The following is a 128,192-nucleotide window of genomic DNA, read 5'->3' on the forward strand; positions in this document are numbered from 1 at the left end:
GTTCTGGTCAAAAATAACTCCAAGGTTCCTCACTGTAGAACTAGAAGCCAAGGAAATACCATCTAGAGTAACTATATAGCTAGACAATTTCTCCCTGAAACGCTCAGGTCCAAAGATAACGACTTCAGTTTTGTCTGAATTTAGAAGCAGACAGTTCTGAGTCATCCAGGTCTTTATGTCTTTAAGACATGCTTGTAGTCTGACCAACCTATTGGGTTCATCTGGTTTTATAGATAAGTACAGCTGAGTATCATCAGCATAGCAATGGAAATTTATGCCATGCTGTCTAATAATGTTACCTAATGGAAGCATGTATAAAGTGAAAAGAATCGGTCCAAGCACAGAACCCTGGGGAACTCCATGACTTATTCTGGTGTGTGAGGAAGATTCTTCATTTACAAGAACAAACTGAAATCTATCAGATAAATATGATTTAAACCAGCCTAATGCAGTTCCTTTAATCCCAATAACATGTTCAAGTCTGTGTAATAAGATACTGTGATCGACCGTATCAAATGCAGCACTGAGATCCAACAGGACAAGCACAGACACAAGTCCGCTATCAGAGGCTAAGAGGAGATCATTGGTAACTTTCAGCAGTGCAGTTTCTGTGCTATGATGCACTCTGAATCCTGACTGAAACTCTTCAAACAGATTATTTCTGTGTAAGTGATCACAAAGCTGAGCTGCAACTATTTTTTCAAGAACTTTAGACATAAAAGGGAGATTGGATATAGGTCTATAATGAGCCAACACTTCTGAATCAAGAGTAGGTTTTTTAAGTAAAGGTTTAATTACAGCAACCTTAAAAGTCTGAGGTACATATCCTGTCAACAAAGAAAAATTGATCAAATCCAATATGGAAGTGTCAATTAAGGGGAAAACCTCCTTGAACAGTCTGGTTGGGATTGGGTCTAAAACACAAGTTGATGGTTTAGAAGAGACTATTGCTGTTGTTAGTTCAGAGAGATCAACTGGGCAGAAGCCGTCTAAATATAAATCAGGTTCTAAAGATACTTCTAAAGCTGCTGTACTTGATGATACATCAGTGATAATAGTGGGAAGGACTCCATCAATCTTCTCTCTGATAGAAACAATTTTATTAATAAAGAAGCTCATGAAATCATCACTGCTGAGAGTTAAAGGAATAACTGGCTCAGCAGAGCTCGGACTCTTAGTCAGACTGGCTACAGTGCTGAAAAGAAACCTGGGATTGTTCTTATTCTCTTCTATCAATGATGAATAATAAGCAGTTCTAGCTTTACGAAGGGCTTTCTTATACATTGTTAAACTATCTTTCCAGACTAACTGAGACTCTTCTAAATTAGAGGAACGCCACTGTCTCTCCAGCTTTCTTGCAGTCTGCTTTAAAGCACGCAGCTGTGAATTATACCAAGGAGCCAACCTCTTCTGACTGATTACCTTCCTTTTCAGAGGGGCAACATTGTCCAGTGCTGTACGCATTGAAACTATAGTGCTGTCAACAAGAGAGTCAAGTGCTGCTGGAGTAAAGTTTAGCTAGTCGTCCTCTGTCATATCTGCACATGGCAGTGAAGAAAAGGATGATGGAATTAATTCTTTAAATCTGGTTACAGCATCCTCTGATAGACACCTTCTATATGTAAATTTCTTCTCAGAAACTGTATAGTCAAGTAATGTAAACTCAAAGGTTATCAGAAAATGGTCAGATAAGACAGGGTTATGAGGGAACACTGTTAACTGTTCACTCTCAATGCCATAAGTCAGCACAAGATCAAGGGTGTGATTAAGGCAGTGAGTCGGTCTGTGAACACTCTGAGAAAATCCAATAGAGTCCAATATAGAATTAAAGTTCATATTCAGGCTGTCATTTTCAACATCTACATGAATATTAAAGTCACCCACTACAATGACTTTATCTGTACTCAGCACTAACTGGGATAAAAACTCTGAGAATTCAGACAGAAACTCAGAATAAGGGCCAGGTGGACGATACACAACAACAAACACAAGAGGTTTCTGGGATTTCCACTTTGCGTGGGAAAAACTGAGAATCAGATATTCAAAAGAGCTCAAACTAATCTTGGGTCTGGGACTGATTAGTAACCCTGATCTGAAGATAGCTGCCACTCCTCCTCCTCTGCCTGTGGTTCCAGGAACGTGAACATTTAAACAGTCAGAGGGAGTTGCTTCATTAATGCTAACATGATCCTCCAGCTGCAGCCAGGTTTCTGTAAGACTAAATATATCAATATGATGATCACAAATCAACTCATTCACTAACAGAGACTTGGAAAGGAGAGATCTGATATTCAGCAAACCACATTTAATAGTTTGATGTTTTTGTTCAGTTAAAGTTTTTGTTTTAATAATTTCTTTTTGCACAAGAGGATTTGCTCCTTTTGTGTTAATCGATTGGGGGGGTAGCAGCAGGTGGGAAGCTGCAGAGAAATGTGTAAGACTACAACTCTGCATCCTGGTCTGAGCCCTGGGTTGTCATGTTTTAGGGTGGCAAATAAATTCGTCCATATTTCTAGAAATGAGAGCTGCTCCTTCCAAAGTGGGATGGATGCCGTCTCTCCTCATCAGACCAGGTTTTCTCCAGAAAGATTGCCAATTATCTATGTAGCCCACGTTATTTGCTGGACACCATCTAGACAACCAGCGATTGTAGGACGACATGTGGCTAAACATGTCATCACTGGTCAGATTTGGCAGGGGTCCAGAGAAAACTACGGAGTCCCACATTGTTTTGGCAAAATTACACACCGATGCAACATTAATTTTAGTGACCTCCGATTGGCGTAACCGGGTGTCATTAACGCCGACGTGAATAACTATTTTACCATATTTACGTTTATCCTTAGCCAGCAGTTTTAAATAGGATTCTATGTCGCCCGCTCTGGCCCCTGGAATGCATTTGACTATGGCCGCTGGTGCCTCTAATGCCACGTTTCTGACTATAGAGCTGCCAGTTACCAGGGTTTTGTCCTCAGCGGGTGTGTCGCTGAGTGGGGAAAATCTATTAGAAGCGTGGACAGGTCGATGGTGAACAACGGGCTTGACTTTAGAGCTATGCCTCTTCCTGACAGTCACCCAGCCACCTTGTAATCCCGGCTGCTCGGGTTCTGCTAGGGGGAGGCTAATTGAGCTAGCTACGCTAGGTGGCTCCACACTGGCTAAAGGGACCTGGCTCGCTATCGGTTGATTTTCAACAGTGCAGAGCTGAGCTTCCAATTCAGATAACCTCGCCTCCAAAACTACAAAATTTTGATTGACCACTATTATTCAAATCCCATGAATAATTTTGAAATAAATTCCATTTCTTAATTTAAATCATATTTGCTTTCATTGTTGCATTCATTTTACTTATAAATGTGTTATTTTATCTTTGCAGGTGAAGGCAACCATCCAACAGCACAGGGGAGACCTTGATGCTGCAGAGACTGCCTGCGCCGAGCTTGAGGTTGACCTTGATGAGCTAACCCCTAACCCCTCATCTACCTCTTCATTGTCACGCAAGCGGCCTAAGGACCCGGACAGCGCCCTCCTTGAGTCCCTACAGAATAGAATTGTTGAATCCGGCACCATCCTCAAGGGCCTCGCCAAAGCTGAGCAGCAGCCCATCACAGCCCGAACAGCCTTTGCCAACTACGTCAGAGACAGCCTGGTTACCATGCCTAATGCCAAATATAAGAAGGCAAGGTTAACCATCGACAGGTTGCTGTATGACCTGATGAATGAGGACAGTGATGATGGCATCTCAAGTACCATGGGAGCTCCCCTCATCCCAGCAACCCAACAACCCAGCCACCTTCAACAACCTGCACTCCACCCCAGTTCAGCACCGTCCTTCGGCTCGTTCGGCTCCTCATCACCATCACCCTCCGAGCAGTATCAGCCACCTCCCCACATGTGGAGAAACGTGCCTCCAGCATCATCAGTGTGGGGTTCACAGTCCATGGAGTACATGCAGCAGTACCAACAGCAGTACCAACAGCAACCATTCCAGCATCCACATCAGCAGATGCCTCTTCAGCGTCTATATCAGATGATGCCCGCTAAGGAACCTGCTCAGCTAACTCAGCAGCAGCAAAGGTGCACCCCTACCCCCACCCCAGTGTCTGCCTCCTTGAGTGCTGCTGCCGAGGTACCTCTCAGGACTTAGTGCCATCATGGGATCTCCTCTTGATATCGGCTCTCAGGATGAGGAACTCAACACACCACCACCATGCAAGAAGTAGTGACTATTGTAGTAGTGAGTCGTGTTATTATGACTGTGTGTATTGACTGTTTACTATGTGCCATTATTAAAGGTCAGTTGATCATTTAAATAAACGTTTTTTAAGCTTACATGTGGTGTTTTTAATACTTTTGTAATACATCAAATGATATGTAATTTATAAGTATCCCTGACCCCTAGTCTACATGAAGTATACATGAAATCATATGTAATTTGCATACACTTCTGTAGTGCAGTTTATTAATTTAGATATGGGTCAGGGGTTCTTATAAATTACATATAGTTTGAAATGTGTTGTAAAGTTCAGTGTAGTGATAAAGTAGCCAGTTATAAATACATCAATTCAAAGCAGTGTAGTGTAGTTTACAATGTAGTCAATACACCACCACCACGAAAGAAGTAGTGACTCTTGTTTTAGTGACTCTTGTTGTAGTGTATGCCTCCTTGGTTTAGGGGCCCCGCTGTGCTCGTGCGGTTAGGGGCAACAGGTATGTTGTGCATTAACTAATCACCATCACCTCTGCTACCCGGGATCGAAACCAGCTCGTCGCCTTTTCGGGCAACACTTGCCGCTGGGAGGTGGTTTCCTCCGGACACTCCGGTTTCCTCCACCAAGGAAACTGTCCACGACGATATGGTCATAGCTGTTAAAAGTGGCATTAAACACTAATCAATCAAAAAGCCTCTTGGTTTCTGCTGCCCAGGTATGTATGGGACCAGCGTCCCGGTGATCCAAATGCAACTTACACAAAACTATAATATTCAAGCCAAAAAATAACTCAAAATAAGTTGTTTTATTTTTAATCAAATTTAAACAAACATTTATATGATGACACAACAGTCACTACAACAACAGTCACTACAACAGTCACTACTTCTTTCCTGGTGGTGTGTTGAGGTGCTCTAAATCATCATGTCCTGCCATGGAACTGCACCTGCTGTGGAGTTGACCCAGTGCTTCAGGAGGTTCCTCTGCTTCTTTCCTTTCTGAGTGGAGGTGTTATTGCCAGCAACTGTATGTGTGTTTTGCAAGTTCCTGTCCTGTCTCCATGCTCCAGGGATGAAGTCACGGTTCATGTTCTCTGCACGGTCAAGCTGCTGGTTCTGGAGTCCAGGGTACCGTATCCTCATCAGATTGTGTAGGACAATACAGGCTTTCACGATGACCTTGACAGTTGAGGGGTGATGCTGCATGGTAGTCAGAAGAACCTGGAATCGGTTTGCCAGGATGCCGAAGGCATTTTCTACCACCCTCCTAGCTCGGGAAAGCCTGTAGTTGAATATCCTCTCTTCATTGTCCAGACACCGGAGGCTGTATGGCTTCATCATGGTCTCTCGGAGGGCGAAGGCATCGTCACTGATGAAGAAGTAGGGGACATCCTGGTAGTCATTGGATAGAGGATCGGGGGTAGGGAATCCGATGGTACCGTCTTCAGCACATGTCTTAATTTCAGAGTCATTGTATATTTGTGCGTCTGATGCAGATCCTGTTCCTCCAAGGTCCGCCCAGATAAACTTGTAGTCCGCGTCTACAAGGGCCATGAGTACAACAGAGTAGAACCCCTTGTAGTTAAAGTATTGGGAACCACTGACATTCAATTTGTAGTGGACATTTGACAGTTTCCAGACATAAACACAAATTTTACAGATGTTTACAGTTCATTAATTTTTTTAATCCCACGGGAAAAAGTTACTTTTTCGCCCAGCATCAACATCATTTGTAAACACCACACATCGAAATGTACCTGTTACATCATAAGCTTTCATTTAGTTGCCCGATTGTTGCATTATTGTTGCAAGTAACAGTTGAATCAGCTCCAAACAGATCACACTTTTGATAAATGCTGAGTATAATTTCTGCTTTAAGTAAAACATCTTGACTCACCTGTGTTACCTGCCATGCTGCATGTGGGCTTATCTGCTAAGTTGTTGCCAAGCTCCAAAAACAGCATTGCTCCCCAGTGATGGTGACCTCTGAAGATTTCTACATGTTTGTTGGCTATTTGAAAATTTTATTTTCTTGTCTATGATAGCTTATCTTTAATAAATACTGCAGCAATATAATTTCCCTTCCAGGATTAATAAAGTATCATTTAACTAATGTGAACCAATGGAATACTGCAGGTTGAAAGTTGAGGAGCAAGTGAGAAATCTGAGTGGAATGGGCACTCCCTTTTTTAGAGACCTGTGATGTCGCCAGTGATCCAAGAATCGAACACAGGTGTGGGAGCAGACAGATTTTCTACCTGCTGACAAAGGAATCCTGTCGTGTTAATTTGCCTTTTATTTAAAATAAATGGACTTCAATGGATTACGTGTCCTGGTCATCAGTGTGAGAAACCTTGCACTCCTCTGTCTCAAAGTGGCAGTTTTAGCTGGGTAAAACAGCTGCTACATTAGTAGAAAATCTTCTCCAGACAAGGTAAGGCCTGCAGCCTCTTTAGCCACGGGTGGCAGCTACACGACAGCTACGCTGGAGTAAAGCCTTTGATCTTCGCGGCGGAGGAAACTTTATGAATGGACTGAGATAGAACTGAATGAGCATTGATACAACTTTGAATTACAAATACATGGACACTCACTCCCTGGATCCTGAGTGTTTTCTTGACAGTAGCCAAGACTGTGTGTTTAGATGAAGTTGTGCGCTCTCAAGAAGTGGATTCGCACAATTTACGCACAGATTGTTATTTGGGGACATGATGGCTGAAGAAAGTGGGAAAATGAAAACAGCAAAAGAAACAGATACAGAAGGACAAATGAATGAAAAGGACGTGGATCTAAAGGCCATGGAGTCAAAACGAGTGAGTAAAGAAGCTGAAAAGGCAGTGGAGGAAAAGTTACACAGGCTGATTAATTCAAGAAGAGGAGTTTTGGGTTATATCACAAGTAAAAAAAATGAAGTTGAAAAGTTAATGAATGACATTGCTAATATTGACAAAGTCAAAGAAATCAAGCAACAGCTGTTAAACGTGATATGCAAATTTAAAGAGCTGACATCTGAAATCGGACATTTGTTAAGTCCGGAGGAGGAACTTGCTGATGTAGAGACTTGGTATGAGCCAAAACTAAGCTACATTAATGCTTTCGTTTTCAAACATCGATTGGTGAGGTTTATTTCGAAGAGTGTAGCCGAAAAAGACACCCAGACAGACACAGTAATGGATGAGTTTACTGAGAGAAGATATGTGCCACCCAGAGACAGTGCAGGTGATGAGACTAGGCAGGAAGCAGGGAGTTCAGAAGATTCCCAGGGAACTTTTGATAGTGCAGATACACCTGAAGAGATCCATGTTGAAGCGAGTGAGCCACGTTACCCTACAAGAGATAGGAGAGCGCCACAATATCTCTCAGAGTATGTCACGGATACTCAGTCTAATGATCAGTTGTCAATCAGTGTTGATTTTTGTTACAGGATGTGTGAGGTGCCACAGACATACAAGGAAGCTATGAGTTCACCAAAAGCTGCGGTTTGGGCTAAAGCCATGCAGGAGGAAATGAAGTCGTTAAAGGAAAATGATACATTCACCCTGACCACCCTACCAGAGGGTAAACATGAAGTGGGGGGCAGATGGGTTTATGCCATTAAGTCTAATGCAGATCAGTCAGAAACCTATAAGGCCAGGTATGTAGCCAAGGGCTACAATCAGGTGATGGGTATAGACTACAAGGAAACATTTTCTCCAACTGCCAACTTAACCTCAGCATACTTACATGCGCCTATAGATTGTGATGTATACATGGAACAACCAGAGGGATTTGAGGTGAAATCTGCCAGAGGTGAAAAATTGGTTTGTAAACTGAACAAGTCACTTTATGGTCTGAAACAATCCGGTAGAAACTGGAACAAAATGCTTAGTGATTACTTGACTGAAAATGGATTTGTGCAAAACCCTGCAGATCACTGTGTGTACACGAAACAAGCTGGAAAAGAGAGAGCAATATTGGTAATTTGGGTTGATGATTTACTTATTGCAGCCAGTAGTGATGATCTACTGAATGATGTGAAGAAAACACTTGCTATGAAATTTAACATGAAGGATCTTGGGAAATTAAGACATTTCTTAGGAATTGATTTCGAACAGAGTGATGGAATAGTGAAAATGAATCAGACAAGGTACATATCAAAGGTACTTGAATGATTTGGAATGTCACAATGTAAACCTAGGTCAACCCCATGTGAACAGAAAATTGAACATGACTGTGATGCTGACCCTGTTGATGCCAAAACTTACCGTGAGGTTGTAGGCAGTCTGATTTACATAATGACATGTACGAGACCGGATTTAAGCTGGGTTGTGAGTAAGTTGTCACAACACTTGTCTGAGCCAAATGAACAACATTGGATGACTGCTAAACATGTGATGAGGTACCTGAAAGGTACATTGGACCGTGAATTGTATTACAGGAAAAGTGAGACGAACCTGAAACTTGTAGCATATAGTGATTCTGATTGGGCTGCAGATTTGAATGATAGGAGAAGCACAACAGGCTATTGCTTTAGTCTAACTGATGAAGGTCCACTGATTTCATGGAAATCTAAAAAGCAGGTTACAGTTGCTTTGTCTACTTGCGAAGCAGAATACATGGCGTTGGCTGCGACCACGCAAGAGAGTTTGTATCTTATACAATTGATGAATGGAATTGAGGAAGATTGTCAATATACACCAGTGAAAATATTTGAGGATAATCAGGGAACAATCGCTTTGTCAAAGGACCCAGTTTGCCGCCAAAGGTGTAAACATATTGACATCAGGTACCATTTTGTCCGTGAAGCTGTCAATGATGGAAAAATTGTGATCGAGTACTGTCCCACTGCCAGTATGGTGGCAGATGCCATGACTAAGCCAATGACACAGTTCAAAATGAAAACATTTATGAAATTTATGTTTGGTAACTGAAGATATGAATTTCGTCCAAAAAGAAAAGGAATAGGCCAATGATATGTTTTATACTAGTGTATGTTTATTATTGCACTGGTATTTTATTTATTTTTTTAGTTTATTTTCTTATATTTTTGTTGCTGTTTTTATTTGATGTTTGTCTGTGTTCATTATCTGAAGGGCTTGAGATCAAGTGGGGGTGTTAAGGTGTGTGATCTCACATGACCTACGTCATTGCGCACTACGTGCTGTTATCTATATAAGTGAGGGATTCAAATAAATTCGTTCTCTTTCCGGTTTACAATAACTGATGTGAGCATGTCATGTGTTCTACTACTACTAGCTTATGAAAGTGAAATGGCTGCGCCAACAACTGGTACAGAATGTGAAACTCACCAGGCTCTTGGAGGGGTTTATGATGATCTTGATTTGGTGGAAAGCGCATCATTGGCAGGATCAGAAACTGGGCGCTCTTCTATAGCATCAAAACGGTCTTCCGTTTGCGCTACAGAAACCGCAAAACTGGCTGCATTGGAGCAAAGGGCTGCACTTTTAGCAGAAAAACAAGAACTTGAACTGCAAAAGACACGTATAGCATCCCAAATGGACATTGAAACAGCACAAATAACAGCACGTTTAGAACGACTCTCTTTGGAAACTACAATAGCGGAGAAAAGAGCGCAAGTACAAATTCTCAGTCAATTTGAAGAGACAAGCAAGGATGGCATGAATGAACATGCAAGTATAATGGTGCCATCTAGTGGACAAACTGAAGAGCGCACACAAATCCCTCTGAACTTACCTGTCACAAGAGCCACCCGGCCACGGGGGCCATACCCACAAGCTTCACTGTCAGCAAGAACCAGACCACCAGCAAGAAATACTGCAGGAGCAGCCTCAACGCAGTCTTCAAATGCAATGATCTCAAATGCAGTTGATCTTTTGCAAGTGATGAATAAACAAAATGAGATCACTGAAATGCTTGTGAAACAGAATCAGCTGTCACAGTTGCCCATAAAAGAGGTAACTGTTTTCAAAGGTTACACTTTTTCACTTACAAAATCTCTCTGCTCACCTTCCACTGCCTGCATGGTAACGCTCCATCTTACTTAAAAGACCTTCTCACCCTTCACTGTCCTTCACGCTCTCTCCGTTCCTCCAACACCAACCTTCTTCACACTCCCAGAACCCGCTCCCGCACCATGGGAGACCGGGCCTTTTCCTGCGCTGCCCCTCGACTGTGGAACGCTCTGCCTCCACATCTGAGGGCTCCACAGACTGTGGAACACTTTAAAACAGGCCTGAAAACCTTTCTTTTTACCCAATGTTTTTAATGATCTCCCTTTAAATGCTCTATCCTGTATTTATGTCGTTTTTGCATTTAAAGGACTCACTACTTTTATTTGTGTATTTTATTTGCATTTTACTGTCCCTGCTTTTGATCTTAATATTTGTCTTTTATCCCACTGTAGCACTTTGAGATTTTATTGTAAATGTAAAGTGCGTTATAAATAAAATTTATTATTATTATTATTATTATTAAGGTGATCCGTTGACTTATAGAAGCTTCATCAGGGCTTTTGAGTAGACTATTGAAAAAAAGACTGATGATGAATCTGATAAGCTGTATTATCTGCTACAGTACACAGCAGGTGAACCACAGGAGTTTGTGCGCAGCTGTGAACACATGCCCCACAGAAAGGCCTACAGAGAAGCAAAAAGACTCTTAGAAAACCATTTTGGAGACCAGCTGGTTATTGCAAGTGCTTATATGGAAAAAGCCCTACAATGGCCATCTATAAGGGCAGAAGATGCCAAGGCTATGAGTGCTTATGCTTTGTTTCTCACTGGGTGTAAGAATACTGTGGATGATGTTGAGTATATGGAAGAAATGGACAATCCCACAAACATGAGGATTGTAGTATCCAAGTTGCCTTTCAAAATAAGAGAGAGGGGGCGGTCGGTGGTGTAGTGGGTTAAGCAGCCACCCCATGTACAGAGGCTACAGTCCTCGCTGCAGCTGGTTCCGGTTTGAGTCCCGCACCGAGCGGCCCTGTGCTGTGTGTCTTCCCCATCTCTCTGCCACATGCTTCCTGTCTCTCTCCAACTGTCCTCTCATTAAAGGCATAAAAAGCCCCAAAAAATATTTAAAAAATTAAAAATTAAAATTAAAAAATAAGAGAGAGATGGCGTAACATAGGCATCTCTAAATTGTCCTTAGGAGTGAGTGTGAGCGTGCATGGTTGTTTGTCTCGTATGTCTCTATGTGGCCCTGCGATGGACTGGCGGCCTGTCCAGGGTGTACCCCGCCTCTCGCCCATTGACTGCTGGGATAGGCTCCAGCCCGCCCGCGACCCGATCAACGGATTCAGCGGTATAGATAATGGATGGATGGATGGATGGCGTAACATAGCCTATGACATCAAAGAACAAAGAGAAAGGAGAGGAAGGTTTGCAGATCTTGGGAACTTTATTGACCGGCAAGCTAAAATAGCTACAGATCCTCTTTTTGATAACTTTCAGGACATAAACATATTGCCAAGGTGGAAATACAAAAAGACTCTTTCAAGTATGCAAAAAATGGAGTAAAAAGTAGCAGTTTTGCAACACAAGTAACTGTGGAAAAGAATAACTACGGAGCACCAAAAGTCCCTGCATTTAAATTTGTGCCATGTGCTACTGTTGCTGCATTTGCACCTACTGTCAAAACAACCATGCACTGGAGTCTTGCAGGAAAATACAACAGCTGGCTCACAAGGACAGAATAGCATTTTTGAAGAACAATGGACTATGTTATGAATGCCTTACTTATGGGCACATGATAAAAACGTGCAAAAAACGAATGCAGTGCAAAACATGCTCTCTGAAACATCCACAAATCCTACACGTTGAAAAGGACAACACCACCGACAAAAAAAGATGTTGTATGCAATTCAACCTCTGTCCCTCAACAAACTGTGGGGTTTACTGCTGTTGGGTCGTCAGAATGTCTGCTGTCTATCATCCCTGTTAAAGTGAGATCTCAAAAAAGTGGGATGTGTGTTGAAACATATGCATTTATTGATTCGGGGAGTACAGGAACGTTTTGTACAGAAGAGCTGAGGAAGAAACTGGATGTTAAAGGGAAGCCAACTCAGATTGTGCTAAACACAATGGGCCAGGACAAACAAAATGGACAGAAGCTGTTTAAAAGTGTCATGCTTTCTGATTTAGAAGTGTCAGGCCTCGACGAGTCAGCTTACATCCAGTTACCTAAAGTCTTCCCTCACAGCTCCATTCCTGTACAACAAGAGCACATTCCAAAGCCTAATGCTTTATCAAATCCTTCTCACCACCGCCTAATGCTTTACCGAATCCTGTTCACCACATCCTAATGCTTTACCGAATCCTGCTCCCCATAGCCTAATGCTTTACCGAATCCTGCTCACTACAGCCTAATGCTTTACCGAATCCTGTTCACCACATCCTAATGCTTTACCGAATCCTGCTCCCCACAGCCTAATGCTTTACCGAATCCTGCTCACCACAGCCTAATGCTTTACCGAATCCTGTTCACCACAGCCTAATGCTTTACCGAATCCTGCTCACCACAGCCTAATGCTTTACCGAATCCTGCTCACCACAGCCTAATGCTTTACCGAATCCTGTTCACCACAGCCTAATGCTTTACCGAATCCTGTTCACCACAGCCTAATGCTTTACCGAATCCTGTTCACCACAGCCTAATGCTTTACCGAATCCTGTTCACCACAGCCTAATGCTTTACCGAATCCTGTTCACCACAGCCTAATGCTTTACCGAATCCTGCTCACCACAGCCTAATGCTTTACCGAATCCTGCTCACCACAGCCTAATGCTTTACCGAATCCTGCTCACCACAGCCTAATGCTTTACCAAATTTCTTTCAAAAATTCACCTCAAGCTTTTTTAAAGGTCTAACCTGAATCCTCCAAAAAACATCTCCACCACGTCCACAAACATATCACTCTCTTTGTCTGATATTTCCTTCCCAGACTCCCCACTGTGAGGATGACTGCATGTCTCTGTGTTGAAGTACAGATTCAGTTTAAGTTCAGGAACAAAACAAAAAGTAACCACAGTATAGTCTTTGCTTCTTATGAATGAACCCATACATGATTTTCAGAGTTGCTTTTTAATCACAAGACTTTCATTTACCATTTAAAGTTATACATGGCATATCCTCATTTTCACTTTTATTGTCCATTTGATGATTCAGTCTTCACCATGTTGATGAAACGCTAACTCTGTGTCTTACAAGCAGCAAGAAAGAAGACTTCCTGACCACCCAGACTCTCTCAGCTATGGAGCCTCTGCACAAGATACAAAGGCTCCTAGAGTCTCAAGGAAGGTGGCAATCAAAATATAAGAAGGCTGGTTATATTTTGTAACCGCTGTATCAAAAATATTTGCACGCTAAACAGACTCATGATAGAGATGACACACTTCCGCTGAGTCCTTGGAAATGATGCAACATCAATCTGTTTGGATGTATTGAAGAAACAGCTTTTGTGCTGCTGACTTAGAAGTTGTAATTCTTTCTCTGTGTCATTCAGTGCTTTGTCTTTCTTTGTGCAGTCCTGGTATGAGCTGGAGGACACATGATACAGACAAAAGTTCAGCTGCCACAACAATTTGCCTCTCAGTCTAAGTTGCACAAGTTTGGCTTTCATCTACTGTTCAGCTTTGTTTTGGTTTTCACTCAAAGGTGCCAGCATGGTGTTGACCAGCATGACACCCTATGCTACACTCCTATTGATTGAGTAGGAGACACTGCTCATAGCAGCAGACACACTGCAAGACGATCATATCAAATTTCTTTCACTGTCAGAAAGTCAGCACGGGCTATCTTTGGCAGGAAGACCACGACGCCAGCCATCTTTGAACATATCTCACGTTCTGACTAACGTTCAGGGGCCCTGAGCAACCAAATCGCCTTGATTGTCTCACGATGATTATCTTTCCCCTGGGATGGCTCAGATACTATGATGGCATTAGGCTGGGCCTGAGTGTTACCTAAATGGAGAATTAGGGGCACAGAGGAGTGACTTCCAAAGAAAATACACAGAGAGGTGATGGATAGATGAGAAGCAGCTGTGCCAATAGACAATTGAGAATTGCCTACACAAACTGTAATGTATTCTGTGTGCCATATGAAGATGACACCAATGCCACAACTACAATGTTCTCTTATCTAGGTGTTCTGACTAGATGATACTCATGCTGAGTTTGTCCGATATAATTATGCAAGTATTGCTTTGAACATTGTCAAGGTCCTGTTGTCAAGGGACTTTAATCAATTAGATCATGTTGTAGGATGCATTTATAACAGCTAGAATATCTAAGTAACTGTAAGTGGTCATCCCACTGAGTATAAGAGCCACTGGCTGCAACTGACAGACACAAAAGTGGAGCAGAAAAGTTATGTTAAGTTACTTAAGTTAGAATAGGCTTAAAAATGTGGAGGTATTATTATTTAGATGTATCCAAATGTGCAAAAATTCAGACACGTTGCTTGCTCAACATAATTGTTGTCAGAGCCAACATGTATGTCCTGCCAATTATCATGTTATTGTCATTGTGTTAATAATTATGTTATTTATATATGTATGAATCTATAGATCCATTGATCTCTATATATCGACATAGATTGTAGTTTAGGGCAGCTAAAAAAAAGAAAACTTTTGTCCCAGCACAACACTGAATGCAGGTCCAGGTTCAGATCACCTGGTTTAGATCACCAGGTCCAGATCACCAGGTCCAGATCACCAGGTTCAGATCACCTGGTCCAGATCACCAGGTTCAGATCACCAGGTTCAGATCACCTGGTCCACATCACCTGGTTCAGATCACCTGGTCCAGATCACCAGGTTCAGATCACCAGGTTCAGATCACCTGGTCCACATCACCTGGTTCAGATCACCTGGTCCAGATCACCAGGTTCAGATCACCAGGTTCAGATCACCAGGTTCAGATCACCTGGTTCAGATCACCAGGTTCAGATCACCAGGTCCAGATCACCAGGTTCAGATCACCAGGTCCAGATCACCAGGTCCAGATCACCTGGTTCAGATCACCAGGTTCAGATCACCTGGTCCAGATCACCAGGTTCAGATCACCAGGTTCAGATCACCAGGTTCAGATCACCTGGTCCAGATCACCTGGTTCAGATCACCTGGTCCAGATCACCAGGTTCAGATCACCTGGTTCAGATCACCTGGTCCAGATCACCTGGTTCAGATCACCTGGTTCAGATTACCAAGTTCAGATCACCAGGTTCAGATCACCTGGTTCAGATCACCAGGTTCAGATCACCTGGTTCAGATGACCTGGTTCAGATGACCAGGTTCAGATCACCTGGTCCAGATCACCAGGTTCAGATCACCTGGTTCAGATCACCAGGTTCAGATGACCTGGTTCAGATGACCTGGTTCAGATGACCAGGTTCAGATCACCTGGTCCATATCACCTGGTTCAGATCACCTGGTCCAGATCACCAGGTTCAGATCACCTGGTCCAGATCACCTGGTTCAGATCACCTGGTTCAGATCACCTGGTCCAGATCACCAGGTTTAGATCACCAGGTTCAGATCACCTGGTTCAGATCACCAGGTTCAGATCACCAGGTTCAGATCACCTGGTTCAGATCACCAGGTTCAGATCACCAGGTCCAGATCACCTGGTCCAGATCACCAGGTTCAGATCACCTGGTCCAGATCACCAGGTTCAGATCACCTGGTTCAGATCACCAGGTTCAGATCACCAGGTTCAGATCACCTGGTTCAGATCACCAGGTTCAGATCACCAGGTTCAGATCACCTGGTCCAGATCACCAGGTTCAGATCACCTGGTCCAGATCACCAGGTTCAGATCACCTGGTTCAGATCACCAGGTTCAGATCACCTGGTTCAGATGACCTGGTTCAGATCACCAGGTTCAGATCACCAGGTTCAGATCACCTGGTTCAGATCACCTGGTCCAGATCACCTGGTTCAGATCACCTGGTTCAGATCACCAGGTTCAGATCACCTGGTCCAGATCACCAGGTTCAGATCACCTGGTCCAGATCACCTGGTTCAGATCACCAGGTTTAGATCACCAGGTTCAGATCACCTGGTCCAGATCACCAGGTTCAGATCACCTGGTTCAGATCACCAGGTTTAGATCACCAGGTTCAGATCACCTGGTCCAGATCACCAGGTCCAGATCACCAGGTTCAGATCACCTGGTCCAGATCACCAGGTTCAGATCACCTGGTTCAGATCACCTGGTCCAGATCACCAGGTTCAGATCACCTGGTCCAGATCACCAGGTTCAGATCACCTGGTCCAGATCACCAGGTTCAGATCACCTGGTTCAGATCACCAGGTTCACTTTTCACTTTCTCACGACCACATAAGTGGTATGGAGCACAAACACATATCAAACAACATTAACAAGCAAACGCAGCAAGCAGCGGGGCTGTAGGCTACATACTCATGTCATAGAACAAAAATGACAAAATAGAACAAAACAAAACAAAGCAAAACAGAAATGCAGACAAACAAATAAATAAATAAATAACCCATATAATAAAGTCTCACTTAAACAAAGGGAGGACACACTTCAGGTAGGCACCTAACTTATGAATAACTCTTGTCTTATCTGACTGTAGTAACGAAATTAGTTTAAACATGGATGGGTGACTGACATAATATTTGGGGAGATATTTTTCTCTAAGTTGTACAATATCTGTATTTCTACACTGAAACAAAACATGGAATTCGTCGCCAAGCTGGCCATCATCGCAAAGGTTACAGAACCTCCGGCTTCTATCAATTCCTTTATACCTCCCGATAACCTTAGGTATTCGTGTATTGTTTAATCTGAAGTTGCAAATTGCTTGTTTATACTTTTGATTTGGACACAATAAATACTTTTCAAGTTTAATCTCTTTTTTGAATTCTACATAGATGTCGCATGATGTCATGCTGCTGAGTTCGCTTTTCCACAGTTGCAAAAACTGGTCTTTCAGTCTCTGCTCGACAGTTAACTTCAGCCAGTCAATATTGGTACATCTTTGAGCAAGCCAGAGGTACGACAAACCACAATCGTCTAGTATCTGCTTAACCTGCATGATCCATGGGGACACAAATACGCCTGCATTATACATACTAAATAAACAGTTATACATTATTTTATTCAATTTACTTTCTTTATCTTCTATCAATCTCCCCCAGTAACCAATAATTCTTTTTTTAACTGAAACACAGAGCGGGTACCTCCCCAGCTCTCCATAAACCATATTATTACAGGTTGTTGTTTTAACTTTTAAGACAAATTTAAGAAATTTAAGATGTAATTTTTCTAACAAATCACTTTTTCTGTACCCCCAAACCTCGCATGCATATAATAAAACCGGCGAAACCAGATTGTCAAAAAGATCTAATGTGACATTTACAGGGAAGTTAAATGTTCTACATTTACAAAGGAGGGCATACATAGCACGAGATGCTTTCTTGTACAACTCATCGATAGCAGTTTTAAATTAACCGTTATAATTCATAGTAATTCCAAGGTATTCAAAACAATGGACAACCTCTAAGTTTTCACCGTTACAGGTAAACTGAAATTTACTGGTGTCCGCTTTTCTATGACCAAAGACTGTAACTTTAGTTTTTTCGTTATTGATCTTTAATTTCCATTTCTCGCAAAAACCACACATCGAGTCTAATGCTTTCTGTAGCCCCTCTTTTGAAGTAGACATGACAATTGTGTCATCTGCATACAACAGTACAATAAGTTGAAGATACAGTCAATCATTTCATCGTCAAAATCAATAGTCTGGCAGCCATTGCATTCTAGGTAATTCTCCAGGTCGTTAATAAATAATGCAAACAACAGTGGGGATAGGTTTTCCCCTTGCCTAACTCCTGCTAAACTTTCAAAGAACTCAGATTTAATCCCGTTCACTAGTACACATGATTTTATATTTCTATACATGTTTACTACTACCCTTAATGCCTACATTTAATAGTTTATACCATAGGGCATCTCTCCAGACTGAATCAAATGCCTTACTATAGTCAATAAAGGAACAGAATAGTCGCCTCTGATCACCTGCTATTTATTCAGATCACCTGGTTCAGATCACCAGGTTCAGATCACCTGGTTCAGATCACCAGGTTCAGATCACCAGGTTCAGATCACCAGGTTCAGATCACCAGGTTCAGATCACCTGGTTCAGATCACCAGGTTCAGATCACCAGGTTAGCCAGCTGTTTTATCACTCAGTCCATGTTTACACACAGCTGTGGGTGAACTGGTGTAAAGTGGGACAATCAGTTTACTATTACTGGTAATGGTGAGGTTAAAGCCATAGAAAGCTGCAGATGGGTTTTTTTTATTCCTGACATGAATCCTGACACGTTTGAAGCGCGTGATGCTGGAAGGCAGCGCAGCTCACTGCGCAAGTTAAACGGATAGATCTTTCTTACAGTCAGCCAAAGCGTTGCTTTTCAAAGCAATATTACTGAGATAATGACGTTTTCTATCACCAGTCCGTTACGTGTGCCCTGTCTTGGTTCTTTGTCATGAATGAGGCTACGCAGAAAATCTGTAAGAAACCCTATGTTACGAAATATAAGGTTTCTATGGTTGGACTGGTAGCAACTAAGTTAATTTAAATCACATCAAGATAACTAGCTCACTTATTCCCTGTGAAAATACTTTGAAGAGCCGCCACTTCACGAACACATTGTTTTTCAGCCCCAGTGGAGGTAACATGGCTCTCTATCCAGACATAGACAACAACAGTACTATTAACCAATCAAGTCTCTTCCCATCTCCACCGCGGAAATTAAGGACCAATCAGCTATGTGCCTGGGTCTGCTGTGGAAATGGACAGCCATTCAGCTATCTGTCTGGAGTTCACCGAATAACTGTCTGACCAATGAGCGTCTTGTCTGTCTGCAATGAGGGATGAGAGTCTGCAAAGGCCCAATCAGCGGTCCAGTGTTGCCTACCGGTGCCGGGGACTGGTGGTAAGAATCCGCTGCAGCGAGTCTGTAGGACCGGACCGTGAACCCGGAGACGGTACGCACTGAGGCGAAAGGAGACACAGGTGAGTCCGAGGATTTTCCCAAGGCCTGGCTCCGGTCAGAGATGTTTTGAAAGGCCGTGATGGTGTTCGCATAGCGGCGTAACGATTAATTATGTGCTGTGGCGTTTTCCTGCCGGTGGATATGCTGATTATGCTGTCAGACAATAGAGCGCATTGGCTTTGCTATTTATTGATGCAGGCTGACATGTTGGCGACCAGTACCGCCGCCTCGAACTGTGAATGCACCTTTAACGGTTATGGGGTCGGAGCAAAAACGGTTCTTGTTGTCTAAAGATGTCTAAAGATGTCTAAATGGTGTGTTTGCGTCGCGAACTGCTAACCGAGGTGTGATTACATTGTGACTGAAGCGTTGTTCGGAAAGCCTCCAATCCTTTTCATTGTTTGATCCAGAGTCTCAAGGGGTTAACGGAGACTGGAGAAAGAGCACGGCTCCTCCAAATAGCCTGCTTCTTAATGCTCCTTTAAAGAGCCGGGGGAATATCCGAGCTGTTTTCCCGGTTTTCTCCCGGCGGGACTGACGGGTGGCGGGTTTGAAGGCGTCAGGAGGAGACCGGGGGTGCTGATGGCCCTCAGCAATTAGGAAGAAAAATTCCAAATGCATCAGCCATTTACGTGGAGACTCAGCTGGCTCCATATGCACCTAAATGGCTGCCTGGCGCCTGACGGCATAACCAACATTTGTACTGTAAGGGCAAGGCGTTATTAAGGCCGGGCGGCTTATTGCTCCCTGACCAGCAGATTATCAGAAGAAGATGTCAGTAGAAGTAAGAGACCGAACCTAAATCCATTTTAAACGTAGAATCCCTCAGGATTTGCTGATTGTATGTGTCGCATGCAAATGGAATATGTGATGTCTTCCATCACTTTTGATTCATCTGTGCAGTCCATGACTTTGGCTCAGGCTGTGCATCCCAGAGAAGGCTAAAAGGAGGTGAGGAGTGGAAGAGTATTGTGGGTTAATGGTTTTATCCTCCTTTTAATTCCAAAGGTTTGGCTTCTGCTGGCATTTGGGAGTTCCAGTTGGGTTGTAGATCTGATTTAATGATTTACTTTTCATCTCCAGCAGCTTCTCATATTTGAAAAAGAAGGAAAGAAAGAAGTGGGGGGGTACACCTTGACTATAATTCTTGGTTCTGTAGCACAACAGAACTGTATGTAAGGATGAACTTTACAAAAGGAAAGTTCTGTTACTTCTTGCTTGGTGAAACTTCTCTAGCTTTCCCTTTTCCTAGCTGCAGGTTCAGCCAGCTCTGCGCTCCAAGCTCTTTCGCCTCTTTGGGACATTGTGCTCACTTCTTACATTCTCATCTGAACGTGGAAATAGAGTAACCACAATGTCTTTGGCTTTGAGACGTCTGCAGACCATGACACCCTCCACTCGTAGTTCTGTGGGTCTGTGTGGGCAGCAGTGGAATCCTTATCAAACCTTATCCTGTTCTTAATGATGGAGCTGTTTGACCTCCGGATGAAGACCACTAAGACCACCGAACTGCTCAGACAGCTTTTTCTTAATGCTGTAGATATGTGTCAGGTTATTGAAATTTCTTGTGAATTAGTATTCTAATTGTTATTTTTATTTAGTGCTGTCTGTGTCATATTTCTAATGTGTACCACATTTATTTGTGTTAATTTAACCCTAACCGGACAGAATACCCAATTATCAGATGATTCTTTGGACTTTCCCTTATTTAAACATATCAGCACTCTGATGAGGGAAAAAAATATAGATGGAAATAAAAATCCAGTAAATTTCCCATCAATAACATTCGATAATGCCTTGAATGCAGTATCCTGTTTGTAGCTGATTTTACAGCAATGCAGACAGTTACAGTGTCACCCTTTATTCGTACAGACAGATGTGTGCCGTTTCCTTTTACATGTTTGTACATTCCAAGCAGAGGAAGATCATTGCTCTGTTGGTGTGTGCTTATAGTAAGCCAGCTTTCAGAATAAGATGAGTGACAACAGCACCATTGATCCAGTGTTCAGGCTTTCAAACAGGATGCTGGTGCCCACAATGCTTCCCTGAGCATGCACGTTAAAAGGGCTTTATTCTCCCCACCAGGGTAGATCTTGTTTTGTTATCGGACGGGCAGTCAGGTTTCATAACAACCATTTAACAGTAGCTTTACCAAGAAATGTGGTGGTTTTGACTTTATAATCAATGGCAGAAACTGATGTGTATGTGTGCACACTTGTGTAGATATATCATGATGGGGGACATACAGACTCATTTATAGGGATTTCTTTGAAGTGTTGGGACCAAATTGCATTCTCCATTTATACAAAGTGAATTTTGGGGGTAATGTCTTAGTTTCAGGGTAAGGGTTGGTACAAGGTTATGGTTAGGTTTATGCAGTGGTGGGACGTAAGGGCCTGCAAGGCCTTCTCTGCTGGCTTAAACACTATCAGAATCGCTAACTTATATCTACAACCTAAATTTTAATATTTGTTCAATGAAATATTTGTTCTATTCTCTCTTTATTGTAACATTTTTTCTTGGCTGCGCTGCCTCCCGTACATGTCTGTGGATTATCGATGTTTTGTCCAATCAGATTTCAGCCTCTATGTGTTGCCAGGATTAATCTAATCTGCCCAGGGCCTTCAGAATCAGTAGTGCTGGCCTACCTTAATCAAACTACCGTATATAGCAATGGAACAGTTTTTTTTTAACCAATCAGATTTCAAATTTGCCTCACTGGGCCAGCTGGCACAATGACATCAGAAGTTATCTGTCCTCTGATTGGATGGTCAGAGCAAAGTCACAGGCAAGTTTTGCTAGCAAAATGCCTCCTAAGGATCTGATTGACATTAATACACTGGATTTTTTTTTTTAGCACACAATGGATGGTGGAGATGGAGAAACTGATTTGGTATCAAAACTTATCAAAATTCCTTTTTTTAAGCTGTATGACAGAGTCATTGAAGTCTTCCTGCGTAAAGAGAGGAGGATGGATTTTGTCTATAAATAAATGATCAAGAACTCTTGTGAGTATTATGTATTTTATTTACATATATAAATATAAATGATTAAATATTCTCCAGCTTTGAGTGGCGAGAGTGGGAATCGAACTGCCAACCTTCCGGTTATTGGACGACCCACTGAGCCACGGCCGCCCATAATGGTATGAAATGTGCTTCTACTTCTTTTTGGTCCTTGAGGCCAAGTAAAATATTACAGTAAAACTTTGCAGAAAACCCTGCAGCTTGGAGTGGTTGAGGTTGAATACAGAAATGCCTGTAATAAAATTTATTTAAATTCACATCATCTTACTGAAATTCAATAAGCTGTTGTTTCTGGGTTGGGGTTAGGGTTCTCTCTGTCAGGTCTCAAACTCACGCTCCCACCGTGGAGGTGTTGGTTCTGCATCTCTCACTAATATACTGTACCAAAATATAGAGTAGCCTCCTTTTAAATTCAAATAATGAATGAAAAGACAACTTTTGGAAGGGACAATAACTGCATGAGATGAAATTGTAAAATTGGAGATGTCAAACAGCTGAGATGAAGTGGCGTTAGGAATCGGATGTGGTTCAGGGGTAGACGAAGCACACCAGTAGTTTTGCAGGTTGTGCGGATGGTTCTTTGAAGAAATTTGAAGCATCTAAAGTAATGACTGCAGTGGGGTTGCTCTGTGAGTCGCTGGCTAATTTGAGATGGCAATGATCAGATAAGACTCTCACATTCACTCTAACCAACAAACCTTACCCTGCATAGCTGTAGAAAGCCTAGATGCTACTTTGACTCCAAAATTGAAAATTGAATTAAATCAATTACATTTTGTTTGTTATAATAATGAAATATTATGTCTGGAATTAAATGGAGTTACCATCTCATATAGTCCCACTATAGATGCAGCTTTATGTGGAATAAGAGCTGTTAGTTTCTGTAGTGTTTCAGTCTTTGTGAGTTCTGTAGAGTCGACTATCCTTAAATAAACAAGAGGACCATTGCTTCATTCTAAGAGCCCCAGACACATACATGGGTATTGTTCATCTTAAAGATTTTGATTTTCATCTTAGATAAGTTGTTGCTTTTAAGAAGTTTGGCCTCAGTGGGGATAAGTTGCCATTATCAATCAAATTCAACAGCAGTGCTTTACCAGTGCCTAGGTTTTATAGATCTGTTACCCCATAGTGCTCGCAACTGAATGCTTCTTATCAGCCAGTGACTTACTTCAGGTAGTGAGAAGGGGCAAAATCTCAGAGTGAACTTTTCCATGATCTAAAGCCAGCGATCACAACTTATTATCTCATAGCCGCCCAACGTTAAACATCTTCTTTTTGATAGGGACTGGCCCAGTGTTAAAATGATGTCCAGTGGGGTGCAGGGGAAATGTTTTAGGAGCCATGGAAGCTGGTTGAAGGCCTACCAGATTAAAAATGTTCAAACAAAGGACAACATTTGATAGTGGCAGAATTAAACTAATTATACAGATGGTAAACACTGCATTTGCCTCTCAACTATATTGAACTTTGAAAGTTAGGAATATAGGATGAGTCTTACAGTTGTTATTCAGGTAATGTCACAGCCAGCAGCTGTGGTGGTGGAGCTGACACTGGGGGAGCTGCTAGCATTGTTCCACAGCAGCCACACTCACTGACAAGACTGGCTGCTCTTCTGGCTAATTATTCATGGTTCCAAAAGGCAATTAATTGGTCAGCCACTTGGGATTAAAAAGCTTAGATCCAAGCTTGCTGCAATGTTGATTTACACTCTTTTGGAAATAATGCAGATGTTTCAGAGACCACATTTATTCATCTTCACCAAAATTGGTACAGATGATCTTAAAAGGAGGATTCTTTAACTTTATAAAAGGAAATTTCCTCTTCAGAATCATTGGTCTGCCACAGCCTATTGAATTCACCTGTAAGGTTTCAAAACACAAAGGAAGGTCATCTATTTAGCAAAGCTTTGATTCATCCCAACCAAGATTGTTTTTTTTAACCTAAAACATTCATAAATCACAGACTGAAAACAGTTGAGGCATTACACATAAAAGTAATGTAAAGAAACAATCTTTTCACATTGTGTGATGGGGCCGCTGTCCTGCAGGTTTGAGATGTTTCCCTGCTTCAACACACCTGATTCAGATGAAATGGATCTCTTCAAAAGATTGTTAAGTTCTGCACAAACCAGCTCCTGAGGCATCGACCTGAATCGGGTGCATTGGAGCAGGGAAACGTCTCAACCTGCAGATCCCTGGGCGACCTCATCACACCTAACATCCTGAGAAGGCTTCCTTGGGTCTGCGGAGGGAGGGTCAGGAGGACAGTGGCAGACAGTGGTGGATATTCATTGAATCAACTTGTTTTTTACTCTGTAATAAATGTAAGTTGTGGTTTCGTACAGCTCTTTCAAGTCATGAAGTTGCCACTAGGCAGGCATCCATTCATTCATGTTATACTCATTGGAAACAAGGCTGCAATGGGCACCTACGCAATATTCACATCCACTGACTAATTTTCAACGGAGGTCTGCCTGATAACTTATTTACTCAGTTTCCAGGGTTCTTGGATTGTTCTGCAAAGTTTTTTTTTTTTTTTTTTTTTTTGGTCTCATCCTTGATTCTACATGGTGCAGTGCACAAACTGTAGTGGATCTAAGGTGGGAGGAGGGGAGGAAGGGATGAAGCGTTTGATCAGTCTCTCAAAACATTTCATCACCACAGGTGTCAGGGCTATGGGGCGGCAGTCATTTGGTCTGCTGGGCTGAGATGTCTTAGGCTGTTGTCTCACTACAACAGCCTTCTTAAGACACGTTGGAACAACACACTGCCTGAGAGAGGTTGAATATGTCTGTGAACACCCGTGCTCGCTGTTCAGCCCAGGCTTTGCTGGAGAAACATTGGCGCTTCCAGCATGTGTGTGAGACGTCTTGTATTCCGTCATGAAGCATAGTCCTTGCCAATGAATTCAATTCAGTTTTATTTATATAGCGCCAAATTACAACAAACATCATCTCAAGGCACTTCAAAGATTCAAGCCAATTAGAATCCAATTCATTGCAATTCAATCATAATCAGTTATGAAAATAACTCCAAGGTTCCTCACTGTAGTACTAGAAGCCAAGGAAATACCATCTAGAGCAGGGTTCTTCAACCTTTTCCAGGACGAGAGACAAAAAGAACAGGGACCCCCACATGTAATTCATTTTTTGAAATGTGTCACATTTTAAACCTGGCATATAATAACTTTTATATTTACTTTATTCACCTTTTATTTCACCTTATTCACATATTTATATACTGGGTTATTTATTATGAACTTTTTTTTATTTATGATTGATAAAACAGAACTCATGGATAATTATTATTGGTTAAAATTGTTGTTTATAAGGTTTTGATTTTTCTATTATTATTTTTCAACAATGAAACATTTAGCTTCTTGATGCCAGGTATGCCTACCTCAGTGAGATGACTGGCCCTGGTGGGCAGTGCACAGCGTGTCTATTCTGGGGCAGATGGAGGTTGTCAGGCAGAGCATCAGGTCATCCTCAGGCTGCAGTCCAGAACGGTATTTGCTCTTCAGGTAGGTGAGGGAGGAGAATCCACTTTCACGAAGATAAGTTATTGCAAAAGGCAGGAGGCTCACCTTTGCTGTCAGTTGGGGGAAGTATTTCTGGCAGTGGATCCAGAACTGGATCAAGGACTGGGTGAGAGGCTTGGTCTCATGCAAATTCTTGTGTGTACTGTCTGTGGATAGGTCGATCAAATGATCTTCCGCAGGGGCTGTCAGGTTTGAGGTGTCAGAAGCATTGTCTTTGAATGGAAACTGTATCCATGTCTTGTCCTTTCTCCAGGACTTGGTCTCAGAAAAGTACTTTTTAAATTGACTTTCGAGTGCCCCCAAGTGATCAACAATTGCGCATTTCACGTGAGGCTACAGCTCCATGGAATCCACCAACTCCTCCACTGGTGGAAACGTGGAGAGAGACGTTTTCTCCCCTGATGCGCTCTCTCCATCTTTTCGTTTTTTTCAGGAAGCCTTCCATCCATAGTTCTGTTAAGTCGGTTCAGCCTGATATGCCAGTTTAGTGACGCAGGTGTTGTCATTGAAATGCGCAGCCAGCTCCGAGGGTTTTGGCCCGCTAGAAACTCGTGGATGGATGTGCGTAATTCAAAGACACGTGCCAATACTGACCCACGGGAAAGCCATCTGACCTCAGAAGGGTGGAGGAGCGCATTGTGCTCTTCTGCTGTAGCGGCGCAAAGAGGCGCGTTTGTAACGCACTCCTCTTAATGAAATTGACAGCCTTCACAACAGTGTCCATAAAGTCGGCGCTCATTTCTTTGGTGCGAGGGGTTCCCTGTGAAGCATGCAGTGAGTCCGCATCACTTTAGAGCCGACTCTTTGGACCAGTCATGGCGCGCGCCCTGTGGGTACAACACGGCGACACACTCTGCCCAGCTTATGTCATTTTCTCCCGAAAAGTCATCAATCACTTTAAATATTTCAGCACTTGTTGTGCGTTCCGGTAGCTTCTTACAAAACAAAAACTCCTCACACATTTCGTCTTGGTCAACAAAGCGCACAAATGCCAAGAGCTGTGCGTCTTTGGATACGTCCACCGATTCATCCAATTGGAGTGCGAATGCATCCGCTCTTTGTAGTTGTTCAACCATCTGCACCCACACAGCCAATGCCTTTTCACGTATTCGACGGGCAATTGTGGTGTCTGACAAAGGGATAATCCGCAACTTTTTTCCATATTCATCACTCCCAAACATGGTCTTGCACATATCAGTGGCTGCAGGCCATATCAAATCTTCTGCGATTGTGTAAGTTTTTTTACACTGAGCAACGCGAAGAGCAACTTGATATGAGGCTTTCAAAGCAAGGGCTCCAGCTTTCGCTGATTTTCTGATAATTGTCTGTTGGCCTGAGAGTGTGCAGACGAGCCTGAGAGTAGCCAAGTGGTTTACCTTGCAAGTGGGCGTGATTCGTCTCACAGTGTCACTGCAGCTTCGATGGCTTCATACTTTCATTTGATAGCGTCGCGGCACAGACAACTCACACCGGCAATTCCACTCCATTGGTTTCTTTGAACGCAAATCCAAATTTCAAATATATTTCTGAATATTTTCGACAGCACCTGTGGCCTCAGCAGAGGTGGATGGAGTAGCTGCAGCATCTTGATCTCCAGGCCTCTTTCCGATGATAAATGTATCCATTTTGCTTTGCTTCACTTCATTCAAACAAGTAGCTAGCGTTAATTTAGTAGCGAACACCTTTCGCGCCTTTTTTTTTCTTTTCCCTCTTGATAGCGGCCAGTCATGTTATACTGCATCATGGGAATCATTTCATTTGTAAAGGTTTCTTATTATTGAATATTAATGTTTGAAGTTTACTCAAAATAGGGGCGGTCGGTGGCGCAGTGGGTTAAGAAGCCGCCCCATGTACAGAGGCTACAGTCCTCGATGCAGTGGGCCCCGGTTCGACTCCCGCACCGAGCGGCCCTTTGCTGCGTGTCTTCCCCAACTCTCTGCCCCCTGCTTCCTGTCTCTCTCACACTGTCCTATCATTAAAGGCATAAAAAGCCCCAAAAAATACTTAAAAAAAAAAAAAGTTTACTCAAAATAATTTTGTTATGTTTTTTTTTAATTACTATGACAAGAATTGGTGGACCCCCGGTTGAAGACTCCTGATCTAGAGTAACTATATAGCTAGACTAACTAACTCTTCATTTACAAGAACAAACTGAAATCTATCAGATAAATATGACTTAAACCAGCCTAATGCAGTTCCTTTAATCCCAATAACATGTTCAAGTCTGTGTAATAAGATACTGTGATCGACCGTATCAAATGCAGCACTGAGATCCAACAGGACAAGCACAGACACAAGTCCGCTATCAGAGGCTAAGAGGAGATCATTGGTAACTTTCAGCAGTGCAGTTTCTGTGCTATGATGCACTCTGAATCCTGACTGAAACTCTTCAAACAGATTATTTCTGTGGAAATGATCACAAAGCTGAGCTGCAACTATTTTTTCAAGAACTTTAGACATAAAAGGGAGATTGGATATAGGTCTATAATGAGCCAACACTTCTGAATCAAGAGTAGGTTTTTTAAGTAAAGGTTTAATTACAGCAACCTTAAAAGTCTGAGGTACATATCCTGTCAACAAAGACAGATTGATCAAATCCAATATGGAAGTGTCAATTAATGGGAAAACCTCCTTGAACAGTCTGGTTGGGATTGGGTCTAAAACACAAGTTGATGGTTTAGAAGAGACTATTGCTGTCGTTAGTTCAGAGAGATCAACTGGACAGAAGCCGTCTAAATACAAATCAGGTTCTAAAGATACTTCTAAAGCTGCTGTACTTAATGATACATCAGTGATAATAGTGGGAAGGACTCCATCAATCTTCTCTCTGATAGAAACAGTTTTATTGATAAAGAAGCTCATGAAATCATCACTGCTGAGAGTTAAAGGAATACCTGGCTCAACAGAGCTCGGACTCTTAAGGCTGAGTTATACTTCTTTTAACTGCCCTTGCGCTTGCGTCTTGCGTCTTGCGCTTGCGTTAATGGCTCGAGACGTTTATGCTTCATTTAGCTTTGCCGGCGCTTGCGTGTGCTGCGTGGCGATTCACCACCAGGACAGTAGGTGGAGTAGCGGGTTTTTTCAATGACAAGCCTACTACAATGAAAGGAAATTCACCGCCAGGACCTCTTCGGCAAGTCTCTCTTCGAGTGGATTCATCACAGATATAATATATTATATATATTATATCTATGGGATTCATGCTTCTTCTTCGCTTTCTACCTTGGCGTTTGAAAACAGCGGTCTTTTATTAGGGGATGAAACCGGAAGATGAACACGCCGCCGGATGTGATGTAGATAGTGGCTTGTGCTCGTGTCCAGAGTGGCTACTCTATAGCTCTGCTCGCGTCTTGCGTCTTGCGTGAAGTTTAGAAAATTGAGGTGACACACGCAAGCACGCAAATGGGGGGGCTTGCAACCGCGCAAGGGCTTGCGTTGCGTCTTGCGTTACCGACTATAAACCAGGCTTTAGTCAGACTGGCTACAGCGCTGAAGAGAAACCTGGGATTGTTCTTACTCTCTTCTATCAATGATGAATAATAAGCAGTTCTAGCTTTATGAAGGGCTTTCTTATACGTTATTAAACTATCTTTCCAGACTAATTGAGACTCTTCTAAATTAGAGGAACGCCACTGTCTCTCCAGCTTTCTTGCAGTCTGCTTTAAAGCACGCAGCTGTGAATTATACCAAGGAGCCAACCTCTTCTGACTGATTACCTTCCTTTTCAGAGGGGCAACATTGTCCAGTGCTGTACACATTGAAACTATAGTGCTGTCAACAAGAGATTCAAGTGTTAAATGCCTACCCTGTGTAGGCATTGTTACTGTATTGTTCCGATATTATACTGCTGTGCAATTAAAACCTCAGTGTAATGTTCAACAAGCGTAAACATGTAACTGCTGCTATGTTTCCTGCTGCCCCAGAGTGCTTGGCACACTCGTGAATCTTTATGGCATCATGACCTGTCAAAAGACTGGGACCATCAGGACTGATGTATCAGGCCTAAGCAAAAATCCTCCTCCTTTCAGTTCCTTTCTGTCTGAATGAAGGGTGAAGAACTTTAACAGGAAAGGACCAATGTGTTAATGCGTGACAAAAGCGTGACTATGTTGGAGATTTATAGTGAGCAGTTGTTACAAACTGAACTGCTAACTGGAGACAAAGACAAAAATGAACAGGCACCAACACAGGTTTGGGTGAAAATGAACAGAGAGAGTTTATTGTTCACAGGTGAGGCTTAAGTAAAGTCACATGACCTGGCCTCAATCAAGGTTGTCAATTGAGAGCACTCAATGAGCATCAATCAACACCCCCACTTGTTCTCATATTTACAACAAGAAAAATAAAAAGACATCGCAAGAAAAAACAAAAACATTGCAAAAAGCAAAATCACATTTTGGTTCAGCAATCACCCTGGTTATCTTCATAAATTACAGGTACATCATAATGACAGTAAAGATGTTTAAGCATTTGAGACGGGTACAAACATTCTTGTGTAGTGGCAGCTAACGCCATGTACTCAGCCTCACATGTTGACAGTGCTACAGTTTGCTGCTTTTTGGTCTTCCAAGAAATCAGAGGACCATTCTTACATAGGCTAACACAATAACCAGATGTACTACGTCGGTCAGTTGCATCTCCTGCCCAATCTGAGTCACTATAAGCCTCCAACTGTAACCCATCATCACATTTCCTGTAACACAGCATCTTGTCAATTGTGCCTTTCAGATATTTCAGTACATGTTTTACAGTAGTCCACTGCTCTTCTGTTGGCGCACTGAAATATTGTGAAAGTTTGCTTACAACATAACTCAAATCTGGTCTAGTGCATGAACTAAGATAGATTAGGCTACCCACTGCTTCCCTGTATTTCCTGAGGTCACTCATCTTTTCATCATCATCACTGTAATTCAGCTTTGACTCATTGCATGTCAAACCTTTCCAGCAATTTACCAACATAACTCTGCTGTGACATAGTCACAACTCCATCACACTGGTCAAACGTGATACCCAGAAAACTCTTCAGTCGGCCCAAATCTTTCATCTGGAATTTTTCAGTAAGCATTTCCTTGACAGTTTTCATTGCTCTCTCATCACTGGCAGCAATTCAATTCAATTCAATTCAATTCAAAAAATACTTTATTTATCCCAGAGGGAAATTAAATGTTGATGTAGCTCAATTAAATCAAAGAGTTATTATAGATGCTGATGGCTGTGGGCAGGAAAGATTTCCTGTAGCGGTCCGTTTTGCATCCAAACTGAAGAAGCCTTTGACTGAAGAGACTCTGTTTTCCGATAACAGTCTCATGGAGAGGATGTTCAGGGTTGTCCATAATTCTCTTGATTTTATGCAAAATCCTTCTTTGCATTATTGTCTCCAGAGGTTCCACAGTCGTCCCCAGAACAGAACCAGCCTTCCTTATCAGGTTGTTGAGTCTTTTTAGGTCCCTGGTTCTGATGCTGCTGCCCCAACAGATGACGCAAGAGGAAATGACGCTCTCAACAACAGACTTGTAGAATATCTGCAACATCTTGTTGCAAACCTTGAAGGACCTTAGCCTCCTCAAGAAGTACAGTCTGCTCTGTCCTTTCTTGTAGATGGCTTCACTGTTGTGTCTCCAGTCCAGTCTGTTGTCCACATGAACACCAAGGTATTTATATTCTTCAAACACCTCCACTTCTTCTCCCATGATGGAAACAGGGTTTGATCTGACCCTGTTTCTCCTGAAATCTACAATCATCTCCTTTGTTTTGTTAACATTCAAGATGAGATGATTGTTCCCACACCATGCCACAAAGCGGTCCACCAGCTCTCTGTACTCAGCTTCATGTCCATCTCTGATACATCCGACCACTGCAGAGTCATCTGAATATTTCTGTAGATGACAGGAGTCTGACTTGTACTGGAAGTCTGAAGTGTACAGAGTGAAAAGGAATGGTGAGAGTACAGTCCCCTGTGGTGCTGATCACCTGGTTAGACACCCAATTCTTCAGTCTGACAAACTGTGGTCTGTTTGTCAGGTAGTCATTAATCCAGGTGATTGTTGAGGCCTCCACCTGAGTCTTCTGGAGTTTCAGACGAAGCAGATCAGGCTGGATTGTGTTAAATGCACTGGAGAAATCAAAGAACATGATCCTCACAGTGCTGCCTGCTTTGTCCAGATGACAGTGGGTTTGTTGAAGCAGGTGTATGATAGCGTCTTCAACTCCAACTCCATGGCGATAAGCAAACTGCAGGGGGTCCTGATATGTGCTGGTTTGCTTACACAGGTGGGTCAACAGGAGTCTCTCCAGGACCTTCATGATGTGGGATGTCAGGGCAACAGGTCTGTAGTCATTGATGTCTGAAGGATGAGTTTTCTTTGGTACCGGAACCAGACAGGATGTCTTCCACAACAGTGGTACCTTCTCTTGGGTCAAGCTAAGGTTGAAAAGGTGTTGCAGAATCCCACAGAGCTGCTCTGCACAGGCCTTCAGGACTCGGGGGCTGACACCATCTGGACCTGCAGCCTTGTTCCGGTTCAGTCTCTCCAACTGCCTCTTCACCTGACTTCTAGAAACAGAAAAGTGGGAGGGGGAGGCAAAGGGGACAGCAGCATCTCCTGATTGGGTTGAAGACAAACTAGTGGAAGCAGAAGAATCCATGACTGAGGTGGAGGTGGAGATGTTACAGGAAAGCTGTGGATCAGAGGAGGGTGGGATGTCTCTTTGGCTGGGAACAGGAGGGGAGGATGGTGAGCTTGTTCCTGAACTGTACCTGTTGAAGAATGTGTTCAGCTCATTTGCTCTGTCCAGACTTCCATCCATCCGATCCTCCCTCTGTTTGAGGCCTGTGATCTTCTTCATTCCTGACCACACATCTCTGATATTGTTCCTCTGCAGTTTACTCTCAAACTTCTTTCTATACACCTCCTTGCTCTCTCTGATCTTGACTTTGAGCTGCTTCTGTATACTCCTCAGTAACTCCCTGTCTCGCTCCCTAAAGGCTCTTTTTTTCTTGTTCAATAGTTCCTTTAGCTCACTGGTGATCCAGGGTTTGTTATTAGGGAAGCATCTCACTGTTCTGGTGGGGATGGTGTTGTCCACACAGAAGTTTATATAGTCAGTCACACACTCAGTTATGGCATTAATGTCCTCTCCATGTGGCTTACAAAGAGAAATCCAATCGGTTGCATCAAAACAACCCTGTAAGGCTTCTTCAGCTTCCTGTGACCACTTTCTAACAGTCCTTTTTGTGACAGGTAGTCTCTGGACAAGGGGTTTATATGCTGAACAGAGAAAAACAAGGTTGTGATCTGATTTACCCAGGGGAGGTCTTGATTTGGAAATGGATGAATCCTTGACATTTGTGTAAAACAAATCCAATGTCTTGTTTTCTCTGGTAGAGCAGCTGACAAACTGTTGAAAAGTTGGCAGTGTAGCAGAGAGTGAGGCATGATTAAAATCACCAGATATTGCCACAAAAGAATTGGGGTGTTGAGTCTGTATCTGAGCAACAACGGAACTGATGACATCACATGCAGTGTCGGCAACAGCTGAGGGTGGAATGTAAACAGCCACCAAAACAACACTGGTGAACTCTCTTGGCAAATAATATGGACGAAAACTTACTGCCAATAGTTCAATGTCAGGACTGCAGAGACGACTCTTCACAGTAACATGTCCTGGGTGACACCATCTGTTGTTGACAAGCACTGCCAATCCACCCCCTTTCCTTTTCCTGCTACTCTTTAAATCTCGATCTGCTCGTACAGTCAGGAAGCCCGGCAGAGAGACGCTGGAGTCGGGGATATGATCCTGCAGCCATGTCTCAGTAAAACACATAATGCTACATTCCCGATATTCTTGCTGAGTCCTTGTCAAGGCTAGAAGTTCATCCAACTTGTTGGCTAACGATCTTACATTGCCCATGATGACGGATGGCAGAGATGGTTTGAACTTCTTCTTTCTTTCTCTCCTCTTTGCTCCTGCTCTGCATCCACGACGCCTCCTTTTCAATTCCAGTGGGATTTCTGGCTTCAGTTGTCGAATTATTTCTGCTTTTCCAATGTTAATCAGCTGCTCCCTGTTGTAAACCACCTTGTTGCTATGGTTATGCATCATAACAAAAGAGCAAAATATACAAAAGTATTGGGAAAAAACAATCCAGCTGCACAGCATCCAAGGCAGGAAGGAACAGTTGTCCAATAAATGCAATTTCTTCCAAGAAAAAACAGGAATGAAATTTAGAAAAAAGAATAAATCTCAATGTGAGGTGCAGAGCTACTCCAACGTGCTGCCACCCTCAGCAGCGCATTCTAGAATTAGAACGTAGTAATTTGCAGTAGGAGAAAAGGTTTCTCCATAATCTACACCCATTCTGAATCAACTAATGGGAAAAAGTGGAAGATCGACACCATCTTTCTTAGAGGCAGAGGGCAATTTTCTCACCAAATCAGTTGATATAGCTAACTATTTGAGTGTTTATTTCAGTGATAAAATTCAGAAATTAAATGACGGGATGGAGGTGAATGAAAAGGGTTTAGAGCTCTCATCCGGGCTTATTACAAATAAACTTATGAAGAATAAAGGTTGTACTTTCCACTTTGAAAAAGTCAATATGTCTACAGTCGAACAATTAATAAGACCAAGTAAGATCAAACCTGCCGGTGTTGATAACCTGGATGCGAGGTTGCTTAAACCTGTTGCTAATGTCTTGGCTCTGCCTATCTGCCATATAATTAATTTAAGTTTTGGAAAATCAGTTTGTCCAGGAGACTGGAAGATTGCTAAAATTATTCCAATGCCTAAGAATAACAAAGAGACTTTTTCAGGGAAAAACAGTAGACCAATAAGCATTCTACCCATTCTAAGCAAAATCGTGGAAAGAATTGTATATGAGCAAATACAAAACTATTTCTGTGTAAATGACCTGAACACAGCTCATCAACATGCATACAGGAAGGGGCACTCCACAGCTACTGCACTAACCCAAATGACCGATGAATGGTTAAAAGAAATAGATGCAGGTAAGTTAGTTGGTTCTGTTTTATTAGATTTCAGTGCTGCTTTTGATATTCTTGATCACAGTTTATTAGTGAATAAACTACACTGTTATGGTTTCGAAAGGGGATCTGTTGCCTGGATCAATAGTTACCTCACAAATAGGAAATACTGTGTATACTTTAATGGCGGTTTTTCAGAAATGAGGGTTATGAACTGTGGAGTCCCACAAGGGAGTTGCTTAGGGCCACTTTTATTTTCAATATTTACAAATGATTTACCTTTAATTTTAAACCATGCCTCCATTGCAATGTATGCAGATGACTCAACCATTCATTCGGCAGCATTAACATCAATAGATCTTGAAAAGATTCTAAATGAAGAGCTTATACTGATTAAAAAATGGGTTAATTTAAATAAATTGGTTCTTAATATAGAAAAAACAAAATGCATAGTATTATGCTCTAAACGGGGAGGGAGAGTAGAGCCAAAATTGAAATTAAAACTAGATGACAAAGAAATAGCACAGGTCACAGAAGTAAAGCTACTTGGTGTGCTGATTGACAGTCGATTGTCCTGGACAAGCCAGGTAGATGAAATGGTTAAGAAAATGGGTAGAGGGATGGCTGCAATTAGGTATTGTAGGCCATATTTACCAGGAGGCTTGGTTAAACAATTAATGCAAGCCTTAGTCCTATCTCAGCTGGATTACTGCACAGTCGCATGGTCCAATACATCTGAAAACAATCTTAATAGGCTACAGGTAGCTCAAAACAAAGCTGCTCGTATAGTGCTGAACTGCTCATACAGAACTAGAGTATGTGAGATGCTGAATAAATTAAATTGGTTACCAGTTAAAAGTAGGTTACACTACTCTCTCGTTAATATTGTGAGAAACATAATAACAACAAAGAATCCTGTTAATTTATTTAATAGTTTAATGTTTTCCTGTGATAGACATGAATACTCTACACGGCAGTCATCAGAGAGGAGATTTTTGTTGCCTGCTTATAGAACACGGGCTGGACAGAGAACACTGCATTACAGAGCAATGGTAGCATGGAATTCTTTACCACGTTTTTTGGTAAATGAAACAAGTAAGATGTCCTTTAAAATCAAATTGAAATTGTACTTATTTACACAAGGTGTTACATGATTGTTCTTTTGTTTTTATTCCTCTTTTAAAAGAGGCTACGTGGATCTCAAGGTACATAAGGGTACTGTGGCTATAAGTTGATCAGAACTGAATATACCCAACTTATATCAAGTTATGATCTTTATCTCCTCTTATTTTTATTTTATTTTTATGTTTTTGTTTTTTGTGTTGTATGCTGTATAAATGCATGTTAATGTCTAAAAATGACTTAAAGTGTTGTATGCTGCTTGATGCATATTTATAAAAAGGACAATGCAATTTGTAAACTTGACCACAGGTAGAACAGCGCTCTTCTGTGGATGTGATAGCTGATGTGGATCAATAAACAATTCAATTCAATTCAAATTCAATCTCTTGACTGTACCCCTTGGCAACATACCGGGCCTTGTACTTGTCAGATCCATCAGCATTGGTTTTCATAGCATACATCCATCTACCCCCCACTGTCTTCTTGCCCTCAGGTAAAGTGGTCAGAGTAAATGTGTTGTTATCCTTCAATGATTTCATCTCCTCATCCATTGCATCAACCCACTCTTTTGAGTTGGATGAAGTCACAGCTTCTCTGAATGTCTGTGGTACATTACACACCATCCTATAGCAATAATCAATGCTGATCTGTGCATGATCACTCAGCTCACCATAGAAATCTGGCCGCCTCCTCTCTAGCAGGGTACCTCCTCTCTGTACTCAAGGTGTCTGGAGAATGTGGTTCTGCTTTCACCACAGCTGGTGGTGGACTTGTCTGGCTACTCTCTGGGATGTCAAGCAACTTGGGTTTGTCTGGGTAAGGTCTGGTTGTGCTGTACTGCACACCAACATCATCATCATCATCTGTCATGTTATCAGTCGTCTGTCCCTCAACATTGGACATAAACCTCACCAGTCTGTGCTTCATCACTTTTCTGTTGTCAGGATTGTAGACCATAAAGGCTGGGCTGTTCTTATCGTAACCCACAAAGATGCCTTTGTCAGACCTTGAGTCTAGCTTCTTCCTGTCCTGCCTATATGCATAACACACAGTACCAAATTTCTGCATCCTGGACACATTTGGTCTCCTTCCTGTCAGCATGAAGTAAGGTGTCTGTCTGGTGCGGTTGTTGAAACCTCTATTTCTCACCACTGCTGCTGTCTGAACTGCATATGGCCATAACTCCTTTGGTAACTGGCTTTCCAAGAGCATGCATCTAGCCATGTCAAACAGAGTTCTCCAGTTGCGCTCAGCAGTGCCATTCTGGTGTGGTGAGTATGGTGCTGATGTTTCATGTCTGATTCGGTTTTGGCGAAGTAGTGTTTGGTAACCTTGTCCAGTAAACTCAGTACCATTATCAGATCTGATGGAGGCAACCTTCCTGTATGGGGCTATATCAGCTAGAAACCTTTGTGTTGCATCTACTGTATCATTTTTATTTTTCAGGAAGTACACAAACACAGCACTGGAATAATCATCAGTAAAGGAAAGTGTGTACCTATACCCATCTTTGGACACTGGATCAATGGGACCGGCTAAGTCAGTATGTACCGCCTCCAAAGCTGACTTGGCCTTCACATCAGGCTTCCTGTTCCTGCTCTGAGTGAATTTGCCCTGAACACACACTTCACATTGTATAGACTTGGGTGTTTCACCCTTGATTGTCATACCATTAACAACACTCTGTAACTTCTGAACATCATTAAAGTTGCAGTGTCCCAAAATCTCATGCCACGTCTTAATGTCATGGCAACTCATACATTGATCATCACATTCATTGTTCACAGGCACAGTAGGCAAATAGAACAACCTGTTATGTTCATGAATGAGAAAACATGTACCGTCTTTGTAGTGCAGAACGTCTTCACCCTCCTTGAAGATCACTGTTGCCCCACTGGAAGTTGCAGCTCTCACAGAGAAAATATCCTGGGGATAGGAAGGAATGTACAGCGCCTGCTTCAATGTAGAACTGATGTGCCTTCCTTTGCTGTCAACCAGACACACTTCAGCTTCTCCTCTGCGCTCTGCGACCCCCTTACACCGTGTGCTATCAGCCAGCTCCACACAGTGCGTCTCGGCCTAGAATCTTTCGTCGAAGCTCTTGAACAGGGCCAGGTCAGTGATGATGTGTGTGATGTCGCACCGGTGTCCACCATTAACCCCTTTCTGGTGACACCACGCCCTGGCCCACGATCACCAGTCTCCAGCATGAAGGCGAAAGTGTTGTCCGTCTCCTCGCTCACCCCTCGTGCATTGTCCTGCCGCTGCAGTCGCCGTCCTCCTCGCCGCGTGGTACTCTTCCCCTGGTTGTACCACTGTGGATCACGACACCGCCTTGCAATGTGTCCTCTCTGGCCACAACGGTAGCATTCAATGTCGCCACTCTCTGTTCTCTGCACCCTTGCGCCCACTAGACCACTGGGCTTCTTTGGATGCGACCAGGCCCCCATCACATTGTCATCAGCTGCAGCTGTGCGCATCCCTTCTGTGCTCTCATAGCTGTGCAACTTTGTCTTGAAATCTGCAAAACTGAGTCTCATGGCTTTGGGTCACAAAAATGGAGAATGGCTTGAAAGATTCTGGCAGCCCCTTCAAGACCATGGCAACTAACAGTCCATCACTTAAGACCTCTCCAGCATTCCTCAGTGCAGTGATTGAGGTCTCTGCACGTATGACATAATCAGTCACACTCTCAGTGCTCAACTTTTGCAGGGAAGTAAGTTCTGTGTACAGACTGACGATGCGGGGCTTACCCTTGCCAGCATAATAGTCTCTCAGGATTTTAAATGCTCCTCGTCCATCATCTGCAGCCTCTCGCATGACCAGGGACAAACTTTTGTCATCGAGAAACTGGATCAGTTCAGCATATGCTTCAGCATTCTTTGCAGCATCTTCAGCCAGTGCCGCTTCATTCGCACTCTCAGCAGGCTCATGCAAAATTGTGTTCTTCAACTTCTGTATCTTAAGATGGCCCAAAAACTTTGTCTCCCACAATTCATAGTTCTTCTCATCTCCGTCGAACACCAGACGAGCCCAATGAGAACTTGTCCTTTCACTCATTGTGCTAATGCTGGGACAAATTCAAACAACTATAAACTTCAGCGCATTCTGGGCCCATAACCTGTTACAAACTGAACTGCTAACTGGAGACAAAGACAAAAATGAACAGGCACCAACACAGGTTTGGGTGAAAATGAACGGAGAGAGTTTATTGTTCACAGGTGAGGCTTAAGTAAAGTCACATGACCTGGCCTCAATCAAGGTTGTCAATTGAGAGCACACTTGGATAGTTAAGGCCCTCAACGAGCATCAATCAACAGCAGTATTGTATCATTAAAGGAGGCAGATTTAGAGCTTCAGCCATTATCAGACTGCTGTTGCAATGGAGGCAAACTGAACAGTGCCATCATCAGGCTGAGGACAAACATTGTTAGCAGTCGGACGGAAGTATTATCAATGCAGCAGACGTGGACATGAGAAGTGACTGGAACAGTCTTGGTTAGGAAATACACTCGGTTTATGTTCTGATATATGAATGGAAATGGAAATCCAGTTAAAATACTTCAGATTTTGGCTTATTAGAAAGCTAATCCAGTAGATGTAGTTTTGGTACAGGAAACCCACTGAAAGGCAGACAGGGCTAGCGTTAATGCTTACTGTTTGCAAATGCAGCATTTAAACGTGTAGTGGAGGTTGAAATGATTTGTAAATCATTGCATTGTTTTTATCTACAGTGCATGCAGCCCTTTTTTTTTCAAAGAGGTTTGTGTTTGAATAGTATGTGGCCTTAGATATTGTGTGCGATGCTCTTGGTGTTTTTGATTGTTTTTGGTGTATGAAACAGTCCCAGGAAGCTGCAGGCACTCCACCACTGGTGGCTCAGACATGTCGAGGAAGAACTGGAGGTGGCAATGCAGCAGACTCCAATGAGGCCAGCAGGCCCTACACATTCTTCCCCCTTCTCGTCACCTGCACCTGCAGCAGCTCCAAGTGGTGGGGGGTTGCTTTTGACTTCTCATTTGTTTCGGAGTGTTTTTTTTCCCAATTTTTATTTATTTTTTATTTTTTTGTGTAATCTAATACCAAGAATACAGCGCCAGTGTGTCCAACTCTCTTGCCTGTGTGGGTTCCCTTAACCCTTCGGTTAATTGTGAAACTTATCTGTGCTGTCAAAAATTGATAGTACAATAGTAATGTTTTCTAAAATGTAGTGTCTAATTGAATATTAATTTGCACCAGCATTGATACCAATTTCACTTTCTTTGCTGCCACACGACTACTCCTTGTTGGTGCAGACAGACCACTCACCAGCAGCTCGATACTGGATGAGTTCACTGCACAGAGCTGCTGCTGTGGCCAGTTGCATTGTTTTCATTGTTCTTAGGGCTTCAGAATGTAAGGTACAGTTGTTGTTTTTTCTTGATTGGAAATGAATGATGCAGGTGTCTCCCAGAAGATAATAAGACGATGTACAAGAGGCATCATTGTGGAAAATAATATTTCTCAGCTTTTATTTACATTTGAACAAAAAGTGGCATGTCCAAAATGATTCGTACCCTTCTCCACAATCAATAGAAAAGCCTTTATTGGCTATTATAGCAATCAAACGCTTCCTATTACTGCTGCCCAGCTTTTTGCATGTGTCCACTGGTATTTTTGCCCATTCGTCTTTAGCGATGAGCTCCAACTCTTTCGGGCTGGAGGGTCTCCTTGCCATCACCCTAATCTTTAGCTCCCTCCACAGACTCTCAATTGGATTCAAGTCAGGACTCCAGCTGGGCCAGTGCAAAACGTTCCTGTTTGTGTCCGCTCACCATTTCTTCACCACTTTTGCTGTGTGTTTTGGGTGATTGTTGGGCTGAAATGTCCACTGGTGCCCAAGGCCAAGTTCCTCTGCAGACTGCCTGATGTAGTGGTTGAGAATCTTGATGCGTTTCTCTTTTTTTCATGCTGCCGTTTACTGTGATTAGGTTCCCTGGCCCATTGGCTGAAAAACACCCCCAAAGCATTAGGTTCCCACCACCATGTTTGACGGTGGGGATGGTGTTCTTAGGGTTGAAGACTTCCCCTTTTTTACGCCAAATGAAGGATACATCATTGTGACCAAACGATTCAATATTCATTTTAATCTTTATCTTCTGGGAGACACCTGTGTCATTTCCAACCAAGAAAAAACTTGCTGGTTGAATAAAAGTAACTTTTTTTTAAACCTGCACCTTATATCTGGCATAAAATACGTTCATCTACTCCCCGATAACAGTTTGGTGAAAGTCGGCGTCCTTCAGAAGATATTTAGATCACAGGAGATCACCGTTTATCCATATAACAGGAGAGAACAGGGCAGAGACAATACAGCCTCTGAATAAGGCATTATCTGTCTTTATTTCACCAATACTTTAAGACCAATGAATGAATGAAGGCGTACTATTGCTCTGTTAGCTCAGAGCTGCCCTGTTGTTGTTATCAGGGGCTTATTGAAGCTTTCTACACACGTCTACTGGGATGACGTCATTGACGCGCACCGCTGCACGAGACTGTCCGTCTGTCTGTCTGTCTGAGCCAATAACGGTCTCTCCAGGACTTTCATGATGGGGGATGTTAGGCTAACAGTTAGCTGCTAACTGGTCTGTAGTCACTGAGGACAGGGGCATGAGATTTTTTTTAGGTACAATAAATAAAAAAAAAATGGTAAGTTAATCTTCAAACCCTGCCAGATCGAGAGGACCTAAGTTATCTGCAGTTCCTGTTGATGTGAACTGCATTCTCACTGGAGTACATCGAGTCTGAAATATCACTTCGCAGCAAAACCCATGATTTCTGCAGAGATCCTCACTGCCTTGTGCTAAAGGCAGAGCACACTGGAGAGCTTGGACAGCTCGACCTGCAGCAGTTCCACACAGTTCAACATGTTCAGGAACACATTCCCTTCTGTTGTTGCCTGTTGGCCTCAGTTTGTCTTGATAAACATTCCCCACTTTGGTTTGTTGTAGTTTTTAGAGGGTTATGGACAGTAACTGTCAGGACCATTTGTTTTGGATTATTGCAAGACTAAATCTAATTTTCATTTGTATTAAGTCTGCTACTATGTTGATAAGAGTATTAAAAAATATCCCTTTTAAGGGGCATCGTTTAACATTTATGAAAAAAGGCCAATATTTTATCATTTTGCAATTATTAATCATGAGTTAACTTTGGGCAATCCTGAAATCGATTGAATATTTTAATTGATTGACAGTCCCAGATGTGGCACATTCACATTTATCTATTTTAGCCGTGTATCACTGAAAAGTAAAAGTGTTCCAAAAAGTTTAAGTATCAGTCAGTCAGTCACTCATGTATGTGTGTGTGTATCTGATGGTGAGGGCCGCGCACCAACCGGGCGTTTCCTGTCAGCGTGGGGACCACAGTGCTTTCGATTTCTGAAGGTTCAGACTATTATCAGTGGTTGCTCCTTATAAATGGAAAACAGACATCGTTGTGAACCCTCTGCTGTGCCTCCTCATAACTCACACACAGGAGGAAACATCGCTGCGTCTTCACACACATCAAGCTGTTGCTTGGAGTGGCGAGTGGTGCGATGCCGGCTGCACACGAGGTCGGATCTCATAGACGTATCGGTGGCAGATGCATTCTGCCTCTGTACTCTCACACGGTGCGCAACAAAGATATTATTTGAAAAATGATTTTGAATGTTACTTTTTTTTTTTTTTTTTTTTTTTAAACTATATTTTTATTAAACATTTAACATGGAAAAACACAATACAGAACATTCCTTGACAACATCACAGACTATGTATGACAGTGTGACAAGAAAAGAAAAGAAAAAAAACAACAGCAACAAAACATTGGGGGCCAGAAGCTGAATGATAATAATGAATGAAAAATAAATAGATAAGTGGACAATTAAGATATGACAGCACACTGTGGTGTTCTCCTCAGTTATAGAGGTATCTTGCTACAGGTAGCCACCTCCTCAAAAAGACATCAGACCTTAATTGTAATTGAGCAGTTCGAGCCTCCATTCCAACCTCCCCCAGCTTCTGTTTCCACTGTGCCACTGTAGGTGGCTGTGAATCCATCCATTCTATTGTCACCATTTTCCTAGCAGTCATCAAGAGTATATGTAACCGGTACTTTTGGTCTCTGGTGTACATGTCTTCAGGAGTTCAGAAAACAAACAGACTTGGGGTGAATGGTAAATCAATTCCCAGAACTTTATCTATCTCACTTTTTGCCCCCTTCCAAAAACGAAGCATAATTGGGTAGTCCCAAAATATGTGTGAGTGGTCACCAAGCTTTCCACATTCTCTCCAGCAGTATATTGCAGCTGGTTGAATGTTACTTTTAATTGTAAGGCACAACCCTTTTTCTGTGCTGGTTAAAAAAAAAACACCCATTCAGGCTCAGCTTCAGCTCTTATTGGTTTTAAGTGCTTCACATAAATAAAAGCATTGCAGCGGGGAATGGAAGAAGCATTAAAAATACATAAAAGAATATAAAGAGAAACAAATTAAATAATTAAAACGATTAAAGAAAAATCTAGATAAGTTCAAAGATATCGTGCAGATTTCATGCATAGACACATGAGAAAAGAAATGTTTTTAACCTGGATTTAAAAATGCCTACATTTGGTGAAAGTTTAATCTCCACTGGCAGTTTGTTCCACTTATTTGCAGCATAACAGCTAAATGCTGCTTCTCCATGTTTAGTCTGGACTCTAGACTGGACCAGCTGACCTGAGTCCTTGGATCTAAGAGCTCTGCTGGTTTTATATTCTCTGAACATATCACAGATGTATTTTGGGCCTAAACCGTTCTGGGATTTGTAAACCATCAGCAGGCTTTTAAAATCTATTCTGTGACTGACTGGAAGCCAGAGTAAAGATTTTAAAGCTGCTGTGATGTGTTCAGATCTCTTAGTCCGGGTTAAAACTCCAGCAGCAGCGTTCTGGATGAGCTGCAGATGTTTAATGCTCTTTTTGGGAAGTCCAGTTAAAAGAGCATTACAGTAATGGAGTCTACTGGAGATGAATGCATGGATGAGTTTCTCCTGGTCTTTTTGGGAGAGGAAACCTTTAATTCTGTTGATGTTTCTGAGATGGTAAAAAGCTGCCTTGGTGACAGCTTTGATGTGGCTGCTGAAAGTCAGATCTGAGTCTATCAGCACTCCGAGGTTACCAACTTGGTCAGTGATTGTAAGGTCCCGAGTCTCAAGATATTTACCAACGCTGACCCTCTTCTCTTTGCTACCAAACAGAATGATCTCAGTTTTGTCTTCATTTAATTGTAGAAAATTCTCTCTCATCCAGGTGTTTACTTCCTCCAGACACTGACACAGTACGTCTGCTGGGCTGCAGTCGTCCGGTGACAGAGACACATAAAGTTGTGTATCGTCTGCATAACTGTGATAATTGATGTTAAAGTTCTGTAATATCTGACCCAAAGGGAGCATATACAAGTTAAACAGAAGAGGTCCAAGAATTGACCCCTGGGGGACTCCACAAGTCATGGCCACTCGCTCAGATTCATAGCTGCCAATAGTAACAAAATAACTCCGGCCTTCTAAGTAGGACCTGAACCAGTTAAGGACAGCTCCAGAAAGTCCAACCCAGTTTTCCATCCTGTGCAACAGGATTCTGTGATCTACAGTATCAAACGCAGCGCTGAGGTCCAACAGAACCAGAACTGAAACATTACCAGAATCAGTATTCAACCTGATGTCGTTTAACACTTTGACCAGAGCTGTTTCAGTGCTGTGATGACGTCTGAAGCCTGATTGAAAGTTATCAAGACTTCCACTTTCATTCAGAAAGTCGTTGAGCTGGTTAAATACAACTTTCTCAATAATCTTAGATATAAAAGAGAGATTAGAGACAGGTCTGTAGTTGTTCATCATAGAGGCGTCTAGAGTTCTCTTCTTTAGGAGTGGCTTAATGGCAGCTGTCTTTAGTGACTTGGGAAAAATGCCTGATGCCAGTGAGCTGTTAACTATTCGTAGGAGATCACTTTGTACTGAGGTAAAAACAGTTTTTAAAAAGTCGGATGGTATTATGTCCAGAGTACAAGTGGTTGATTTCAGCTGCCGAACTGTTTCCTCTAGGATTTTTAAATCAACAATATTAAATTGCGACATAACGTCAGAGTTATTTCTAGTTTTTAGACAGATTAGTTTTCTTGTTTGTCTGTGTTGCGTGAATGTTTTGTCTAATCGTTTTGATTTTTTTTTTTTTGGCTAAAAAAGTTGGCAAATTCGTTGCATTTCTCAGTGGAGAGGAGGTCTGGGTTTGTCTATTTAGGAGGATTTCTGAGTTTTTCAACCATAGCAAACAGAGCTGGAGAATTGCTGACATTCTTATTAATCATTTAACTGCAAAACCATCTTTTATTCCAGAGTAATTGATTAATTTTCTGTGCAGTAACAAGTTCTCAGGATGTTGTTAAGCAAATTAGTTTAAAAAGAAAAAAAGCAACCTGACTTGCACCGGATGTGCAGTACTATATGAACAGTTTGATTCTGTAATGATTAAGCCGTGATGCAGTTATCAGAACGTCACATGTTGAAAGGGTTCAGCAGTAGTTTTGTTGCTCGGGAGAAATGAAGACCTTTGCAGATGTTTGTGTTCCAAGGCTTTCTTTCTTTTTCTGGCTTCCCTCTGCTCTGCTCTTTGTCCCCAACACACTCACCCCATTACCCCCTGCTGCTGTCGTCCTTTCTCCCATCAGTGCCCTCCACCTTCACATAAACACACCCACCCCCAGGCGACAGCAGAACTGGAATTGATTAGTGGTATGGCTTAAAATAGATAACGAGTTGTCATGGCAACGCTCACAATGAGCTGTTGTCCTGTAAAGATAAGTGTCTTTGCATTTGGTGGAAGTTGTATGTTGCCTTGAAGGCTGTTTATCTCCAGACAGCGGGTGAATGTATGTCTGATGATGGCACTGCTCCCGTTTGATCTGACTTGTGTAGAGAATCAACACAAATAAATCACAGAAAAAAACAAAAAAACATGACCAGCCTCCTCTTCTCAGCTCCCATTGGCTGTGACTCTGAATCGCACAACCATCAACTCCTAAGTGCCCCCACGCAACCAGTTATAACTCTGTTGCTATGGGCTCCATTTTGATTGACCTGATTAGTGTAAAAAAACAGCCATGTGCAGGTTTTGGTCTTCTTCCCAGCAGCCATGTTATCAACACCTCTCACAGATGGCTGTATACTGTGTGTTTCAGATGCTTTTTTAGCATTTCAGCTGGACCAGCAGGCTAGGACACTGCCTCCTGGTGACGGAGGGAGGGGTTTGTTTATTCTCCATCTCTTTTCCAAACGGGTTAAAGAAGCCTCTCATTTTGTTGAAGGACTAACGATTCGATTGGTTTCCAATGCTCACGGCAGGCTGGCAAAGCGCTGCGTGGCATAGCTGTCCTTTCTTTTTTGAGAAATACTGCCTTTGGGGTCTGATGTCTGTGTGTCTTTGTTATTTCTAAGCCTCAGTGTTTTCATGCCAAGAATAGTTGATCATTTCCTGAGCTGCCACCACACATTATTGTTTTCAACACAAACGGCAGTAATGGCTGCCTGAATATATTGATAATGTTCGGTTGGCTAGCTAACTAATGTGGTGCTGGTATAGTGGATGCTTGCTTTCTCCTTCATCTAGGCCAAAGCCAGTCAGAAGTTCTTAAGGGAAATCTTTAAATGGAGTGTAAGCATTGCTTGGTGGGAGGAAGCCAGTCCTTAAAGCAAAGCATCGACATGTCAGTCTGATCGAGATGTCTTCAATCGTTGCTGAGAGTGATGACAAAGAAACAATGAAAAGTGACTGTTGTCATTAGCATTGACTGATGAAAAGTTTGTGTGCGGATGCAAATCACATCAGATGGAGAATAGAATAGAAAAATACTTTATTCATCCCCCAATGGGGGAAATTCAAATAATATGTAGAGATCATGTTACTTGGCTGATCACAGCTGCTTTCACACAATAAGCATGGCCAGTAGTAATGCTAATCTAAATGTACATGGCTGAAAAGGACATGGTCATGGCTGAAAAGGACATGGTCATGGCCAATGAGACTGTAATAAACATACACATACCCTGATCTTCCTTACCAGCTTAATTTCACTGAAGCAACATCCCAAAGGTATGCCTAAACTTCTGCTTGAATGGAGTCCCAGGTCACCTATGATGGATGACTCCTTGCCGAGTAGTATTAAAGTAGTAAAACAGTAGTAAAACAGGGTTTATTGTGTCTATATTTACTTAATTGATTTCATTACATGTAATTCATATTTACTAGAGATGCAACTTCTGTTCAATAAAATGACTAAAGTTGATCCAATTTGCTGAGGTCTCTCTGACCTGTATGACGCAGGCTTTGGTCAGAATGTGAGTGCTTTAGGCACAGTGGCCCTACTCCCATACTGTTTCCAGGGGTGAAGAGTGAGGAGCCGCTCTGCCCACCCCGTCCCCCCGTCCCTTCCTGGGGGTGTTCAGAAAAGTGACAGCCTTGAACGAGGCGCTGGGGAGGAAGAAAGTTTTTGAACAGAAAGTGAATGTCTATGACTGAACTGTCTCCATCCGTTTGAACCTAGTGTTGTCACGATACCGGTACCAACATGTGATGGCTTCACCGTGCTCATCGTTTCAGTAACTCCATTTAGCACTTTGAGCACCTGGTTCATCTACGAGTTGCAGCGGGATGAAGGTCGCAGCAGCTGCCGTTCTCTCTCTCTCTCTCTCTCTCTCTCTCTCTCTCTCTCTCACTCTCTCTCTCTCTCTCTTTCTTTCTCTCCTTTATCTCTCTCTGTCGCTCACTCGCTCACCTGCTTGTTTGCCTCGGCTCAAAATACAATGCGGTGACGTTTTTATAAGAATAAAGAACCCGTCTCATCCAAGCGCAGTATGGTACCGTTTTAAATGCCTCAGTACCCTTTAGTACCAGGTTCATCTGGACCCTGATATGGAACCCGTAAAGAATAAAGAACCCGTCTCATCCAAGCGCAGTATGGTACTGTTTTAAATGCCTCTGTACCCCGGTACCAGGTTCATCTGGACCCTGATATGGAACTTGGGTGAGTATGCCAGAAATCTTCTCCAGTTCATTCCACATCCTGACCATTTAGGATAACACTGAATTCTCCTCACTGTAGTAACGGCTTTAAGGGAATCTTTAATCGGTGTCACAACGTCCTCTTCATATAACAATTACTCGCACATCTGTACTTTACACTTCTGTTTGTCCAATTTCCCTCAGGCTGAGTGCAATTCTAGCAACACTTTTGCACTAAGTGCATTTTATTTATTTTTTAATATTTTTTTATATTCTTTATTCTGAGTGCTGGCACATAGCACTTCCATACCGTTTTTATATTGTACAGTCTGTATAGCTTTATATCTGTATAGTTTGAATATCTAGCAATCTAGCAATGTTGACCGGAAGTCGAGGAACGACATTTCGTTGTCAAAACTCACGTGTGATTTTTGTGCAAATTTCAATAAAAGAAAGTCTAAGTTTAAGTCTAAGTTGGCGCTCTTCCCAGCCTACTGCCAATCCCCTGATATTGACTTCTGATCAAATTGTGATGGCCAGCAGTTCAGGCACTAAGTTGGATAACAATGGGCAAAGGGAGCAAACCTACCTACTACCTCCTAGATGGGTTAAAAAAGAGGAAAGGTTATTCAATTCAATTCAATTCAGTTTTATTTATATAGCGCCAAATAACAACAAATTTAATATCAAGGCACTTCAATAATATAGTCCAATTCAAACCAATTGGAGTTCAATCCAATCAAATACAATTAATTAAATTATAATTAAAATTAGTCCAATTCATTTATAAAGAGCCAATTCAAAAACAATTTCCTGCTAAGAAAACCAACAGATTGCACCCAAACTTCTCTTCAGTCCAATTTCTAATTATTCCATTTGATATTACCACTGCCCTTGGTTTCTTATATAATAATTTAAACCAATTAACAGTTATTGGTCCAAATTTAGTTAAAAAGCTGAATAAAAAATTCCCATTCCACCAATCAAAGGCCTTCTGGGCATCTAATGAGATGACCTGAATCTGATCCTGATTGGAATGCTTCAGCCACGGTAAATGTAAGTCTTTGCATATGATCTATGGAGGATCTGTCTTTCATGGATCCAACTTGATCCAAGTCCATTATACTGGGCTGGAACTTTGCTAAGGATTTACAGCTGCATTCAGCAGACTTCTAGGGCGATAGTTTGATGGTTCTGATAGGTCCTTGTATTTTTTGGGAATGATTGATATTAAAGCCTTATTAGATAATGGTGGGAGTGTTTCACTTTAGACTTCCAATAGTGTAGGAGCTAAGACATCTATGTATTGCTTCTAATTTTCCACAGAGAACCCGTCCATGCCAGGTGATTTCCCAGTTTCCATACACGAGACTGCAGCCTTAATATCAGCCTCAGTGATGGGGTTCTCTGGAAGATTCACAAGGTCTTCTGCTAATCTAGGGAAGATAATAACATTTAAGAAATTGAATGTTTGCTTTTGGTTTGAAGGGACCTGGGATGTATATAGTTCCTCTAAAAAATGCTTGAAGACCTCATTTATCTCCCTACTAGAGGAGACCAAATCATTTCCCTTCTTAATCGCTGGTATTATAACGTGTTGATTAGGTTGTCTGCAGAATAATTGACTTGCTTTCTATCCCTCTTCATAATATGTTGTCTTGAGCCTAAATCGTGCATATTCTGCCTTTTTGTTATAAATGCCTTGTAGTTAAAACTTAAGTTTGCATATGTCCTGATCTAATTTGTCAGCGAAATTATTTGATAATTCAGTTTCTGCATTTCGAACATCTCTAAATCCTCAATTTCAAACAAATATTCCTTTTTTCTGTTTAGCTGCCTGTCCTATAATTTCTATAGGCTACTTAAGTATGTAGTAGAAAAATCTAGCATTCACAGCGATGTAAGACCTTTATGGCAGCCTCGTTCTACTTTTTAATATCTGTATTTGTTTTCTTCTCTTGCAAGCTTTTTTCTTTTAACAGAATTTTAAATGCAGAAATTGTACTGGTAACAAAATGTTTTTAAAATGCAGTATTGCTAACTTACTTCCACCACTGAGTACTCCGTGTGTGTTCAAAGAAGTGCGACTTTTCACTCGGTCACTGACAGCCTCCACACCGTTGGCCATATGAAATCGTACATAAGTGTATCAGGTAGAGTTGTCATACTCCATACGAATTTTATTTTGTTTTACTGAAAAAGTAACACTTTCATATTAATTTGTCCATGACTACATTACCCTTTAAATTTATTTGGTCAAACAGATAAATTACATTAAATACTGAATAGTTATTTTATTTAAAGGAAAGATGTCACAAAATAGTAGTTAACAAGTAAAAAGAAAGAAAAGCCAAAACGGTGAATCCCTTTCTTTGAAATAAAAATCCAGTTTGGTCTTTCCATTCCATTTCTCATTCCATTCATGATGTTCAGATGGAATAAATGTTGATGTGTGGAGCTGCATGGTGACTTAAGTTACTTGGTTGACACATCGGTGTCACTTTCGGTGAGCTGTGCACACATTTTGTACTTTGAGAGTCAAATGGTCACTTAAAAAAAATAATTTGAGTAATTCTAATTAAATTAGTGAGTGGCAGCTCTAACTACACACGATTAAAAATAAGGATTCCTTTATTGTTGCTATACGTAGGAGTCATACAGTGAAATTGGAACATACTCACAAAGTACTACTTAGAATAGAATTACTAGGAGGAAAAAGAGAAAAATCGTTCTGTATTTTTGTAAAAAACATATTTGATATTAAAGGAGAAAAACTAACCAATACTATTTCGTCAACAGTAGCAGCAAAGGATATTGTACTTGTCAGTAGGTTTAGCAGCAGTCATAGGGTGTAAGTAATATTGAATATTATTATATGTTATGCCAGTGTATCATACCATGATGTACCTTTGCATAAGCAGCATGACACGTGGAATATTGCAGGTAGGGGGTGGTGAGCGGCGCTCCTCAGGGTCACTCACTGGGTTTAGCGCTCAGTGTTCAGCTGTTTCTCAGCCTGGTGGTCCTGCTTTTTAAACACCTGTACCTCCTGCCAGAGGGCATGAGGTTGTGAGACGGGTTGGCAGCAATTTTCTTTGGTCTCTTGAGACACTGTGTTCTGGCGATGTCTTCCAGAGAGGGTAGGGGACAGCTTAATGACGCTCTGCCGGTTTTTCCTTTCTGCCACGAGCAGTTGGCATACCACCCGTGATGCAGTAGGTGAGGACGCTTTCTATGGTGCTGCACTAGAAAGCCAGCAACCGCTTCTTCTCCAGATGGTTCCTCCTCAGCATCCTAAGGAAGTGGAGTCTTTGTTGGGCTTTTTTATCCACCACGTAGGAGTTGGTGGTCTATGAGAGGTGATTGTCATGCATACAGTGATACACGATACACCAAATTTCTCCTTGACTTTTAACCCATCCAGGTTGGCACCTGTTGACACACACATGCACAGGGTCACACACTCATAGAGACAGATGCCATACACTGGAGCGCTGGGCAGCCAATCACAGCACCCGGGGAGCATGGGGGGCCTGGTTGCTCAAGGGCACCTCGGCCGTGGCAAGGAGGTGGACTGACACCCCAACTGGCAGGTGTCAGTTTAACCAATCTTTTTGAGTGGCGAGAGTGGGAATCGAACCGCCATCCTTGGTCGACCCACTCTAACCACTGAGCCACGGCCGCCTGCTAGCAAGGCATCAGCGGAGGTGGTGGCTGGAACCTCTGTAGTTGGAGATGCTCTGTAGTCCCTGCCACAGTGGCCATCAGGTGTTGCTGCTCAGGGGTTCTTTCACCTTCCTTTTGGGAGCCTCTTTTGCAGTCTTGATGCCTCGCTGCAGCTCTGCCCTTGCCTCACTGTTTTGAGCTTTATCCCCTGACTTGAAGGCAGAGTTCCGTTTCTTCAGGAGAGTCCGGACATCTGAGGTCATCCAAGGTTTCTGGTTTGGATGGACCTGAATGCATTTGTTCACGGTCACGTTGTGGGTGCAGCTCTTTATGTGGAACAGCTCCATCTCTGTGTACTACTGAAGATCGAGGAGTTCAAAGATACTCCGCTCAGTGCACTCAAAGCGAGGCCTTAAAGGGATATGCCACCCCCAGGCCAAATTAAGTGTATCCCCGCATTCCCTAGACATGAATAAGTGTGTGGGAGCGTTTTCCTGGCGACCCAGGCATTGTCCGAATCTCACAGCACTGACCACTGCTTGGTTGCGCGTAATACATACATGCTAGCGTCGCCAGTCGAAATATTTCGCCCAACGTGAATTAATTTACTTGATTTACCTTCTAATTACTGTGTGAGTGGTGTACTTTCACATCGAGTGCAAATGACTGTGTAAATCTACACGGAAGGCTTGCTTTCCTCATGTCGGTCTGGGAACTAGTTTCCAGTGCGGAAAACACAGTCGAAGCACACTCCCCGCTACGTCTTTGGGAATCCCCACCCTCGACTTCCTCAAACAAACCAGCGTGAAGCAGCCAGGGGGTGGGGATTCCCAATGACGTAGCGGGGAGTGTGCTTCGGCTGTGTTTCCCGCACCGGAAACTAGTTCCCAAACCGACATGAGCTGAGAGTTGAGCAAGCCTGGTTGAAGTCCCCAGCAATAATAAAGGCTCCCTCAGGATGGGCCTGCATCTGTTTGTTTATAATGGTGTACAGCTGGGAGAGTACTATGCTAACGTTAGCAACAGGTGGCATGTACACAGCAAAGATAACTGAAATTACGCCACAATTTGTCAATGCAGTTTTTCTAAAGATTTTTGAACCTACGCAAATCTTTGCGTCTGAGAGAGTCTGCCTTCTAAGGGTGCTCTTCTTTTTGCTCTTACAGGCCCGTTACCAGTTGATCTAATTAGTTGCAACATGTTCCTTCCGTTCTTTTTAGTTCTATTGTGAATAAAATATTGGTTAAGATTTAACTGTGATGAGATTTACAAATCATTGCATTCTGTTGTGCAGTGACATTCTACAATGCGTTCCAACACTGATGTCCTGAGGACCACAAACAGATGTAGTTATTTTAGTGATTTGTGCTAAAATATTTCAAGTTTATTGCTGGGAAAATGGCAGTTCTAACCATAGTAGAAGGTCCTGATCGTGGATCATGACTACGAATTGTACTACAAACTATACTGCGACCTGGGTTTGAAAGTTGAATGGCTCCTAGAACTGATACTCAACTTCTTGCAATGAAAGGTGACATCATTTGTCTGAATAGATCTGTACATTTATTTACTGTACTAAAGCTCGTCAGTAAAACTCGTTACTAAAGCTCGTCATTAAAGCTCGTTACTAAAGCTTGTTACTAAAGCTCGTCACTAAAGCTCGTTACTAAAGCTCGTTACTAAAGCTCGTTACTAAAGCTCGTCATTAAAGCTCGTCATTAAAGCTCGTTACTAAAGCTTGTCATTAAAGCTCGTCATTAAAGCTTGTCATTAAAGCTCGTCATTAAAGCTCGTCATTAAAGCTCGTCACTAAAACTCGTCATTAAAGCTTGTTACTAAAACTCGTCATTAAAGCTCGTTACTAAAGCTCGTTACTAAAGCTCGTTACTAAAGCTCGTTACTAAAACTCGTCATTAAAGCTCGTTACTAAAGCTCGTTACTAAAGCTCGTTACTAAAGCTCGTCACTAAAGCTCATTACTAAAGCTCATTACTAAAGCTCGTCATTAAAGCTTGTTACTAAAGCTCGTTACTAAAGCTCGTCATTAAAGCTTGTTACTAAAGCTCGTTACTAAAGCTCGTTACAAAAGCTCGTTACTAAAGCTTTTCATTAAAGCTCGTTACTAAAGCTTGTCATTAAAGCTCGTTACTAAAGCTTGTCATTAAAGCTCGTTACTAAAGCTCGTCATTAAAGCTTGTTACTAAAGCTTGTCATTAAAGCTTGTTACTAAAGCTTGTCATTAAAGCTCGTTACTAAAGCTTGTCATTAAAGCTCGTTACTAAAGCTCATTACTAAAGCTCGTAATTAAAGCTCGTTACTAAAGCTCGTTATTGAAGCTTCTTACTAAAGCTCGTCATTAAAGCTCCTTACTAAAGCTCGTTACAAAAGCTCGTTACAAACCTCGTTACAAAAGCTCGTTACAAAAGCTCGTTACAAAAGCTTGTTACAAAAGCTTGTCATTAAAGCTCGTCTTTAAAGCTCGTTACTAAAGCTCGTCATTAAAGCTCGTTACTAAAGCTCGTTACACAAGCTCGTTACTAAAGCTTGTCATTAAAGCTTGTTACTAAAGCTTGTCATTAAAGCTTGTCATTAAAGCTCGTCATTAAAGCTTGTTACGAAAGCTTGTCATTAAAGCTTGTTACTAAAGCTCGTTACAAAAGCTTGTTACAAAAGCTTGTTGCTAAAGCTTGTTGCTAAAGCTTGTTGCTAAAGCTTGTTGCTAAAGCTTGTTACAAATGATTGTTACTAAAGCTCGTCATTAAAGCTCGTTACTAAAGGTCGTTACTAAAGCTCGTCATTAAAGCTTGTTACTAAAGGTCGTTACTAAAGCTCGTCATTAAAGCTTGTTACTAAAGCTCGTTATTAAAGCTCGTTACTAAAGCTCGTCATTAAAGCTCGTTACTAAAAGTCGTTATTAAAGCTCGTCATTAAAGCTCTTCATTAAAGCTTGTTACTAAAACTCGTCATTAAAGCTTGTTACTAAAGCTCGTCATTAAAGCTTTTTACCATAGCTCGTTACTTAAGCTCGTTACAAATGCTTGTTACTTAAGCTTTTTACTAAAGCTCGTCATTAAAGCTTGTTACCAAAGCTCGTTATTAAAGCTCATTACAAATGCTTGTTACTAAAGCTCGTCATTAAAGCTTGTTACCAAAGCTTGTTACCAAAGCTTGTTACTAAAGCTCGTCATTAAAGCTTGTTACTAAAGCTCGTTATTAAAGCTCGTTACTAAAGCTTGTCATTAAAGCTCGTTACTAAAACTCGTCATTAAAGCTTGTTACTAAAGCTCGTCATTAAAGCTCGTTACTAAAACTCGTTACTAAAGCTTGTTACTAAAGCTCTTCATTAAAGCTCGTTACTAAAGCTCGTCATTAAAGCTCGTTACTAAAGCTCGTTATTAAAGCTTGTTACTAAAGCTCGTCATTAAAGCTCGTTACAAAAGCTCGTTACTAAAGCTTGTCATTAAAGCTAGTTACTATAGCTCGTTACTAAAGCTTGTTATTAAAGCTTGTCATTAAAGCTTGTCATTAACCTGTTACTGCACGCTGTCCCGTCAGCGGTACACTTGGGATTGGAATTGGGCGGTATGCACTTTAGTTCAATCCTGAAGCGCCATCCCTTAACAAGTATATTCATGCCATACACCGTTAGAAAGCTGAGATTCACCTGATTCATTCAAGACCATTCCCGAATCAAATGGGTGCTCACAGCCATAACAGTAACAGACGTTAGCTCAGCTAGCCTCTAAGCTAACGTGTTTCAGTGTGACATCTCAACCTACCTTTCAAGCCTTGCTGTTATCCACCAAAACCTTTTCGTGACTCGGGGACACCTTGTAAAGCTTGCCAAGTATCCATGGTTATGAAATATGAAGTCCCTTTTCTTATAAACTTAATCCTCTCCTCACAATGTTGATGTATTGTCCAACCGCAAAACGTACTTTGTCCGACTAAAGACGCAAAAGTAACTTATATAGCTGGCTCCGAGTCATATGCCAGTCCATTGCTTACAAATTTCTCAATGTGGAGGTGTGTCAGGTACTGTAGCTTCGATTGACACCAGACACAAGCCAATCGGAGCATGGTTAGTGGGCAGTACACGTCTTGAAAGCCAATGAGGACACGCGTCTTCACTTCCCACAATACTACTGAGAATGACAGTAGTTCCAGCCAATGGCGATTTCCATGTAAATGATGTTGATAACCTTTTAGCCAATAGTCTAACGTTTCCAACGGTGTATGGGACTATACTATCAAGCTTGTATGTGCCAAAACAAATCCATGCGTTATCGATCATAGGGGAAATGCCCCGTGTGGTGCGTAACGTGCATAATGTAAATGCGTACAGATTGTTGCATTGAATCATAACACTCAAAGAGATTTGCGATTCTGATATTGGTTTGATATTGTAATTGATACTGTAATAGATAGATAGATAGATAGATATTATATTATATTATATTATTGTTTGATTCTGGTTATACAGCTTTGGTAACCAAGTGTCCTTTTGGAGACTCCAAAAAGGAACTAAGGAAAACGCATAGACATACCTGTTGAAAAATACCTCTGAACAATTCATTTTTTGGTCTTTTGACTCCAAATTTGGACTGCATGAAGTCAAGACATGTGGCTCTGACCTAGCTGTGTCTATAGAGGCCTAGAGGTCCCTGAATGGCTTTACCCAATTTAATGTATAGGAAAACATATGGACGGGGAAACAACCCCATCATTCTAACCCCTCCCACTCTGGGTCAGTAAGAAACAGCATCACACAGACACTTTTATAATATTCCTGAGAGTGTTACCTTTCCAATGATACCAGACACATCTCTGAGTCTCAAAAGATGTGGGATCTGTGCTGTTTACAACTTGGGCATGTCGTTTTGGCAAAAAACGTGAAAATGGGGGGCGCGTAGTAAGGGGTTAAAGCTCGTTACTAAAGCTTGTCATTAAAGCTTGTTACTAAAGCTCGTCATTAAAGCTTGCCATTAAAGCTCGTCATTAAAGCTCGTTATTAAAGCTTGTTACTAAAGCTCGTTACTAAAGCTCGTCATTAAAGCTCGTTACTAAAGCTCGTTACTAAAGCTCGTTACTAAAGCTCGTCATTAAAGCTTGTTACAAAAGCTCGTTACTAAAGCTCGTTACTAAAGCTCGTTACTAAAGCTCGTCATTAAAGCTCGTTACAAAAGCTCGTTACTAAAGCTCGTCATTAAAGCTCGTTACAAAAGTTTGTTACAAAAGTTTGTTACTAAAGCTCGTTACTAAAGTTCGTTGTTAAAGCTCGTTACTAAAGCTCGTCATTAAAGCTCGTTACAAAAGTTCGTTACTAAAGCTCGTTACTAAAGCTTGTTACAAAAGTTTGTTACTAAAGCTCGTCATCAAAGCTCGTTACTAAAGCTCGTCATTAAAGCTTGTTACTAAAGCTCATCATTGAAGCTCGTTACTAAAGCTCTTTATTAAAGCTTGTTACTAAAGCTCGTCCATTAAAGCTCGTTACTAAAGCTCATCATTTAAAGGCATAAAAAGCCCCAAAAAATATATATATAAAATAAAGCTCGTCATTAAAGCTTGTCACTAAAGCTTTTTACTAAAGCTCGTCATTAAAGCTCATTACTAAAACTCGTTACAAAAGCTTGTTACTAAAGCTCGTCATTAAAGCTTGCCATTAAAGCTCGTCATTAAAGCTCGTTATTAAAGCTTGTTACTAAAGCTCGTTACTAAAGCTCGTCATTAAAGCTCGTTACTAAAGCTCGTTACTAAAGCTCGTTACTAAAGCTCGTCATTAAAGCTTGTCATTAAAGCTTGTTACAAAAGCTCGTTACTAAAGCTCGTTACTAAAGCTCGTCATTAAAGCTCGTTACAAAAGTTTGTTACAAAAGTTTGTTACTAAAGCTCGTTACTAAAGCTCGTTGTTAAAGCTCGTTACTAAAGCTCGTCATTAAAGCTCGTTACAAAAGTTCGTTACTAAAGCTCGTTACTAAAGCTTGTTACAAAAGTTTGTTACTAAAGCTCGTTACTAAAGCTCGTCATTAAAGCTCGTTACTAAAGCTCGTCATTAAAGCTTGTTACTAAAGCTCATCATTGAAGCTCGTTACTAAAGCTCTTTATTAAAGCTTGTTACTAAAGCTCATCATTAAAGCTCGTTACTAAAGCTCATCATTTAAAGGCATAAAAAGCCCCAAAAAATATATATATAAAATAAAGCTCGTCATTAAAGCTTGTCACTAAAGCTTTTTACTAAAGCTCGTCATTAAAGCTCATTACTAAAACTTGTTACTAAAGCTCGTTACTAAAGCTCGTCATTAAAGCTTGTCATTAAAGCTTGTTACTAAAGCTCGTCATTAAAGCTTGTTACTAAAACTTGTTACTAAAGCTCGTTACTAAAGCTCGTCATTAAAGCTTGTCATTAAAGCTTGTTACTAAAGCTCGTCATTAAAGCTCGTTACTAAAGCTCGTCATTAAAGCTTGTTACTAAAGCTCGTCATTAAAGCTCATTACTAAAACTCGTTACAAAAGCTTGTTACTAAAGCTCGTCATTAAAGCTTGTTACTATAGCTCGTTACTAAAGCTTGTTATTAAAGCTTGTCATTAAAGCTCGTTACTAAAGCTCGTCATTAAAGCTCGTTACTAAAGCTCGTCATTAAAGCTTGTCATTAAAGCTCGTCATTAAAGCTCGTTATTAAAGCTCGTTACTAAAGCTCGTCATTAAAGCTCGTCATTAAAGCTCGTTACTAAAGCTCGTTACTAAAGCTCGTTACTAAAGCTCGTCATTAAAGCTCGTCATTAAAGCTCGTCATTAAAGCTCGTCACAAAAGCTCGTTACTAAAGCTCGTCATTAAAGCTCGTCATTAAAGCTCGTTACTGAAGCTCGTCATTAAAGCTCGTTACAAAAGCTCGTTACTGAAGCTCGTTACTAAAGCTCGTCACTAAAGCTCGTCATTAAAGCTCGTTACAAAAGTTTGTTACTAAAGCTCGTTACTAAAGCTGGTTGTTAAAGCTCGTTACTAAAGCTCGTCACTAAAGCTCGTCATTAAAGCTCGTTACAAAAGTTTGTTACTAAAGCTCGTTACAAAAGTTCGTTACTAAAGCTCGTTACTAAAGCTCGTTACTAAAGCTCGTCATTAAAGCTCGTTACTAAAGCTCGTCATTAAAGCTTGTTACTAAAGCTCATCATTGAAGCTCGTTACTAAAGCTCGTTATTAAAGCTCGTTACTAAAGCTCATCATTTAAAGGCATAAACCCCCCCCCCCCCCAAAAAAAAGCTTGTCATTAAAGCTCGTTACTAAAGCTCGTCATTAAAGCTCGTTACTAAAGCTCATCATTTAAAGGCATAAAAAGCCCCATAAAATATATATATAAAAAAAAGCTTGTCATTAAAGCTTGTCACTAAAGCTTTTTACTAAAGCTCGTCATTAAAGCTCATTACTAAAACTCGTTACAAAAGCTTGTTACTAAAGCTCGTCATTAAAGCTTGTCATTAAAGCTCGTTACTAAAGCTCATCATTTAAAGGCATAAAAAGCCCCAAAAAATATATATATAAAAAAAAGCTTGTCATTAAAGCTTGTCACTAAAGCTTTTTACTAAAGCTCGTCATTAAAGCTCATTACTAAAACTCGTTACAAAAGCTTGTTACTAAAGCTCGTTATTAAAGCTCGTTACTAAAGCTCGTCATTAAAGCTCATTACTAAAACTCGTTACAAAAGCTCGTTACTAAAGCTCGTCATTAAAGCTTGTTACTAAAACTCGTTACTAAAGCTCGTTACTAAAGCTCGTCATTAAAGCTTGTTACTAAAGCTCGTCATTAAAGCTTGTTACTAAAGCTCGTTACTAAAGCTCGTTACTAAAGCTCGTTACTAAAGCTTGTTACTAAAGCTCGTCATTAAAGCTTGTTACTAAAACTCGTTACTAAAGCTCGTTACTAAAGCTCGTCATTAAAGCTTGTTACTAAAGCTCGTTACTAAAGCTCGTTACTAAAGCTCGTCATTAAAGCTTGTTACTAAATCTCGTTATTAAATCTCGTCATTAAAGCTCATCATTAAAGCTCGTTACTAAAGCTCGTCATTAAAGCTCGTTACTAAAGCTCGTCATAAAACTCGTTACTAAAGCTTGTCATTAAAGCTCGTCATTAAAATTTGTCATTTCTCACATAGCATGATGCATCGGTCCTAACGTTTTGGAGCTGGTATTTTAAGGTGTCACAGAGGAAAGGAAGGAAGACGTGGTTGAGAGACGGAAATCAGAAAATGGATGAGGGCAGCAGAGTGGTGTTAGCCATTATGCCTATCATAGATGTAATGAGCAGCAGAATTGACAAATAGCCTTATTTTTCTCAGTTTTGGTGTTAGATGTAGTGCCACAGGGACAGCACAGCACAGAAGGATGCTCTCCACTGTAGGTTCACATCTGCAGTGGAAGCATAAGTAAAACTCCAGTTTAATTCTCAGAAGGACATTTTAGCAGCAGCCATTTGACTGACAGCTCTTTGTGGTGTGTGTGTGTGTGTGTGTGTGTGTGTGTGTGTGTGTGTGTGTGCTGGGGGAGGAAGGGAAGGAGGGAATTAAGACTTGGCATTATATCAAGAGCGCTGCCAGCTTGGACTCATTTTAAGCACACACCTTGTTTGTCGTTTTGATGAAAGCCAATCATTGATATAAGCCGTTCTCTTGTCCTTTTCTCTAATTGTATTCATTGCAGCAGAATGACACACTTTTATTCTTAAACCGAGTCTTCAGCTTCATCAAAGTTGTCTCCAACTATGGGGAGCTCAGTTTTTGTCTCCATTAATTAATGTGCAGTTCTCAAGTTGGAATGTTGGAAGGTAAACCATCCATCTGCAAGGATAGCTGGAGGTGCAGAACAAAAGTCCTCTCTGTGTATGTTGGCTGTTTCCCTCCTTCCCTACCTTCCCCACACCTCTACCCACAACCAGAGACCCCGGGTCACGATCGGCCAGTGTAATATGGCAAATGAACATCTAAGCATCGGCTGTGTTTAAGGGACCCCTGAGAAAAAGCATGTGTTTATTTTTACTGTGATAGAGGGGGAGGGGAGGGTTTTAGGAATTGGGGGAGGGTAGAGGAGCAGGGAGGGTTTCTTTGTGGTACTGTACAGCATGAACAGGAGAGGGGGTTAAATAATCCTTCCTTCTGTTGGAATGCTGTGCTGTATGTGGACAAAGAGCTTCTTCTTCAGCTCTCACTTCTGCAGCCCAATGCTGCCAGTGGAATGGGACAGATCATTGTTTTCTGTTTGGTTTTGGAGGACAGATTTGTAATATTTTCATAAAGGTGTCACCTGTGATGGGTTTTTTTGTGGCTGTGGCTGCAGCAGCCTTCAGTAGGTATCAGCCTCCACCCTGTCCCCACTCCTTCTACTTGTTCCTCACTATTTGTTCTTTTTTGATCCATTTGCCTGGCAGAGTACCCAAAGCTGAAAGGGTGGAACGGGTGGGTGGTGGAAGTGTGTGTGTGTGTGTGTGTGTGTGTGTGTGTGTGTGTGTGTGTGACTGTAGAGTCTTTTTTTATTATGTAAAGTCTGGCAGCAATCTTATGGAGGGGGGGGTGCTGGTTACTGACGTGCAGTACAAGGCTAACCGTGATTGGCTCATCAGCGCCATTCACAGCGCAACTTTCCAGCTCATTAAAGGTGGAGGCTCAGCAGAGATTTTACAGGAGCAGCTCGTGTTTTTCTGTAGGCAAATGGAGGCGAAGGCTGCACTGCCGTGTCACTAGATTAATCTAAGGGGAAGAAGAAGTGGTAGGGAGGCTTGTGTTGTGATATCATCAAGACTCCTTGTGTTAATGAGGCTGCTGTAGAGGTGGGTAACAGAAACATTAGGAGAGGTGGGTAACAGAAACATTAGGAGAGGTGGGTAACAGAAACAAAATGAACAAATGAAGGCAGTGAGAGCCAGAGCACTGTGCAACAAAAGATGGGGGAATTATGGAATAACACAGATTAAGTGATAACCATGCCAGTTAAATCTGTCAGAATTACCTACGCCCCAGTAGAGTGTTGTTCCAGGTGCTTGTTGTGTGTCTGTGGCTACTATTAAAGCTTCATGTGCATGTTGTCCCACAGTGTGTAGGACTGCCAACCTTTAGAGTGGGATATGAGGAGGGCTGGTGTTGGAGGGGGTTTACTGCACAAAGAATACTTGTCAGAGCAATACACTGTCATGCCACGGTTATGCTTCACCACAGTGAGAAGATTCCTGTGGTCACAACTCTTCCAGTAAAAACCTCAACATTCAGAGCTGTACAATTGTCCCGTGTTGGGATGCATTATTGTAAAACTGAGTTCTTTGTCTACGTTTACCAAATCAGTTTGAGTAGCCCAATGGGTTGGTGACATCTGAATGTCACTTCAATTGAAACAATAAACAGAATGTGCAGAAGTGACCTGTGAGGACTATTGGAAGTCCAAAGGATTAGTTCCTTCATATTCAGTGTTGGCCTCATCTGTGTGACATCATGGCCAGTACTGTAGGAAGAGTTTCAATGGGGAAAAAAGCATTTGACATTGTATGAATTCAAAGTAAGGGATTGTGCTTTGCTGCAGCATCTTGGCATCATTGCTCAGTCATGTGACCGAGCTAATATCCTCAGAGGACTTCTGTAGTTCTTACACAACACATCCTTGTTGTGTTTCTCATTGTAACTAACAAAGAGGCATCTGACATCTCTGAAATGTGTTGCCATCAAGTACAGATATCCAGCCTATTCTTGGCCTTCTGCGTTTAACCCACTTCCATATGAATGAGTTCAATGGTTTATTTATGTGTGCATTGATGGATTTCTCCATCCATCCATTCCTGTTGCATCCATGATCTCACTGCAATGCTTTTCAGGTCCATAAGAATCAATGACTGATCAGGTCTCTGGGATTCTGGTGTTTTTTTTTTTTTTTTTTTGTTCAAAAACAACAAAAAGTCATTTTATTTAGGTCATGGATCTGTCTGATTTATTTATTTATTGAACTTTTTTGGGGGGAGATGTTTACACCTGGTTGTAGTTTTAAGATGCCATGATCAGGCTGTTTCTAGTTCTAGTTGAGAGAAAATGTAGCCAAAGTTTCACTTTGTTGCTCTCAGATCATCTTTCTGTAGACATTTCACATTATCAGTAAAGTGATCTGCGGCCTGCTACAAAGCAGGATCACTGTATCCATGAGGTAACTTAAGGTTAAATTCTGTTTTTTTTTTTGTATCACCAAGCTGACTCGTACAAAGGTGTATCACCATGGTAACCTATGCTAGAAATCTAACCCGCTCCAGATAAAATAAAAATGTAAAGCTGTGAAAAAAGAAGACTTGTCCAAGGCCCTTCACCATGTCCTCAGCAGATGTCAGCGGGAGGGGACGCTGCATGAACTGCTTTCAGGTCTTTAAATGTCAGCAGGGGCAACTTTTAGAATGATCAGTCAAACACATTTTTTCTTCAAAGATCACTCAACTTTAACAGATGTTCTTGTTGTTTTCTCATCTGGTGTTTAAGTGTGCAGCATATCAAACCCACCAAAGTGCACCAGATGATGTCTGCATGTTCATATCCATCTCAGAAAGTGTTTTATTTCAAATGCCCAAACCCTGTTTATTGAATATTGTAGAGCAGTACTTTTACAATAACAGGTTTGGATAATGTTCCATTAAAAGCAGCCAGGGCTGCAGGTGTGGTATAGATTTCACCACCATCACCTGTCACAGCTCCTCTAATGCTGGAAAAGTGTGGGTGGCTTCCTTCAGGTTTTGGGATGAACTTTACAAGCGTCTTTGGCTACATTGAAAATTGTGTTTTGTGTTTGACAGGAAACCACTGAGAGATCAGAGGTACTGATGGTAAAATGTTTAGTGTAACCCTTTGGTTCTCTCTGGTCTCCCTCAGGATGGAGCGGATGTCTGACGAGGCGCTGAGGTTAAACCTGTTAAAACGAGGCCTAGAGTCACCAAGCGAGCGAGAGGAGGCACTGGCCAAGCGCCTAAAAATGGAAGGTCACGAGGCCATGGAGCGCCTTAAGATGCTGGCACTACTCAAACGTAAAGACTTAGCTGACCTAGCGGCCCTAGAGGTCCCGGGAACCCTGAGCGATGGCAAGGGCCTTGGCGCCAGCAACATTCACCACCAGAGCCTAATGGGTGCTGCTTATGAGGAGAAGCTGAACGGCAGTCTAAGGTTCGGAAGCCACAGTGGTCACGTTGGACCAAGTAAGAATGGGAAGGAGAACATCATGGATGAGCCTGTGGACATGAGTGCAGGGAGAAGATGGTGAGAATCAAGTATTTCCACAGAAAAGCTCTAACAACTGTATGAACAATTCTACATGGCTTTAATGAATGTGTTATTGGGCACGCTAAACTCATTCTGAACTTTATTCTACAGGATCTAAAAGCAAGAGCAGCCCAGTTTCTCTAATATGGAAGTGGGTATAGGCCTAAACACTAGTAAGACACTAAATGTAGGTAATAAAGGTGTTTTCATTTTAGGCAACTATAATCATTTATCTAAATTCATATGATTGTTTCTCTGTTGACCACTTTTATTAAGTTGATGCGCTCCCTGTCAGAATAATATGAAGATAAACTGCCTGGAACTGGGCAGTGCAGCTGTGCCACTGAAACACTTACCTCATTTCTGGACCTCACTTGGGTCCTTTTAAAATGTTAAATAACCGTTTTTCCAACTGGCTCATGATACGATCATTTGTTTTTTTGTGATTACTAAAATAAAGAAGTTTTGTATGGTGTCTGGAAGCCAGATACATTTTAAGAAATGTGAGATACTTGATGGGCATGATAACACCCAAACAGATCTGTGTGAAAAATCAAGTGAAATGCTCATTTCTAAAGGCTTAGAGTGAAGTATTGTGACAAATTTTAAGAAGATACAATATGTACTTAACTCTTGGTTACAGAAATTTATCAGTTTTTGGACAAATATTAATCAAAAAAATTCCAACTTAACTAGATTCATATATGTATCCATCCATCCATTTATATACCCGCTTAATCCAACTCAAGGTGGCGGGGGCCGGAGCCTATCCCAGCTGTCATTGGGCAAGAGGTGGGGTACACCCTGGACAGGTCGCCAGTCCATCACAGGGACAAACGACCATCTATTCTCACACTCACTCCTAGGGACACCAGTTAACCCAACATGCACGTTTTTGAATGATGGGCGGAAGCCGGAGTACCCGGAGAGAACCCACGCATACACGGGGAGACTCCACACAGAAAGGCCCCCACTGGGATTTGAACCAGGAACCGTGAGGCGACGGTGCTAACCACCACACCACCCTGCAGCCTTATATGCAACCTTTTCACTTGCTATTTCTAACAATTTAATTGGAATAATTACCAAACAATATTAGCTTTCATCTGGTCAAAACAACTATCCTATCAGGAAAGGGAACGCAGTTAAATGTTATGCTGACGATACCCAGCTCTATCTGTCATGCCCACCTGACGACCACACGGTCTTAGCACTAATCTCAGACTGTCTCTCTGACATATCGACATGGATGAAAGCCCATCACCTCCAACTAAACCTTTCTAAAACCGAACTGCTCGTCTTTCCAGCCAAACCAACCATACACCTCAGGTTCTGCATCCAAACTGAATCCCTGTCTCTTGCTCCATCAAAGGTAGCTAGAAACTTTGGTGTCATGATTGATGACCAACTGACCTTTAAAGATCATGTTGCCTCCGTAGCTCGATCATGCCGCTTTGCATTGCTAAACATAAGAAAGATCAGGCCATACCTAACCCAACATGCCACCCAGCTCCTGGTGCAGGCCGTGCTCATCTCCCGCCTTGACCACTGCAACGCTCTCCTAACTGGTCTCCCAGCCTGTGCTGTAAAACCTCTGCAGATGGTCCAGAATCCAAATTTAATTAATGACTTGGTAAATTCAAAGTGTTTTTTCCTAAATAAGGATTTTTTTCTGGTTTAACTTACCTGTAAAGATTTTCAATAAGTGCTGTAGAATAGATTTTCTTTTAGATTGTGATTATTATTTTTGTAAACTACCCTTTAAATGGTCTGAATTCTATCGGAAAGTGATTGTTAAACAAAGCCCAGTTTGGTGTTACAGGTGTGTAAAAGATGTTTGCTCTATAGTGAATGGGTAGTTTCTAATGGGAGCAGGTCGTTTAGGCCATTGGTGTTTAGGCCACAGTCGTTTAGGCCCCCCTGCAGTCGTTTAGGCCAACAGAGGAGTCGTTTAGGCCACAGGGAGCAGTCGTTTAGGCCAGGCTACCTGAGCAGCTGAAATCTTTATTATTGTACATTCGTTATTATAAGATATAAGTCAGCTCTACTGGTCTGTCTGAGTAGCCTACATATCTATGGTAAATTATTTAATAACCAACTTTAGTGTGGAAACGTTTTTTTTATTTAATAAATGGTGATTTATAAATTCATAAAATTGTGGAAATAATCATCCGCATTGCCACATTCATTGGACAATAATGCTGTAATTATTTAGAAGCCCGTTAGATTCGCGCGGCTTGTGAGAATTAAAATAGTGATTTATAAGATAAGCATGCATTGTCATAGAAAGGGTGACTGATCTGAAACACCACATTCGTTGGACAATAATTATTAATACCTAATAATTTGTTATTCAGAAGCCAGTTTGATTCGTGGTTTGTGAGAATATTTTTGGAATCCTGATCACATAATTTCCGCAGTAGCTGGGGCGTGTACAATTGCTTCCCTGGTTTATCTATTTTTAGAGAGAGCGCGTGAAAATGTACAGATGGCTGGTTGGCATGTGTGTCATTGATCTGCGCAGATAGTAATCGCTCTGCATACAGAGCTGCAAGTGGCTTTGATGGGTTAACATTCCATACCCTCGCCTCGTTCACAGCTGGCACATTTAATTGGTCTACGCCAGCACTAATCGCCGGGCATACCAACCCCTACCTCTAGTCAGGTGAGAGTGGTTTTGATGGCTTGGATGGCTAGACTATATATGAACACCCATCCATTATCTTCCACTGGTCCGGGGATCGGGTCGCGTGGGCAGCAGCTTGAGCAGAGAGACCCAGACGTCCCTGTCCCCGGCCACTTCCTCCAGCTCTTCTTGGGGGACCCCGAGGCGTTCCCAGGCCAGCCGAGAAACATAGTCTCTCCAACGTGTCCTGGGTCTTCCCCGGGGCCTCCTCCCAGTGGGACGGGCCCGGAACACCTCACCGGGGAGGCGTCAAGGAGGCATTCTCACCAGATGCCCGAGCCACCTCATCTGACTCCTCTCGATGCGGAGGAGCAGCGGTTCTTCTCTGAGCCCCTCCCGGATGACCGAGCTTCTCACCCTATCTCTAAGGGAGAGCCCAGACACCCTGCGGAGGAAACTCATTTCGGCCGCTTGTATTCGCGATCTCGTTCTTTCGGTCATTACCCACAGCTCGTGACCATAGGTGAGGGTAGGAACATAGATTGACCGGTAAATCGAGAGATTCGCCTTCTGGCTCAGCTCCTTCTTCACCACGACGGGCCGGTGCAGAGCCCGCATCACTGCAGACGCCGCACCGATCCCTCTGTCAATCTCCTGCTCCATTCGTCCCTCACTCGTAAACAAGACCCCGAGATACTTGAACTCCTCCACTTGGGGAAGGATCTCATTCCACCCTTTTCCGGCCGAAGACCATGGTCTCGGATTTGGAGGTGCTGATTCTCATCCCAGCCGCTTCACACTCGGCTGCGAACCGCTCCAGTGAGAGCTGAAGGTCACGGCCTGACGACGCCAACAGAACCACATCGTCCGCAAAAAGCAGAGACCCGATTTTGAGGTTGCCAAACCAGACCCCCTCAACGCCCTGGCTGCGCCTAGAAATTCGGTCCATAAAAATTATGAACAGAATCGGTGACAAAGGGCAGCCCTGACGGAGTCCAACCCTCACAGGAAACATGTCCGACTTACTGCCGGCAATGCGGACCAAACTCTGACACCGGTCATACAGAGACCGAACAGCCCATATCAAGGAGTCCGGCACTCCATACTCCCGGAGCACCCCCCACAAGAATCCCCGAGGGACACGGTCGAACGCCTTCTCCAAGTCCACAAAACACATGTAGACCGGTTGGGCGAACTCCCATGCCCCCTCCAGGATCGGAGGGTATAGAGCTGGTCCACTGTTCCACGGCCAGGACGAAAACCACACTGCACCTCCTGAATCCGAGATCCGACTATCCGGCTGATCCTCCTCTCCAGTACCTCCGAAAAGACCTTACCAGGGAAGCTGAGGAGTGTGATTCCCCCTATAGTTGGAACACACCCTCCGGTCCCCTTTTTTAAAGAGGGGGACCACCACCCCGATCTGCCAGTCCAGAGGCACTGCCCCCGATGTCCACGCGATGCTGCAGAGGCGTGTCAACCAAGACAGCCCCACAACATCCAGAGCCTTGAGGACTCAGGACGGACCTCATCCACCCCTAGGGCCTTGCCACCGAGGAGTATTTTGACCACCTCGGCAACCTCAGCCCCAGAAATGGGAGGTCCCACGTCCGAGCCCCCCAACTCTGCTTCCTCATCGGAAGGCGTGTCGGTAGGATTGAGGAGGCCCTCGAAGTATTCCCCCCACCGACTCACGACGTCCCTAGTTGAAGTCAGCAGAGCCCCGCCCTCACCATACACGTGTTGACGGTGCACCGCTTTCCCCCCCTGAGCCGCCGGATGGTGGACCAGAATCTCCTCGAGGCCGTCCGGAAGTCGTTCTCCATGGCCTCCCCGAACTCCTCCCAAGCCCGAGTTTTTGCCTCAGCAACCGCCGAGGCTGCGTTCCGCTTGGCCTGTCGGTACCCATCAGCTGCTTCCAGAGTCCCACTGGCCAAAAAGCTTGACGGCATCCCTCACCACTGGGGTCAACCAGCGGGTTCGGGGATTGCCGCCACGACAGGCACCGACCACCTTACGGCCACAGCTCCGGTCGGCCGCCTCAACAATGGAGGCATGGAACATGGCCCATTCGGGCTCAATGTCCCCCACCTTCCCCCGGGACATGGTTGAAGCTCTGCCGGAGGTGGGAGTTGAAACTCCTCCTTACAGGGGATTCCGCCAGCCGTTCCCAACAGACCCTCACAATACGTTTGGGCCTGCCAGGTCTGACCGGCTTCCTCCCCCACCAGCGGAGCCAACTCACCACCAGATGGTGATCAGTTGACAGCTCCGCCCCTCTCTTCACCCGAGTGTCCAGGACATACGGCCGCAAGTCCAACGATACGACCACAAAGTTGATCATCGAGCTGCGGCCTAGGGTGTCCTGGTGCCAAGTGCACATATGGACCCCCTTATGCCTGAACATGGTGTTCGTTATGGACAGTCCGTGACAAGCACAGAAGTCCAACAACAAAACACCACTCTGATTCAGATCGGGGGGGCCGTTCCTCCCAATCACGCCCCTCCAGGTCTCACTGTCATTGCCCACGTGAGCATTGAAGTCCCCCAGCAGGACGAGGGAGTCTCCCGGAGGAGCACTCTCTAGTGCCTCCTCCAGGGACTCCAAAAAGGGTGGGTACTCTGAACTGCCGTTCGGTGCATAAGCACAAACAACAGTCAGGACCCGTCCCCCCACCCTAAAGCGGAGGGAGGCTACCCTCTCGTCTACCGGGGTGAACCCCAATGTACAGGCGCACAGCCGGGGGGCAATAAGTATGCCCACACCTGCTCTACGCCTCTCACCGCGGGCAACTCCAGAGTGGAAGAGAGTCCAACCCCTCTCGAGGAGGCTGGTTCCGGAGCCCAAGCCATGCGTCGAGGTGAGTCCGACTATATCTAGCCGGAACCGCTCAGCCTCGCGCACCAGCTCAGGCTCCTTCCCCAGCAGAGAGGTGACGTTCCACGTCCCAAGAGCCAGCTTCAGTAGCCGAGGATCAGACCGCCAAGGTCCCTGCCTTCGGCTACCGCCCAGCTCACACTGCACCCGACCTTCATGGCCCCTCCCACGGGTGGTGAGCCTGTCGAAAGGGGGACCCGTGTCGTTTCTTCGGGCTGTGCCCGACCGAGCCCCACGGGCACAGACCCGGCCATCATGTTATAATGTGAAATCAAGGGCCCAATGTCAAAAAAACGGTCTTGTCCTTTAAATTGTATTTTATTTGAAATATTACTGTCATACAATTATGTTTGGACGAATAGTAAATTGTTGTTTAGGTTGAGTACAAGGGCAATTGCCCTAAGATGGGACGTGGCCTTTGGTTTTTTTTATGCCCCTACCTGCTCTGCATCCAACAGGCTAATTCGATAAAGTGAATATAAAAGGAATATGAAAGGAAAACAGCACCATATCAATCAAAATCAACACTTTATTTATCCCAAGTAAGGAAAGAAAAGGCACAGAGTGTAGGGAGCCATAGGCTGTACAGGCAATAAAATAGCGTGTGAACAGTCATCAGCAAAGGTAAAAAGTGGTTGTAGGCTATTCCAGCAAGAGTGCAAAAGTACAAATTGTTTACATCGCCTTTAAGTTAAGAAATGTTTCCAGTGCAAAATACAGACCAAATAGGTCTATCAAAGTGGCTGAGTCAAAGTAAAAAAAATTACCTTATTTACAACATATCTACATGACACAGTTAATATAGATATATTTTTTCCCTTTTTTCCCTTTTTTTTTTTTTTTTTTTTTTTTTTTTACTGTGTGCATGTGATTTATTTACACAAACATTTGTTGGCAGTTTTGCATCTCCTCTTCCAATTTCCAAGCAACTCGCAGAAAGTCCTCTTTCGTGTCCAAGCGATCTGTGTGGGTCAGTTGCTTGGCAGTGGCGGTGCGGGCTCTGGGGCGAAACCGTTACAGGAACGCAGAAGTCCGTCAGCACTCAGTTCCCCCTTTTCAAACCTCGTCCACGCATCGAACAGCCTCTCTTGCAAAAGTCTGTTGCCCAAGCGCTGGGTGCGGAAGAGTTTCTTTTCTTATCCTATGAATAACTGCAAAATAAACATGGCCAATATTTAGTGAACATGTGTTCGTAAAAGGTAAAATCTGACTTATAAATGGAATTCCTTTAACTTTTTACCAGTCAGAAATTAGAAATACAGATTACCCAAACAACTCATCACATTCTAACGCTGTGGGAGTCACAGTTTAACATTTAGCATGACTAACTTTAACATGTTCTTCTAACCACATAAGTTTGATCATAAAAGGTGAAACGTCCAACATGACAAAGTGAACAACAAAGGAAAGAGTTGATCAGAAACGTTTCCTCACAATCAGAAAAAAAGACATGAATCATGCAGATGTGTACGTTTAAGAAGAATTCAGAGAGCAGCTCATCACTAGACTGATTTTAAAATTGAAATTCTGACAGTTTGGTAGAGTTTGGGGGAAAACGGTCCACACACAGTGTTAGACCAGCTTTTGTGTTTGCAGTGCATTATTTCTGTTACTGATAGACTTATTAATGCTGACAGTTTCAACATTAAGCACGGAGAGAGAATAGTTTTGTGGGGGTTTTTTGGTTTGTTTCTTGATCATTCCCTTCAAATGTTGATAGTTTTTTTTTCTTTCTTCGTTTTCAATGTAGTGAGGCTGACCATGACAGACAGACTCCTTCTCCAGATGTCATCATCCTGTCAGACAACGAGGCATCCAGTCCCAGAACAACGCCTCGACCCGAGGAGCGCATGCACCAGGCCAACCTGGACATGTTCAAGGTTAAACCAACAACAGCATTCACATCACCTCCGTGTGTATACATGTATATATCACTTCCAACACCACAGGAGGGTGCATTTCTGCTCTCATATGAACGAACAAATGCGTATACCAGCGGTGAGTTCATTTTGATCAACTGCTCAGAGGAATCCAAAAGGCTGGACCACATGTCACTATTTTCAACGACTCAAATCTACCACCATTTTGTTGAACACGATGCTCTGAGTTTTAGCTGGATATGAACCCTTTTGGCAAAACAAAAACTGTAATTATATGTGTGTGATGTCTTCAGGTGAAATAAACATCTAATATCCCTCGAGTTGATAACAACTATGCTGCTACTGTACTACAATTAAACCCTGTAATTTTCTTCAACTTGTAGAAAAGTGATGTTTTCAGCTGCTTCAATCCACTGAGCTATGTTTTACACAGCTATCGCACGCTTAAAATGCTAATGTGAGCTGTTATGGCAACATGGCATGTTGTCAGAAAGCTGGAACTCTGTAAGGACTCTGTAGTTCTATTATACTGTACAGTCAAATGTTGTGCAAACCCTAAATATTGAACACAATGGGCCTCATGCAACAACCGTTCGTACGCACAGATTTGTTCTTAAATCGTCCGTACGAGTGATTTAAGAGAATTTGCGCATTCACCAATCTTTTCGTATGTTACGTTTTCTTTCAGGTACGAACAGAATTTACAGTGATCCAGACCTGTCGTAGGAGTTTCGTAAAATAGTCCGCTGTTATTCCAATCAAGTTTGCTTGACTAATGGATTGTATATTCAATTACTTTGAAGCAAACATAGATAAATATATACATTATACCCCATAATGACATTATTCTGTTTGACTTAAATTATGCACTAATTGAAGGTTCATTTGACTCTGTATATAACAAGGTCAATGGGAAGCGTAACCAGCGGCTGACTTTCTACTTTTGGATGCCTTAACGCGTCAGGCTCTTGGAAGAGAGCGTGTTCCCCCGAGACCGTGTAGATATCCTTGCTGAGACAGCTGACATCGCGATTTAGATTGCCAAGCACTGTGCTGCTGTAAATATGCAGCTTGCTAAAGCCACAACTCCAGAGAGAAACACGCCGATCAAACCCAATTCCTCCACACGTCCAGGTCCTCACCACCCTTGGATTTTTGGCCACTGGAACCTTTCAGAGGGAGATTGAAGTTTTGCGCTCTCTTAGTCATCAAAGCTCTCATCAGTTTATCACCCATGGTACATCAGATTCCCATACACCGCTGTCCAACAAGTACAAATTAAGAGGGACTTTCATCCCGTGGCTGGAAGCCAAACATAATCGGAGCAATAGACTGCACACATATATGCATCAGAGCACCCGTGCTGTGCTGGAGCGCACTGAGCTGAAGGCCAGGTAGGTGTGTCTCCATACAGCGGGGGGCAAACTGCTCTATAGCCCAGAGTCATCGAGTGCCTGGCCATGGCGAGACGTTTTTTTTTTTTTTTTTTAAGCCATTTTCATATCAAACCATTTCTTCTTTATTTCAGTGACATTACGAACTACAGGTGACACAGAACTAACAGCACTCGTAATAACTTCCCATTTCTTGGCTTTAGCAGGTCCCGTAATTCCACTGCTGACACTGCTAAAAATGACAGATTTTCCTTTCTGGATCTCTGAAAGCAGAACTTCAGTCTCAGAGCCCCTAAAGTTGTTCTTTTTGCGCCTTGATGTCATTCTCATGACTCAACACTTCCTGGCACAGGAGAGAGGAAGCACAGCCTTATATGGTATTATTTAGGGCGTGGAGTATGCAAATCTACTATCCTTGTGCACGTGCACTTAAATACGCACGAGTGGCATTCATCCTTTACGCAGGTCGTTTACACACTTTTTCCAAAGTTAAGAGCGTTTGTTGAATCTGACGTGGTGTGTTCGTACCAGACCTTCTTACGAAAAAAGTGAGAGAAATTTAGAATAAAAATAGGAAAATGTTCTTGCATGAGGCCCATTGTGGCTCTTTCAGATACTTGACAGGTATGTCTGAATAAAGGGTGAGGAACAGTACTGGGAAAGTGATTGACTCAGTCCTTTTAACAGATTGATAAAGTCATTAAGGTGGTGAATGTCACGTGTGAAAAAGGCTGTTGCTGATTGTTATCACCAGCTTGAAGAAACACAATTTTTATGTGTTTATACAAACGTCATTCCACTGAACCTTTAAGTTTTTAATCTTTGACGTGTTCAACAGAATATATTTACTCCTGCTGACCAGCTACTGGACTGGTTAAAACTATTACTTGTGTTACATGAGAGTAAATGTGAACCAGATGTATTTGACATACGTAACTACTTTGATTGTATTTTGGGTTTCTAGTGGTTCCAAAACACAGATGACCTGTAGCTCAGTGCTGTGCCTGAAATCCTTCTGTGGAAACTAAGCAGATGTCCTTTATGGTTTTTAGATTTTCTCAAGGAAAAATAGTTTATCGGTTATAATTTGTCTGAAATGTTTCTCCATCTGTATATTATTTCTCATTCCGATTATGTGTGTGTTCCAGGGGAAGACGGGAGAGGAGAGGCACCAGATGATCAAAGCTCTTAGAGAGGAGCTGCGTCTGGAGGAGGCTCGCCTCGTGCTGCTCAAGAAACTCAGGCAGAGTCAGATGCAGAAGGAGAACGTGGTGCAGAAGGTGAGTGCCGCTGCCGCCGCCTCTCAGTGCTCGCTCATTTCCTAAGGAGGGGTTACACCACGTCACTCAGTATGGTTCTATTCACACTTGAGGAAAGATACAGTCAGATGCCGTGTATGTAACAATTTTACGTGCACGAAAGCAAAATCCACTTGTTGACTTTAAGTAGTTCTGATGCTGTGGACTGTGAGAGAAAAGCTTCCAGACATCCTGCTGCCTCTGACCTCCTCTGTGGGAGATCCTGGTAGGTGTGAGTGCAGCCGAGTTCACTGCACAGACGCTGTCTTTGAGCTACTTTAACGGTGATTCTGTTAGATGAGGCTGTGGTTCTGAAATCAGGATTTTATTAGAGCAGAGCGACAGTCTGAAAATGCTTTGGTGACCACCAGCTGACACGTAGTCTTAATGGGCTGATTTTTAGTCCCAGTTTCTGACAAAAGAAACAGAAAAATCTGTGCAAAAGAGCATCTTGGCCTATTTGAGTCGAGTATAAATGTGGGATTGATTCCATCCCCAAGTGCACTGTCTGGGTGCGTTCATCCAGTTTGGAGAAGCTCGATTTCACACAATTTCAAACTAACATACTGACATTGATTTTCCAAGTCCTGTTTTGTGTGGACTAACACATTATTTGGGACGGCTGTAGCTCAGCAGCAAGAGTGGTCATCTGCCAATCAAAAGATTAGTGCTTCGATCCCAGCATCCCTGCGCCATGTGTCAAATTTTCTTGCGAAAGACACTCAACCCCATGTTGCCTCCAATGCACCCATCGCTGCGTGATCAAGAGAAAAGTACTGTGTAGCCTGTAGTACTGTATGGACTAAGAAGTGTTGTTATTGTGTAAAAGTGCTTTGAGCCGTCAGCCCGGGTTAAATCTATCTTTTTTATTGTGCCATTTCAAACAGCAAACTGCCTTTGAGGAAGCTCTGTGGCCCCTCCCCTTACGCAGACACTCACATCCGTTCATCTCTGGGACTACTTCCACCTGCCACCCCGAGTCCTGTCTTCAACATGCTGTGAAAAAGGCTCCTGATTCCACACTCCAACACTTTTACATCACTTTCCGACACTGTGTCTTCCTCTTGCAGCCTGCTTGTGGAATACTCTGGTCTCAGATGTGATAAAGCACATTTACTCCAGCACTGCACTTGATTCAGTTTCACATTGCCTCAACTTGAGTGCGTGTGGTGCTGTAACTTTTACTGTTAGTTATTTGACAGCATTTGTTTGTTGAGTAACTTACTTCCTGATTCACATTATTAATACAAAATATCTTCAACTAAGTGTACATTAGATTTCCTTTTTTTTCCACATAAAGACCGTTCATACTCTGCAGGACTCATTGGTACTTTCTTTAATGAATAGATGTGAGAAAAACGGCTTCTTATTTGATGATGTTCTGCATTAAGCTGCAGCTGTTCCCTAATAATCTGCATCTGCACGCTGATGTGCTGTGATGCAAGTCCAGCTATGCTAAATGTTGGTGTAGATTCTCTGTCATCCAGCTCATGGTAATCCTACCAGCCTGAATAAGGGCAACTGGACTTGAAGACGTTTCACCTCATCTGAAAGGCTTCTTCAGTTCTGAGCTGGATGGTGGGGAGTGTCAGCTTATAAGCAGAGAGGGTGATTCCAGTCACCTGTGTCACTGCCCCCCCTGACCAATGTGCATGTTGTTGGAGTCATCATCACCTCTGAACTGTCGACCTTTCTCCCTGCCAATGCTGCATGGAGGTGCTGGGAAGCTGATACCTGAGGCTTCCTCCTCTGTTCAAAGATGCTTTTTCCACTTTAGCATAGATGGCTTCCTCGGCTCCTCTCTCAAACCACCTGTCTTCTCTGTCCAGAATGTGGACATTAATGTCCTCAGAGTGTCCCTTTGCCTTCAGATGGAGGTGCCCTGCTGGGTCTGGCCCTGAGGAGGTGGGGCTCCATGTTCTCGTGGAGCTGTTGTTGCTCTCTGCTACAGAGAGGTTTGCACACTCCTGGCTGCGCTGCAGACACCACACCACTCAGTTTGTGTTTGGCTGTTTGGTCCTTTGGGTGAAGCAGTCTCTAGCCCCTTTCACACTGCCGAATAACCCGCGTTTAATTCGCGAATTTAGCGTGTCCGCTGTTGCGTTCACACTGCCGACCCTGGCTGCCGCGTCAACTCGACTCGCCTTTCGACCCGCGTCGGACCCTAGTCTTTTTGCCGAGTTTCATGTGAACGCAATCGACGCGGGTCGGACGTGGGCGTGACGTGAGGAGTTTAAAGACAGAATGGACAGCTGATTCAGAACAACAGCGACAGGTGAGGACAAGTTTTACTCTGTTTTAGCCTACATCAAGTTGGAGACATTTTTTAATATGGCCAACTGGGGAGACAAGGAGGTCCGTGAGCTCCTCAGCCTCCGAGCAGAGGACGTTATTTACCGCCACATGTCGGGGACGGTGAAAGATGGACCTCTGCTGGAAGGGCTGGCGAGAAAGATGGGAGAGCGCGGTTTCCCACGCACCGTAAAGTAACATCTCCATGAACTGCATATACAATTGCATAAACGATATCTCAAGGTGTCCCGCCATCGTTTGTTTGAAAAATTTGATGCAGACAGGTGTATTTAACCCTACCTCCGACGCATGGCTTGTGCCTACGTTAGTACACGCCCAGCATTTTATGTGTTTCGTGTGACGCTCTGCCACTAGGCAACGCCCCCTGAACTCGGCTTCAGGCGACACGGGTCACCCTGACACACCAAGCTTTCACATTGCTCGACGCGGGTCGAAGGTGCAATTTGGACCCGCTAAGGTAGCGGGTCGCAGTGTGAAAGGGGCTTCTGTCTGAGGGGGTTCTTGGGTTTGAAGTGCACTGGAATGTCATGTTTCCTTAAGATCCTTCTGAGTTTCTCTGAGACTCCTGCCGCATATGGAATCACAGTATGTTTGCGTCTCTTCTTCTGAGCTTCTCTGCCAGTGTGCTTTGGTCCATTTGTCTTTGCTGAGTTGACAAAGGCCCAGTTTGGGCATCCACAGGTTTGCAGAGCTTTCTCAATAGGTTCACTCATCCTGATGACGTAGTGTTCTGATGACAGCCATAAAACAACATTCTGGTCTGTGTGTGTCGGTTTCTGTCATTCAGGCTGTTTGTGTATTTGCTAAATAGAGGAATTTTTAGGGGGTGACACCTCAAAGGCCTTGATTAACATCCAGGACAAAATTGCTTTCTCACATTGAGTCGGACCACAACTAATCATCAGTACAGTAGTATGACATCTAAGAAAAGTTTAAGGTTAAGGATCCTTCTATAGCCCTGTAAAGCTCCCCTAGAGTAACTGCCTCCGTCTCTTGGAATCTCCTCCATGCTCTTGAGACTGTGCTGGGAGACACAGCAAACCTTCTGGCAATGGCATGTATTGATGTGCCATCCTGGAGGAGTTGAACTACCTGTGCAACTTCTGCAGGGTCCAGGTATCACCTCATGCTACCAGTAATGACACGGACCCTAGCCAAACGCAAAACTTGTGAAAAACAGTCAGATAAGATGAAGGGAAAAATTGTCAATGGCCTCCACCTATAAAACCATGCGTGTTTTGGGGGTCGTCTAATTGTTGCCCCTCTAGTGCACCTGTTGTTAAATTCATTAACACCAAAGCAGATGAAACTAAAGAAAAAGATGAACCCCTCTGGTACTTAACTGACCAGATCAATATCCCAGAAGTTCAACTGACTTGATGCCATACTTAAAAAGCATTCCTTTAATTCTTTTGAGCAAAGTGTATTACAGTTCTACGTGGCAGGACAAACACCATTCTTTTCTCTACATTATTTTTCACTCATTATGGATGGATGGATGGATGGAAACGTATATCTACCTCCTCTTTTTTTCAAGCTCTGGTCCTCTTCCAGAGGCTGGGAGCTTGAGGGTTCTACACAGTATCTTAGCTGTTCCTAGAACTACACTCAATTCAAATTCAAATTCAAAAATACTTTATTTATCCCAGAGGGAAATTAAATGTTGATGTAGCTCAATTAAATCAAGGAGTTATTATAGATGCTGATGGCTGTGGGCAGGAAAGATTTCCTGTAGCGGTCCGTTTTGCATCCAAACTGAAGAAGCCTTTGACTGAAGAGACTCTGTTTTCCGATAACAGTCTCATGGAGAGGATGTTCAGGGTTGTCCATAATTCTCTTGATTTTATGCAAAATCCTTCTTTGCATTATTGTCTCCAGAGGTTCCACAGTCGTCCCCAGAACAGAACCAGCCTTCCTTATCAGGTTGTTGAGTCTTTTTAGGTCCCTGGTTCTGATGCTGCTGCCCCAACAGATGACGCCAGAGGAAATGACGCTCTAAACAACAGACTTGTAGAAGATCTGCAACATCTTGTTGCAAACCTTGAAGGACCTTAGCTTCCTCAAGAAGTACAGTCTGCTCTGTCCTTTCTTGTAGATTGCTTCACTGTTGTGTCTCCAGTCCAGTCTTTTGTCCACATGAACACCAAGGTATTAATATTCCTCAACCACCTCCACTTCTTCTCCCATGATGGAAACAGGGTTTGATCTGACCCTGTTTCTCCTGAAATCTACAATCATCTCCTTTGTTTTGTTAACATTCAAGATGAGATGATTGTTCCCACACCATGCCACAAAGCGGTCCACCAGCTCTCTGTACTCAGCTTCATGTCCATCTCTGATACACCCGACAACTGCAGAGTCATCTGAATATTTCTGTAGATGACAGGAGTCTGACTTGTACTGGAAGTCTGAAGTGTACAGAGTGAAAAGGAATGGTGAGAGTACAGTCCCCTGTGGTGCTCCTGTGCTGCTGATCACCTGGTTAGACACACAATTCTTCAGTCTGACAAACTGTGGTCTGTTTGTCAGGTAGTCATTAATCCAGGTGATTGTTGAGGCCTCCACCTGAGTCTTCTGGAGTTTCAGACGAAGCAGATCAGGCTGGATTGTGTTAAATGCACTGGAGAAATCAAAGAACATGATCCTCACAGTGCTGCCTGCTTTGTCCAGATGACAGTGGGTTTGTTGAAGCAGGTGTATGATAGCATCTTCAACTCCAACTCCATGGCGATAAGCAAACTGCAGGGGGTCCTGATATGTGCTGGTTTGCTTACACAGGTGGGTCAACAGGAGTCTCTCCAGGACCTTCATGATGTGGGATGTCAGGGCAACAGGTCTGTAGTCATTGATGTCTGAAGGGTGAGTTTTCTTTGGTACCGGAACCAGACAGGATGTCTTCTGGACAGATCTCAGATGTCATTCCCAGGATCTGCTGAAGCCATTCTCCCAGTCACGGCCCCGAGTGCACCGATTACCACTGCTTCTTCTTGACGTTGCTGTCACTTGGAATTGCTACATCTGTCACTACTGCTTTCTTCTGTAGTTGACCACTACAATGTCCAGTTGGTTAGTCATCACCTGTTTATCAGTCTGGATCTGGAAGTCCCACAGGATCTTAGCTCTGTCGTTCTCCACCACCTTTGGAGGTAGCTCGCATTTTGACTTTGAGACTTACAACCTATCCTCGGCACAGATGTTCCTGCACAGTATTCCACTTGGTTATGGCGTTCCATGTATGCCGTACCTGCCTGCATCTTACACCCCTCTACTGTGTACTGGGTCATCTCAGAGGCCTCTCTACACAGCCTGCACCAATTCAATTCAATTCAGTTTATCTATATAGCGCCAAATCACACCAAATGTCATCTCAAGCCACTTCAATGATACAGTCCAGTTCAAGCCAATTAGAGTCCAATTCATTGTAATCATAATCCAATCAAATCCAATTAATACATTCAAAATTAGTCCAATTCATTCATATAGAGCTAATTCAAAAACACTTTCCTAGCTAAGGAAACCAACAGATTGCACCGAAACTTGTCTTCAGTCTAATCTCCCGTCCTGAGCGTGCCTGAGGCGACTGTGGAGAGAAACAACTCCCTTTGAACAGGAAGAAACCTCTGGCAGAACCAGAACCAGGAAGGGTGGCCATCCGCCAGACTAGCTTTTTCTAGCCACTCATAGGGTTTGTTGATATCAGCCACCTCTTCAATCTGTCTGTGGTACATACAGTGTAGAGGCTTATCCTTGCATGATGGTTCGTCCTCTTCCTCCTGGCTTTCCCAGGGTTTCAGCTGCCTGAGACTCTGTTAGCAATTCATCACTGGGGGCCATTCTCCTGATGTATTCCTGGATATTTGTTGTTTTATCCTGGATTTAAAGGGATATGCCACCCCCAGGCCAAATTAATTGTATCCCCGCATTCCCGAGACATAAATAAGTGTGTGGGAGCGTTTTCCTGGCGACCCAGGCATTGTTCGAATCTCACAGCACTGACCACTGCTTGGTTGCGCGTAATACATACATGCTAGCGTCGCCAGTCGAAATATTTCGCCCAACGTGAATTAATTTACTTGATTTACCTTCTAATTACTGTGTGAGTGGTGTACTTTCACATCGAGTGCAAATGACTGTAAATCAACACGGAAGGCTTGGTTTGCTCATGTCGGTTTCGGAATTAGTTTCCGGTGCGGAAAACACAGCCGAAGCACACTCCCCACTACGTCATTGGGAATCCCCACCCCCTGGCTGCTTCACGCTGGTTTGTTTGTGGAAGTCGGGGGCGGGGGGGGTTTAACCGGAGTAATAATACTTTGCCAGGCTCAGACATTAAAAGACAGCATTGATAACATTGAATTGCGACACCTACTGGTTGTTAATGTAAATAGTTAATAATGTAAATAAAAAAGTGTTACAGCTTCTCCCCCCCCGCCACCCGACGGAACGCTATCCGCGCAACACCCCTGGTCCCGGCCGACGACTCACCACCTTGACTAAGCAATTTCCTGCGGGAAACACTGTTCTCTGTATGTTCTTGGTTGTGGCTAACTTCCTTGTTGCCTCCTTATGGTGGTCATTTGCCTGTGGGATCCCAAGGTATTAGTAGCTGTCCTGAATGTCTTCTATGGTGTAGCTCTACCTCTTCAGTTGGGATTACCTTGCCTCTCTTTGATGCAGCTTTGGCTGCATTTATCTAGTCTGAATGACATCTCTGCGTCATGATGTCTCGCTCAGACCGGGAATACAGCTTGAGGTCGTCCATGTAGAGAAGTTGGCTTATGGTGTCTCCATTTTGGAACCGGTATCCATAATTACTCTCTGTGATACTGCGGCTGAGGGGTTCTGCATAGGTCTAACTATGCAGAACAGCAGTAGGGACAGAAACAGAAAATATTTGCCAAGATGCATATGGAATGTGTAAGTTGATTTTAAAAAGTATGTCATTTTTAATGTTGGTTGATGTCTGTGTGCAGGTCCCAGTGGTCCAGGGCTCTGGATCCTCTGTTCAGCCGCCCCCCATCCACAGCTCACCTGGCTTAGGAAAGCTGCCTGTGAGGCCAGGCCTCCACAACCCAGAGTCTCAGAACCTTCGCAATGCACAGGTATGTGTGTGTGTGTGTGTGTGTGTGTGTGTGTTTGAATATAAAGAACCAGAGCTGTGTATGAGGAAGCGAGCTTCATTTCTTAGAGATCCTCAGGTGAATGTCAGTTTTCAGTGTCGAACGTGCCTTTCTCTTAACCTTGAAAGGTCACCATGGTAACAGGCTGAACTAATGAGCTGCTCTGGAGCAGTTTATGTACAGAGTTTCAGATGACGTTGTCTGAAGAAAGTGAGCGACTTTCACAAACTCTTGTCCTGATGACATCCCAGACATCCGGCTGGAAGTGTACCTGCTGTTAGCTACGCAAGTGCGTCTTTATCCTGTTTGTTTGGGGAGAAATTGTTGCACGTATGGAAGTAGCAATATGTAGGTGATTGGTCAGGGGACTGTCGGGCTTGTTTTTTAATGTTTTGATGTTTTTGCATCAAACAAGTTAGACATTTATACCATCTACGATGCTGCCGCTGTTTCTTTTTTGATCTTAAGATCAACAAAATGCTAAACTCTTCTACGGACACCATGTTCACCTTTTGCCAGAGTGCTTCTGTGTCCATCTTGTAAACCTGGCAGCAGCTTCTGGTGTGAATGATCAGTTGTGCCCCCTTGTGGAATCCTCCGGAACCAAGCGTACGACACAGTATGTGAGCAGTTGGAATGAGAACGGAGACGCTTGCTTATATGAATGCGAGGTGAAACCTAAAAGCCACCTTTAAACGTCGTTTGCCAGAAGTTAACGTCTTGTGTAAAAATTGATGAGGCATTTTGGTAAAACATTTCAAAGTTGATTGGATTTTTCCATTTTGATGTATGTTCAGTGACATCTTTTCAGCATGAACTGATTTCCTGATTTTAATCTCGACTGAAATTAGGCCCCTCGCCTCCTCAGCTGAAGGAATTCATTAAATATTTGAACCCTTTGACCCCGAAATTGTGCCAACAAGAAGCTTTGCAGTTACATTAAAACAAAATATAGAGTTTGTGTCACGTTACTATGGGATCAACATCAGTTGGTGATGCAGAATGAGATGCATATTTCTGTCTTGTTCCCAGAATATTCAAACAGTAAGAACTTGCCTTGGTTTGGTCAACGTGGGTTATTATGGAACCGGGTCGGAGCGAGTTCATATCGATTGAAATGCTGTCATGATATAAATGTCTAGTAGATATTAAAATCATCAACTCTTTTTTTTAAATGTATTTTCCACCATCCCTTTGTCTTAATTGTGCCTTTTCTGTAATAATCTTGTTTTTTCACACCTGCTGTTCCCATGAGTCAGGTGCTCGGTGTTTTGTGTGGATGAAGCTTGTATTGACATGCATAAAGCACATGAGTGAGGAAAGCCTAGGTTTAAAAGAAAAAGAAAAGAAAGTTCTTATGGTTGTAGCAGCCACCATCCGTGAGAAAATGTTTAGGTTCTGTTGGACCAGCTCACACAAAGAAAGCCCGACTGTAGAAAGTGCTTCATAATATACCCTCCTGGTATGAGCAAGTTTAGCATTGGAATTAAACCAATATGGATTCAGTGTCCTAGGTTTAGATCTTCTCCTTCACGGCTGCATGTCCTGCAGTAGCACCACCTTTATTTTCACCGTCACGTCTCTTTCTGGCTGTAGAGTCTCAGGCTGAGCCGGAGAGCTGTTGGAGTCTGGTATGCTGCATTCTTGATATCTCTGCAGTGTTTTCAAGGGGGCTTCATCTCTTCATCTCCGTTTTCTTAATTTGTAATCTCACTTTTCCCATAATGATCAAGAATGTTGGCCACAATTTCCCAATGTCCAATCAACTGAATTTACGACAGGTGGACTCCAATCAGGCTGTAGAAAAACCTGAAGGCTGCTCAGAGAAAACGGGATGCACCTAAGCTCAATTTTGAGTGTCATAGCAAAGGCTGTACTGTGATGTACAGTGGCGCAGGACTAAATTTGGCCAAATGGTGGAGTCCATCAGAGGAACACAGTCTTGGAACACACTGCCAACTCATGTTAGAAACTGTGACAATTCCACCACCTTTAAAAAGACCCTTAACTCATTGGCTGCCATCCATTTTCAGTGCAGAGAGACCCATACTGCCAAGTGTTTTACAGTATTTTGACTGATTTTCCAAGACCCACAGAAAAGTGTGTCTTATGACTATGTACACACCAAAATTACCAAACGAAAGAGTAGACTCTCTTGTTTCATCAGGAAAAAAAAGTTTGTTTCTACCATTTTCAGTCCTTTAGTAATAGACAGTAGAACATAGGTTGGTTTCACCAAAAACAGCTGTTTGACCCAAAAAACGGAGAAAACAAGCTTTTTCTTTTTTTGTGCAAAGTGGCACTGCTGCCACCTTGCGGGTAATTTTGCCAGTATATTCTCTGTTTAGTGTTTACAAGCCTAAGATTTAGTGACAAACTCCGCTAGATTGTCCCCCAGCCCGCTCCGTTAAAAAACGCAATTGACGTCTATAGACGTCAATGGCACCGAAAGAGTTAAACAGTGGTTGAAAACAACCCAGAGCTGCTCTCATGGGTAACCCCTCCGTCTTTTCCATTTTGTGTACGGACTCTTAACTTTGATGTGAATCAGGATTTTTTTTTTTTTCGTTTGTTTGTTTGTTTGTTTTTTTGATGTAAGATTTCTACATGTTATATCCATTTGTCATGGTGTATTGTCTGTATGTTTTTTTTATGATTCCTGCCTTAGGACAACGGATGAAATTTAGCAACTGTGCTAACTCTGGCATATTTACAATGATGCTCTGCTGATATGTTGATTAATGTGCATTGTCCTAATCAAATAAATAATAAAATAAAAATAGATAAAAATTATCATTATTATTTAATAAATTGTCAAGAAGATGTCACTTTATCATCCTGGTGGGTAGAATGTTGAGGGAAGACCTGAATTGAATCCATTTTGGAAAAACGTAACAAAATGTGGGAAAAGTGAAGCGCTGAGAATATTTTCCCAATTTACAGTATCAACTTTTCCAAACATTCTTTTAGGGCCATACAGTCATCCGGTCAGCCAGTGCCAACCTGCCACCCATGCTGATGTCCCAGCGAGTGATAGCCCCCAACCCTTCCCAGCTGCAGGTCCAGAGGGTCTCCTCCAAACCCGGGATGTCTCGCTCCAGCAGCATGGCCAATGCCGTCAACTACCAGGTGTGGATTTATTGTCTTCATTTATTTATGTCATGTCCTCTGGAGACGAGGGCTTTGGTGTGGAGTGGTGATAGAATAAAACTGGCCATTCATTTAAACCCAAAGCAGATCGATTTAAATAGGTTGTTCATAGAGTATTGACAGCATGTTTTAATTTGAGAAATTGTCATCACCACACTGTGAGCATTGATGAGGCTCTCTTCCAAAGGTTTAAAATATTTGTAACAATGTAAATTGTTCTTTACATTCTAACCTTAGTCCTTTTGTTCTGAGCAGCAGTTTTTAAACTCTTTTTTAACTTCAGGCCTAAATATGAAGTTTGAGGTTTCCTGAGGGACTCGGACTTAAAATGGTAAATGGACTGTACTTAAATTGCTCTTTTTTAATCTAGTTGACGACTCAAAATACTTGCACTGCAGCATTCACCCTTTCACACACACACACACTCATACAACACAATGTTACAGGCTGGACTGAGCTTTTTCTCTATCACACACATAACCCCGTCTCATCTGACTCACCATTGGTGGGAATGAGGGAACACTGTTCACTCTCAATGCCATAAGTCAGCACAAGATCAAGGGTGTGATTAAGGCAGTGAGTCGGTCTGTGAACACTCTGAGAAAATCCAATAGAGTCTAATATAGAATTAAAGTTCATATTCAGGCTGTCATTTTCAACATCTACATGAATATTAAAGTCACCCACTACAATGACTTTATCTGTACTCAGCACTATTTGGGATAAAAACTCTGAGAATTCAGACAGAAACTCAGAATAAGGGCCAGGTGGACGATACACAACAACAAACACAAGAGGTTTCTGGGATTTCCACTTTGCGTGGGAAAAACTGAGAATCAGAGATTCAAAAGAGCTCAAACTAATCTTGGGTCTGGGACTGATTAGTAACCCTGATCTGAAGATATCTGCCACTCCTCCTCCTCTGCCTGTGGTTCCAGGAACGTGAACATTTAAACAGTCAGAGGGAGTTGCTTCATTAATGCTAACATGATGCTAACATGATGCTAACATGATCCTCCTGCTGCAGCCAGGTTTCTGTAAGACAAAATATATCAATATGATGATCACAAATCAACTCATTCACTAACAGAGACTTCGAAAGGAGAGATCTGATATTCAGCAAACCACATTTAATAGTTTGATGTTTTTGTTCAGTTAAAGTTTTTGTTTTAATAATTTCTTTTTGCACAAGAGGATTTGCTCCTTTTGTGTTAATTGATTGGGTGGGTAGCAGCAGGTGGGAAGCTGCAGAGAAGTGTGTAAGACTACAACTCTGCATCCTGGTCTGAGCCCTGGGTTGTCATGTTTTGGGGTGGCAAATAAATTCATCCATATTTCTAGAAATGAGAGCTGCTCCTTCCAAAGTGGGATGGATGCCGTCTCTCCTCATCAGACCAGGTTTTCTCCAGAAAGATTGCCAATTATCTATGTAGCCTACGTTGTTTGGTGGACACCATCTAGACAACCAGCGATTGAAGGACGACATGCGGCTAATCATGTCATCACTGGTCAGATTTGGCAGGGGTCCAGAGAAAACTACGGAGTCCTGCTGTGCAGGATCTGCTAAAGGAGAGCTAACAGGATTAGCTACACCAGGTAGCGCTGCAGCGGTTACAGGGACCTGGCTCGCTTCCTATACAAGTTTGTGAGAAAAGGAAGAAGCTCACCAGGTGTCACATGAATGTGGAGAGGAAGCTAAATCCTCATTTTAATATCACGTTTGGAGCGGTGGGTGGGCATCGGGGGGCGTAGCACTGGAGCGGTGGGTGGGCATCGGGCATAGCACTGGAGCGGGTGATGGGCATCGGGCATAGCACTGGAGCGGTGGGTGGGTATCGGGCATAGCACTGGAGCGGTGGGTGGGCATCGGGGGCGTAGCACTGGAGCAGGTGGTGGGCATCGGGGGCGTAGCACTGGAGCGGTGGCTGGGCATCGGGGCGTAGCACTGGAGCGGTGGGTGGGCATCGGGGGGCGTAGCACTGGAGCGGGTGATGGGCATCGGGCATAGCACTGGAGCGGTGGGTGGGTATCGGGCATAGCACTGGAGCGGTGGGTGGGCATCGGGGGCGTAGCACTGGAGCAGGTGGTGGGCATCGGGGGCGTAGCACTGGAGCGGTGGCTGGGCATCGGGGCGTAGCACTGGAGCGGTGGGTGGGCATCGGGGGGCGTAGCACTGGAGCGGTGGGTGGGCATCGGGCATAGCACTGGAGCGGGTGATGGGCATCGGGCATAGCACTGGAGCGGTGGGTGGGTATCGGGCATAGCACTGGAGCGGTGGGTGGGCATCGGGGGCGTAGCACTGGAGCAGGTGGTGGGCATCGGGGGCGTAGCACTGGAGCGGTGGCTGGGCATCGGGGCGTAGCACTGGAGCGGTGGGTGGGCATCGGGGGCGTAGCACTGGTGCGGGTGGTGGGCATCGGGGGCGTAGCACTGGAGCGGTGGCTGGGCATCGGGGGCGTAGCACTGGAGCGGTGGCTGGGCATCGGGGGCGTAGCACTGGAGCGGTGGCTGGGCATCGGGCGTAGCACTGGAGCGGATCAGGTCATACTTGGCAGACCGTACTTTCTGCGTCAGCCTTGGTGTGGTGACTCTCTATCCTCCTCGGCTCCACTCACCTGGGGGGGTCCCACAGGGCTCAGTTCAGGGCCCCCTTCTCTTCTCTTTCTTCTTGCTTCCGCTTGGCTCCATACTTTGGAAGTTTGGCATTTCGTTCCACTGTTATGCAGATGACTGCCAGATTTAGGTGCCTCTTACAAAGAACGACACGCACTCTTTTAAAATCTTACTGGATGGCTCTGAACGTTTTAAACTTTAATGATAAAAAGACAGAAGTGATGGTTTTTGGTAGCCTGATTAACATCGACTTTCAAATCTCTTCGAGATTCTGGTCTGACCAAGACAATAACGAATACGATTCGAAATGGCCTGGTCAACCCGCCTCCCTCGGGTTGCTACTGGTTGAGGCCAGAAAAGGCTGTGCCTAAGCTTAAGCCAATCACACCACTCTTTCCTCTGACGTATGATTTAGCTACCAGCGGGGCTAACTGGTAGATTAAACTCTTACCAAAGCCAGTAGGGAGCAAGGCGAAAACGTCTTTCCTGTCAAGAAATGATTCAAGAGCTGTTCTTTGCTCGATTTTTAACGAGAATCTCCCGTCGAACACTTTCATTACAGCATCTACAGCAGTGTCAAAAGCTTGACGCTGCTCCATGTTGATATTGAATGAAGCGCTTCCGTGTACAATCCATGGGTTGAGTGGCAGTTCAACCACATCACTACCTTGAACACGCCTCTACCCTGGGCCGTTGGCGCTGCTCAAAGTTGATTGCTTCCCGACAAAGTGGGTGGAGTTCCCCTGCCAGGGGGAACTTGAATCAACCTGAACAAGCAATTTGCCTGAGGTAGTGCAGCAGAGCCGAAGGTGTTGCGTCACTGCGAGGGCGGAGCCTGGGTAGGTTTTTGGTGGGACCCCCCTTGTAGATCCCTGGCCCCGGTGGTCAAACCCACCGTCGCTAACTTGGGGTTTAAAGTGGACTCTGATCTTAAGCTCAACAACCAGATCAGGTCAGTTGTTAAATTGATCTTTTTCCAGGTGAGGCAGCTGGCCAAAATAAAGCCAATCCTTCCGAGGCAGCTTTTTGAGAACATAATCCACGCCTTTGTTACTACTCGGCTGGCCTACTGTAACGTGCTCTATGTGGGGGTTAGTGCGTCCTCCATCGCCCGTCTTCAGATGGTTCACAATGCTGCTGCACGTCTTTTAACTGGCACATGTAAATATGGGCACATTTCCCCCATTTTAGCCTCCCTCAACTGGCTGGCCACACACTCCAGGATCCATTTTAAAATGACTTCATTGTTTTTAAATCCCTAGCCTTGCCCCGCCCCACCTCTCTGAGCTTCTTAACCCATATGCTAAGTTTGTTGCAATTTCTTGTCAACCTTTTTATTTATTCTGTTTTTATTTATTCTGTACAGCACTTTGGTCCACTGTGGTTATTTTAAAATGCTTAACAAATAATGTTGGATTGGGTGTTTATTGACAATAAGAATAACTGACGTAATAAAGAAGCTACTGATCCCTCTTTTAGGCACAATCTTGTCACATGTTGTCAACAGCTGCTGGCCAGTAAAGATTATCACTGAAATCTCATGTCCTAATCCTTCCATCACATATTGGCTTTTTATCACCCAACATAAAGAAGCCCACCCTGCTGAACTGGTGGTGCATTCAGTGACAAAATGGAAATCAGAACCTCCACTTCAAATTTCCTTGTAGGGATATAAAACATCAGACAAAGTACTAGTAATGCATTATTAACTCATTTATTGTATTTGTTCAGTGTACTATCTATGTGTGTCCAGTTAATGCAGCATCGTCTGAAGTTAAGTGGAGATTTAAAAAAAGAAAAAAGAAAAGAAGACAGGATACACTTGTAAAGTGGCTCAGATATTCACTAAATGCCATATTTTCAGATATATTGGGCCCAAAACAAAATGCAAGGATTGTGCTTTCTGTTCAGGTATTTACTTTTGACATCCAATTAGGTTATCAACCATAAAACAGAAGTTTTCATCAACGGATAATCGTCAGAATTCATGGTGAGCTCTTTATTAACAGATGTTTTTGTCCAGACTTTTGATGTTGTGCATAAATACTGCAAAAAAAAATTGACCCGATAAACCAAAAAGTTGAAGTAGATTCAGGTCCTATCAGGCTTAAATGGAATTAAAACCAATCCACAGTGCAGCAGGTGAGAATAGAACAAAGAAGAGGTGGGCCGTTAGGATCGTTCTGCGTGGTTAAACCAGGTACGAGTGTGATGTCGTGAATGTGTCGTCTCCCTGCAGGGAAGTCAGCAGGTGGCAGCCTCCCAGCGCTCAGGCTCCAGTGCCATGTACATGAACCTGGCCCACATGCAGGCGGCAGCAGCTGTGGGGGCCAGTGGTGTGGCAGGCGGCATGGGAGGAGCTTCAGCTGTCAGCCCGTCCACCATGTCCAGCTCAGCCAGCGGAGGAGTCAGCTCCATGGCAGACCAGGCCAGCAGCCAGGCGGCAGCAAAGCTGGCCCTGAGGAAGCAACTGGAGAAAACCTTGCTGGAGATCCCTCCACCCAAACCTCCAGCCCCGCTCCTCCACTTTCTGCCCTCTGCTGCCAACAGCGAGTTCATATACATGGTGGGCTTGGAGGAGGTGGTGCAGAGTGTGTTGGACAGTCAAGGTAGGCCTTTCTTATATACAGTCATGTGAAAAAACCTGTATATTCTTTAACATATTTGGACATGTGGATATTTAATATTAAATTTAACAGTACTGAGATATCCAAGTAATATGACTAAACAATAAAAAATTAAGAAACACCTTTTTACAACTTTATGTAAAATGTAATTAAAAAAGAATGCAATTTCTGGTGAGGAATAAATTAGGACACCCCTATGGACAACCCTGAACATCCTCTCCATGAGACTGTTATCGGAAAACAGAGTCTCTTCAGTCGAAGGCTTCTTCAGTTTGGATGCAAAACGGACCGCTACAGGAAATCTTTCCTACCCACAGCCATCAGCATCTATAATAACTCCTTGATTTAATTGAGTTACATCAACATTTAATTTCCCTCTGGGATAAATAAAGTATTTTTGAATTTGAATTTGAATTGAATTGAATATATTGGGCCACTTAAAATAGTTAAGATCACACACAGGTGTATCATATCAGGTGCACATGATCAGAACATCGTTACCCAGCATGTTGAATGAGGCTTACCCTATTTAAACCTCAGAAATTCAGTTTGGTGTGTCCCTGACTGTTGAAGTAAGAGTGAGCACCAAAGAGCTGCCTGACGCCCTCAGAAAGAAGATTGTGGCTGCTTATGAGTCTGGAAAGGGATTTAAAAAGATCTCCAAAGATTTTAACATCAGTCATTCCACCATCCGGAAAATTGTTTACAAGTGGAGGACATTCAAAACAACTGTGACCATGCCCAGGTCTGGCCGTCCAAGCAAGTTCACCCCCAGAGCAGACCGTAAGATGCTAAAAGAAGTCATGAAAAATCCTAAAATTTCATCACAGAACCTACAGCAGGCTTTAGCTACTGTTGATATGAAAGTGCATGACTCAACTATCAGAAAGAGACTACACAAGTTTAATTTTCATGGGAGGTGTGCAAGGAGGAAACCTTTGCTCTCTAAGAAAAACATTAAGGCCAGACTGAAGTTTGCCAGAGAGAATGCAGACAAAGACCAGGACTTCTGGAATAATGTTCTTTGGACAGATGAGTCTAAAGTTGAATTATTTCGACACCAGAAAACAAGACATGTCTGGCGTAAACCAAATACAGCATTCCAAGAAAAGAACCTCATACCAACTGTGAAGCATGGAGGTGGAAGTATCATGGTTTGGGGATGCTTTGCTGCAGCTGGACCTGGCCAGCTCACCATCATAGAATCCACCATGAATTCTGCTGTGTATCAGAGGTTGCTTGAGGAACATGTGAAACCATCTGTAAAAAAATTAAAGCTGAAGCGGAACTGGACCCTGCAACATGACAATGACCCAAAACATACCAGTAAATCCACCAAGGACTGGCTAAAAACTAAGAAGTGGAGAGTCCTGGAATGGCCAAGTCAAAGTCCAGATCTTAATCCAATTGAGATGCTGTGGAGTGATTTAAAACGAGCTGTACATGCAAGACGCCCCTCAAACATCTCAAAGCTGAAAGAATTCTGCATTGAGGAGTGAGGTAAACTTTCTTCAGATCGATGTCAGAGATTGGTAGGTGGCTACAAGAAGCGTCTCACTGAAGTTATTTCAGCCAAAGGGGGCAACACTAGTTATTAGAGGGTAGGGTGTTCTAACTTTTTCCTCCATTATAATATGCATTTTTGTTCATAACTTTTGTTTCATGAGTAAAACGATGTTCATTTTGGTTGTTGAGTTGCAATTAAATAACTTTCTTTTCGAGAAATAAATAAAAACATTTTTGGACATTGATATGTGAACATTTCTTAAAGGAAAACTCCGGGGCATTTGAAGCGCAATCCCATTGCTAGAGGTTGTCAAATACTGATAGTAGGACACAGACAGGTGCAAATCTGCGCTCCCTGTGTGGAGATCGCGCTGTTCGCGCAGCCTGTCATGCGAGGCTAATACGTGGTGGCCAAGGGGCAAGCGCTAACCCTTCCACGTAAAACAACAACTTGCACACTGCAGAAACGTCACACCACTTTATAAACCATCCGACAATAAAGTCACAAGCCTTACCATCAAAACCATATGCATGGTTCTCACATTACTGGCATGGGGACGTTACAAAACAACTTTATAAACAGCATGTCACTTACCGGTTAGTTGTACGCTCGCGCATGTGAAAGCCCAAAAGAGTCGATGGACGATAATCACATATACAAAACAATTAATCTTCTCTAGAAAAACTGCGTTCAAGTATTTAAAACATTACAACAATACATGCCCAGTAATATTGTTGTAATGTTTTAAATACTTGAACGCAGTTTTTCTAGAGAAGATTAATTGTTTTGTATATGTGATTATTCTCCATCGACTCTTTTGGGCTTTCACATGCGCGAGCGTACAACTAACCGGTAAGTGACATGCTGTTTATAAAATTGTTTTGTAACGTCCCCATGCCAGTAATGTGAGAACCATGCATATGGTTTTGATGGTAAGGCTTGTGACTTTATTGTCGGATGGTTTATATAGTGGTGTGACGTTTCTGCAGTGTGCAAGTTGTTGTTTTACGTGGAAGGGTTAGCGCTTGCCCCTAGCCACTACGTATTAGCCTCGCATGACAGGCTACGCAAACAGCGCGATCTCCACACAGGGAGCGCCGATTTGCACCAGCCTGTGTCCTACTATCAGTATTTGACAACCTCTAGCAATGGGATTGCGCTTCAAATGCCCCGGAGTTTTCCTTTAATAAAGAGCTGACTCTTTAATGGGGTGTCCTATTTTTTTCACATGACTGTAGATGGAGATAGGAGTTGTATGTATATATGTACTGTATATCACAATGTTCACTGAAAACTAATTGATTGTGTAATCACAAACTATAAAAACTGTTGATGTTTCCAGTAGAGATCAGTTTGTTTAAGTAGTTCATCTGCTTTCAAAGGTTAAAGCCCTTCTACAAAGCAAAGGGAATGTCATTGAAACTTAATTTCCTAGTTTGGAGGTAAATACTCTGCTGGACTTTGCTGAGCTTGTTAGTGTTTCTATGGGCTGAAGCAGATGGTTCTCTGCAGGTAAACTCAGAGGGACGCTCGCCCGGATGGAGCCCTTCTTCTGCGCCCAGTGCCGAACCGACTTCACTCCCCACTGGAAACAAGAGAAGAGTGGGCGGATCCTCTGTGAGCAGTGCATGACCTCCAATCAGAAGAAGGCTCTGAAGGCGGAGCATACCAACCGGCTGAAGAATGCCTTTGTGAAGGCTCTCCAGCAGGAGCAGGTCAGCACTGATACCTGCACTGTGTTCGCAGGCCCACTGTCCCTTCATACCTGCCCTTTGCATGAAGAGCCTTTATCACAACCAGTGCCTTGAAACGACTGAGGCTGTACACTGGCACTATGTAAAGAAAACTGAATTGAATTATGTCTGAGAATGATTGAATACCAATGTGTGTCCATGTCAGGAGATTGAACAGAGGCTGCAGCAGCAGGCAACCCTCTCTCCCAGCTCAGCTCCCACGGGCTCCAGCGTGTCCAAGGCTGAGACCATGATCCGACAACATGCCCTCCGCCAGGTAACACTGCAACACTGCACCCTGCAACACTGCACCCTGCAGCCTTTAATCTGAACACATCAATGAAGTTGGGCTTTTTACAACACAATCATGCCTAAAACAGACAGAAAATGAATTCTGATAAAGAAGATGTGAAAAAAGATGCGAGTTGATAAAGATAATCTCACTGCCATTCCAGCTTAAAGCTAGTCTGAAGCAGACGTAAAATGCCATCTGTTCCAGATAGTTGGGAGCTAAGCAGATCATATTTAGTTCTACTGTGATCAATCAAAAGCATTGATTACAGGACACCACCTGATGACTCAGTGTCTGTTGGTCTGAGTGTTTGGAGCACTGACCTCCAGCAGTTCCAGGTTAGCTGCAGCAGGAGCCAGCTGTGAGTCAGATTTCTGTTCACACATGAAGAAATGTAAATGCGGCCCTCACAGTTAACTTTCCAACAAAGAAAGATTTCATATTCAGATGAAGTAGGGAATCATCTAGAACTAGATTTCTTTACCAATAAGCTAATCTCTTGTCCTTTTTGTTTAGAAGAGTCTGAAATGTGATGCTACAGCGTAATGATTCCTAACTGTGTCCCTGATGGTGAAGTGTTAACCCTAACCCTCTGCCTCCACATCTCAGGCTCCACAACCTCAGGCCTCTCTGCAGCGAGGTCTGTCAAACTCTGCAAGAGGCGTCCTGTCCAACTTCGCCCAGGCTTCCCAGCTGTCAGTGGCCAGCAGCCTTATGGGGATGACGAGTGCCAAGCACTGTGGCAGCGGAGGAGGTGGCAGCAGCAGCAACCGACTGCAGCATGACGGCCGCCGTCAGATCTACAACATCCCAGGTACATAAAGGCCGAGCTGCGCCCAGCGGGGGAAGCATTCAGAGCCTTTCAGGGGTTCCACCCTTTAACTCATGAGTAGCAGTTCTCCTCAGGTCTGTCAGTGAAACGTCAAACTGGCATTTCAGCATAGTGAATCAGCTCCGACATACTCTTAAAGGCTTACTGCTTAATCAGGGCATGAAATGCTCAATCTATGCTAAAATACAAAGCAATCCGGTTGTGTTGGTTAACTGATCTGCACTGTTTAGTTGATGGTGAGTTGGATCAGGTAGAGGGGCAATAAACCTGTCAGGTGCACCCAGCGGTGGTGGCCTGGCAAGACTCACAGGCCCAAGTTTAGGAGACCTTCAACGTTTGTGTCTGGCAGAGCTTCCAAACCGGGGACTTTGAGTCCAAATAAACCAGATTATCAGCTGCCATTGTTGCTGCAGCCGTGTGGAGCTGCGGCCGTGATGCTACGCCGCGGTGCTACGCCATGGCCGCAGCCCCTAAACGAAGGAAAGACCTGTGCGTGCCAGCAGGTTGCTGAGGGGATGGGATGGGAACTGAGTATATAGTGCAATGGTGGAAGGAATCATTTGAGAATTGTTACTGTTACACAATGAGAGACTCAATTCTGTTGTCAAACAACTTGTTTATTACCAACCACTGTGTTCTCTCCTCACACACAGAGCATAGAAACTGAACATGTTACTGTTCATTTAGGGAATAAGCTCTTAGCTCTGCCCCTCAGGATAGAATGAACATAAAAATCAGGTGGTGTGCTGGAGCAGCACTCTGTCCAGTCATGTTGCTGAAAGTCCATCAGCAGTTCCATCAGACTGTGCTGCTCCGTCCTCTGCTCCATCTTTTACTGCTGAGCCAAGCGTGAGAGTGGAAACTATCACCAGTTTTACATGATTTTACACTTTAGGAGACACCAAACTTGAATACCATGTTGTATTTGATGGAAACTGGCAGAATTAATGTTGAATCCTATTTAGAAAACGGCTTGTTTTTGTCTGAGCCAACTCAACCCACCATTGCTTTTAAATACATTGAAAACACAACATTTTAAAATGAAGTATTTCAATAAAAGGCAAAGGTTTGATTTCTGATATGTAGTGAAACACCATGTTTATAGACTGCTTGTGTTCTTCAAATTGCTTGAAGCCATTGTCTTGCAGTTCTGCTACCCTGCCAGTAGGGCGTGCTGTCCCCAAACACCTCCTGTCTGCTTCCCTGCTCCTCACTGTTTGTTTGTTGCTGTCTGACCTGCACGTTTGTCTAACATGTGGTTTTCTTATCGGACATGTTGCGTGACATTGGACACACCCTTGGTAAATATTAGGTGCATGAGAGTTTTTTGGTCGTTATTCGTTTGATTTGGTTATTTGCTGATTGACTTTTACTTTCGTCGTTAGAAATTTCTTCTCTCAGGAGCGGTCGGTGGCGTGGTGGGTTGGGCAGCCGCCCCATGTGCAGAGGCTGCAGTCCTCGCTGCAGCTGGCCCCGGTTCAATTCAATTCAATTCATTTTTATTTATATAGCGCCAAATACAACAAATGTCATCTCAAGGCACTTAGATAGTAAGTCCAATTCAAGCCAATTGGAATTCAATTAATTAATAATAATCATAATTCATAAAATAATCCAATTCGTTCATATAGAGCCAATTCAAAAACAATTTCCTAGCTAAGAAAACCAACAGATTGCACTGAAAACTTTTTGTTTTTCGGTCCAATCTCCCGGCCTGAGCGTGCCTGAGGCGACTGTGGAGAGAAACGACTCCCTTTTAACAGGAAGAAACCTCTGGCAGAACCAGAACCAGGAAGGGTGGCCATCCGCCTCGACCAGCTGGGGTTTGAGAAGACAGAAGGGGGGGGAGGGCCGCAGCGGCGGCGGCACTGTAACACCATTCAAAGGATATCTGTTGGAACAGGGAAACACGAGTTAATGACCACAATAATATCACATATACATAAAGAGAGTAAAGTGAGGAAAGGTGTGACAGATGAGGCCCCCCAGCAGTCTAGGCCTATAGCAGCTTAACTATGGGATGTTTCAGGATTACCTGAGCCATCCCTATTCAAGGTAAACACAAGAAACTTGTGCTAACGAAAAAATAAATAATAAAATAAAGGACCAGACTCAGTAAGTAATTCCCTATACTCCCTATATAGATCTGCTCCTCACACCACAACAACCATCTTTTTACAGCCACAAGCTACCTCAGCCTCTCACCAACTGCACACCAGTCACAGCGGGGTGGGGATGCAAACCCTGGTTCGGGTAGGGGGAGAAATAAAAGAGGTAAGATAAGCGGAAATGGGATTCAAACCCTGGTTCGGGTAGGGGGTAATGAAAGTATAGAGGGTGCCAGAGGTGGAGGCAGGACAAGACACACTAGCAGACACACTATCAGATTCAACAGACCTAACTATAAGCTTTATAAAAAAGGAAAGTTTTAAGCCTGGTCTTAAAAGTGGAAAGGGTGTCTGCTTCCCGGACATTTACTGGCAGCTTATTCCACAATAGAGGGGCCTGATAACTGAAGGCTCTGCCTCCCATTCTACTTTTAGAAACTCTGGGAACCTCAAGTAAACCTGCAGTTTTGGAACGAAGTGCTCTGTTAGGAAAATATCTTACAATGAGATCTTTAAGATATGATGGAGCTCGGTCATTAAGAGCTTTATATGTAAGGAGAAGAATCTTAAATTCTATTCTGAATTTAACAGGGAGCCAATGAAGAGAAGCTAAAACTGGAGAAATATGATCTCTCCTGTTAGTTCTCATCAAAACTCTGGCTGCAGCATTTTGGATCAGCTGAAGGCTTTTCAGAGAATATGTGGGACAGCCCAATAATAAAGAATTACAGTAGTCCAATCTTGAAGTAACAAATGCATGAATTAGTTTTTCTGCATCACTCTGAGACAAGATGTTCCTGATTTTTAACAATATTACGAAGGTGAAAGAAGGCAGTCCTAGAAACCTGTTTTATATGTGAGTCAAATGATAAATTCTGGTCAAAAATAACTCCAAGGTTCCTCACTGTAGAACTAGAAGCAAAGGAAATACCATCTAGAGTAACTATATAGCTAGACAATTTCTCCCTGAAATCCAGGTCCAAAGATAACGACTTCAGTTTTGTCTGAATTTAGAAGCAGACAGTTCTGAGTCATCCAGGTCTTTATGTCTTTAAGACATGCTTGTAGTCTGACCAACCTATTGGGTTCATCTGGTTTTATAGATAAGTACAGCTGAGTATCATCAGCATAGCAATGGAAATTTATGCCATGCTGTCTAATAATGTTACCTAATGGAAGCATGTATGAAGTAAAAAGAATCGGTCCAAGCACAGAACCCTGGGGAACTCCATGACTTACTCTGGTGTGTGAGGAAGATTCTTCATTTACAAGAACAAACTGAAATCTATCAGATAAATATGACTTAAACCAGCCTAATGCAGTTCCTTTAATCCCAATAACATGTTCAAGTCTGTGTAATAAGATACTGTGATCGACCGTATCAAATGCAGCACTGAGATCCAACAGGACAAGCACAGACACAAGTCCGCTATCAGAGGCTAAGAGGAGATCAGTGGTAACTTTCAGCAGTGCAGTTTCTGTGCTATGATGCACTCTGAATCCTGACTGAAACTCTTCAAACAGATTATTTCTGTGTAAGTGATCACAAAGCTGAGCTGCAACTATTTTTTCAAGAACTTTAGACATAAAAGGGAGATTGGATATAGGTCTATAATGAGCCAACACTTCTGAATCAAGAGTAGGTTTTTTAAGTAAAGGTTTAATTACAGCAACCTTAAAAGGCTGAGGTACATATCCTGTCAACAAAGACAGATTGATCAAATCCAATATGGAAGTGTCAATTAATGGGAAAACCTCCTTGAACAGTCTGGTTGGGATTGGGTCTAAAACACAAGTTGATGGTTTAGAAGAGACTATTGCTGTTGTTAGCTCAGAGAGATCAACTGGGCAGAAGCCGTCTAAATACAAATCAGGTTCTAAAGATACTTCTAAAGCTGCTGTACTTGATGATACATCAGTGATAATAGTGGGAAGGACTCCATCAATCGTCTCTCTGATAGAAACAATTTTATTAATAAAGAAGCTCATGAAATCATCACTGCTGAGAGTTAAAGGAATAACTGGCTCAGCAGAGCTCGGACTCTTAGTCAGACTGGCTACAGTGCTGAAAAGAAACCTGGGATTGTTCTTATTCTCTTCTATCAATGATGAATAATAAGCAGTTCTAGCTTTACGAAGGGCTTTCTTATACATTGTTAAACTATCTTTCCAGACTAACTGAGACTCTTCTAAATTAGAGGAACGCCACTGTCTCTCCAGCTTTCTTGCAGTCTGCTTTAAAGCACGCAGCTGTGAATTATACCAAGGAGCCAACCTCTTCTGACTGATTACCTTCCTTTTCAGAGGGGCAACATTGTCCAGTGCTGTACGCATTGAAACTATAGTGCTGTCAACAAGAGAGTCAAGTGCTGCTGGAGTAAAGTTTAGGTAGTCGTCCTCTGTCATATCTGCACATGGCAGTGAAGAAAAGGATGATGGAATTAATTCTTTAAATCTGGTTACAGCATCCTCTGATAGACACCTTCTATATGTAAATTTCTTCTCAGAAACTGTATAGTCAAGTAATGTAAACTCAAAGGTTATCAGAAAATGGTCAGATAAGACAGGGTTATGAGGGAACACTGTTAACTGTTCACTCTCAATGCCATAAGTCAGCACAAGATCAAGGGTGTGATTAAGGCAGTGAGTCGGTCTGTGAACACTCTGAGAAAATCCAATAGAGTCCAATATAGAATTAAAGTTCATATTCAGGCTATCATTTTCAACATTACATGAATATTAAAGTCACCCACAACAATGACTTTATCTGTACTCAGCACTAACTGGGATAAAAACTCTGAGAATTCAGACAGAAACTCAGAATAAGGGCCAGGTGGACGATACACAACAACAAACACAAGAGGTTTCTGGGATTTCCACTTTGCGTGGGAAAAACTGAGAATCAGATATTCAAAAGAGCTCAAACTAATCTTGGGTCTGGGACTGATGAGTAACCCTGATCTGAAGATAGCTGCCACTCCTCCTCCTCTGCCTGTGGTTCCAGGAACGTGAACATTTAAACAGTCAGAGGGAGTTGCTTCATTAATGCTAACATGATGCTAACATGATGCTAACATGATCCTCCAGCTGCAGCCAGGTTTCTGTAAGACAAAATATATCAATATGATGATCACAAATCAACTCATTCACTAACAGAGACTTGGAAAGGAGAGATCTGATATTCAGCAAACCACATTTAATAGTTTGATGTTTTTGTTCAGTTAAAGTTTTTGTTTTAATTTCTTTTTGCACATGAGGATTTGCTCCTTTTGTGTTAATCGATTGGGTGGGTAGCAGCAGGTGGGAAGCTGCAGAGAAGTGTGTAAGACTACAACTCTGCATCCTGGTCTGAACCCTGGGTTGTCATGTTTTAGGGTGGCAAATAAATTCATCCATATTTCTAGAAATGAGAGCTGCTCCTTCCAAAGTGGGATGGATGCCGTCTCTCCTCATCAGACCAGGTTTTCTCCAGAAAGATTGCCAATTATCTATGTAGCCCACGTTGTTTGCTGGACACCATCTAGACAACCAGCGATTGTAGGACGACATGCGGCTAAACATGTCATCACTGGTCAGATTTGGCAGGGGTCCAGAGAAAACTACGGAGTCCGACATTGTTTTGGCAAAATTACACACCGATGCAACATTAATTTTAGTGACCTCCGATTGGCGTAACCGGGTGTCATTAACGCCGACGTGAATAACTATTTTACCATATTTACGTTTATCCTTAGCCAGCAGTTTTAAATAGGATTCTATGTCGCCCGCTCTGGCCCCTGGAATGCATTTGACTATGGCCGCTGGTGCCTCTAATGCCACGTTTCTGACTATAGAGCTGCCAGTTACCAGGGTTTTGTCCTCAGCGGGTGTGTCGCTGAGTGGGGAAAATCTGTTAGAAGCGTGGACAGGTCGATGGTGAACAACGGGCTTGACTTTAGAGCTATGCCTCTTCCTGACAGTCACCCAGCCACGTTGTAATCCTGGCTGCTCAGGTTCTGCTAGGGGGAGGCTAATGGAGCTAGCTACGCTAGGTGGCTCCACACTGGCAAAAGGGACCTGGCTCGCTATCGGTTGATTTTCAACAGTGCAGAGCCGAGCTTCCAATTCAGATAACCTCGCCTCCAAAACTACAAAAAGACTACATTTGTTACATGTACCATTATCGCTAAAGGAGGCAGAGGAGTAACTAAACATCTGACACACGGAGCAGGTGAAAGCAGGAGAAGGAGGAAGAGAACCGGTAGCCATGCTACGCTAGAGAACCAGACACACCGTTAAAAAGTGAGAATAAAGATCTGTAGGAGTGTGTTAGAACAGAACGGTAAGCTATAGAGTTTAACTATGCAAAATTGTGTAAGTTATAGATCGAAATAAAGTGATTATCAGTACTCCAAGCGGAGCAAGAAATTCCACAGTGCACAAGCAAGGTAACAGTTTCGACTCCCACACCGAGCGGCCCTGTGCTGCGTGTCTTTCCCCTCTCTCTGCCCCATGCTTCCTGTCTCTCTCAAACTGTCCTAACATTAAAGGCATAAAAAGCCAAAAAAATACTTAAAAAAAAAAAAAAAAAGAAATTTCTTCTCTCTATGTACAAATTTCAGGAGGATATCCAGTGTAGGACACTTTTGAAAATAATGTTCATCACAAGTAGAATGATTATATGTCGGGTAATGTCAGTTACACGTCAAGTTTTTTTTCTCTTTCAAAAAGCAAAAAGAAATGTTTAAAGCAGCAGAATGCAGCAGCATGCAGCAGTCTTCCTGCTCTGATCCGCGGTGCGAGCAGCGCTGCATGCAGCCCGTAAATATGTCTGTGAATAGCTGCAGTGTTGATGCTGAATATCCCTGTAACAGATTTATGTGGAAGCAGGGCACAGAGTGCGGGAAGAACCCCAACCTGCAACCAAAACCTGGATCACATAATTGTTAATGCCTAAACCTAAACAATTCCATTTGGATACCTGAACCGAACATGACCTGAAAGTGAAAGCAGGTTTAGAAAGCACAGAGTGAACTTAAAAGGGATACGCCACCCCCAGGCCAAATTAAGTGTATCCCCGCATTCCCGAGACATAAATAAGTGTGTGGGAGCGTTTTCCTGGCGACCCAGGCATTGTCCGAATCTCACAGCACTGACCACTGCTTGGTTGCGCGTAATACATACATGCTAGCGTCGCCAATCGAAATATTTCGCCCAACGTGAATTAATTTCCTTGATTTACCTTCTAATTACTGTGTGAGTGGTGTACTTTCACATCGAGTGCAAATGACTGTGTAAACAACACGCAAGGCTTGGTTTGCTCATGTCGGTTTGGGAACTAGTTTCCGGTGCGGACAACACAGCCGACGCACACTCCCCGCCACGTCATTGGGAATCCCCACCCCCACTGTCCCATCTGTGTTCGAAACAGAGGTTGAGTGGAGTAATATTTCGATTGGCGACGCAAGCATGGAGGTATTACGCGAAACCAAGCATTGGTCAGTGCTGTGAGATTCGGACAATGCCTGGGTCGCCAGGAAAACGCTCCCACACACTTATTTATGTCTCGGGAATGCGGGGATACACTTAATTTGGCCTGGGGGTGGCATATCCCTTTAAGGAAGGCCTGGGATTCTGACCTTGGAAGTCCGTCTTAAATCTGATACATACATCATCTACATCTGCTAAACATGACCTAATCCAACTGAAAGTCCTACACAGAGTTCACTTTAACAAGGCTATGTTGGCGAAGATTTATCCGAACCTTGACCCATTATGCCCCCAATGTAGGGGTCAACCTGCAGATTTAATGCACATGTTCTGGCTATGTCCGAACTTTTCTACCTTTTGGACAAGTATTTTTAAAGCTCTCAGTGAGATGTTTGGAACCCAATTAGATGCCGACCCGATTTGTGCCCTCTTTGGTGCAACATCTGTGTCCGGGTCAGACAGACAGTGGACCCACAGAGCAGACCAGAGGCAGACGAAGTAGGCGTAAGGGAGTTTATTCCAAGTCGGTACACGTGAAGGCAGTCAGTAAAGGCAAAGGTACAAAATCGCTAGGCAAAAAGGGATATCCAGAGAACAAGCAAAAGTCGAAATAACCAGGAGTGTAATAAGTCACGAGGGAATAAATCGCCGGAAAGCTACCAAAAATACGCAGACAATCTGACAAAGACACACTGGGGAGCAAAGGTATAAATAAACAGGACACAGGTGAAAACAGTGGGCAATCACACACAACGGGAGTCAAGAAACATAAAGTGACGCACAACAGGAAGTGAGGAAAAAATAAAACAGGAAACAGACAAGACTATCAAAATAAACAATGAACAGATAAGACAGACCCTGACAGTACCCCCCCTCAACGGCCGGCCCCTGAAGGCCCAGGACCGTCGGGGTGGTCACGATGGAAGTCCCGTATGAGGTCAGGATCCATGATGTTCCGAGAGGGGACCCAAGACCTCTCTTCTGGGCCGTAGCCCTCCCAGTCCACAAGATACTGAAAACCTTTCCCCCTGGGGCGAGCCGCAAGCAGCTTGCGAACAGTGTAGACAGGGCCCCACCAATGATCCGGGCAGGAGGAGGGGGTCTGGTAGGAGGGACCAACAGGCTGGTCCTGACAGGCAGAACCTCACTGACATGGAAGGAGGGGTTTACGCGAAGGGACCTGGGGAGGTTGAGTCTCACACACACAGGGTTAATAACCTTAGACACAGGGAATGGGCCCACAAAACGAGGGGCCAACTTACGGGACTCTACCTTGAGAGGCAAGGGCTTGGTAGACAACCACACCCGTTGGCCGGCTTGATACGCTGGAGCAGCTCTTCTCCTTCTGTCAGCGAACTTCTTATGGCTCTGGGAAGCCCTGATGAGGTTCTGACGGGCTTGAGCCCAGATGCGACGGCAACGGCGGACCATGGCAACGGCGGACCATGGCAACGGCGGACCATGGCAACAGCAGACGGGACCCTGACCTCCCTCTCCAGTGCAGGAAACAAAGGCGGCTGGTATCCAAAAACACACTGAAATGGGGACATGCCAAGGGAAGAGCAGGGAAGTGTGTTGTGGGTGTACTCCACCCACATGACGTACTTGCTCCAGGAGGCAGGATTCCAGGAAGCCAGGCAACGGAGCCCCTTCTCCGACTCCTGGTTTAACCGCTCCGACTGCCCATTGGTTTGAGGATGGTGGCCCGAGGTCAGACTAACTGTGGCACCCAAGAGTTGGTCAGAAGAGACGGGACATTCCTGGGAAATCCAAAAACTCGACAAACCTGAGACATGAGCACCTCTGCCGTCTCTTTGGCAGACGGAATTTGTAACAATGGGATGAACCGCACCATCTTGGAGAAGCGGCCTACTACTGTAAGTACAACAGTATTACCCTCAGAGGGTGGTAATCCCGTCACAAAGTCGAGAGAAATGTCAGACCAGGGCCGCTGCGGCACAGGAAGGGGCTGAAGCAGTCCCGCACTGGGGACGCTCTTGCTCTTGTTCTGCTCACAGGTTGAGCAGGCTGCCACATACTCACAGATATCATTCCTCATAGACGGCCACCAAAACCTCTCACGAACCCGGAACAGCGTTCTGCGGAAACCAGGATGACAGGAGATAAGAGATGAGTGAGCCCAGGAAATCACAGGACCCCGAAGGTCAGGGGTGACGAATAATTTGTTGGGCGGTACCTTAGGAGGAATCTGAATTCCCTGATTAGCTCTCTTGACCCGCTCTTCAATTCCCCAGGTGACACAACCCACGACACAGGTCTCGGGGATAATGGTCTCAGACTCAATAGCGTTGCATTCCCCTTTAAACAGTCTTGACAGGGCATCGGGCTTTATGTTCTTGGAACCAGGACGATAAGATATAGTAAAATTAAAACGGGAGAAGAAAAGAGCCCACCTGGCCTGTCGAGCATGCGCGTCGAGAGACCTGGTCATTCGGGGCTTCAGCCCCGAATCTCCGGGCTTCAGCCCCGAATCTCTCGGGACTGACATAAAGAAAAATATGTATAATAATAAGAAGAAGAAGAACGAAGAAGAAGAAAAAGAAGGAGAGCTCCGTCACGGGACCACACTTTGAGCGGTGATAGACTACCGCGGCGCTGCTGTCATCATGCAACTTTGTAACCAGCTCAGACCGCAGGATTCTGACATGCCCAAATATGGACATGTGTTGATTCATTTTGTCGCGAAAATAACAAATAAAGGTTTCCCATCATGCAGAAGGGGTTTATTCTACATTGGTTTGCCATTTTGTCTGAGGGTGACATTGAAAGTAATAGCCTAAGATGGACATCAGTAATTTTTTCAGGGGAAAGGGGGCAGAGAGACAAGTGGAGGCTGAGAGCGTTACGCCTACTGAGAGCGTTTCAATCGCAGGTTCGTGAAAAGCATCTGTGACAAATGAATAGCTTTTGATCATTCAATAGACTGGCTTGTCAACTAGCTAGGCCACCTCACTTTTTTTAGAGGACATATGAATTGCAAGAAAATATACTTACGTTTTGGAGCTAATATTCCTCACCACCACAATTCATTTCCCAAAGAACAGCCAGGGGATGCTGACAGATGGACAGTTTACGGCAGTGTTTTGGTGCTAACTAGTCTAGTCTACCTCATACTTTTCTATCAGTGAACGCTAGCCAAGCTAAAGGTGATAGCCTAGATGCCGCGTTCAACCTTGACTTCACTAACACGAAATAAACGAAGTGAAGGGATGTGGCACGTCAACATAACTCAAAGCTAAATGACGTTTTTAAATTGCTGCTTCCAAAACGGTGGTATAGTGACATAGGCCCGCCCGTCCAATGTCCGTACGTTGTGGACATTGGCAAAACATGATTTTATCCTACTTTGGCTTTGAGTCACCATCAGAGCATTGGCATTAGCGTAGCCCAATGCCTAGGCTCTCTCCAGAGCCGTGCTGCAAAACCCAGAGTAACCGGCTTTGTAATAGTATGTGTTGCCGCCCCCTTGCGGTCATTGGGCGGTAATAATTCACATTTGGCCACATCACAACTACAAACGTACAAATTATATATAATTGAAGTTTTATGTGAACGTCTAACACAAGGTAAAACACAATTGTGTAATGGAACAAAAGCTATTTAGTAGATTTTAAACAAAACAAAACAACAAAACTTACAATAGTAAAATGACCTAGAGAACCTGTGTGTGTAATGAAATCAAATGTACATCATGATACATAATTTATGAATACAGCTGGAGACCATGCAACAGCATCATGTCCAAACAGCCCATTTCAATTGATAGTTGGGATATTTAGCCCTCACATCTTCATATCATTGATTGCTCTTCACAATTCACACTTATACATAATTGCAGTAAATACAGCACATTTGAATCATCTGATCTTGACGTCACATTTTCAGCTATAAGTTGTGTTGCATGGTACTGGTTTCTTTTTGGCCCACACCCCATCCACAATATTGCCTTTTTGGTCCACCATGGGAAAGAAATTGGGCACTCCTGGTTTAGGGAATGTCAAAAAACATTCTAAACCCAATGTAGACCTTGAGCTAAAATCATTTCCCACCAGGGATAATAGCAAGGGAACAGGGAAGATGAGGGATAATGGCAATCTGTCTGGGCCAAATACAGGGCATATAATAAAACCTTTTGAAGGCTGCAAAAGACCTGAGATTGACATGAAGGTTCGCCTTGAGCACATTATATACACTTAAGGCTCAATGGAATTTTTAAAAACCAAACTAGTATTTCTTGATGTTTTACTTTCACATAATACTCCAATTAAACACACTAGTGTTTGTAGTCATGAATTGATTTACCAGTTTGACATCTTCGGCTGGAAAACTTAATGTACTTTGGAGAGTGAGATCAGTAATATACTGTACTTTGGAAAGTGAGATCAGTAATTATTAGCGCAAATATTAATGAAAATATTCAATTAACTATCAGTCAAATTTGTAAATGGACAGCAAGCACTTTGAAAACAGGCCACTACAATTACATACTCATATTTACACCTGTGAAGTAGATCAAAAGAAAGTGATCTGTTCCTCGTCATGATACCAGTGTCAGAAAATTCTGGGAAGCATCATGCAGGAATTTTATTTTGCACAGAAATAACCATAACAAGGCTAATAACACATAATTGTTAAATAATTTTAATGTACTGAAACATTCCAACTTTAAAGACAATAAAGGTTGGGACCACTCCAATTCAATTAATGTTTTAAGTTTATTGATTGGACTACATATTACAAAACAAAGAGCAGTGCCTGAAAGATCATCAACGTCTTAAGCATGGCATAGTTGAAATGGCACAAATGGTGTAAAATAGCTAAAGTAACAACACCATCCTCACTGTAAAATTGAGCTCATCCTTCTACCAGTCACCTACAAGGGCAGTACACTTCTAGCAGCAGTCATCACCAGCCAGATCTTCATACTTTCAAAAAACAAAGCTGGGAGGAAAAAAAAAAGGTCACCTGCTCTGAGGAGGAGTGAGTGGGGTGGGGGCGGGGGCAGCGCCAGCGCCAGACCAGCGATTTCTTCTCCTGCCTGGGGTTGAACGGAGGTTGATTTTACTCTATATCGCCACCTCCTGGCCAGAAAAACTGCCGGTCCGGCGCTATCAGTTAGCCTGCTAATTCTGCAGTAAAACTCAGCTATGCTGCTTATAAACTTTGGTTAGGACATGCCAGTAGGATTATTTCTGCACACTCTTATGGTATGTATAGGTGTTTTTTGTATGCAATACACTTCAAAATGACATAAAAATCGCACATTGTGCCTTTAATAGGAGGGTTTCACTTGACGTCACTTCCGTATTTTTCTACCCAGGTGGTGGGCAGCCTGAGCTGGAGCCCATTGAAAACACTGTGTTTTGTCTGCCACTTTTTGCCCAAAATACCTCAGTTTTGTGCCGTTTTTGGATGTAGCAATCGGTCTAACCGAGAGAAGGGAAAGGGTTACTATCGGGTACCGAAGGTAATCGCCCATAGAGGTGAGAAATGGAAAAAAAGTCACAGAACAACGCCGCAAAAAGTGGATAGTTAACCTACGTTTACAGACTGGAGGAGCTGAATTTGCAAATGCTCATGTCTGCGGTGACCACTTTTCAAAGGTATGTGGGAAATCTAACAGTTTTGTAGTAGTGCAGTAAAGTATTATGTTGCTAAATGCCAATCAACAGTAATGTAATACGGGCTACGTTTGGGCTTTGTTTTGAAGGCTGCCCCAGCGCGTTGTTAGCTACTGTCAGTGGACTGGGCTCCGACGGTCAAGCTGGGTTACCAAAACACAGAGCTAAGACACCGTCATCGGTGTTTCATGCGATCTCTGAGAGTGGTTGATCTAAACAAAACAAATTTGTCACGTCGTCACAATCTTCACGTTTCAGTAGTATCCACGAAGTGCTTAAGTGCTAACAGCGCACATTAGCTCCCAGGTTCTTGACAACAGAATCGCTCTCTCTCTCTTGTGCATTAGGCTAACAAAGACACAATGTCAGCATTTGGATATATGGATCTCGGCATTTTATCAAAACATGAATGCCAACATTCACAGCTCGGCATTCAACATGTTAAAGGGACACTATGTAATAAATTAAGTAATTTATTAGCTCAAATCAACATATTCATTCATAAGTTAGTCCTCATTGGTGTAAAATGATCTCTGTCAAAAATCTCACTTATCCTCCTGAGTGAAGAATAACTTGTCTGTATCTACATAGAGCAGGTAAGCTCTATGGAGGCTGCCATGTTCTTCCGGTCTATGAAAAACGACGAAGTGCCGAGAGGGACATAAAGCACTTCGAATCGCGATTTCCCCACCAGGCCTAAAAGCAGAAATGACGTCATTGTGACGTCATTTCCGCCAAATGGCTTATTACAGCCGCTAATGCTAAATAGATTTTATTCCTTGGCACATATGTCTTTGTGTTCATTAGCTTTCTTTTTGTAAGTGCATCATCTTCTTCTTTTTATTATTATTCCTATGCTCCCCCTGGATATCTTCTTTTTGGCGTTATGCTCACATTTGTAAACTGTTATTTTGTTGATTTACTAATAAAGTTTAAAAAAAAAAAAAAAAAAATGCTAAATAGATTTTATCTCGTAAATGATCCCACTAATAATGCATTGATTGTTACCAAACTTCTGCCGTAGTACACATAGGCTCTTAACTCACAAAACGAGGCATTAGAAAGTTTGTAAGTTTACCGGGAGTTTATTTACCGCTGCTAATTCTCCTATTGCTAACGCAGGCTAATGCTAACGCTGCGTCGACGTCACTTCCGGTAACTCCCTGAATATGACTAATTGCATTGCTTGCACACCAAAGGAGATGTTATGTTATCTGACATGTTATCTGTCATCTGTATTCATAGTGTTGTTGTATGTGTGTTATGTAATCCTTTGTACTGTGTGTCTTGATTTCTTTTTGTTTGTATGGACCTTGAGTCTGAAGCTATAGCTTCTTGAATCTTGACACATTCCGCTTGCCGTAGTTCAAGAAGTTGCAGCGCACATTTGAAAACGTGAGGCGCTAGAGAGCAAATTCATTCAACTTTGCAAAATAAAATTGCACCACTAGATGGGGGAAGAAATTACATAGTGTCCCTTTAAGCAGCTGGTCATGAACTGTGTTAAATTTTCATTTTAACACCCCCTTTTTTTTTTTTAAATCCCGGGGGAAAAACCCCCTGACCCCCGTTAAAAATTATTTTCATGTCTGGGCTACAGCCCCGAATGTTTGCTCAAGCTACAGATGCCCCTGCTGTCGAGGGTTCAGTCTTTTAGCGGTCCTGATGTACTCAATGTTCTTATGGTCGGTCCAGACCAGGAATGGTTGTTCTGCCCCCTCCAGCCAATGCCTCCACTCCTCCAAGGCCAGCTTGATGGCCAGAAGTTCTCGGTCCCCAACATCATAGTTCCTCTCTGATGACGAAAAGCGGCGAGAAAGGAAAGCACATGGGTGGAGCTTGTCATCCTTCCCCGAACGTTGAGAAAGAACTGCCCCTGCTCCTAAATCAGAGGCATCCACCTCCACAACTAACTGCCGCGTGGGGTCAGGCAAAGTCAACACAGGGGCAGAGACAAAGCTACTCTTAAGCTTCAGAAAGGCGGACTCCGCCTGTGGAGACCAGAGGAATTGCACCCTGGAAGAGGTTAGAGCATGCAAAGGGGAAGCAATGCGGCTGAAATTGCGGATAAACTTTCTATAAAAGTTAGCAAACCCCAGGAACCATTGGACCTCTTTTCTGGAAGTGGGTGAGGGCCACTCCTGCACTGCCCGAACCTTCTCAGGATCCATGCCAACCCTCCCCTCAGAAACAGCAAATCCCAAATAAGACACAGTGGATACATGAAATTCACATTTTTCAGCCTTGACAAATAGTTGACACCTTAATAACTGTTCCAAAACCTGTCTGACATGTCTCTTGTGAGTACCTATATCAGGAGAGAAAATCAGAATGTCATCAAGATAGACAAAAACAAACTTGTTCAAATAATCACGAAGAACATCATTTACCAATGACTGAAACACAGCAGGGGCATTAGTGAGTCCAAAAGGCATAACTAAATATTCATAATGTCCGGTGGGAGTGTTAAAAGCAGTCTTCCACTCATCCCCCCTCCTTGATGCGAATAAGATGATAGGCATTACGCAGGTCTAATTTAGTAAATACCTTGGCCCCCTGGAGGAGCTCGAACCCAGAGGCGATGAGAGGAAGAGGGTACCTGTTCTTAACTGTGATGTCGTTGAGGCCACGGTAATCAATGCAGGGCCGCAGAGTCTTGTCCTTCTTCCCCACAAAGAAGAAACCCGCTCCGGCAGGTGATGACGACGGCCGGATAATCCCAGATTTGAGAGCTGCACCGATATAATCCTCCATGGTTTGACGTTCAGGTCCCGACAGGGAGTACAGACGACCGCGAGGAGGTGTGGTGCCAGGAAGCAATTCTATGGAACAATCATATGGCCGGTGAGGAGGAAGAGAAGTAGCTCTTGTCTTATTGAATACCTGCTTAAGATCCAGGTAGCAGGGAGGCACAGAGGACAGATCCGGAAACTCCTCGTCGACCTCCTCAGGTAAAGAGGGATCTCCCTTCCCGTTGGATTCTGCTGGACCCGAAAAACACTGTGTATTACAGTTGCTAGCCCATGACAGAATCGTGCCGGAGGACCAGTCAATATGAGGGTTGTGAAGGGTTAACCAGGGAAATCCTAGGACAAGTGAGTGTTGGGGGGCATCAAAAACGTGAAAAGTAATCCGCTCTGTGTGAGAATCGGGAAAGGTTAGGGTCACTGGAGAGGTGCAGTGAGTTACCATGTACATCACATGCCCATCTAAGGCGGTGGCAGGCACGGGAGAGTCCAGAGGGACCAACGAGAGGTTAAGTCTTTTGGCTAAATTAATGTCCATCAGGCTAGCATCAGCACCAGAGTCAATGAGAGCAGATTGAGGAATAGTAAGAGAATCAGAGGAGAGAGTCATTTGAGAGAATTGTCGGACAGATCCGTTTCTACTGGAAGAGCTACATACCAGCACCGAAGCCTGATGAGTCGACCCGCTGCGCCGTATGGGGCAATTAGCCAGGAAATGCCCCAGTTGAGCACAGTAGATGCACCTTCCCTCGTTGCGTCTACGAAGACGTTCCTTAGGAGAAAGCCGGGTGCGTCCGATCTGCATGGGCTCCGACGTGTCGCTGCTGGCGGTGGTCGTAGGTGGGAGAACCGAAGCAGAAGCATGTCGAGGTGGAGAGCTCCGGGATGAATGGACGGCGGGGTACCGGCCCGGGAGGAAACCCCTGGTCCGGTCACGATCCAACATTCTCTTGTCTATTTTAGCAGCCAGGGAAATTAATGCATCTAGCTCAGAGGGTAAGTCTAAAGGAGTTAACAAATCTTTGATGCGGTCAGAAAGGCCATTAAAGAAAGCATCCCCCAAAGCGAGCTGATTCCAACCACTGTCGGCTGCTAGTGTTCTAAACTCGACAGCAAAGTCCATAACACTGCGTCTCCCTTGACGCAAAGAAACTAGGGCCTTAGCAGCCTCACGGCCGGGAATAACAGTCTGAAATATAAAGTTTTTTCAAATAATGACAGAGAGTTGCAGATGGCTGAACGGCGATTCCACTCAGCCGTGGCCCAGTCCTTGGCCTGACCGGACAAAAAGGAAATCACGTAGGCTATCTTGCTGCGATCGGAGGTGAACGCTGCTGCGTTAAACTCAAAATGGAGCTCACATTGAGTGAGAAGTGGTCTACAGTCGCCAGACTCACCAGAGAACCTCTTGGGGTTAGATAGCTGCAAGTGAGCCGATGCAGGGGAGGTGCGCGGGCCACCGCGTTCCGGCTGAAGGAGCACGGTGGGTTCCCCTTGATGCTGACCGACCCTCAAGTCGCTTAACTGGGTAGCCAACGTGGCAAACGCCGCCTTTTGGCGTTTTTTGGAGTCTGCTAGCTCCTGCCTTAAGGAGGCCATTTGTTCCTCCTGCATGCAGAGACCTGGAAGAGGGTGATTTGGAGGAACGGCCCCCCCCATCTGAATCAGAGTGGTGTTTTGTTATTGGACTTCTGTGTTCGTCATGGACTGTCCATAACAAACACCATGTTCAGGAATAAGGGGGTCCATATGTGCACTTAGCACCAGGACACCCTAGGCCGCAGCTCGATGATCGACTTTGTGGTTGTATCGTCGGACTTGCGGCCGTATGTCCTGGACACTCGGGTGAAGAGAGGGGCGGAGCTGTCAACTGATCACCACCTGGTGGTGAGTTGGCTCCGCTGGTGGGGGAGGAAGCCGGTCAGACCTGGCAGGCCCAAACGTATTGTGAGGGTCTGCTGGGAACGGCTGGCGGAATCCCCTGTAAGGAGGAGTTTCAACTCCCACCTCCGGCAGAGCTTCAACCATGTCCCGGGGGAGGTGGGGGACATTGAGTCCGAATGGGCCATGTTCCGTGCCACCATTGTTGAGGCGGCCGACCGGAGCTGTGGCCGTAAGGTGGTCGGTGCCTGTCGTGGCAGCAATCACCGAACCCGCTGGTGGACACCAGTGGTGAGGGAAGCCGTCAAGCTGAAGAAGGAGTCCTATCGGGCCTTTTTGGCCAGTGGGACTCTGGAAACAGCTGATGGGTACCGACAGGCTAAGCGGAACGCAGCCTCGGCGGTTGCTGAGGCAAAAACTCGGGCTTGGGAGGAGTTCGGCCATGGAGAACGACTTCCGGACGGCCTCGAAGAGTTTCTGGTCCACCATCCGGCGGCTCGGGGGGGGAGCGGTGCACCGTCAACACCGTGTATGGTGAAGGCGGGGCTCTGCTGACCTCAACTAGGGACGTCGTGAGTCGGTGGGGGGAATCCTACCGACACACCTTCCGATAAGGAAGCAGAGTTGGGGAGCTCGGACGTGGGGCCGAGGTTGCCGAAGTGGTCAAAAAACTCCTCGGTGGCAAGGCCCCGGGGGTGGATGAGGTCCGTCCTGAGTACCTCAAGGCTCTGGATGTTGTGGGGCTGTCTTGGTTGACACGCCTCTGCAGCATCGCGTGGACATCGGGGGCAGTGCCTCTGGACTGGCAGATCGGGGTGGTGGTCCCCCTCTTTAAAAAAGGGGACCGGAGGGTGTGTTCCAACTATAGGGGGATCACACTCCTCAGCCTCCCTGGTAAGGTCTATTCGGGGGTACTGGAGAGGAGGATCCGCTGGATAATCGAATCTCGGATTCAGGAGGTGCAGTGTGGTTTTCGTCCTGGCCGTGGAACAGTGGACCAGCTCTATACCCTCAGCAGGATCCTGGAGGGAGCATGGGAGTTCGCCCAACCGGTCTACATGTGTTTTGTGGACTTGGAGAAGGCGTTCGACCGTGTCCCTCGGGGATTCTTGTGGGGGGTGCTCCGGGAGTATGGAGTGCCGGACTCCTTGATATGGGCTGTTCGGTCTCTGTATGACCGGTGTCAGAGTTTGGTCCGCATTGCCGGCAGTAAGTCGGACATGTTTCCTGTCAGGGATGCCCTTTGTCACCGATTTTGTTCATAATTTTTATGGACAGAATTTCTAGGTGCAACCAGGGCGTCGAGGGGGTCCGTTTTGAATACCTCAGAATCGGGTGTCTGCTCTTTGCGGACGATGCGGTTCTGTTGGCGTCGTCGGGCCGTGACCTTCAGCTCTCACTGGAGCGGTTCGCAGCCGAGTGTGAAGCGGCTGGGATGAGAATCAGCACCTCCAAATCTAAGACCATGGTCTTCAGCCGGAAAAGGGTGGAATGCTCTCTCCGGGTCGGGAATGAGATCCTTCCCCAAGTGGAGGAGTTGAAGTATCTCGGGGTCTTGTTCACGAGTGAGGGACGAATGGAGCAGGAGATTGACAGACGGATCGGTGCGGCGTCTGCAGTGATGCGGGGTCTGCACCGGCCCATCGTGGTGAAGGAGCTGAGCAGAAGGCGAAGCTCTCGATTTACCGGTCAATCTATGGTCCTACCCTCACCTATGGTCACGAGCTGTGGGTAGTGACCGAAAGAACGAGATCGCGAATACAAGCGGCCGAAATGAGTTTCCTCCGCAGGGTGTCTGGGCTCTCCCTTAGAGATAGGGTGAGAAGCTCGGTCATCCGGGAGGGGTTCGGAGTAGAACCGCTGCTCCTCCGCATCCAGAGGAGTCAGATGAGGTGGCTCGGGCATCTGGTTAGGATGCCTCCTGGACGCCACCCTGGTGAGGTGTTCCGGGCCCGTCCCACTGGGAGGAGACCCTGGGGGAGACCCAGGACACGTTGGAGAGACTGTTTCTCGGCTGGCCTAGGAACGCCTCGGGGTCACCCCAGAAGAGCTGGAGGAAGTGGCCGGGGACAGGGACGTCTGGGTTTCTCTGCTTAGGCTGCTGCCCCCGCGACCCGATCCCCGGAGAAGTGGAAGATAATGGATGGATGGATGGATGGTTGAAATAAGCTAAATACCAACTTTATCAACATTTAAGCTGATCTGAAATGTCAGACTAAATATAGATAAATGGCTTAACCCATTGACGCCGGATGTTGCTTAGCGCAACATTCCCCCTCGCGCCGGTTGTTGCGTAGCGCAACATTGTCCCTAACGCCGGTTGTTGCGTAGCGCAACATTGTTCATTTATCATTATTTTCAAGACGCATGCAGCATGTAATGCACAATAATTGGTTCAAATACACATGAGGTGGGTGTTTTCGATTAGCCTGTTCTGCAATAGTGCGTTTGTAGCTAATTTGACAGCTCGGCTACAATGGCTGCGGTTAACGAGACATACTGTGACAGCGATGGAAGTGATGTGGAGTTGGCGCGGCCACACACCATCCAACTCGAAGTGGAGCCCCGTGTCAAAGCAGGAGATGAAATCTTTCATCGGTCTCTGCCTAACTTTTGGAATAATCAAACTACCAACTCGCCGGGATTACTGGAGGCAGAGCAAGTGGCTGTATCAGACAAATGTAGCCCGAGTGATGGCACGAGATCGTTTCGACATGATGTAATTATTTATTCTTGCGCTGCATTCTGACGACTTCTCATTCTTATTTGAGTGGCGTTGCCCTTATGTAAAAAAAAAGAGAGCCCGGTGCGAATTACTGCAGTATGACAACTATGATGTTTTAGAAGTCGTGTCACTGAAGTATACAGTATAACTGCACAATGCAAGATATATTGCAGGGTTTTTTATCATTCATTGTTATTGCTGATATTATGATTATGATTTAGTTATAGTATAGTAATAGTAGTATAATAAATAGCAGCATTGGGTATTATCCTGAATCATAAAGCAAAACTACATGAACCAAATGTCCAACATTGATAAAAAAAAAAAAGTAATACAATCCAGCCAGCGAAATTTTTTTTAATTTTTCTTAGGTGTTTTCAATTAATTGTTTTTAGTTCAAAAAACCCTCAGGCATTGGGGACCTTTTCTAAAAACTGGCTTAGGCATTGAGCAGCCTTTTTTGCAGGTGCTTTAGGCACCAATGGGTTAAACAATAAGTTTATATGATGAGAAATTCCATTTCCAATGTTATTAAAGGAGTGATGAGCAACTCATCAAAGTGATGGAATACTACATAGTTTTAGTTTTCAGTTGACTTTCTGAGAAACTCTACAGACTTAAAGGTACCTCTGATGGACGTCTGAATAATGTGTCTTTTTTCTTCCCTCAGGGTTGAACATTGCTTACCTGAATCCTGCGGCAGTTGGAACCCATAAGACCTCCAGCCTCGCAGACCGGCAGAGGGAGTACCTGTTGGACATGATCCCACCTCGATCCATATCGCAGTCCATCAGCGGACAGAAATAAGCCCTGCTGATCCTTCCCGCCTGTCGGAGGCCACCCCTATTTGCCTACTTCCCCATTCTGAGGCATTCCCAGATCAGCCGATATTTCCATCCCACTATCCCATCGCATGCAGTGCCTGTCCGTGTGCCTACCTTAAACCAACCCCTGAGAACCTAGCAAGTTGGACAAAGACACAACACTGTCAGTGCATCTCAGTTGTTCTCATAGTAGAAATCTTCTTCTATAATTCCCTTTATTATTACTGGTGGTAGCACTATTATATCTGCAACTACCATTTTTGCTCCAGGTAGTACTACTCATTGTGCTTTTTTTTTTGTCCATGTTTCTGTTTATTTAGTCTGTGCTCTACTCTGAGTAGAGACTGAATTGTTCTGAGCTCACTAAAGTCATACAAGTGTTTTTTTCTCTGCTCGGTTCCAAAGCTTAGATAAGACTATTGCAAACAACAAAAGATCAACAGGGTGCACTCTGGTTGCTATGCAACGTAAAGTTTAACAGCTCTGAGCTTTGTAAAAAAAAAAAAAAAAAAAAAAAAGTATTAGTTTGCCAACTTGGATTTGTCAAAGTAGAAAATATTGAGAGGAACACAAACAGACCATATTAAGCTCAGCTTGCTCTTGAAAAGAGGATGCTGTTCTAAAATTGGAAAAAGTGAGAGTGGAGTGCTCACACTTGTATCGTCTCACTGAAAGGACCTATTTCCAGAGGTATCATCACGCTGAAAGGGCCTGTTTCCTGAGGCAACATCATGTTGAAAGGGCCTGTTTCCAGAGGTATCATCACGCTGAAAGGGCCTGTTTCCTGAGGCAACATCATGTTGAAAGGGCCTGTTTCCAGAGGTAACATGTTGAAAGGGCCTGTTTCCAGAGGTAACATGTTGAAAGGGCCTGTTTCCAGAGGTAACATGTTGAAAGGGCCTGTTTCCAGAGGTATCATCATGCTGAAAGGGCCTGTTTCCAGAGGTAACATCATGTTGAAAGGGCCTGTTTCCAGAGGTTTGGGGCATCAGGCTGAAAGCTTGAGGAGGCACCCTGCCACCAGAAGAGCTCATCAGCTGGAGATGAATCAGAAAAGAGGAAGCCTGGAGAGCTTTGTGCAGCCGTTCTTCAGATGTCAGTCTCTCCTGTTAAAGATCTGTTATCTGACCAGGGTGCCCAGGACATACGGTTATCAAGGCTCTGTATCGGGACAGCCAGCAAACTCCAGCAAGGAGGAGGCTGAAGAACCGGAAAAAACCCGAACCATCCTTTGTTGAGCGGGGCCACGGCTCCACTCAGAGAGGCCATCTCACCACCTGCCTATAGCTCCTACACGTGACCATTTTCCATCCCATCGGTTATTTAATACTCCCATCTGGCAGCCATCTTACCCAGCAGCCCCTCTTGGCATTAGGACTTCTTTGAGACGGTGTACAGAACTTGGACCTCCAAATTGGGTCCAGAGCAGACCACAGATTCTGTGCCTGTGTCCTGCGTTGTTTATAAGTTATCCCTATATACTTTTGCCTTTGTTCTTTTCCATGTGTTCTGTTTGTGGGGGGTGGGGGTGGGTGGGGGCGTCTCCTAATGAATGGGTGGCACACCTAAGAGGTCCGAGCCGCTGGAGACGATAATAATCAAGCTATAGCAGAAAGTTTTGAAATATCTGTGTGGATAATGTACAGATGCCTACCTTGAGAGAATAAAGGATGTGGATCTTATCTTTTATGGGAGAGACATGGATCAATCATTGTGTGCATGCTCTGCACACAAGTTGCCTCACTCCAGAGGAGCACTTTTCATATTTCCAGTTGGAAATTTTTGGGGTTTTTTTGTTTTTAGTAAAGAGAAAATAAGTGTTAGAAGTGATATGCTGGATGGTGGCCAACCAGTGAGTCAGCTGTAGGTGTAGTAGGCTTTTCTTTTAACGGTTGCAGAATGGTTTCATACAAAGTGTTGATCTGTGTAAATGTGTGGGTGGCAGGCGTGGCCCAGTGTGATGAGGCGGGCCGGCCTTACGTAGCCGCTGCTGGGGAGCGCTGCCAGCATCCCATTGACTCACTGTTTGGGAAAACTCACCCTTGACTTCAGGTCTGGGCGTCGGTTTTTGGTCATGTGATGTACTAACGCACACGCTCCGAGTGGACCGAGCAGTCCCACAGAAAGCAGGATGAGGCGTTCATCAAAGGAATATCTCCCAGTGCACACTGCTTCTTTCATCTTTCTGAGACCTTTTTCATGCTTTGTGACCGAACCAACAACGAGTCCGGCTCCCAAAGAGCGCAGACACCCAGTGAACAGCCATACCAGCACATCTTCTCCCAGACCACTGTTTGATTCCTGTTCGTGCTGGACTTGGTGGGGTTTCATCAGATACTGTCCAAGCTCACAGCATAAAGAAAGAGTGCAGGCTTTGGCAGGGATAGTAGGATGAAGAAAGGCTGATTGAAAGTGTCCAATAACACCAGTTACTCAGTTTGCAGTTGCTCAGGTATTTCAAGCAGTGTTGAGTCAGTGTGCAGTATTATTCACGGAACATCCTTAAAGTCCTCACAGAGGGACATGTGGGCTGAGAAGTCAAACCCATCTTTATCTATCTGTTACAGACCGGAGGGCCGATCCTCAGCTCAGCCTCAACTGCTGCTGCTTCATTCAGGAAGTCTTTGTCTGGACTGGATACATGCAGACCCCCGAAACTGTTCCAATAGGTCCTTGTTGAAAGTACAATCAGTGTTCAAACAGTGTGGCACAGGCTCATCTTTTCCATGTGAGGCCTACGTGTGGGCTGCCGTGTGGGCCGCCGTGTCCACGTGTGAGACCCACGTGTGGGCCGCCGTGTGAGACCCATGTGTGGGCCGCCGTGTGAGACCCACGTGTGGGCCGCCGTGTGAGACCCACGTGTGGGCCGCCGTGTGGGGCCCACGTGTGGGCCGCCGTGTGAGACCCACGTGTGGGCCGCCGTGTGAGACCCACGTGTGGGCCGCCATGTGGGGCCCACGTGTGAGGCCCACGTGTGAGGCCCACGTGAGGGCCGCCGTGTGGGTCGCCATGCCAGAGGCAGTGTTGGACTCCTTCTCAACTGATGTTTCTAACCAAATCTCAGTTTGTGTTTCTGTGCATTTAAATGGGAGTGAATGGACCGGTGATCTTTCATGGAAGTGTTTGGATAATATCTCCCTCGACTGTCTAATCATTCCACTCGGTTTACTTTGGACTGTCACACTTTTCCTCTCCGGTCTTTGTGCAGACACCCATATTACAAAGTGTCTCGATCACTTAATGTTTGCAAATTTACAAAAACTCTGATCAGCATCGGCCAGACTTTTTTCTTTTTTATCACTGATCAAATGTAAGAATGCTAATGCACCAATAACTCTTACAAGCATGGACATTCAGCTCGGGACATGGACTAAAGCCACACAGCTGACATGCCTGGAAACTCTTTTCTGCAGATTAATCAAAAGTGTGGGATGAAGTTTAAAAAAAAAAAGATAAATAAGGTAGTAAAAGAAGTCAGCCCCTTCGATATGAACAGAACTTCCGTTTGCACTGTAGTAGAAGTAGCAATATTTAGTAATAGTGTTGATTTGCATAGTGTCACACAGGACTTTTGTCTTAATTCTGTCTAAAACAAAAACTTTGGCAGCAGCCCAAATACATCGTGTCAAAGGAGAGGAAGCTCTCTCATTAAAGGCTCAGAGTGTGAGCTTTGCTTCAGCCGGCCTGCAGCCTCACACTGAGGTGTACGTGCATGTGTGTAAGCGGTGTCCCTGTTTCACCTCTCTTCATGATGCTTCATGCACCGTGCACAGCTGTGGTTCTCTTGTCTCAGCAAGCCTTTCGGTCGTGCTCTGGTGGCGCTCCAGTTTTGTGCTCCGGCGGCGCTCCGGCGGCGCCCGGGTGGCGCTCCGGTCTGGTGGGGCTCTGGTGGCGCCCGGGTGGCGCTCCGGTGGCGCCCGGGTGGCGCTCCGGTCTGGTGGCGCTCCGGTGGCGCCCGGGTGGCGCTCCGGTGGCGCCCGGGTGGCGCTCTGGTCTGGTGGCGCTCCGGTGGCGCTCCGGTCTGGTGGGGCTCTGGTGGCGCTCCGGTGGCGCTCCGGTGGCGCTCCGGTGGCGCTCCGGTGGCGCTCCGGCGGCGCTCCGGCGGGGCTCTGGTGGCGCTCCGGTGGCGCCCGGGTGGCGCCCGGGTGGCGCTCTGGTCTGGTGGGGCTCTGGTGGCGCTCCGGTGGCGCTCCGGTGGCGCTCCGGTGGCGCTCCGGTGGCGCTCCGGCGGGGCTCTGGTGGCGCTCCGGTGGCGCCCGGGTGGCGCTCTGGTCTGGTGGGGCTCCGGTGGCGCTCCGGTGGCGCTCCGGTGGCGCTCCGGCGGCGCTCCGGCGGCGCTCCGGCGGGGCTCTGGTGGCGCTCCGGTGGCGCCCGGGTGGCGCTCTGGTCTGGTGGGGCTCTGGTGGCGCTCCGGTGGCGCTCCGGTGGCGCTCCGGCGGCGCTCCGGCGGGGCTCTGGTGGCGCTCCGGTGGCGCCCGGGTGGCGCTCTGGTCTGGTGGGGCTCTGGTGGCGCTCCGGTGGCGCTCCGGTGGCGCTCCGGTGGCGCTCCGGTGGCGCTCTGGTGGCGCTCTGGTGGCGCTCTGGTCTGGTGGAGCTCCGGCGGAGCTCCGGCGGCGCTCCGGTGGCGCTCTGGTCTGGTGGGGCTCTGGTCTGGTGGGGCTCTGGTGGCGCTCCGGTGGCGCCCGGGTGGCGCTCTGGTCTGGTGGGGCTCTGGTCTGGTGGCGCTCTGGTCTGGTGGCGCTCTGGTGGGGCTCTGGTGGCGCTCCGGTGGCGCTCCGGTGGCGCTCTGGTCTGGTGGCGCTCCGGTGGCGCCCGGGTGGCGCTCTGGTCTGGTGGGGCTCGGGTGGCGCTTGGGTGGCGCTCTGCTCCGGTGGCGCTCCGGTGGCGCTCCGGTGGCGCTCTGGTTGTGCTGGAGTCATTCAGAGCTCCCTGCCACATCAGGATGGTGCCGGGATAAACAGCCCACTGAAATGGGAGAGTTCCAACAAGACTATGAAACTATTTTGAATTTGTTTCAGAGATTTAAACTGAATATTGTTTTTGCACAAATGTAATTGGATTAAATGAGAGAGAGTCCATTTTCCCGTTGGAGAAACAGTTGAGATTGGATGTAGCGATATGGTTTCCCACATTTTCAGCGGCAGGAGCACCTTCACACGGTCACTGGCTGTGTGATGTCACACTGTTGGTCATACATCTGTACTTCTGCTGCAGCGTTAACTTTGACTCTAAAGGAAAAAAACTGTCTCAAACCTTTTTGCGGATGCATCCACACACCTTTGTATTTGGACATGGATTCTTTTCAAATATCAGGTTTTTGGATTTCAGAAGTCATTTTTTCTGTCCCAGTTATGTTCTTTTGTCTTTTTATTGCAGTTTAAAAAACCTAAATGTATCGCCTATGTATGACACGATATTTGCTAGGTTTGAAGTAATAATGACTTATTGTACAGAAGCATTTTTTTCTTCCTTGTACTGAAAAAAGAAATTAAATGGTTGTACATTGTGTAGAAAAGCAAACAAAAAGCCATGAATATTGTGAAGCTTGTCATTTTGTTTTGTGATCACTGTGTATTATTGTGTAACAAATGTGCAAAATGTTTGGGATTCCCAGCCACCCCTCCCACCTCCACCCATGTGGCTTGATTTCGGACTACTTAAAGTTTGCAGGAAAGTGTTCACTGGTTCAGACCAACAGCGTCTGCAGTCAGCCACGACTCGTTTACTGTTGGAGCTTTGAAAGTTGGCTTCATGCTTTCTAACAGAGATGGCTTGGATGGCCGGGTCAGGTGGAACCACCGGAATGAGCCTTTAGGGTTCAGACCTGGCTGATGCTTTTGCAGTTTGACCATAAATCATACTGCTGATCACTTTAATATGTCCATATGTTCAAGCACCCAAAGACGGGTTTAACAGAGACGTTGGATCTGGGAAGTCATCTGTCGGCAATATAAGCAGCAGAGAGGATGGAAATCACTACGATGTCGAGTGCATATTTATAAATTCAATAGTTTAGTGAATGGACAGAGAAAACAATTTGTAGTCTGATGATGATTTGTAGTTAAAGTGCTTGAATCATTCAAGCGTTTTATTTCTCCACCGTGGTTTACATTCAGTCAGTCTTCCTCTTTTCTTTCCTGCCCTCATAAAAAAAAAAGAAAGTCAATGTTTGGCCTGTAAACCCAGGATTGCTGGAGCACTTAAAATACGCACGTATATATCGGATGATGCCACCATCATTAGTGAAACCCTGGTCTGCTCTGATGAGAGGAGCGCACCTGAATCAGTGATCACTTCTTCTGCCAACACCAGCATACAACGTTTGTGGTCCTGTACTGTTTGGCTTTATCTTCTATTAGTTGTTGTCACTAATGCAGGGAAGAATTTATCTGCAAAATCAGGTTTAATAAATTCTATGTGGAAGAGTCTCTGTGCACCGTGCTGATAAACATCTGGGCAAACAGAAACGGGATGAAATTAACCGGAGACCAATGGAAGACCTTTTTCTTTTGCTTTCATCAATCCTGACCTTTTGCACATACTTGATATTTAACTATCTTCAAAAGTAAAAGAAAATAATGCTGTTTGAATACTGCCAGTTGATTGACAATTATGCATTGATTGAAAAAAATAAGCTAATTTTGGAGGAAATAACTTTGTAATATTTATCTCTTGCGAGCTATGTTTAATAAAGGTTGAAACAATTTGCTTCAGTGTGTGACATCATTTCCCTTTTTGCAGTAGCACCGTGGTGTCAGGCCCGGCCCGCGGACACCACGCTTTACCGTAGGAGTCGTGTTTAGCCCCACAAATCATTATCCAATTCATTCAAAATGAGTCCAATTCCAGTCTGTCCAGACAGAAAATACTTAGAAGAAGGCAAGTCCAGGATTCCTTCTGATGAAAAGAAAGGAACAAAAAATAAAAATCACTTAAATGTCTTCACTGAGCACGAGACAAAAAGAATATCACACAGCTTGGCCAAGCAATACCACTGGAGAGCAGACGAAGTGCAGACCCAGTCTGATAAGCAGGAGGGTAGAATCCCCGATGAGCCGCCCTGACACCGCCTGAGGAAGGAAAAACCGGAGCAACTACCAGAAAACCCACGGGGAAGCCAGAGATCCCAACAGGATCCTGGAAACAAAGGAGGATGGAGGACTTTGTTGGAGAGGTGTCCTCTGGGTCACCTTTTCACTGAGGCAGAAAGTTGGTAACACTGTTCATCTTACAGTGTGGGTCATCCTGGTATTCACAGGGATGTTATTCTCACACTTGTCACCAATCTGAGGATTTTAGCAGAGCAAGTTACAGCGCCCACACGATAAAAGCCCTCCATCCAGCAGCAGGACCGAGGTGGTCCCTGCAAAAAGTGCCCAGGAGTGGCCGTCTCAGGTGTTCTCATCACTCATCTGTTAGAAGCAAGCCATGTGCACAAAGACCCCGGACCACAGTGGCTCAAAGTCCACAGCTCCCACAGGATTGATCTCTTCCCCGGTACCAAAGGAAAACCCAGATGCTCTTTGTCCACGCCCTGAATGCTCCCAGCTAACCACTCAATATTAGGCAGATGTTCAGAATGTTATGGCTGGTGTGTTTGCACGAAGTGTAAAGGCCAGGAGACCAGAGGGGTGTTCCACGAAGGCAGCTAAAGAAAGCCAGGCTGCATCAGGAAAGCCTCGCTTGAACTAACACCATCTCCCAGTTAAGCCTCAAGTCGTTCCACGAAGACATTTCAGCTGCATCTCGGTGAGGCTAATCCAAGCGAGGCTTCCATAGCCTGTATGAATTCAGATAAAGGAGAATTTCGTGTTGAGAACTGTATTTAATTCTGTTTTCTCTCCACAGCTTGAGAAATGTAATAATAATTAAACAATTCAACACAACTTGAACTCAAACTTGTCATTATTGTACGGTTCATGCAAAGTGTTAGAAATGTGTTTTTTGGGGGTCCTAGCAGCGAAGCTGCAGGAACCCATTGGAATAGTAGCTTTTCCTATTATTATTATTGTTCAGTTTCTGCTGCAATTGAAGTCTGTGGCAGCCCCATGAACGTAATGCGAGAAAGTTGTGAAATTTGGCACACGTAATTAGCCAAGTGCCAATCACAAACTCAAGAATTTTCATGGCCCAAGAGTCTACTCTCTAGCGCCACCAACACGTCAAAGTTCAAAGTGCATTCAGCCTAATAACTTTTGACTACTTGGTCCAAATTTCACAAATGAGGCATCCTTGGAATCCTTGGATCATGACAAGTCCTATGACGTCAATTTGCGTATGCCTAGATTTTCCGTCATTTTGAATTTAATCAAAAAGCTTAAAAAAGCATTTCAGGTCACAGAGATTGTCCAATTTTCACGAAACTTGGCACATAGACTCTTAAGACCAAGCCGCACAAAAGTTATCGTGTGGAATTTTTAATTAGGCTTCCGTTTTCCAATAAAAGCCAATCAAACTCGAGGTTGACGCCGCCAAACCGGAAGTGAGGCCATATCTTGGCAACCATTTGATGTTATGACGTCAAACTTCTAACAAAGACTCAAGACCAAGGCCGTAAGAGGCCCAAGAAGTTTGGTGACGTTTGGCCAATAGGTGGCGCTATATGTAGCAAGAATGCATTTTTGCTCATATCTTTGGACCCCTTGGTCCAAATTTCACAAATAAGGTACAGTTGGAATCCCTGGATAAAGACGAGGTCAACGCACATCATGGCATCATCAGCGCCATCTTGGATTTTCCGCCATTTTGAATTTAATCGAAAACCTTCAAAAAGTATTTCAGGCCACTGAGATTGTCCAATCTCCACGGGACTTGGCACATAGAATCTTCAGACCAAGCCGCATATAAGTTATTATGTGGATTTTTTTTTATTTCACTTCCGTTTAACCGTGGCAGCCAATCAAACTCTACGCCGACGCGCAAACGGGACATTTGGCCGCATCTCTGCGATGCATTGATGTATCGATGCCAAACTTGGCGCATGGACTCACGACGCCCTCCTGAGCAGCCCAAGCCTTGCCTATTGTGCCATTCTGCTAGGACCCCCACATTGCTGCTTGCAGCTATATTTCTTCTACTTTCTTCTGCAATTGAAGTCTATGGCAGCCCCATTAACGCATTGCGGGAAAGTTGTGAAATTTGGCACACGTAATCAGCCAAGTGCCAAAAGCAAAGTCAAGAAATTTCATGGCCCAAGTGCTTACTCACTAGCGCCACCAACACGCCAAAGTTCAAAGTGCATCCAAATGCATAACTTTGGACTACTTGGTCCAAATTTCATAAATGAGGTATTGCTGGAATCCTTGGATCATGCCGAGTCCAACGCACCCTATGACGTCATTGGCCTACGCCTACAATGTCCGCCATTCTGAATTTAATCAAAAAGCTTAAAAAAGCATTTCAGGCCACGCAGATTGTCCGATCTCCACGAAACTTGGCACATAGAATCTTCAGACCAAGCCTCACAAAAGTTATCATGTGGAATTTTTAATTAGGCTTCCGATTTTCCATAAAAGCCAATCAAACTCGAGGTTGACGCCGCCAAAGCGGAAGTGAGGCCATATCTTGGCAACCATTTGATGTTATGATGTCAAACTTCGAACACACACTCAAGACCCCTACTGTAAGAGGCACAAGAAGTTTGGTGACGTCTGGCCTATAGGTGGCGCTATATGCAGCAGAAATGCATTTTTGCTCATATCTTTGGACCCCTTGGTCCAAATTTCACAAATGATACATCATTGGAATCCTTGGATCATGACTAGTCTAACGCACCCTATGACGTCATTGGCCTATTCCTACAATTTCCGCCATTTTGAATTTAATCAAAAAGCATAAAAAAGCATTTCAGGCCACGCAGATTGTCCGATCTCCACGAAACTTGGCACATAGAATCTTCAGATCAAGCCTCACAAAAGTTATTGTGTGGAATTTCTTAATTAGTATTCCGATTTTCCATAAAAGCCAATCAAACTCGAGGTTGATGCCGCCAAAGCGGAAGTAAGGCCATATCTTGGCAACCATTTGATGTTATGACGTCAAACTTCTAACACACACTCAAGACCCCTACAGTAAGAGGCCCAAGAGGTTTGGTGACGTTTGGCCTATAGGTGGCGCTATCTATGGCAGCCCATTAACGCAATGCGAGAAAGATGTGAAATTTGGCACACGTAATCAGCCAAGTGCCAAAGCCAAAGTCAAGAAATTTCATGGCCCAAGAGCTTACTCACCAGCGCCACCAACACGTCAAAGTTCAAAGTGCATCCAAATGCATAACTTTGGACTACTTGGTCCAAATTTCACAAATGAGGTATCATTGGAATCCTTGGATTATGACAAGTCCAACGCACCCTATGACGTCATTGGTCTATGCTTACATTTTCCGCCATTTTGAATTTAATCAAAAAGCTTAAAAAAGCATTTCAGGCCACGCAGATTGTCCGATCTCCATGAAACTTGGCACATAGAATCTTCAGACCAAGCCGCACAAAAGTTATCATGTGGAATTTTTAATTAGACTTTCGATTTTGCATAAAAGCCAATCAAACTCGAGGTTGATGCCGCCAAAGCGGAAGTGAGGCCATATCTTGGCAACCATTTCATGTTATGACGTCAAACTTCGAACACACACTCAAGACCACTACAGTAAGTGGCCCAAGAAGTTTGGTGACGTTTGGCCTATAGGTGGCGCTATATGTAGCCAAAATGCATTTTTGCTCAGATCTTTAAACCCCTTGGTTAAAATTTCACAAATGAGGCACCAATGGAATCCCTGGATGCAGACAAGGTCATCGCAACTCATGACGTCATTTGCACCATCTTTGATATTCCGCCATTTTTAATTTGATCAAAAACCTTAAAAAAGCATTTCAGGTCACACAGATTGTCTGATTTTCACGAGACTTGGCACATAGAATCTTCACACCAAGCCGCACAAAAGTTATTGTGTGGAATTTTTAATTAGGCTTCCGATTTTCCATAAAAGCCAATCAAACTCGAGGTTGACGCCGCCAAACCGGAGGTGAGGCCATATCTTGGCAACCATTTGATGTTATGATGTCAAACTTCTAACTCAGACTCATGATTACATTTCTAAGAGGCCCAAGAAGGCTGGTGACGTTTGGCCTATAGGTGGCGCTATATGTAGCAAAAATGCATTTGTTTTCTCAGATTTTCATATTGCTTTGTATTTTAACCTTATTTCCAGTATTGTCTGAGACATCCCAGTGCAACTGAACTTTGCAGTTGGAGTAAGGACCTCTTGCTGATACCGCAAAATTAATTTGATGGTCATTGATCCTCAGGCAAGGTTGTGAAAGCACATTCCCTTTTTCATCTCGTGCACCACTTAACTCAAGTTCCAAACACGGTACGTGTACCACAGTCTGGGAATCCTTAGCAATCTGTGGCCATTACTCAGTGCTACAAATGCTGCCAGGGTCGTAATTTAGCCAATGTTGAGTCTGTCTTGTGTGTTTGTTAATCCTACCAGGACAGTATGTGTGTTATGTGTGAGAGCATTCAATGCCATGCTGTGAAATGTTACGTATTTTTACTGATACCCAATTTTCCTAAGGGGACAACACAATGTACTATACTATATTATGCTGTAACTATAAAATTGCATGTCCTGCGGAAAGTGCAGTCTGGATGCCATCTGCTGAAATGCCCGATTCATCTGTGGAAATTTGTATGAAAAAAATAGTATTGTAGGACATTTTGAAATCTAGTATGAAATTGTAGAATATTCTAACAAGTGTGACATTAGCTGAAAAAAGTTAAGTAATCTTCCTATATTTCCTATAGTTATACTGGTCATGCTGTGTATACTGCTGTATGTGACATGCATTGACAAAGTTGACTTGACAAGTGAGAATTGTAGAATATTTTTTTAATATTGTATGAACTTGTAGAATATTTTAACAGTGTCAGATTTGCTCGGAAATTTGACTGACAGACAATGCTGCACAGAGGGAGAGAAAGCTGCTGGAAACGGCATAAACCACCGGACAGAAAGTCCATTTGTGGCCAAAACATTGTAACTATCACTGAAATGACTTCATTACTAGTTAGCCGAGGCTTCCCAGAAGGTATAGGTATATAATTGTGAGTTGTCTCATGTTGATAGTAGCAGGAAAAAACATGAATTGTTTGGTAGTTCAATCATTGTTTTCAGGTTGGTCTCCAAATTATCTACAGTTGTACAACATTTGATATGAATGAGATAATCCCAGATCATGGGCATAACCATAGAGAAAGTTTAGTTTTTTAAGTGACAAGGGAATTAAGAGCAATGAAACACTCATTTAAAACAAACATCTTATTACATAGAGAATGTGCAGTATGTACAGTCAAATTGACTGCAGGAGAAGTCAGCATTTTCACCATTTATGAAAGTCACAAAAGCAGGCATGGAGGAGTTGGTGTCCTGAATATTAGTAGCTGCAGAAGTAGTAGAGGAGATAGGAGACTGCTCCAGACAGTCTCGGTAAGTCTCTGCAGCAGACGTTAAAGCAGCCACATCAACCTGTAGAGCTGTGCTGATACGTCCACAGATCATATGGGCAGTCAAATTGAGTTAAGATATTCCATGCTGGTACTGATAACAGTGTTGTCCTGTTGTTTGATGGATGTTGTTAGAGCGACATGACCCTCAGTGCACATACAATTCCTGGC

The 128,192-nt window shown here is 43.9% G+C and overlaps 1 protein-coding gene across 2 annotated transcripts; it reads left to right on the forward strand.

The window, feature by feature from the left end:
* The first annotated feature begins 19,089 nt into the window (after positions 1–19,089).
* gatad2b (GATA zinc finger domain containing 2B) lies at positions 19,090–117,362 on the forward strand. Of its 2 annotated transcripts, XR_012767255.1 has the most exons (12): positions 19,090–19,222; positions 63,475–63,855; positions 71,113–71,242; positions 73,785–73,916; positions 81,221–81,349; positions 84,338–84,496; positions 89,370–89,739; positions 92,777–92,979; positions 93,164–93,274; positions 93,899–94,103; positions 115,364–116,339; positions 116,430–117,362. XR_012767255.1 is itself a non-coding variant. In XM_075450160.1 (11 exons), the coding sequence occupies exons 2-11, from the start codon at positions 63,476–63,478 to the stop codon at positions 115,498–115,500; spliced, it is 1,956 nt and encodes a 651-aa protein (XP_075306275.1). In that variant the 5' UTR covers positions 19,090–19,222; position 63,475; the 3' UTR covers positions 115,501–117,362. The 2 variants fall into 2 exon arrangements, 1 of the variants encoding a protein (XP_075306275.1); XM_075450160.1 differs by having other exon boundaries at positions 115,364–117,362.
* The last annotated feature ends 10,830 nt before the right edge of the window (positions 117,363–128,192 follow it).

Source organism: Odontesthes bonariensis, chromosome 18 (genome assembly GCF_027942865.1).
Source record: "Odontesthes bonariensis isolate fOdoBon6 chromosome 18, fOdoBon6.hap1, whole genome shotgun sequence".
Lineage (NCBI taxonomy): Eukaryota > Metazoa > Chordata > Actinopteri > Atheriniformes > Atherinopsidae > Odontesthes > Odontesthes bonariensis.

Bases quoted from the DNA above. Each gene is read 5' to 3' on its own strand.
- gatad2b (XM_075450160.1), top strand. From the start codon at position 63,476: ATGGAGCGGATGTCTGACGAGGCGCTGAGGTTAAACCTGTTAAAACGA. The intron at 63,856-71,112 runs GTGAGAATCAAG...TTTTCAATGTAG, and splicing joins ATGAGTGCAGGGAGAAGATG to TGAGGCTGACCATGACAGAC. The intron at 92,980-93,163 runs GTCAGCACTGAT...TGTCCATGTCAG, and splicing joins AGGCTCTCCAGCAGGAGCAG to GAGATTGAACAGAGGCTGCA.